Below are 137,509 nucleotides of genomic sequence, written 5' to 3'. Positions count from 1 at the left end.
TCTCTCTCTCTCTCTCCTCCCTCTCTCTCTCTCTCTCTCTCTCTCCTCTCTCTCTCTCTCTCTCTCTCTGCTGGTTTTGTCTTTTTGTTTCGGTCCATTTCAGTTCGTCCTGTTATAATCTGGACCTGAAGCTCAGTTCGGATGAAACTTTCCAGTTTGTTGTGTAGAAGCAGAACCGGAATAAAACCTGTTTTTATTTTTCTGGCTCCTCCTCCTCCTCCTCCTCCTCCTCCTCCTCCTCCTCTGTTTTCACCCCCCGTCCCTCCAGAGAATAGGGGTCATTGCACAAATGATTACTCAGACCTCGGTCTCCATGGCGATGCCGCCGAGTAACGGCGACAGGCCGCCGGCTGCGAGCAGCGAAGCGCCGATCAGCGGCTGGAGGAGAAACAGCGAGGCTTAGTGGGGCTGAGGAGGAGGAGGAGGAGGAGGAGGAGGAGGAGGAGGAGGAGGAGGAGGAGGAGGAAGAGTTTTGTCTGCGTCTCTTTCTTTGCCGTCTGTTTGTGAATGAACTGCTACAATCGGCTCCAACGGTCCAAAAGAATCAGAACCGACTTCCTGTTGTTCCCCGAAGACGTTCAGGAACGATTCAGTCAGACCGTTAGCCTCATCCTGATTACCCATAAGGCTCTGCGGCTAATCTCGATAGTCCATGTTCCTGGTTCTGGTTCTGGTTCTGAAGGGTTTTGAGTTTGATTTTAAAATGTTTACACTGACAGGATTTCTGGTTGAGACTCGGACCTGAAAATGAAAAGAGAACTTTAGTTTCATCTGGTTCTGGTTCTGGTTCTGGTTCTGATTCTAGTTCTGGTTCTGGTTCTGATTCCGGTTCTGGTTCTGGTTCTGGTTCTGGTTCTGGTTCTGATTCCGGTTCTGGTTCTGGTTCTGGTTCTGATTCCGGTTCTGGTTCTGGTTCTGGTTCTGGTTCTGATTCCGGTTCTGGTTCCGGTTCTGGTTCTGGTTCTCAGCCCAGATTCTTGTTTCATTTCTAAAACGGATGCGTTTTGGACTCAGAGAACTTCGTCTCTGCAGCGCCGCTTCAGGCCGTTGCTGTGGTTTTACTCCTGTTGGACTTTCCGGATCGGGTTTCTGCTCAGAAACATTCCCACCGAGTCGGACCGACGTGTTGTTCCCCAGCAGCTGCCGGCCCAGATGGAGCCGATGATCCAACTGTCTGAACTTTGACCTCACTGAGGAAAAACCTGGAGTCATGAGAGACGGAAACCATCCTGAGTTTGAGAGGACCCAAAGGGAAACATGGCGGTGGCAGCATCATGCTGCGGGAACATGGATGGAGATAAACCAGCCTGAACATGCAGACAGATTCACAGGCTAGAGTGGCCTAGTCAAAGTCCAGGCCTAAATCCAGCTGAGGATCTGTGGGAATCCTCAGACGTTCTGAATCCAACCGGACTGACCTGCTGAAAAAATGCACACCGCACTTTTCAGATTTGTATTCATACAGAATATTTTTCCTTCTGCTTGACTTTGTTTAAAATAAACAAAATTAATTCACAGATGTTTGGTTGGAGCGAGACAGAATGAGGAAAACTTTATTAAAAATACACATAAATAATAATAACAAAGGAAATATTTATGTTAGCTAATATGCAAACAGATTTCTCCAATAAACGGAAGTAGAATATCAAAATAAAAGCTGGATTTTACATAAAGAACAGGAGCTTCTTAAAGAGACAGAGGCCCAAAGTCCAGGCATTAAATTATGAAGTATGAATAGTTTTCAGTCATATTTGATCTGCAGCTGAAGGAAACCAGGTGAATCTGAGCAACACCTGAGCTCTCTGCTGCCCCCGCCGGCAGACCGAAGTACTGCATGAACTACACTTTAAGGTTTTAAAGCTGCTGAATGAAACCAACCAGCTCCTCTCACTGTGACCCACAACACTATCTGATTCACATCCAGAGGTCATAGGTCAGCATTACCAGGCCAGCAGCATCATGGGAAACGTAGTTCCTGTTTGTTAAATCGGTCCAGGAGGTTTTAAATGAAAGAAAAGGAGGAATAAAATCCTGAGTCTGATGAGAACCAGGGATGAAGAGAGAGCAGAAAACTGAACTAATGAGAGAGAGAGAGAGAAACCAAGAGAGAGAGAGAGCTTCAACATTTTCCATTTAGTTTTCTCTCACTGTGTTTGTCTGTGTGCGGTTCTGTCAGCTTTGTCCCTCAAAGAGCTTTATTTCTTTCTCTCCAAAGCTTTTTTCTTTTTTCTTCTCCAGGAGAGAAAGAGGAGGAGGAGGAAGAGGAGGAGGAGGAAGAGGGGAGGCGGTGGGGGGCTGGAGCCAGCAGTCTGGAACAAGCATGACAGAATCTGAATTATAGAAGCAGCACAGCAAAGGGAGGAGGAGGAGGCTGGTGTGTGTGTGTGTGTGTGTGTGTGTGTGTGTGTGTGTGTGTGTGTGTGTGTGTGTGTGTGTGTGTGTGTGTGTGTGTGTGTGTGTGTGTGTGGAGAGCAGGGAGGAAGAAAAGCCGGTTTTCAGCAGCAGAGGCTGTTATTGTTGAGAAGCAGCTAATTTCTCATTTAGATGCAGCTGCTGCTCATCCTCACATGATGAAGAACAGAATGTTGGACCTGAATGTTCTGGATGTTCATGCTGGAAAGAAAGTACACCCCTCAGCTCCACCAGGACTGGGTGCAAATAAAACCAGTGACTTAAACCTGAACTAAATATTCATTATTCATTGAACAAACATGGAGCTAAGATTTGGGGGAAACTAAGTTCACCCTCCATCAACAACGACCTTAGAGAAAACTGCAGGGGTCATAAGGTCAAGCTGCTCCATGGAGACAAATAACAGAACAGGATCAGTTAGCGCTGTTAGCTATTAATTAATTTAATACCAAATAAAGTCAAACTGTGTAATTTTTAATGTACAAAACATAAATTATATTAAATGTTAATTTTTTATATGAATTATTATCTTAAACATTAACTTAAGAAAAAGTTTAAATATAGCATGAATATGCAGAATCTGCATTTACTATTAATGTTACTGAAAACCAAATTTAAATTTTCAAATCTTGTATCTTCTGTAGAGGCTGTTCTCCTTCTGATGTTTTCTATAGCTCTAGATCTATAGCTCTAGATCTATAGCTCTAGATCTATAGCTGTAGACCTATAGCTCTAGATCTATAGCTCTAGATCTATAGCTGTAGACCTATAGCCCTAGACCTATAGCTCTAGATCATTCCTCTTTAATAACTTCAGGTTTTTCTCATCCACACACTGATCTGTTCTGCGTCACCTGGTGACATCACAATGTGGATTTGTGCATCATCTGCGTAGTCATGGTAACTAATCTAACCTGAGCAGGTCGACATCAGGAGGGTCCTGGGATTGAGCCTTGAGGTTCTCCGTAGCTGTGAAGGAGGTTCAGAGTCGGTGTGTGTGTGTGTGTGTGTGTGTGGGTGGGTGCGTGTGTGTGTGTGTGTGGCATGGTGTGTGTGTGTGTGTGTGTGTGTGTGTGTGTGTGTGTGTGTGTGTGTGTGTGTGTGTGTGTGGTGTGTGTGTGTGTGTGTGCGAGTGTGTGTGTGTGTGTGTGCGAGTGTGTGTGTGTGTGTGTGCGTGTGTGTGTGTGTGTGTGTGTGTGTGTGTGCATTCCAGAGAAAGAAGACAAAAAGAGAAGTAAGCAGGGATTCACATCATTATAATGGCTTCATGCAACCTGATCCTCTGCATACTGAATTTTCCCCCAGAGGGTTTTTTCCATTATCCTGAACGGGGGAGTCGTTTAGCTGATCCAGCCCAGCTTCGCCTTCCTTTATTCCTTCTTTTTTTTCTACTCTCTCCCTCCTCTTTGCCAGTTTCTCTTTTTCCACAGACACATTGTGCAAATGTAACCTTTTGCGAGGCCCGGCCCCCTTCCCCGCCGCTCCCCATCCCCAGGAAGTTGGCTCGCCACTTTGCTGCCAAGAAATATGAAAAACTGGCAGGCTGCCCGTTTCATCTGCAAACACACGGCGGAAAAAAGGGAAGGGTGGATGGAAGCAGCGGGAGGCGGAGGGAGGGAGGAGGGAGTGGAGGTGACACAGAGGCGAAGGAAACGCTGCTGCTGCTTCGCCACGAGGAAGAGAAAGACTCTGAAGCAGAGAGAAAGCAGGCAGCAGGGAGATAAGGAGGAATTTCACTTGCATGAAAAGAGGCCACATTACCGACTGCAGATAAATCTTCTGTGGACGTTTTCTGAGCCGCAGCCGGAGATGAGCTGGTTTTACACACACATGCAAATCAGCCGCGGCCGCCGTCCCTCATCTCAGCTGCTTCATGGACACAAGATTTATTTTACTAACAGGGAGACGGAGCCTCAGCACCGCTCTGGTCCGTTAGTCATCGACTGGATCCAGTTTACCCAACATAAACACTGGATCCAGTTTACACCAACATTAATACTGGATCCAGTTTACACCAACATAAACACTGGATCCAGTTTAAACAAACATAAACACTGGATCCAGTTTACCCAACATAAACACTGGATCCAGTTTACCCAACATGAACACTGGATCCAGTTTACACCAACATTAATACTGGATCCAGTTTACACCAACATAAACACTGGATCCAGTTTACACCAACATTAATACTGGATCCAGTTTACACCAACATAAACACTGGATCCAGTTTAAACAAACATAAACACTGGATCCAGTTTAAACAAACATAAACACTGGATCCAGTTTAAACAAACATAAACACTGGATCCAGTGGAGATCCAATATGATCAATCAACTTCTGAAAACCTTCTGGTGTCCAACCAGTGAAGAAGAGTCTGTGGTTGAAACAAATCACATAAAAATCCTTGAATGATCTCAGGACGCGACGCAGGGCATAAATCCCAGACATGGATGAAGAGGAAACTCAAACTTCACAAACAGCAGCTCATTCCAGCTGCTCCAATCAACGCAGCAGGTTCAGTTTATTATTAAAATGAGTTTTAAAAGTTTTCAGTCTAAGAAAGCGCAGCATGGAGTCGTTGCTAATGCAGCTAGGCTAGTGAGCACAAAATGGAGGAAACTAAACAGACTAAAGTCAGACGGTTTGAAGTGACATTTATCCTAAACAAGAGTAATAATTACTGAATGAAGAAACAGTCTAAAAGTTTATGTTTGTATATTTTGTAGCGTCGTCTGTTTGGGGTTTTCTATGCTCCTCCTCACTGGATAAACCAACATTTTTACTTCATGAGCTCAAACTGTTCCTACTTTTCTCTCTGCTGGACGTTTTATTTTAGGAAAATCCAGGAAACTTTTACATAATTCCAAATTTTGGAAAGAAAATGAATAAACAGTCTACAGTCTGGATCTGCACTGAGGATGAAAAGCTGCAGATATTCTGACACACATCCCTGAAATAAAGCAGGAACCTGAACCGAGGCGGTGGAGCTCTGGGATCGCTGCGCCGCCAGAACAAACACTCAGGTTGCTTCTGCAACAAGGCAACGTGGAAAACAAAGAGACCAGCTGAGGAGTCTGAGAGCCTCCTTCACCTCGCAGCTCAGAGACGCAGGAAACGGATCATTTACTGACTAACAACCAGTTCTTCAGTTCAGGAACTGTTTGGACCCGTCTGTCCCCGCTGAGGGACAGGATCGTTTCCCTCCTCATCCTGTTTGATGTTTTATTGTTTTTCAGCCATTAAAGCTCATAAAGCTCCTTCAGCGCGCACCGGGCCGACATGTTGCTTTTCCAGGTCTGTTTGTCTGCAGCCTGAAGTGTCTTTCTGGGAGCTCTTCCTGTGGTTTGGACGTCTCCGAGTGATGCTCTTCCTGTCGGTTGCCTAGCAACAGAGGAGGGAAAAAATAGATGAGGTGATGAGTGAAGGTGATCCCGAGGGAGTTTGGAGGAGGAGCGGGGAAGAGATGTTTTCTTTTCTGAAAGCTTTTCGCAGATTGTTCCGTTTCTGTTCAGAAAAATAAAAATAACCTTCAGCTCCAAACGAGCAGCAGAGGAAACCCAGAGCCAGAACCGATTCAGAACCGATTCAGAACCGATTCAGCTGCGATGCAACGCTTCACAAACAACCTGGAGAGGAAAACACCAATCACAAAACCATCTGACGTCTCAGAATAACAAAAACGTTTGATAAAGTGGAAAAAACTGCAGAAAAAAAAGATTCAATTCATTCAGATAAATTCACTCAGAGAATGATAAAAATATTCTCACCTCCATGCGACGTTGTTATAGTTTTCTTTCAATCGGCCCTTAATAAAGACATTAAACTTATATTTAGACATATTAGGTTCATAAATATTCACACCCTCTGCTCTGAAACCAGGAGGAAAAACCACAAAATATCGTCATGGCAACGTCACCGACGGTTTGGAAAATGTGCTCACAGTGTTATGAATGTTTTAATGCTAATATAATATTCAGCCAGCTGGACTAAGGTCAAAGGTCACCGGGTGACTGCAGGTTGAGAACAGCAGAGTTTCTCCTCCAGCTGATGATTTAGATCCTTTCCATGAATTTATTAAACTGGATAAATACAGAAAGTTTTTCAAAGAGAGACAGAAATATTGTTTTTATTGAAAATGTTTGGTTTTTTCAATTGAGATCCAAAACATTCAAAACCTGGACGCCTTTCATTTAATGAAATAAACCTGTAAATTATATGTAAAGTTTTGGATCTACAATAATTTACATTTCCTTTCCAACAAACAAACTATTTATTTAATAAAATTTCTGCAGTTTATTAAGAAGGAAAACTATTATTTTTACATAATCCTCTTTTCTTGACGTTTTCGTTCCATTAACAGTCTGAATCTCCTGCTGCAGATGTTAGCTTCTGTAGCGTTAGCATTGATAATACTGATGCATATTAAAGTAAATTTGGAAAAATAAAAGATGGGAAATGTCTTTCCCATTTTGAAGAGTGACTGCCCTCTCACCTTTTCCCTTAAAGCTGCAGTATGTCAGTTTTATAAAACATCTATTTTTTAATATTTTGGTTAAAGATGTCTCCATGTGACAGATAATCTGTGAACAGATTGATCGCCTCTGTTTTCCCTCAGTGCTAGCTAGAAACAACCAATCAGAACCAGGAGGCGGGTCTTAGCGCTGTCAATAATGCTCTGCAACTAGCAAAACCTGTCATGAATGCTAAGGCTAGTTAGCATAGCCAACGATGACAGCAGATAAATGATCTTCCTCTAACAGTAAGTTGTTTCTACACCATTAGCACATTTAGCAGCTGGTGTTAGCACTGTTGATGGACAGCGCTAAGACCCGCCTCCTGGTTCTGATTGGTTGCTTTTGGTCCATAATAGCAGCTCATGGAGGAGATGGAGGAGATCAGTCTGTTCACAGATTATCTGTCTCCTAATAAACTGTCATGACATGGAAACACTTTTAAAAAAAACATTTTTTAAAAGTGACAAACTGCAGCTTTAAGATAAAGGAACCATTCGGGTCAGGATCTGATCGGTTCTTGATGTTTTATCTGTGATATTGGTTATTAATAGGTGAGTAAGTTGTTAAATCTCCAGGAATGTGATAACTTCAGGATCTGGGTGTATCGGTGTGTCTGGGCTGCAGAGCGACCAGCCGCAGCTTCAGCAGCCATAAAGTCAGAGATCAGATCAATAAGTGCATCACATAAAGTGTCAGATCATTTCTGCTTTGTGTAGCATCAGCAGCGCCGCCGAACGCTGAACTCAGCAGGAATATTTCTGGCTTCCTGGCCAAATATTCCATAACAAGCTTTTAGCGTTATTGTAGCGTTATTGTAGCGTTATTGTAGCGTTATTGTAGCGTCAGAGAGGAAAGCGGCGTTCCTCCTCCTGGAGAGAACCGGGATCCAGGAGATCCAGGACAGGAGGTCAGAGGTCAGGGATTCCCCAAAGAGGTCATAATGATGTTCAGAGGTGGACACATGTCCGCTAACACGCTAAAACCAGAGCGCGTTAGCATTTTTGCTAACTTTGAAAACATTTAAAATTTCCATATAAATCCCAAAGTCCTGCTTTACTTGAATGTAAACCTTCAGCTGAATAAAGTTCGACATATTTTATGTGTTTAGTTTATTAATAGATATTGTTTTTTTTTCTGATATCTTGTTTATGTTATAAACAATTTATCCCAAAGTGGCTGGAGAACGCAAAGAGTTAAACAGGCTTCACTCACTTCAAAATAAAAGCATGAAACTACTTAAAGAATTATTAACAAAACTTCAACACTGATAAAAATTTTATTTAACTAAAGGTTAAATACTAAAAACTAGACTGGCGCTTAGGATTTATCTGGAAATTTGATTTCAAGGAAGCTAAGGCGCTACATGTTTTCAAATGAGCAAAAATGCTAAAGCGCTAACTGAAAAGTTAGCTCTTCTATTAGCATATTAGCAGATGTGTGCCACCTCTGAACATCAGCATGAACTCTTCATCTCTGATTGGCTGGAGTAAAACCTGGAGTTTTGATTCTCAGATCCTTCAAGTAGTTTGATATTTATCTTCATGCTCTTATTTTGAAGTGGGATAAGACTGTTTCATTCCTTTTCCTTTAGCCATTTTTGGATAAATTATTCATAAAACTTACACTACATATCAGTAATATGAACAATATTTATCAATGTACTCAGAGTAAACATAAAATGCCTCCGATGGTCCTAAAAATATCCACTGTCAGTAAATGTGAGGCTGCTGGTGCAGCTCCAGTTCTCCCAGTCTCACGCCTCACCTCCTGTTGGTGTGGGAGGAACCAGTGATGGAAGCCAGGACGCATAAATGAGAAGAATCCCAATTAAATGGATCCCAGGAGTGACAGAGAGAAGGAGAGCAGGTCTAAATGAAAGAGAAGGGATCACCGGCGTGGAGCGCCAGCGCCGGGCGGGGGAGGATCAATATCTAATTTCAGTGCTGAGCTCACGCTGGACGCTTTTCCAATAAGGCCGGGATAAAAACACCCAAGCCTGAATAGGTGTGTGTCTGTGCTGTCTGCAGACCACACATCCATCTGCTGCCGCTGCCGGAGAAACCGTCGGCTTCTGCAACGACCAGTGGAGCCAGGAACGGAGCTGGAGCCGATTTAAAGCTCCACAGTTTGGAGGTTTAATCCCAAAACAATCCAACAATTAAAAAGATTTAAAGTTACCAAACGCCTGCAGCAGCTCCACCTCCTGGAGACGCAGTTAGGCAGTAGCTAACAGCAGATCAGCACAACGTCTCATGCTAACTGGTAGTTAGCATGATGTTAGCATGACATGGCTGAAGGGCCCGGGAATCTTGCAGCTACTGAGTGAAACAAGAGATCATCTGTAGACCAAAGTACTCAGGAGCTCATCAATGATAACCAGTAATAACCAGTAAACAAAAATATTATGTTCTGCTAGATGTTAGCATAGCGTGTTAGCTTTAGTGTCAGCTAATTATTATGTTGATATAATGTTTATTATTAGCTTCAAATAATTATGCTATAGTGCTTTAGCATTATCTTCTGCTAAGTACTATGCTGGTGTAGCGCTTCGGCATTAGCTTACACTAATTAAATGCTTCAGTGTTAACAGAACTAATATTCATGATTAGTGCTTTAGCTAATCTTTTAGCTAGCGGTGCCCACCATTGGACAAAGCGGTTAAAGCTAACTGATCTGCGCTAACCAGGACGTTGATGGTGGAACTTCACTATGAGAAAAACAAACAGAAAATCTCCAGTCAGTGATGATGAGCAGGTAGAGCAGCAGCAGAGGCTCTGCAGGCGGCCATGTTTTCCTTCATGAGTGGAGCGTTGTGCTGATCATCAGGGATCTCAACCCTACCGAACCGAACAGTCATACAGGAAACGATGAGCAGATCCATCCTGATCACTGAAGTTTTTATCTGAGGAATCCGAACAGAAACTGGATCAGTGACCGAAGTTTCTCCAGTTTTTCTGCCTTTATAGAAGGAAAAATCTAAGGTTTATAAAATTGTTTATGTGAATCTGTTTTCCTACAAAATAAAAGCCCTGAATGACCCTCTGGAGCAGATGTACTGATGGGAACAGTCCAATCACAGACATCTGTTCATGGACTTTATCCCGTAGGAACACAGCAGATTATTTTCATCTCCATTAAGACAATAAATCTCTGACTCCAACATCTTCAGTCTGACTGAGAATCCCAGTTTTTCTGATTTTCTCTCCTCTAAGTTGAACGTTGGAATGAAAACTGAAGCTTTATTTATTATTTTAGCAGTTTCTATTTCTGCGCTGGAGCTCCCCTCAGTGGACGCTGACAGGAATGACACTCAGACAGAAGGTCTATTCAATCCGTCCGGAGGTTCAGAGGTGATAAACCTGGCAGGAAGTTCTAACCTGAGAGCTGAAACAGGAAGCAGCAGGCTGCTAGCTGCTGCTAGCTACAGCTAGCTGCTGCTAGCTCAGGTTTCTGAGTCTGGACTCAGCAGCTAACAGTTTCACTGAGAATCAAACTCAAACACTGACAGGAAATCTCCCCAAACCCGCCAGCAGATCGCTTCAGCTCGGAGCTACACTGCCATCATGTGGCCGGGTTACGGAACTGCAGCTGCAGACTGACCAGGCAGAACCAGAACTTTTAGCTTCAGTTTTCTCCGAACCTCCACTGATGGAGGTCCAGAAGTTCTGGAAAGAAAAACGACTCGGGATTACAGCTTTAGCGGTAAGTAAAATTAATATTATTTACTTTATTTTTTTTATTATTTTGCCTGATTTTGTTAATTTTTGTATTTTATGTATGAATTATTGTCATTTTAGTTCTTAAAATACCAAAATTTCCACTTAACTTTATATTCTGGTCCATCTGATGATGATAATTTGATCAGTTACTCAATATTTGGGTTGACTTTTTATAAAATACATTTTTACTCTTACTTGAATAACTTCTTGGACGGACACTTTTTACTTTTACTCGAGTAAAAATATGTTGAAGTATTGATACTCTTACAGTTTTTGGCTTCTCTGCCTCAAGCTAACTGTAGCTTCGCACAAACAGTCTCTCTCATGCAGTATCTTTCGCACCACTAGGGGGCCCCCGCGGACCACCAATGACCAGTTTGAGAAAGGTTGTGTTGGACGGATATGTTCTACTTCCGGATACGCTTTTCAAAATAAAACCTGGAACCCCAACAGAAAGAAGCAACGTTGATTTGCAGTGAAACGTTTATTATTTTAGTAGATGACTTCCGGTTTTTACTCTACGTGTTTACGGTGAACTTGACAAAGTTTTGAACCATGAGAATTTTTTTTTTATTTGTATTTTTTTACTTGGAAAGCCGTCACCAAATCCGCTCCTGCAATATGAATAAGTTCCTCTTTTTCCATGTGTCCCAGGAAATTCAGACGCTGGACTCAAATCTGAACCAAACCACATGTTAAAATACATCAATAAATCTGTAAATAAGTGGTAGATTTGCTGGGTACACAGAATATATATTTAATTTTAATATAAATGAACCTCTTGATTCTTCTAAGACAAATGATAAAATAGGTGGAAATGTGTGTCTTGGTGATATAAGTAACAAAAGTAAAACTAAAATATCTGTTGATAGTGGTGAGATTGACGTGATGATTATAAAAAACTATTGGCTGTATTATTAAACCATCACCTATATTTGTAATTTGTTGGTCCAAAGTGGTATATTTCCAGAAAAGATGAAATTAGCAAAAGTAATTTCAATATTTAAAAATGGCAACAGATAGTTTTGATAATTATAGGCCGAACTCAGCGCTCCCCCAGTTTTACAAAGAAAAATGGTTTGTTCAAAAATCTCCAACTTTAAACCGATTCAAAATACTTTATAAGAAAAAAATATTAAGTCTTATACGCTTTGGAGTTAACAATGAGGAGAATGAAATATTATGAATAAAGATATAAGAGTGAAGTAACTTCACCTTCTTCAAATCAGACAAAAATGGTGTCAAACATTTGTGCTGCTTTGGCTTTAAAGATATTAATGAAAGGTTAAAGGTCATTTTGATTTTGTACAAGTAGTTGACCTTTTGACCTTTAACCTTTCATTAATATCTTTAAAGCCAAAGCAGCACAAACGTTTGACACCATTTTTGTCTGATTTGAAGAAGGTGGAGAAACTTCATCCAGGTAGAAAACCTAAAACACAAAGAATGAAGATGAATCAAAGTAAACAAAGAAATTAGAAAATGAAAAGTGAAACTCAAACACAGGATGAGTCCAGACCCGCTGGGTTACTGACTGATTGAATTTGTTTCTTTTATTTATTAATATAAACCCCAGATGTTACAGCTGTGGTTTGGTTTTTTAGAGTTTGTTTTTCTGTTACTGAGGAACATTTAGAATATCTAATTAGATTATAAATGGTTTTTAAAAGGAAAAACCGGAGAACCCGGTGAAAACCTAAAGTACAAGAACCCAGATATAAAAGACCTGATGACCTAAACATTATAATAATAGTTTAATAATTATAATAATAATTATAATAATAAGTTAATAATAGATGTATTCCTGAATTTTGTCTGGTCTGTTATCAAATATCAAATTATTTCTCCTGTTATCTGTTTACTCTGCCAGAGCTGTGTGTGTGTGTGTGTGTGTGTGTGTGTGTGTGTGTGTGTGTGTGTGTGTGTGTGTGTGTGTGTGTGTGTGTGTGTGTGTGTGTGTGTGTGTGTGTGTAATCTACTGGCAGGTGGATTGACTCTGATTTCCGATGAGGATCCTCACAGTCTTTCTGACTTTTGAAATCGTTTTCTGAGCTGCACTTTTCTTGCATTTCTTGGGGATGTAGCTCTTTAAATGCGTCTCTAAGGCTTTCTGAAAATCTTTGCCGTTCGGTGACATCGCCGCCCTCTGCAGCTCTTCTGCAGAGCCAAACTGCTCTTTCAGATCTTCATAGAGGTTTCTAGCAAAATGTGTGTTGTTGTCATTGTCTATGCTGACAGAGAAGTCTGTGATTAGATGTATTCTCTCCCCTGACAGATAACGTAAGATTCTCCTCATCTCCTTTTGGTTGAAGCACCCTCCATTTTTCTTTGAGCAGTTTAAAACCGCCCTAAACACAAAGGATGCCGTACCTATCTCAAGGTCTCTCATCTGTTGGTCTGGGGTTTCAGCTGGCTCCTCAATTTGAATCGTAGTGATTTCTTGAACAAATGTGACAAATTTACTGTCTGGTTCCATAACCCCAGTCTGAAGGTAGGAGTCAGTGCCAGATTTGCGTGCCATGGTTGAGATGGAGTCCCTGGGGATTTGGGTCTCATATGTCTGTCCAACGAGATCACTGATCTCAGAGAGCACATTGGACACCCTGTCGCTCTCACTTATGCGATTTGTTTCCTCGTCGCTGATCCAAAGGAAGATGTTTTGGAGAAATCTCCTCACCTCGTCTTCTGTTCTGGCGTAGAAGATTTCAGGGCAAATCTCTCTCTGGCCAGAAAGGTCACTTATTTTCTCACTAGAGAGAACAGACTCTGAAAGGTTTTCAGGGGGAACAGGAAGTTTATAATGATGGCTACTGGTGATGTCAGTATATAATTTATCTGTCAGTTCCTTGGAAAACTGCTTGATCCGGTCATTCAGCTGTGGGTTTTTCATGAATTCTGCACACAGTCTGTCAAACTGAGGTTTAATGGACTGAAAGTCCAGTTTAGGGATTTTGTCTGTTTCGGTTTTGTCAGGCAGTTTTGACCTGACCTGCTCCGGTGAATCCTCAGGAACACATCCAGGAAACATGAGGCGAGCCAATCTGTTTGAAAAAGATCTGCCTCGTTTCAGTTTCACCACATTTGTGTCACTTGGATCCCGGACTGAGATCTCCAAAGTAGACGTCATGGTGGTAAACTGGTCGTTGGCAAACCTGGAAAATTGTGGTTTTTTGATAATTTCTTCTTTTGCAGGAGGAACAGTTTTGCTCTTTGACCGGAAAAGGTTTCTGATATCACCAAGAATCTTTCTCAGGTTAAAATGAGGAGCGCGTGAACAACTTGGGTCTTTCTGTCCAACCGAACCTTCAGCCTTGCAGTAATGAAGGTCGTCAATAATCGTTTTGCTAATTCCGTCTGCAACCTCGTTTACTTCGAAATGATCTAGGCCAGATTCTGCATCTTCTGCGCCTTTGGCATCATCTGAATATTTCTCTATGATTTCAGTAATGCTCTCGCTAACTGAGGCCACAGAGTAGAGAGATTTTACAATAGGAGAAACGCTTCTCTCTGTAAGGTCGAAGGCCGTCTCTGCTTCTGCTGGAGACACGCCTGAGGTTCGCTTCTTAGTGAACGCACTCCAGTATCTTTCGATGCATCTTGATCTGGGTCTGTTTATGTGTTTGCGGAGACACTGAACTGCATTGGAAACCATGTTATTGAAATTTCTCAGGTTAGAAATGCAGCCACTTGCAAACACTGCTGGTGATGAAGGAAAACTAGAGGTTCTCCTGATGCCATTTGCAATGGACGTTACCTTTTCAGAGACCTCCTGTTCCATCAGCGAGTTCAGCTCCATGCTGCTCTCACATTCCTCTTCTGGCTGTGGAACCTCCAGGACGACGGCCATTTCTGTTGAAATCATGTTGGTCAAATGCACACTGATGTTTTCATCTGGCATTTTGGTCTTCATGCTCTTCTCCATGTTTTCTTCCAATATTGGCACAAGGACGGTCAGTGAATTTCCCACACATTGTTGAAAAATGTTGGTGAGTATGTCAGCCATGACGCCTGTTATATGTGAATCCCTCAGGCCCTGTGAAAGCAAGGTCCACTGCGCTGGTGTTAAAGTGCTCAGGCGGGGCAATATGATGTCCTCCAGGTTGTCAATGGAGATGTGGATGCTTCTGTTTATTGGCTCGTTTGATTCTTCCATTTTTCAAAGTTTTTATCTTTTCTTTCCAAAGTTTTCCTTACAGAAACAACGTTCTGCTCACTACGGCTTCTCTTCTTGGAATGACTTTTACCTGAAAACAATCTAAACCGTAGCAGTAAGCTGCCTTTGATACTGGTTCACGTCATAAGCCATTATGACGCAGCCATCCCCCGCGCGAACACAGAGACACGCCCAGGAATATGCGCATGCGTATAGACATGACTTTCAGCTAACTACAAACAGCTAGCTTACGGTGGAGCTAGCCATTTCCAAATAAGGTATGGGACTGACGCAAAGGTCCGCCCCCGCCCCTTTCTGTTTGCTGCAGCGAGGTCCTTCTCTCTCAAGCTAGCTGGACTGTCACGTGGTCTCTGTAACCATGGAAACTGAATCTGAAGAAAAGTTGTAATTTAACCTTCTTTTCGATCATCTAATGCATTAGTCTACATTATTTATGTACCAAACTGTAGAATTAAACCGTCTTGCTAAAGTTAGCATAGAGCGCCAGCTACGGAAGCTCATTAGGGCTTTGTGGGAGATGGACCCTGAATTTTGGTCGTTTTTCCGGGCATGCAGCGTTTTATAGCCTCAGGTATAATAACTGCATGTTTGATTAAAGTACATCTGCTGGTAAAGTATTCATATTAAAGTCTAAAATGATTACAAACATGTTTTTATGTCAGGAGAATCTCAGTTAGCAGCTCCTGATGTGAATTTCTAAACGGTTTTACTGATCTGTATTGTGTTTACTCCAGAGATAAAACCTCAGTCACTTCCTCTGTTTATGTTCAGCATCTACTAAAGCCAGATTACTTTGCTAAAGGTTTATGATTTTTAATTTTTAATCTTGTGGCCAGTGAGGAGGAACCCAAGAGAACGATTCTTACAATGTAATGTCTATTTGTAAAAAGTTACATCAACATCTACTGAATTTATAGAAGAATTATGAGTTTGAATAAAATATTGTTTTGTTAAATATAAAATAATTGTTTCATCTCTTTTTAAAGGAACATTTTGAATAAGTAGTAAGTTTCTTTTGCCCTGAATAACACCCAGATCAAGGCGGGATTCGAACCCAGGACCTTCCTGCTGCAGGGCAAAAGGATTTTATTTCCCAAAGTTTTTATCCTCTCGCTGAATAACTGATTTTCTGTGTGAGATTATTTCACCGTGTTCGTTTCCAGGCCAATAAACCTGGATGCTGCTGATTCTGTACTTCTTCAAATCTACCAGCAGGGGGAGCTACTTGCTGGCCATTTCCCAGGAAAACCAAATAAGGAAATGACGTGCTGTCCGTGTGGCGATGTCCTCAAATAGAAAGTGAGTGAAACACGCTGAGGAGGACTGCCAGAGGTCCAGCGGACACTAAACCAGGTCAGTCCTCGAGTTTAAGCCGGACTAAAGCTGCCCGGAGCCGGACAGAGCTGCTGCTTCTCACCGATGGGAGGGAAGCTAACGGCGGCTAGCGGCTAACCGGCAGTTTGCTGTTAAATTAGCAGGAAGTAGAGAGGTTTGGGTCTTTAAAGTGACTTTTTAAAGCAGGTTTTCTGCTGCAAGGCTTTAGATCCATTATCAGTCAGTATTCCGTCTGATACTGAAGTTGAGTTTCCGTGTTTGTAGCGGTTCAGACATTTTATTAAAGCGACCAAAGCTCAGGTCACATCAGAAATATAAGCTGTAAGTCGCTGCAGCGCAGGATGACTGATGGTCACGTGGCGGCTGAGGACAGCTGAGCTGCTGCCAAATATGGTCAAGGTTACTGCCCCCACTTCCTGGAACTGACAGGTTCAGACCCACCTGTTAGAGGGCGGGACGGACAGGAAGTGGACCCGAACCGGGTCAGAACATTAACACAGCTGGATGCAGTCAGTCACCTTTCTGTTCATCCATCTTGATCTAGAAAGATGGATGACTTTGGTAAAGTTGTGTTGGAATGATTTCCGTCTGTTGGATGTCTCCTGAATTATTGATTATTGGCTCCAATCAGCTGATCAGTACTCCATCTCTCCCTGGTTGTGTCCTACCTCTCCCCTCGTCTCTGTGGACAGGATGGGGGACGTGGCGGAGGACAAGTCCAGCTTCTACTCCAATGCGGAGGACTACTGGAAGGAAGTCCCGCCCACCGTTGACGGGATGCTCGGCGGCTACGGCAGCATCTCCAGCATCGACATCAGCGGCTCCAAGGCTTTCCTCAGGAAGTTTCTCGGGGTAAGAGAAGTTAGCGTTAGCTCAGTCCGGAGCGCCGTGGCCACTTCCTGTCCAACGTGTGGCGCCCCCCGCAGGACGGCGAAGGGAAGACTGGGACGGGCCGCGCGCTGGACTGCGGCGCGGGGATCGGCCGCATCAGCAAGCGGCTGCTGCTGCCGCTGTTCCGGACCGTGGACCTGGTGGACGTGACCCAGGAGTTCCTGGACAAGGCCCGGGCGTTCCTGGGCGACGACGCCGAGCGGGTCGGGAACTACTACTGCTGCGGCCTGCAGGAGTTCATCCCAGAACCGGACCGCTACGACGTCATCTGGATCCAGTGGGTCATCGGTGAGTCAGGGCCGGATCCAGCTGAGATGTGTCCAAAATATCTAAAATATCCAAAATATTTCATATCTAAAATATCCAGACCAAGGTTATTATGGCCTCTACCAAAAAACATCGGACTTTTTTCTCCTAATTTTCACTTTGCGTAGCCGTAATAATTAAAAGGAATTATTAGTGAAGTTTTAACACCGCCAAACGTTTCTATGACAGAACTCTGGAGCTTTTTAAACTCATCTTTAAAAATGAGTTTTATTTGAAATATTTTGCTATTCTCTTATCATTTTCTTTCTCAGTTTTTGAATTGCAACTTTTATTCCTGAAATATTATAACTTTATTCTGGTATAAATTCTCGTATTATTACATATTTTCCCCATTTTATTACAAATTTCTAAATGATTTTTTCTGGTATTCTGACTTTATTTTTTTTTTAAATTAGTTTTATTATGTCTTTTTCCTAGTGATATAATATCGTTTCTTAGCCTGACTAACACTTCATAGTTTGTTTGAAACAAACTTTTATGGATTTTATGAGGATTTTTTATGACAGACGTTAAAAATATATTTTTTTCAGTGAAACATCATCTGGACTCGTCCAACCAATAAAACATAAGAACAAAAACATATTTTGGTCCAGAAATGTTTACGACCTGCTGACAGACGAGCCTCATCAGAACCAGAACTTTCTCCTCGTTCTTCTTTGGTTTTTCTGGGATTTATTTTAAGTTTAGTGGAGAACATAAATGTCTGCCACACTTTTCAGATTTTTCACCCCTCTCCTTCCTGGTTCTGGGGGTATGAATACTTTTGGTTTTTCTGCAGGTCACCTGACCGACGACCACCTGGTGGCGTTCCTGCGGCGCTGCCAGAAAGCCCTTCGTCCCGCCGGCCTCATCATCATCAAAGACAACGTGTCGTACGAAGGCGTCGTCCCCGACGACGTGGACAGCAGCGTGTGCCGGGACCTGGACATCGTGCGGCGCCTGGTGGGCCGGGCCGGCCTGCGGGTCGTCCACGAGGAGCAGCAGCTCAACTTCCCCAAGGAGATCTACCAGGTGCACACGCTGGCCCTCAGGTAGGGGGCGGAGCCTGTTGCCACGGCGTTGCCTGTTGCCACGGCGACACCCTCACCTGGACAGTTTTTAAGCTCCCCTTTTCAGGCCTGATGTGAACTTTACCACCTCTGAGGCTGACAGAACGGTTCTGGTTCTGGTTCTGAAACATGAAGCCAGATACGAGACAAACAGATTTATTGATGGTCAAACCAGAACCACAGGCTCCGGGTCAGAACCAGGGCCCGGGTCAGGACCAGGTCTCGCTCTGCAGGCGGCCCGTCTTCTCCATGGTGACCAGCATCTGCTCCGCCTCCTGGGCGGACACGCCCCCTTCCTGCTGGAAGGCGAACTGCAGCGCGTCGCGCACGGCGGCCGGCATCTGCTTGGCGTTCCTGAACAGAACCAGAAACCGGGTCAGGAACGTTTGAACCAACGGGTCGAAATAAAAACAGCAAAAACACAAAGTTCTGTTTCTGGTCTCTTCATCCGTAGAAAACTAGAGCAGAACAGGAGGTTCTGGTTCTGGACTGACCCGGCGATGTAGAAGCAGCCATGTTTGTTGCTCATCAGGTCCCAGAGCAGCGCTGCCCTCTCCCTCACACGGTGCTGAACGTACACCTTCTCCTCCTGAACACACACACACACACAGCTGAGGACCACACACCTCACCGGGTCAGAACCGGTCTGTTCGGGTCGGGTTCTGACCTGGTCCCTGGAGAAAGCGGTGAAGAGCTGCAGCTTCCCGGCCGCCGTCATGGCCGCCCACTCAGAGCGGAAGTAGAAGTCCTTGGTCTCCGAGCGACAGCCGAAGAACAGAACGCTGGCTGGAGGGAGAAGAGGGGGGCAGGATGACGAGCCGATCCGGATCAGGATGACGAGCCGATCCGGATCAGGATGACGAGCCGATCCGGAGCAGCAGCTCCGCCGCCACAACTCACCTGTTTTTCCCTCAGACAGCCTCTCCTGCAGCGCCGCTCTGAAGGGAGCCACTCCGGTTCCGGGTCCCACCAGAACCACGGGCGTGTCCCGGTCCGGAGGGAACCGCAGGGCGCCCCGCTTCACCCACAGCGGAACCAGAACCTCGCCTACAGGAACAGGAAGTACCAGGTCTCACTGTCATGGTCCAGAAACTCAACAAACAAAACCTAAAATTTCTATATGGAAGAAAAACTGGAGTCAATCCACATTTCTTCCTTCCACACAACTTTTTCTATAAAGAATCTCATTTATAAAATATTCTGCAATTTGTTTTGGATCTACAATTAAAATTTCTGCTGAGAAACTTTTTAAATTTTAACTTTAACAATAAAATCAAACTTTAAAACTACTAAACTTACTTTAAAATTAGCTAAACATTAATTTACACAATATAAAAATAAAAAATGGTTTCATTTTGTCTGCATTTAATAAGGATATTAAAATTAAAATAACATTTAAAGGTGGATGGAATATGACGACCATAATTTAAAAAAATGAAGAAATATTCAGAAAATTATGAGAATAAATTTATAACACAAAGTCAAAAGAATAAATTATATTTTAATAATAAAGTTCAAATATTTTTATTCTATAATCTTTTTTTTTCTCTGGTTAAAAATCATTTTAAGGAATAAAAATAATTTTTTTGCTCCAAATTCTGAATTATTCTAACGGGTTGAACAGAACCATGTCTGGGTCCGACCCGGTTCTGAAGCGACACGAAGCTCCTGCTGTTACCATGGCGACCGCACCACTGAGAAAAGCAGCTCCTGATAAATTTACCGTAAATTCTGCAGAAGCTGCACATCTAGAAAGTAACTGACTGAATCTGGGTCCAGATGAGACCCGGTATGGTTCTGGTTCTGACTGCACTGAACTGGACCCAAACAGCTACCAGAACCGACCTTGTTCCGGGTCCAGAGAGGCCAGCCAGTTGGAGCAGAGCCCTATTCTGGGTCGGTGTAGCTTGGTTCTGTAGCGGACCACGGCCAGCAGAACCTGTAGCCGGCCGGGCAGAACCTGCAGAGAGACAAACCGGGTCAAAGGTCACGCTGCAGCCCAGCGGCGGCGACGGCCCGGCGGTACCTTCAGGGACGAGGCGATGGAGAAGGAGCGCGGCTGGATCTCTGGGATCAGGTCCAGCAGCCGGTCCGGTTCCAGTTCTGCTGTGGTGAGAGGAAAGTCTGCCAGAACCTGGAACCACAACCAGAACCGGGTCACCGCGGGGAGCCTGGTTTGTCATGTCAGACGGCGGGCATGACCTCTGACCTCCAGCGCGGTGCGGCGCGGCCGGCCGCAGTACGCCTGCAGCTGGTCCTGACCCGCCGGCGAGCAGAACTCCAGCAGCTTGTCCCGCTCCAGGTCAGAGGTCGCCACGGCGGCCAGCAGCTCGAAGAAGGAGCGGCGCGGAACGGCCGCCACGTCCAGGTAACGCTCCACCAGGCGGCGCACCGAGCAGGGCCGAGGCAGCCGGGCCGGAACTGGGTCAGAACCGGACAGATCAGCACCAGAACCTGCAGCAGCGGATCTATGTGGAGCGGATCTACCTGGAGCGTCGCCGTTTGGCGTCAGCGTGAATCTGGAGTCCGGGTCCAACCGGAGCAGCTGGCAGAACCGCTGGACGTCGTCCTCCGAGTTCTGGGGACGGATCAGAACCACGTCTCCGGCTGAAAACCTGAACAGAACCACAGAGTTTGGGTCAGAACCGGGAATCGGTTCTCTGTCTGGGAACGTTACGGATCATTCCTGCAAAATGGATCTGCTGAAACCAGAACCGACTGAGAAACCTGGAACGGACCGGCTACCTAGAACCCTGAAATCAGGTCGGACTGGACCGGACCAGGATCAGAACCGGACCGGAGCACGTACTGGATGTTGGATCCGCTGATGTCGAAGTCGAGCAGCCGAACGTCCTGGAAGTGGGTCGGGTCGGTGACCCGGCGGTTGGACAGCATCCGGGCCGGGTACGGACTGGATTCTGAGGGGACGGGCCGGTCCGGGTCGGTCCAGTTCCGCTCCGGGACGGTCTCAGTCCGCTCCGGGTTCTGGTCCGTCTTCTCATCCAGGAAGTGGAGCGTGTACGACGGCGGCAGTCTGCGGGACAAACAACAGAACCTTCAAACCGGGCCTCAGAACCGGCTGCCCAGTCGGGTCGGGTCAGGTCACTCACGGTTCATCGTCCCTCAGTGGCTCCACTTCGGACAGAACCGGGTACAGAACCAGAACCTTCTCCCAGAACGACTGGAGCCACGGGTCGATCACGGCGTCCGGCCTGCAGCAGGAGCACAGTTAGACCCGGTCCGGTCCAGACCCGGTTGCTACGGCGACAGCAGGAACCTCTCACCCCAGGTCGTGCTGGTCGTCCGCCAGACCCACCGGAACCAACATGGCCGCCCCGAGCTGGACCAGACGCTTCTGGAGCTTCTTAGCCACGAAATTAAACCTGCAGAAGAAGAAAAAGTTCTAAACGGAGACCTGAACGGGTTCTAAGTGGGTTCTGGTTCTGAACTAACTTTGGATACGATGAGTCTCCCAATCCCAGAACCGCACAGTCCAGGCAGCTCAGCGACCCGGCCGGCAGAGACTTCCTGAACAAGAACCTCCAGAAGTTCTGGGGAGAAACGGGAAAACGACCCGGATCAGTCAGGTCGGGTCGGATCAGATCGGGTCGGATCAGACGGGTCGGACCGGATCGGATCGGACCGGATCGGATCAGACCGGACCGGACCGGACCCAGTACTCAGAGTAAACCCTGCGTTACCTTCATGTTGTCCGGAGCGTCTCCCTGACCGGTGGTGGAGCAAACGAAGACAACCAGAGACTCTGAGATCAGGTCGGCCTGGAGAGGAACCAGAACCAGAACCGTTACTGGACCCGCCCGGTCACTACAGAACCACCAGGTCCATTAAACAGGACTTTTAAATTAACGTAACTTTTTAACCCTGTAATTTTAGATGTAAGACTTTAAAGACGGTTGGATTCTGACAAAAAGCCAGAAGAAAACAAATAAACCTGCAAAAGAAACTTTCCTTCCTGTAGTTTCCCTTCCTGTAGTTTTCCTTCCCTTCCTGTAGTTTCCCTTCCCTTCCTGTAGTTTAAACTTAAGCAACAAACAAAAAAAATGTTTTATGAAACTTAAGAAATTTTACAAATTTTTTAACTAATAAAAATCTGAACATTTTTAAATAAATTTGTATTCAGCCCCTTTTACTGCAATGCCCTGAAATGAAATCTAGTGAGATCAACTGACATGGCCCTAAGCACAGAGCCTCTGGAGGAGCTGCAGGGTCGCACCGCTCAGGTGGGACAACAAGTCTGGCCCCCAGTGAAGCATGGCAGTGGCAGTGTCATGCTGTGGGAAGCTGGAATGAGCAAAAACCTGCAGCAGAACCGGACTCGACTCACCACGTTGTATCCGTCCAGAGGCAGAACTCGGACCTTCAGCCGCCTCCTCTGGGCCTGCCGGCCGACCCGCTGGGCCGTGTCCTGGGCGGTTCCGGTCTGACTCCCGAACAGAACCAGCAGAGCGGGAGCCGCCATGATGTCTGACCCAAAACCCGGTGAAAGTGAGCCGATGGGAACGATGCTCCTGATCTGCCCGGAAACAGGAACCACTAAAAGTTCATTCAGTTTCTGGACAGTTTAACAACAAAGTGCAAATATAAATGAATTAATTTTAATAAACACCGTTAAACTGGTCCAGCAGAACCAGAACCGATGCGAACTAACACATGGAGATAAAAACAAGCCTGCATGTTAACTAATGTCTGCTTTGATTTTTATATAAATATTAGACAAAAATAAATCATCTTCTGATCTGAAGCTAAACACCTAAACATCAGTATCTGTTTATTTTCACCAATAAAGTTTGTGTTTTAAACAGAGAAACATTTTTAGAGTATTTTTCCAATAAATATTGACTTTCCTTTAGTTTTATTCTTCCTTACTAGATTAAATTAATGTTTAAAAGCAGGAAATTGAGCAGGTCATCAATGCTGCTAGCTGCTGCTAACTGACCGATAACAGAGAAAATGACCAAATATTTCCACTCGGGCTAAATTTCCACTCGTGTTAAACTCACACAACGAAAGAAACTACGCAGATAAAGTATTTACCTGTGCTGTCTTTATCGGGAACAACTTTAAACGACCTTAAAGTTAGTTGAAGCTAACCAGAAAACAGAAAAAACGAAACACTTTACGGCAAGCCGGTGGCGCGCTGCATTCAAGAACCAGACAGAGAGTGGGAGATTATATTTTTATTTTTCTGTAGTAGAAAATTTGACTTAATCCAGTAACTCATCTCTGAGTGAAACACATTATATGGATTAATTCCGCCCAGAATGGTGATTTAAAGCCTTTAATGCTGTTAATTATGATGATTTTCTGCTTCCAGCTAAAGAAAATATAACATTTAAGATCCGAATATTATCAGATCAATAAAAATATTTTAATACAGAAATTTGGTCCTAATGTATTTTAGTACTTAAAGGTTATTTTCTAAAGTCACATTTAAGTTGTGGTTCATCAGAACCAAAATCTCACGTTGAATTTATCTGTATTTTTATAGTTTAGTTTTCGTGAGCCTACACAGGCTGACCAGTAGATGGCAGTATAAGCGGCGACATGCTGGAGACAAACGCAGCGGTTTATAAATACACAACAACATTACATATTAATAGGAAAGCAGGTTTTCAAAGTCTGGTCGGTGTTTGAAGACTGAGCCCAGAACTCCCAGTAACATTTCAACTGGTTCTGAATGTTGGTCCATTCTGTTCGCTCCGGTCTCTTAAACGCTGAACAATCCAGACCTAAAAACGGCTCCTGAACGCAACAGAAAGCTTCCAGCCACTGGATGATTACAGGTTTGATTTTATTGTCTTACAGCTTTAAATGTCACATTTAAATGTGGTGTAAATATCCTAAACATTCAGCCTGATATTGTCTGAAGAGATAAGAGCACTTTAGAGTAACAGCATCAGAAAATCATCTTTAAATGATGACCAATTTATTAAATGTCGGCTAATTTAAACAACTTCACCTGTTCTGAACAGAAAAGCCTGATTAAATAGTTTGTATCTTATTAACCGCATGAGAACAAAGAAAAGAAGCTAAAATAACAAACAAAAATATATATTTACTGCATGTTTTCATCGCCTTCTGAAAACTTTAAATATTTTCTAAGTCTTTTCTATTTTCTATCAGTTTAAAGTGCTTTAATATTCCGACCCAGGCTGCTGATTGGAGTTAATTAAAACTTTTTAATTGTTTTAAAACTCATAAAGTAACAATAATAATAAACATGGAGGAATTCCTCAAAGTGTAAAACTAAACCAGCCGCTGCTGCGTGGAAACATCTGCTGCTACTTTTTCTAAAACAGCAGAACGATTCACATGATGAGAGGCACCAACAGAACCGGCCCGGTTCTGACCCACAGAGAGAATCCACAGAAACTCGTCTCACGGTTCTGTTGATGGATCTTGAAAACCAGCTGAGAGTTTTTACTCGTTTCCTCAGCAGCTTGAGGATCATGCATAAATACACAGGGAGCCGTCCGGTTCTGGCCCGGTTCCGGTCCGGTTCTAGTTCTGGTAGAGCCGTATGCGCTGGGAGATGTTGCTGCGGCACAGAGGGCAGTTCTGCAGGGCGTCGCTGCAGACCTGGCAGCAGCAGACGTGACCGCAGGGCAGGAAGACGACCTGAGCCTGGAACACAGGAAAACCCGGTGAGACCCGAGGACTGGACCCGTCCAGAACCCGACCAGAACCAGCTGGTCAGGAAGAGTCAGGTTAGTAAAACATTAAAAATACAAAACTGAAGGGGACTGAGGACACAGCCAGCAGAACCCAGCAGAACCCAGCAGAACCCAGGTGGTGTCTCACCCCGGTCTCCATGCAGACCACGCACTCTGAGCTGCCCGGCCCCTCCACCGGTGTGGGGGCGGAGGGCGTGACGGGGGTCCCTGGGGTCCCTGGGGTCCGCGGCGACCGCGGCGGGCTCGGGGTCGGCGCGGTGGCGGTGCAGGGCAGCACAGGAGACGGGGGCGGGGTCAGACCTGTCGGAGTTTCTGCTTTGCTGGTTCCTGCAGAAGCAGCAGAAGGTCAGTGACCCTGAGGGTCGGGTGGGCGGGGCTTAACCCAGGTGTTTCTCAGGTACCTGCAGGCAGGCGGTCCCGGGCCCAGCTCAGCAGAGCTTTCTGGATCCCGGCTTCCTGGACGTCCAGCTGCAAAACAAGAACCAGCTGCTGATTGGACGATGCGCTTGAACCCGCTAAGCTAGCGGTGGCTCATTCTATTGCTGCTAGCTTAGCCGGCGGTAGTTAGCTAGAAACGTCATCAAAACAAAAACTAACAAAAATAATTCAAGTTTTTAGATAAAACAGGTTCATTTTCACAAACACATGATTCATTTATCAATGTTAGTTTTAAACTAAATATTAAACTTGATAAAAAATTAGCTTCCAACTTAAATTTGCTAACTAAATATTTAGTTTGCAATATAAATAATAATAAATATTTAGTTCCTATTTTTTAACTAGCAAGCTAAATATTAATTTAGCAAACTACATATTTAGCTCCAAGCTAAGTTGTTAATTTATCAAACAGTTAACTAACATGTCACTAAATATTTGGTTTGCAGCTGATCTTTATAATAATTAATTGAACCAGAACTGTTTTTTTCTTCCTACAGGCTCTTCAGTTTTTACAGTGTAACTTCAGACATGGCGCCTGTGACCTCGTGTCCAGCCTGACCTTCTTGAGGTCCGACACCGTCATGTGGCGCAGCGTTTCCATGGTGACGTGGTGGTGGGCCAGGACAGGCAGGTAGTGCTGAGCCGACAGTCTGCAGAGCAGGTTCACCAGCTCCGTCTCCAGACCGGCTTCCTGCACCCAAACCTGCGTTAGGTCATTCATTCACCCCATCAAACCTCACCGCTCAGCGGGCTTTGACTAGACCTGCATCCGGAGCGCCAGCGGCTTGGCGTCCAGCAGCCGCTGGTACTGGATCATCCAGTAGTTCTGCTGGCTGGAGTCCGACTTCTTCTCTATCTCCACCTGGAAAACACAGAATACTGTGACGGCTAAAGCTCTGACGTTAGCAGACACCGCTAGTAGCCAACGCTGCGCTAGTAGCTAATGCTGCGCTAGTAGCTAAAGCTGCGCTAGTAGCCAACGCTGCGCTAGTAGCCAACGCTGCGCTAGTAGCCAACGCTGCGCTAGTAGCTAAAGCTGCGCTAGTAGCTAAAGCTGCGCTAGTAGCTAAAGCTGCGCTAGTAGCCAACGCTGCGCTAGTAGCTAAAGCTGCGCTAGTAGCCAACGCTGCGCTAGTAGCCAACGCTGCGCTAGTAGCTAAAGCTGCGCTAGTAGCTAAAGCTGCGCTAGTAGCCAACGCTGCGCTAGTAGCCAACGCTGCGCTAGTAGCCAACGCTGCGCTAGTAGCTAACGCTGCGCCTCCTCACCAGAACCTGCCGCAGCTCCTGCTCCCGCTGGTCCCTCTGCTTCAGCAGCTGCTGCAGCAGGTCGCTGAGCGCTGTGCGCTGCTCCACCAGGACCTCCTGAAACACAGAGCATCATGGGAAATGCAGTTTAATCCTGGTCCTGCTGAACAAAGTGATTTACAGACTAAAATGTAACAAACAAAATAAAACAATAACGATGCAACAATCATATAAAAGAGAAAATAAAACTGAAAATAATCAACATTTACAACTAAACTTTTTATTTTCTTCATTGATTTATTTGGTGACGGTGAATATTAATTAACATTTTGTAATAACACCAGAATTATCCAAAAGGCTATAAGATGAACTATGTACATTTTGTTACAAACAAAACAAAGGAAATTATTCTAAGAAATAATTAAACTTTTTCCCTTTGCTGCTAAATTACTGAATAAACAAAGAATCTGAAAAATAAATGTTTATAATGTTTGTACCAGAAACACATGAAATCGAAGCTCTAAATAAAAAGCGTTGATGCCGAGTGATGATGAGGATGGACAGACAGACGGACGGACGGCATGAGGAAGTGAACCAACAGGAAGCCACACAGGAAGTGGCTCCACCCACCTGCAGGCTCTCGGCGTCCAGGCTGCGTCTCTTCACCTCCAGCTTAGTGAGCTGCATGAGTTCGGCCTCAATGAGTTTGATCTGAGGAATGAGAGCCACATGCAGCTTAAACCGGCCGGACGGGCGATGGGATGAGCAGCCGGAGGAGCTGCGGAGATGTTCGGCCGAAGGTCAAAGGTCGCCTGAGAGCGGCGGCGTCGGCGGCGGCTCACCTGGCTGCGGATGTAGACGTGGACGGCGTCCTTCTGCAGCTGCAGCGCCTGGAACGCAGCTTTCTGCATCTCCTCCTGAGGAGCACAGACACTGTGAAGCGCCCCCTTCTGGCCGGGACCGGCACCGCGGCGCGACCTCTTACCTCCTGCAGGATCTGAGCGATGGCCTTGGACTTGTCCAGAACCTGGAGCGACAACATCCTGTCGAACTTCCTGTCCAGAGACTCCAGGCTGGCAGAGGAAGAAGGGGTTAACAGAGCAGCAGGCGGTGCGTTCAGGGACAGGGCGGTGCGTTCAGGGACTCGACGGTGCATTCAACGACACGGCAGTGCGTTCAGGGACACGGCGGTGCGTTCAGGGACACGGCGGTGCGTTCAGGGACAGGGCGGTGCGTTCAAGGACACGGCGGTGCGTTCAGGGACAGGGCGGTGCGTTCAAGGACACGGCGGTGCATTCAAAGACACGGCAGTGCGTTCAGGGACACGGCGGTGCGTTCAGGGACACGGCGGTGCGTTCAGGGACAGGGCGGTGCGTTCAAAGACACGGCGGTGCGTTCAGGGACAGGGCGGTGCGTTCAAGGAAATAAAAGTGAGTTTAAGGACACGATGGTGCGTTCAGGGACACGGCGGCGCGTTAAGGGACACGGCGGCGCGTTAAGGGACACGGCGGTGCGTTCAGGGACACTGCGGTGCGTTCAGGGACACAGCGGTGCGTTCAGGGACACGGCGGTGCGTTCAGGGACTCGGTGGTGCGTTCAGGGACACGGCGGTGCGTTCAAGAGAATGAAAGTGAGTTTAAGGACACGGCGGTGCGTTCGGGGACACGGCGGTGCGTTCAGGGACAGGGCGGTGTGTTCAAAGACACGGCGGTGCGTTCAGGGACACGGCGGTGCGTTCAAGGAAATGAAAGTGAGTTTAAGGACACGGTGGTGCGTTCAGGGACTCGGTGGTGCGTTCAGGGACACGGCGGTGCTTTCAAGAGAATGAAAGTGAGTTTAAGGACACGGTGGTGCGTTCAGGGACACGGCGGTGCGTTAAGGGACACGGCGGTGCGTTCAGGGACACGGCGGTGCGTTAAGGGACACGGCGGTGCGTTAAGGGACACTGCGGACGTGTGTGTTGGTAGCGGGGTCAAACCTGCGGTGCGCCTCAGACACCAGGCTCTGCCTGCGGCTGTCGCTGGCCGACTGCAGGAGACTCATGGTGTAGCCGTCTGACAGCATCTTCTGCATGGCAGCTGCAAACACAACCGGACTCAGAGGAAACCAGAACCAGAACCAGAACCAGGTGATGTAAACATCACAAGACGATGCAGAGAAGCTTTAGCTGTCAGGACTAACACCGCTAACTGGAACGCTGGCTGAGCTAACCCTGAACCACTGATCATAGACATTAGCTCCGCTAATGCTAAAGCGATATGCTAACACCGCTAACTGCAACGCTGGCTGAGCTAACCCTGAACCACTGATCATAGACATTAGCTCGGCTAATGCTAAAGCTAACCCTGAACCACTGATCATAGACATTAGCTCAGCTAATGCTAAAGCTAACCCAGTTTAAAGGAGCAGCCAGTGCAGCTCGGTACCTGCCACCTCCCTCCTCCTCAGGGAACCGGCCTCCTCCTGGGTGACGGCCGTCAGCTGCTCCATGCGGATCCTGATCAGACAAACATCCAGACGGTTTATAGATTTCAGTTTTTCAGAAGTTCAGTGAGCAGAGACAGTAAACTGAGTTTATCCTCCATGTTTTCTTTGGTTTTTCAGCTAAGTGGAAATAATGGGATCGGTTTCACCAGCAGAACCGTAACGGATCAGAACTCACCGGTCCTCCTCCATGGCCTGGAGGAACTCCGCGCTCTTCTTCTGCCTGGAGAAACATCCACATCATCATCATCGTATAGCGGTTAGCTGCTAGTGTTAGCGTTAGCTGCTAGCGCCTCCTACCTGCTGTTGTCCATCAGCAGGCTGCTGATGCGGCCGCTGATGTTGTCCTCGGCCTGCCGGACCCGCTCCAGAACCTGCTGCCTCTCGGCCTCCTGAGCTCTCTGCTGCTGGCTGAACCCGAGCTCCACGCGCTGCTGGTCCTGATCGGGATCAGGAACCGGATCAGGAATTGGATCGGGATCGATGGAAGGACAGTAATTCAGAACCAAGCCTGTCAGTGTTTGGGTTTCTGGTTCTGGTTCAGACCAGTTAATCCAAACGATTCAAACTTTATGAATATGATCTGTTGATCTGCTTCTTCCATTTTCCTACAAGAAACATTTTCCTTCCACAAAACTTTCTGCTAATCTGACCTTTTGCTGTTTTTATCTCTGTAGATAAACATAAAATCTCTTATTAATATAATGATAATATTATTATTTTTCTGTAGTTAAAAAATCTTTTTGATAGATTTTGTGATATTGAACTTTCTGAGAAACGTTTTGTTTTCTTTCTGTGATGAAATACTGAAATAATGTTTTTTAATTATATTGTAATCAATGAATTTTCATATTGAAGCCGAATCCGTTTGGACTCTGAAGAACTTTAAACATTTTTCCACAAACCATCTTAAATAAACGAAGAAGTTTATGGTTAACAGATTTCTAATTAATTAACTTAAAAGAGTCTGGATTTCTCTCCAACTGGTTTCTCAGACCATCTGAACCAGAACCAGAACCAGAACCAGAACCAGTGGTTCTCTCCTACCTGTCGGACCGAGTTCAGGATGTTCTCCTTGTGGGAATTGTTCATGAGGAGAAGCTGGGTGTGCTCCCTGTGTTTCTCCTCCAGGTGGCGCTCAAACGCCAGCTTCTCCTGCAGCTTTAGCTCCTGAAGGAAACAGAACTCAGAGACGTTAGCCTGAAGCCGCCGGCCGGCGCCGCGCTGAGGGTGATGACATCACCAACCTTCCTCCTCTCATAGTCGCTGAATTTGCTCTGCAACAGAAACAGACGGCGGTTAGCGGCGCAGAGGAACCTGAGCCGGGGTCAGGCTGTGACACCGACCTGCCAGGCCTCCTCCAGCCCGTCCAGACAGTCAGAACCGGGTTTACTGCATTCGCTCTCCAGAACCGGCAGCAGGTACTGAGACGGAGCGCAGTACTCCTCACCCAGCTCTGAGAAAAACAACAAAACATTCATGTTCAGCTTCACAGCAGTAGGGTGACGTCTGCATTTGAGTTTCTAGGTCTCCATTTAGCATGCAGCATTAGCATGTAGCTTTTAACATGTAGCATTAGCCGTTAGCATCCCGTTAGCCACTCTGAGTCTGGTCCTACCGTCACAGAGGAAGCGCTGGATGCTCTCCGTTCCCTCTGAGCAGATGGAGGCAGGAGGGTAGGTCATGCTAGCAGCATCCAGAGTGAAGCTCTGCACGCGCGCACACACACACACACACACACACACACACACACACACACACACACACACACACACATATTTAATTAGAGCTGCCTCGGCGCGCTGCAGTGCTGCAGCAGCTGCTGCCTCACCTCTAAGGTGCGGATGTGGGCCAGATGTTTGGGCAGCTGCAGGACGTTGTTGTCGCTGATGTCCAGGGTTCGCAGGCTGCTCAGGGAGCCGATGGCCGCTGGCAGCTCCATCAGGCAGTTTCCTGTCAGACATGGCGATGCGTTCAATGACCGTCAGGGTGTCTGAGTCTCTGAGATAAATGCCTCACCCTTCAAGTTGAGCGTCTGCAGCAGCTGCAGCCTACAGACGGACTCTGGCAGAACCTTCAGACGGTTCTTCTCCACATTCAGGATCTACAGGGACGAAGAAGGAGACATGAGGAAGAGGAGGAGGAAGAAAAGGACCAAGAGGAGGATGAAGGTACCTGCAGTTTGGTCAGGGTCCCGATCTCCTCTGGCAGAACACTCAGCTTGTTCTCATGCAGATCCAAAACCTGCAGAGCCGAAAACTGATCAATAATCAATAATCAGAGCAGCAGCAGGTCAAATACGAGCCGATACCTTTAAGGTTGCTAAGCAACAGATGTCACATCCTTTAGGCAGCAGAAACTTCAGCTCATTGGTGTGGAGGATCAGCACCTGAGGAAGGAAAACGACCAGAACCTCAGAACCAGAGCCGGAACCAGAACCAGAACCTCTGTTTATCTTACCTTCTTCTGCTGGACCTTGCAGATGGAGAAGACTTTGGTCGGCAGCTGCAGAAAGAAAAACAGAAACATTGAAGAGACGAAGGTGGAGCACATTCTGCTGATTCGGACCAACAGAACCTAACAGAACCAAACAGAACCCGTCTGGCAGTATGAAGCAGGAAAAACAAAATGTCTGACCTCCATCAGAACCATCTCTGAGGTTCTGGACCGGCAGGCAGGACCGGTTTAAGGAACACTACTGCTAATCCGCTAACAGCAGAGCTAATGTTTCAGTTAGCGCTCTAGCATTTTTGCTAACTATGAAAACATTTACTTAGCTTAACTTAGCTTCCCCTAAATGAAGGTTGTTTTGTAAACTGTCAGTGGAATAAAGTTCAACGTTTCCACGTCGTTTTCTCTCCTCATGATCTCCAGCTGTCATGAGTTGCAGAAAATAATGCTTATTAGCGTTAGCTTCTGCTAAATACCATGTTGGTGTAGCGTTTAGCTTTAGCGGTGCTAATCTTTATGATCAGTGCTTTACGGTTAGCTGAGCTAAGCTAGCGGTGTTTCTGCAGCATCTTTATTAATTTTCTATTTGTTTTTTCTCTTGAATTATGTTTCTAATATTCTAAATTTCATCAAACTTCCCATCAGAGCCGTGTGGTTCTGGACCGCAGCGATCCGTTGGATCGGTCCGTGAGGAGAAACAGAACCAAACTGGTTTGTTGGGTTGATTTACCAGCAGCTAACTGGGATTTCGGTTTCACTTCCCAGTTTCTGGGCTCATCCTCAGCCACAGGGTCAGCTGACTGGCTGGACCAACTGTCAGGGTCAAAGGTCACCCAGAACTGAACCAAGAGCTTCAGAGACCAGCAGAACTACAGAGAGGAGGAAGCTGGAATCAAAACCACAACTTCCAGTTTGTAGCAGTAGATGTGACGAGCTGTTAGCTCATCAAGCTAACAGCTCCTCAACTCTGCTAACTTATCAAGCTCACAGCTATCGGCTCCTCACTTCTGCTAGCTCATCAAGCTAGTAGCTAGCGACTGCTCACCTTCGCTAGCTCATAAAGCTAACAGCTATCGGCTAGTAGCTAGCGGCTCCTCACTTCTGCTAGCTCATCAAGCTAGCAGCTAGTAGCTAGCAGTTCCTCACCTCTGTTAGCTCATCAAGCTAGCAGCTAGTAGCTAGCAGTTCCTCACCTCTGTTAGCTCGCAGGCTGAGACATCCAGGATGTCGTCGGCTCCTTCCTGGTTGGACTGCAGGTCAGGTGAGAAACCGTAAGATTTAATCCATCATGAAACCAGCAGGTTCTGCTCTGTTCTGGTCCAAACGGACCCGGACCGGCCCGGTTCTCACCCAGTACAGCTGATGCTCCAGCCTCTTCTTGGAATCCTCGCTGGGCTTCCTCCTCCTGGAGAACAGAGGCATCCTGACGCCCGTCCCGTCCAGAACCGCCGCAGTGCAACTGCTGGTCCCACTGGACCGACGGACAGCTGGAACCCGACCAAACAGGAACCAGTTTAACCAGGACTTCCCTCACTGGAAGCCCGTATGAATATTTTTGACTCTGTGGGTTAGAAATGCACCAATCAAGTCAGAACCGGTTTCTGGGTTTCTTCGAGGTCCGATCTGCCGATTCAGATTAAGAACCAGAGGAAGTTTAGACGCACCGATATCCGATATTTATCAATACCATCCCATAATCCTTTGCGGCCTCACTGTCACATGACCAACACGCTCCTGAAATACTAACAAGATGGAAATAAACATTGTTTTACTTATTAAAACAATATGATATATTAAAAAATGACTAATATTAGACCAATACCGATATTGACGTCGTACTCTGGGATTTGATGTTTGGAAAATAACCAAATATTTCTGATTCAGAGTTGAAATTAGCAGATTAACCTGAACTGACTTTATTTATTAACCGTATATGAATGTAATCTGATCGATCTGGGATTGATTTCAGCCCAGAATGAAGAGAAGCTCCTGGAGGAAGTCGGCTCGTAAACAGGATGGATGTAATGGATCAGGTAATCTGATTACATGTTGGTGCTGAGTGGTGGGACGGACTCATCATTTCCCATCAACAAAAATCCCACAAATCAATTCAGGTTGGAACTATGAATACTGAGAATAGATGCTTAAAAAACTGTTATTTTATTTTAAGCTAATATTACAGCTGTTGCTAAGATACTATATTATGTTTTTGTCAATAATCGCATTTTTAAATAAAATATTGGTTTAACATCATATTAACTGACTCCTTAAGTTAGCTGTGGTTCTCTACTGGTTCTGGTTCTCCATAAAGACCCAGTAACGGATAAACGTCCCATCAGAACCTGACAGTAACAAACAGGAGGAGGAGGAGGAGGATGCTAACCTTCATCATTACGGTAAACACCCGATGCTAGCAGAGCTAGCATGTCAGAAATCCCCGAAAACATCACAAACACGACATGTAGCTAATATTTAGAGATATAATAAATATATTTTACACTCACAGGCTCAGCCTCGGCGTTGACTTGTTTCCGGTTTCACTTATTTAAAGGTTGAAGTCCTTAAATTTAAAAGAGCTTCCGATATTTGCTAACTACTAACTGGTTAATGCCGCTGTCAGAAAGGACATACATCTCTCTAAAGTTATATCTCAGTTATATCTCGGTTAATTATTAAAGCAACTTTTCTACTCTAAGCCCCGACAGGCTGAGTCTCCGTCACCCTGTGAAACCAGATGAATTCACTACAGCAACACTGACAAACTGTCTGCGTCTCTACGCTGGTTATTACGGCCACGTAAACGCCCTGTTCGCTAACAGAAACGATTCTTCCGCCATGTTCCGAGTGGCAACCGTGTCAAATAAATCTGAAGGGAAGAAAAACATTCACTGAAGTTTATTTTAGCTCATTTTACTTAATCTTTTGTAGTAAATCTCTAAAACGCACCTCTACACACTTACCGTAATTCACCCCAAAACACTCTTTTATCACGACTGATGTATTTAACAGCAAAAGCAAATCTTATGTTTGTGGTTATGCTCCTGTTGATGTTTAGTAATTAAAATGATTCATTACTTAGACTTAGACTGACTTTATTGTCATTTTGCATGCACAGGGTGTATACATACGGCTCAGAACAATGTTTTGAGGTTCCAATGTTATGAGGTTACTCCAGAATAAAATAAAATACAGTATAAAATATGAAGTGCAGGAATGACAGTAAAATAGAAGTTATTTAGCTCTGTACATGTGCAAGGTATGAAGTGGAGACTAAGTTCTATGTTAGTTACACTATTATTACTGTTTATTAAATCGGATCTTAGCATAAACACCAATACGGGTAATTGTTCAACATGAAATTAATTCTTATTTTATTGAGTTAGACATTTTGTGTGTATTTGACATATCATTGACACATCTATGTAAATGATAAACTTTTTTATTAATAGTAGAACACTTATTACGGTTTTAATTAAACTATTACTAATCTAAATATCTGTCCTTCAATGTAAAACAATAGTATGAAATATTTAAGAGAATACTTAAATATTAATATCAGATTGAACTGGCAGCTTCCTGGTTTGATCAATTAGCAGCTAATTCAGGGTAGCTTTTTAATTTACGGGGTGTTGTTGAATGCAACATGATCGGAAACGGCGACCGTAACATGGAGTATAGAAGCGCAGCCAGTTCATATTTATTTATTTATGGTTTGACTGCAGGTTTAATCAATCATAACTGATGCTGCTTTCAAGTTAGCTCATCAATAAACTTCAGAAGGCGGAATCTCCGCCCGATATCGGTTTAAAATAAAAACAGTGAGAAACACGTTTTATTAAAAATGCTTCATAATGTTCTGAGACGGAAGTTTCAATAGAATCGATTGAAAGGATTTTATAAATGTGGCAAATTATCAATTAACAACAAACAAACAAACAAACAAATCTTTTTGTTTTTCTGCTAGTAGAAAACTGGAGCTAAAAACTCTGGATGGATGTGAAGAAAAGCTGCTTTTGATTTCAAGGTGTAAGTTTGACTTTATGGATCATTAAAACCAAGATATTCAACAAGAAAATCAAAACTCCTACTTGGAATTGAACGCACCACCTTGGACACATAATTAGGATGATATGATGAACAGCGCCATCTACAGCCCGGAGTTCAGATCCGATATTTCTTTAAAACATCTGTAAACATTTTAATGTAAAGTTAAATTCAGGTCAAAATCACAAAACATGTTTAAAACGAATGTAGAGAAATAATTCTGTTTAAGAGACAAAAAACAAAAACAAATCAACAGATATTATAAATGAAATAAAGTAAAAAATATTCATGTTTTTACTTGAAAGTATTTGGGTAATGTTAGTAATTAAAAAGATAGAAACATAAATAAATAGAAAATAAATTACAGTAGAATAAAACAATGCACAAAGATAAGAAGTTAAAGATATAAAATACAATAAACAATGAAAATAAAACATTATTTGAATTAAATTAAACAAAAATAGTAATAAATGGAAACATAGAATTAAGGAACATGAGCAGCCTAAAAATAATTTAATATTTATAAATAAAGCAAGATATATTATGATCATTTGTGTATATATTTTATTTTTTTCGCATTTATCCGACTTTTTACAAACTGGAAGAATTGTCCAGTTTGTCCAGCAGAGGGCGCTCTCTGCTCAGCGGGCGGCAGAGAAAATTCAAAATGCTGTAAAATAAATAACATGTTTGTTTTATTTTTAATAAAAACTGGAAACCAGAAAAATAAGAACTAATATTTATTGAATTATGTGTTATATATGGTTTTAAAAATTAGTGTTAGTTTAAATAAAATAAAGTAAAAAGCATGAAGTAAATTACATTGCATTTGAATAATTATGAAAAACATAAAAATTATGACATCCATCTAATACAATTTTAAATTTGATTAAACTTTTTGTTATTTGTTTTTTTTTTTATTTATCTAAAAGAATTATAAAGCATATTTTTATTTATAGTTGTTTAATATCAAATAATTATTTAGTCAAAATTAATTATAAACTTGGTTCCAGTTCGGTGTTATTCTGACTGAGATTATTTATTGTTTTACCTTCTAACAGATCAGTTTGTTTTCCACAAACATTCAGGATAAAAATCACTAAAAGTTAAACAAGTTTAGCAATAATCGATCATGATTTTATTTGTTATATGGCAGAAACCGGAGGAAACCCAGCGGCTTCGTTTTACTGCATCATGATTTCAAACCTCTGCTCTGGTTAAATTAATGTTTTTAATTTTGACTTTAATGTTCCATAAATGTCAAAATTCAACTGATCTTCTCTCTTCTTCTTGATTTCATAGTTAAATAAATGATGCAGATTATTTCTCAGGACAGTTTTTCTGCGATACAAAGGGAGTTTGGAAGTTTTTTAACTTCATGTTAAAAATATTTTATAGGTTAATATTTGACATTAACATAAAATTTCTGCTCCGTATTTTGGATTTAAAACATCTCTATCGTCGTGTTTTCACGGTAATAAAGGATTTAAATGTCGCCCTCTGGCGGCCGGGAAGGAAACCGCAGCTGGGGCGGAAGCCACACCTCCACGTGACGTCAGAGGGGCGTGGCTTCAGCCGGTTTTAAACCTCAGGCAGAAAAGCAGCGCTGAACAGGAGCGATCCGCTGCCGGACTTCCAGGGTCTGGTTCCGATCCAGAAGGATTTATATGGAGGAGGTTCGGCTCCGCTTCCCGCCCTCCACAGGACAAAACAGCCGCTGAGCAATTCCTCCGGCTGCCGGTTCGGATCCCTGAGGACCAAACGGAACCAGCAGCAGCTTTTCCAGCAGGAGGTGAGTCGGAACCGATCCGGACCAGAACTTCTGCTTTCTGTCTGCTGGGCCAGGAACAGGAAGCAGAAATGTTTCATAGTTTAAATTAATTCTAGTTTATTTGTTTTATTTATTTACTTTTCTTAAATTAAAAACAGAAACAGAAACTATCTGTAATAGTATTTAAAGATACATTTACTATAAAAATATTGTCACCTTTTCTTCTGAAGTATTTATTTTCTTTTATTTTTTTTTTTGCCAAAATCACTTTTGGAAAAATGACTTTGTCCATAATTTTAGGAAGGTGATGATGCAAATAAATACATTTAATTTTCATAAATGCCAGAAAGACAAAATAAATGTTTGTTCAGATTTATTTTGGTTTTCAAACTGAATTTAATAAATATTCTCAGTGAACAAAATGCATCAAAGCACAATTTTTAAAATCTTTTTCTAGTTTTTTCTTTTATTATTTTAAGCAGCTAAAAGTGTTTGAGCATCCTGGAGGTCCGGTCCAGTTCGGATCGGTTCTGGTCCTTCATTCGGGTCACAGGGGAGTGGTTGTTTCTATACAGGCCACCAGGGGGCATCATTCGCGAGATGGCGCTACCGGCGCTAACAGGACCGTCTGACGGTCACTGGGCTCAGCAAGGAGCAGCTGGTTCTGACCCGGTAACCCAGAGTGCTGGTTCCGCTGGACGGGCCGACCCAGACGTGGTTTCTGCTAAATCAGCCGCTGGAAAGCAGAATGAAGGCTCGGTCTGAGTTAGAGCGTTGCCATGGCGATTCCCGCCTTTTTCCAGGTGCCGTTTTCTGGAGGGCGGGTCCAAACCTCTGGCCAACATCACAAAGGTCAAAGTTCGACTCAAAAATGTAATAAAAGGAAAAAACTAATTAAAACTATTTTCGAAATCAACATTTACATCAACATCAACATTTTAATGAATGACTAAAGTAGTTTCACTAGTTTAGGGTTTTTAGCTAATCCTGACAATAAAGTAGAGAAAGTTATAAACTTATAAATTCTACTTCCGGTCTCTCCGCCAGTAGCAACATCCGGCTGTTGATCACATGACATGATGGGAAAAATGTTTCCATAAAATTCATCATCCTAAAACTTTCTGTTTAACCAGGAAAGTTCGGGTTCGTTCAGGAAATTGTCCACCGGAACCGGACCGAATCTTTATTCACTGATTTAAACCTTCAGATCTTGAACCGGATTTCTGTCTCACCTCGGTGTAAATGTTGGAGCCATTTTACTGAAAACTTCCAGGTTCTGCCGAACTAAACGGCCCGTTCCGGTGATTCTGGCCCGGTTCTGGTGGATGAACCGGTCCGGGACCAGGCGGTCCGGTCCGCGGCTCTAGCCCGGCCTCGGGCTTCCTAACTCGGTGTTCCGCCCTCCGGCTGATTGGACCCAGGTGTCTGCTCCAGAAGAACCGGGCCAGCTGCTGCAGCTGTTTGATGTTGCTGCTAATTATAACCCTGGACCCGGTTCTGGTTCTGCAGAGGGTCTGACTCACTGTTGGGCCGGCCAGAGGCTGGATTACTCCCAGCTGTGCCTGGAAACGAGCGGAACCGCGTTCCTGCAGGACCGGGAAGAACCGAAGAACCCGGCTGGTTTCAGGCGTGAAACTGGTCAATTATCCGGAGAAAAGCTCCGAGTTCTGGACGGGTTCGGGTCTAAACTGGACCTGGAGGTGTTGGGCTGAACGTTGTCACATTCCGGACCCACCGGCAGGAAACGACTGGACCCGGAGCCAGCGCTACGGAGCGACAACAGTGGCAATAATTGAAAGTATCCAGCCTGTCATATTTTCACGATCCGCCTCAGTTTGTAACAGAAGAGCTAAATGTTTAATTAGCAAGCTAAGCACTTAGCTTCAGAGTTAACAGTTAGCTCCAGTCTAAATGTTTAGTTTGCTAAGTAAATGTTAGCAAACAGTTTAATTCTGAATATTTGCTTAGTGGAGCTAAATATTTAGCTAATATGTAAAATGACTTGCAGATACTAAATATTTAGTTTCCTGTTACCTGCAACCGAGTTTAGATATTAGTTAAATAATTAGTTTGAAGCTGTGACATTTATTAGTTCATTTAATTATTTTGTTTTATTAAAAACTGGTCTCTTGTATCTCAATGAAAAACCTTTCAAATTAAAGGTAAAAAATAAAACATAAATGAACATCATAGTGAAAATCGGACTGAACTTATCAAAATAAAATAAAATCTTCCTGTTTTATTCTGAAATGATTTTATTGTCCTCCATGTTGATGCAGATTCAGAGCCGTGCTCTCCTCCTCCAGGTTGCCATGGTGAACAGCAGGGTGGAGGCGGTGCTGGGCGGCGGCGGGGCGGCGGCCGCCCGGGCGTGCGCGGGCTGCGGCGGGCGCATCGCCGACCGCTTCCTGCTCTTCTCCATGGAGCGCTACTGGCACACCCGCTGCCTGAAATGCTCCTGCTGCCACGCCCAGCTGGGCGAGTTCAGCAGCATCTGCTACAGCAAGGGGGGCATGATCCTCTGCAAGAACGACTACATCAGGTAGGCAGACCCGACCGGACCGGGTCCAAACCACAGACTCTCTGACCTCCGGTTGGTTTGACCCTCAATTCAGTTGAATGAAACTTTATTAGTTTATTTGTAGCATCAGTGTTGTTGTAGCATTTACTTTTAGTGCTAATGTTTTTAGCCTTTAGCCTGGATGCTAGCAGGTATTATAAACTAGCTTCAGTGCTAATATTTGTAGCATTTGATTTTTAATTGAATAAAACTTGATTTGATCTTGAGGATCTCCTGTAGCAGTCAGATTTCCAACCAATCTGAAGACGCCTCTGACTGAAGACCGTGCTAACAGGACATGCTAACATGCTACTAACATCTGGTTGGGTTTAGTTTAGCTGGTAGCTGCTGTGAGGCTCGGTGGTGGCAGCATGGTGATGTGGGACTCTGTGTTTCAGGCTCTTCGGCCACAGCGGCGCCTGCAGCGCCTGCGGACAGTCCATCCCGGCCAGTGAGCTGGTGATGCGGGCTCAGAGCAGCGTCTACCACCTGAAGGTTGGTGATGCGCAGCAGAAGCTGTGTAGCGCCCCCTGCTGTCTGACAGGTTACTGACCGGTTACCGTCTGTCCCCCAGTGTTTCAGCTGCGCCACCTGCAGGAACCGGCTGGTGCCCGGCGACCGCTTCCACTACGTCAACGGGACGATCTTCTGCGAACAGGACCGGCCCGGCGCCGCCCTGGTGGCGTTGCAGGGCGGCAGCATCATGGCCGATCAGAAGGTCAGTCAGCTGATGTTTTTCTCTTACTGATAAAAACCTTCAGTCAAAAACTGAGTTTTGTGTTTGATCTTAAACATTGAACATGAAAAAACAAAAGGAAATCAGAAGGTGTGAATAGTTTTGTATCCATAAAACAGCTGCAGCTTCACAACATGGCAACCAGGAGAAACACAGCATCCTGTTATTTACAGTTCATGTTTTACCATACATTCTCAACTCTTAATGTGTATTATGTTTGACACTAATGGCTTTCCATACATTCTCAACTCTTAATGTGTATTATGTTTGACACTAATGGCTTTCCATACATTCTCAACTCTTAATGTGTATTATGTTTGACACTAATGGCTTTCCGTACATTCTCAACTCTTTGTATTATTTTTGACACATTTTTATCTGTTCTTTGATTTGGGGTCAAAGTTCAGGTATTAGCCGCTTTTATGATGATCGACCCCAGCTGTAAAAACAATTCCTTGTTGCCATGGTTACGCAGCGTAACTGCTGTATGGAAGTAAATAAGAGCAGAAATCCTTCCAACATGTCAGTGTTTCTGGTTCCAGGTTTGCTGAGGAAGACGATGGAGCCAGACGTGCCTTCTTCTTCTTCTTCTTTTTCTTCTTCTTCTTCTTCCCCGTCTGCTGCTGTCCTTCATCATCATGTTCCTCCACCTGAACGCGCCCAGTGAACCCGACAGCCGGTCCGGTCCGGTCAGCAGTGGACGCTCTTCTTCTTGTAAATAAAGTTTGTTTGGGACACAACAGGAAGTCCTCCGAGGTTTACCAGGAAATGATGAAAACTTGAGGTTTGAACTTTGACTAGACCGCTGCAGCTCCAAATGATGGTCTCTGATTGGACACATCCTGGACCAGTCAGAGGCTGGAAGACTGAAAGTCAAGCCCGCATCATGATACTTCCTCCGCCGCCTGTGTGAGCGCCTGGCCGACGTCTCGCCGCCGCAGGACCAACTTCCTGTTTCTCTGGTTTCAGTTTTTATGCAAATTTGTCAAAAATCTCCATTAAAAACAAAAAATCCTGAAAATAAAACGATTTTTACTAAATTATCTGACATGAATCTTCTGTTATGTAAGCAGAATTATTCATATCTGCTGCTCAGAAACAGCGGTGCCCAAAATGTGGCTCGGGGGCCGTTTGCGGCCCATGGACTGATTTTGCGCGGCCCCTGACTGTAGCTGGTTTTAGCACAGATTTGGCCCCAGCAGAAGAAGCTGATGCAGATGGAAACTTTTTATTTTACCTGGGGCAAAAAGATTAAAAACAAACTGAAATCTTATTAAAATAGTAAATATTCATCTTTAAATATTTATCACTGTTTTTGTTCTTTTGTAAGAAAACAGTTTTCATTATTAACACCTGATAAGTTTTTCTTTTTAAAGAGAAAACTCAAAGTTTTGTCTCTACAAACGTTTCCATAAAAATACTTTGTTTGTTTTATTAAACTACGACATCATCAGAACGAGACAGAAGAAGTTAAAGCTGCAATGTGAGTTTTCCTGTTGAATTTACTGCAATAAAACGTCTGAATAAATAAATAATAAATCACCAAACTCTGAAATTCATGGGTCAGATTTTAGATTCTACATGATTCAAAACTAACAGAAAGCAGAAAAATATTTCAGAAATGAATAAAAACTGGAGAAATGAACATAAATATTCCTGTCATGGCTGAAAACTGACATCTACAGATATTATAAATATATTTCACTGCTGTTTGACGTAAACTTCCCACAATCCTTGCTGCATCACTGGATCCAGTTTTATTTATCGGACTGATTCCGATATTTGTGCCGATTTATAGTGAATCCATAATAAAAACTTCAGATCAGGCTTTATATGATCTTATAGAATTTTTGTTTTCAGTTTTTATCGACTTTGTGACGAAGAGTTTAGATATTCATCGTATTTATTTCCAGATTTTTCTTTTCTTGACGTTGCTGTTTGCTCCATTTCTCCAGCAGCTTCAGGAAGAAAAAAATAAACATGTTTATAGAAAGAAAAACAAATCCTCTCTGTCTCTGTGGGTCTGGATTTTAACCTTTGACCTTTTCCTCTGTGGCTTCGCTTTGCTGCTAATTATTTCTGAGCTGCAGGAGGCGAGGCGGTTCATTAGGCGGCAGACCCCCGCCGTCAAAACCAACACATGAAGATCGCTGCGGCTAAACTGATTAGCATGCTGCGGCTAAACTGATTAGCATGCTGCGGCTAAACTGATTAGCATGCTGCGGCTAAACTGATTAGCATGCTGTAATGAATTTGTCTTCTGCTCCTCCTGAGCAGACATGCGCTGCCTTCAGGTCACCAGGCGGCGCGTGGAGAGCAGAGCGCTCAGAGCGGTTCTGAACTACCAAACACATCCGACCCGGTTTCGACCCGGTTTCTGGATGATTCATCGTCTCTCTGCTGCCTGAACAAGAAATGATTTAAACTTTTGACTCAACAAACATCTGTAGAAATTAGTTTCACTGCATGGATAAAGAGCCGAGGGGTTTTAAAAGAACTGAAGGAAAGATTCAGCTAGCATGCTAGCTTAATGTTTAACAATTAGTTAGCATAGTTAGCATGCTATTTGAAGCTAAATATTTAGCATGCTAACTAAATATTTAGCTTCAAACTAAGTGCTTAGAAAATATTTAATTTACAGCTAATTAGTTAGCATGCTAACTTCATATTAGCTACCTAAATATTTAGTCTGAAGCTAACATCAGTGTGTAATAAATCCTAAATAAATAATAAATTCTTATTAATTGTGTCGGTGTGAAGCGGTTCTGGATTTAAAGGATCCATGTTTCCGAACAGAACCGTCTGGTTCTGGTTCTGGTTCTGGTTCTGTCGGGTTGAATGGATCCACTGGGAATCATAAAGAGTCTGAATCAGTAACTCCTCCATCCAATCAGAACACTTTGAATAATTAAACTGATCAACTTAATTAGCTCAATTAAGCTGATCTGACTGGAGAGAACTGCCATATGGAGAGAGGAAACAAAGGAGGGGAACTAATTAAAAGTAAAATAATGAGGATTTTAATTAAGCGGTTCCCCAGACGTCAGCAGGCCGGGATGTGGAGTTGTAATTAAAAAGTCCTGTAGCGCTGGCAGCATCTCCACACACACACACACACACACACACCCACACACACACACACACACACACACACGGCTCCATTCGTCTCATTAAACCTGAAAATGAATCTGAAACATCAAGAATCGCTGCTGGAGTTTATTCTGCTGCTCCCAGAGCCAACAGGCCGACCCGAACCGACCCGAACCGACCAGCAGAACCTCTCTGCTCCTCTGGTTCTGGAGGAACCGGTTCCTGTCTGAAGTTGGATCTGGATCAGAGGACATGAACAGTTTCCTGGAGTCGTCTCTGTTTAGAGTACGGTGGCCTGCGGGGGCTAAAACCTGAATGATGCTAACTCCAAAACACACAAAATAATTCAAACTTAAACAAAATAAAACTGCAGGAAATAAAACCAAAACTTAAACACGTTAGCCTCCAGGCCACCAGGGGGAGACGATCACCACATCATCTGTCTGCAGACTGTCTGGAAGGACGTCCATAAAAAAGTTAGAGGAAAAACTGTGAACTGTGAAACTTAATGTTTTTAGGAAGCAGCAGCAGATTTATGTATTTAAGTTTTAATTTAAATACGGAATTTAAGTTTAATTTTTATGTTTGTACATTTGAACAATTCTTAAATATTGTACTTATTAGAGTCATTATGGACAGAAAATTTCCCCCCAAATCCTGGAGGTTTTGTAAAACATGTCAGAACTTCAAAAGTCAAAAACTTTCCACTTTTCAGACCCAGAAATCACCAAGTTTTTATAGAAAAGTTGTTTTTTTCTCTTTTTAGTCTTTTGGCAGAAACTTCGTTTTTTTTAAATGTTGCGGTTGCTGCAGGTTGCTGGAACCGGAGCAACGTGCGGACCGACCAGCCGACCTTCAGCCGCTGAGCCGGACCGGCTCCTCTTCCTCCTCCTCCTCTTCCTCCTCCAGAGCGTCGCGGCGACCCGCAGGGCCGGGCGGCACCGGGCCCACCGGGCCCGCCAGGAGAACGGGCTTTCATTAGCACTCTTTAATTAGGAACAGATGCAATTTGCAGCTCTCAACTCTCACAGTGAGTCACAGAAAAACGTGCAGATCAACGCGCAGCGAGTCCAACAGAACCATCAGAACCACAGAGGCGGTTCAGAACCAAACATCAGAATTTACACAACAATATGGAAAATAATAAGATATTTTCACCATGTTCATTTATCTATTAAAATCAGTTTAAAGTTTGATATTTTATTAGCAAGATAAATATTTAGTGGTCAAGCTAACTGCTTAGCTCTTAACTAATATTTAGTTCTGACATTTTGTTTTTCTCTAAGCTTGTTAAATATTAATTGAATAAATATGTAATTTCCAAATTAAAGATTTAGCTAGCTCAGTGCTAAATATTAAGCTAGCTCAGAGTTAGCTTAACATTGGCTCAGAGCTAAATATTTCAAGCTATCAAAATGCGTTAGCTCTGAGTTAGTTAAACGTTTAGATATGGATTTCTGTTTTCTCTGCAGCCTCCAGCTTCAGTCCTGGATAATCAGCAACATTCAGCCAACAGTGAAAACTGTTTAAACGTTTAGGCTTCAATAAACAACTTTTCATTTCTCCTGTTCGACAGGTTATTGATCAGAGCAACAGAGTTTCTTTTAAATGAAAGTTTGCTGGAAGGAGGACGAAGTTCTACTGGATTTAATGGTCTAACCAGCAGTTAGCACTGCTAATTAGCTAGCTGAGCTAAAGCACTAATCAGAAACAATAGCTGAACTACTGCTAATAGCTAAAATAACATGGTGTTTAGCCAATGCTAATACTAGGGAGCTAAATTCATAGCATGTTGAACTTTATTCAACTGACAGTTTAAATCCAAACCAAATAAATTAGCAGTTTAGATTTTATAAGGAAAAATGTTTTAAAGTTAGCAAAAGCTCTAAAGCTGCTAGGCTAGGAATTAGCTCAGCTGTTAGCGCATTAACATGAAAATACACAAAGTTTTCCCAGCTTTTGTGAGTCTTTTCGAAAGACAAGAAGTTGCTTCTTGACTTTTCATTGGAGGCTAAGCTAAGTTAGGCTAAGCTAAGTTTCTCTGTCCTTTCTCAGCTCAGCCGGACCGACAACCTGCAACCCAACACCTCTGTCCTTTCTCTGCCCTCCCTGAAAACCTCCCGATAGTCCAGATACAATATCCCTAATATCTCTAATTGCCTCATTAAAGTGACACACCAGCCAGGGCCGGGCTGCGGCGCGCCGCCTAATTAGACATCCAAACACGCAGCCCGGGGCGATTTACGGCGGCGCTTTGGGGAATGTTTTAATGAGGACACGGAGCTGAGAATAACACGCAGCCATTTGTTGACGCAGATGCTGCACCTGGCGGCCAGCGGAGAGCTGCAGAGTCCAGGCCGCTTCAGAAACCAGCTTCAGACGGATCTCTGGAATAATCTGCTGAATGAGTCTGAGGGATCAAATCTGCAGCGGATTAAAGATCCAGAAACTCCTGAGGAGGAAGAGACGTTTTATGAACTGAAAGCAGATATTTCTCTATGAAATCTGATATTAAATCAGTCAAACTGGATTATTTCTGTCAGAATAACGAAACTTTAACAATCTTTTCATTTTTATTAACTATTCAGTAATTATTACATGCAGTTAGCATAAATGCTAACTCATCCCACGACTTCTGTGGTGGTAAATGTTATTATCATATTTAATATTTCATATGAATCAAATCAGATTTTTTTGCATTTTTTTCTCATTCTAACTCTCTTGAGGCCCCACAGCGCCCCCTGGTGGCCCCCAAACCTCTGACCCTGGAGGGCCATTAGTGCCCAAACTTTAACTTCCTGCTGATTTCTCCAGATGTTGCTTCAACGTTTCCTTCATTATTCATTCACACGTTTCCAACCTCCTCTCTGTCTGAGGCTTCTGGTCGCTCTGTGATGTCACAAAGAAGCAGGAAGTGTGAAGTTTTCTTACAGCAGATCCTCACAATTCGGTTTGTCGTGTTGGAAACGTTTAACGTTAAAAATATTATTTATGAAAGTAATTCTCAAAGCGTTTCCTGGAGAATCTATGTGATCGAGGTTCCTTTAAACGGAAGCCCCTCCTTCTGCCGTCGTCTGACCAATCAGGATGCAGGAAACGATCTGAACCGTTTCTGCAGCAGGAAGTAACTAGTTACTTTTACTTGAGTAAAAAAAATACTTTTAGGAGTATTTTAACTGTACTTTTTATGTTGACTTGAGTAAAATCTCTGGATTTGTTTGTCTGACAGATACGTTTCATAAGTTTTACACTAAAATAATTCATTTGGAAAAATTTTATAATGTTACTTTTATGAATCGTTTTTATTTTGGTCTTCAGAACATCAGATCATTTTGTATTTTGGTCCACCTGATGATGTCATTTTTATATTAAATGATGTTTTGATCATTTTGTTCTCCAGTCGCCTTTTTACCAAATCATTTTTGGTTCTCTGTCCTCCTCTGCATGTAAACTAAACTTGTTCAAATCAGCAAGAAGATTTATTTCATTTTATAGTTTATGGTTCCGCCCCCTCTCTAATGCCGCCCTGGGTAAAACACATACTAAAGAAGTGAAGTTTAGCCGCACGCGACCAGAACCGGGCCCCCAGGGGCCCCGGCGGTCCAGACAGGCTGGGTGTTTATGATCCAGGAGACGAGAGGAGAGAAGAGGAGGGGAGAGGAGAGGAGAGGAGAGGAGAGGAGAGGAGAGGAGAGGAGAGGAGAGGAGAGGAGAGGAGAGGAGAGGAGAGGAGAGGAGAGGAGAGGAGAGGAGGAGAGAGTTGAGTTTCTGGGCCGTCCGTCCAGAACCATCGTCTGATTGGACCCAACCCGCCCAACCGAACAGGAGATAATCAGGCAGCTCTCACTATTTCCACTCCTCGGTCTTTATCTCAGCTGACACACACACACACACACACGCACACACACACACACACACACACACACACACACACACACACAGGTCAGGAGGCGTTCGGCCACAAAGAGTTCATTCACTGGAGGAAAAACAGGAAGCAGCCGAGCATCGCGCTTCCTGCAGCTTTTCATCCCGCAGCGTGAAAATATTCCCTCCAGATTCACTAAACCCCGATTCTCTGACTCTGGGCCCTGAGGGCCGCCGGGGTACGGACAGGACGGACAGGACGGACGGAGGGACAGAGGAGGAAACTCTGCCAAGAAAACTGGCATCTGATGGTTCATCTCAGAAAGGTTCAGGAAAAAACTAAAAATTTCTGAGCTTAAAAAATAAAACATTTGAAAAAAAAAGAAAAAACTTCACAAATGTTAAATTAATCTCAAGAAACTTGGAACTTGCTGAGTTTTGGACTTTTTAAAGTTTACATTAAAAGTTTTATTCAGGAAAAATTCTGAATTTACAACTTAAAAACATCTGAGGATAATCTCAGATTTACTGTTTTTTTCTCAAATTTTTACATTTTTATATTTTTAATAAGTTTCAGTTTGTTTTTGCCTCTTTTTTTTCAAACTCAGAAATTATTTCTGAAAATGTTTAAAATTAATCTCAAAATCTTTGAGGCTTTTTGTGCCAAATTTCCACTTTTCAAGCTCAGAAATTTCTACATTTTTAAAGAACTTTTCTGAAATGAATCTCAGCATTTCTGATTGTTCTGGTCTGGGTTGGAGGCGGATCCTGCAGGTAAACCCGGTTCTGTCTCCGCTGTGACCTTGAGCGTCCGTCGTTAAGCGGAACCTGCGGAGCCGCGTTTCGTGTTGCGGCGGGATAAAGCCGCCATCTGTTGGGTAAATAAGGCTCCGCTGGCTGTGAGGTAATGCACTTTCATTGATGTAATGTGAGGAAACTGCTTGTGAGCGTCAAACGGCAGCGACGCGTTATGAGGAAGCAGCTGGCCGAGCAGATGAGGTTCTGCTGAGCTGCAGCGGTTCGGAAACGTCCCGGGTCGTTTTCAGGTTCGGAGTGATTACAGCTGGAAACTCTGAGCTCCTCCGCCTCAGCAGCGCCTCCTGCAGGCGGAAATAACGTCATTACGGCCCCGACATGCTGACATCATCACAGGGTTACAGAAACCCAGTCAGACGATTTTTAGGAAAGTTTCTGTTTGGTTCCTGAGTTAAAGACTGAAAGAACCGGAACTCTGCAGAAAGAACCGAACAGAACCGAGTCTGTTATGAGTGATCAAAATATGATGAGTCATTCTGCGGACTTTTATTTTTATTTCAGTTTATGAATCCTGACAAAATGAATCAGGAGAGAAGAACGGGATATGGCAAGACATTTAGAGCAATAATGCACACCTAGAAATTAACTGTATATGGAAAGACATTTGTAACTATAATCATGTACAATAAAGCAAAACATTTCTAACAAAAAACTGAAAACATGAACTGAGTATGGCAAGACCTTTCTAACAATAATTAGGAACTCAGAAGTTCATGTGTCCCATGTTGACCTTTGGTCCAAACTGGATCTTCATCAGAACCATGATCCTGAACACAGCAGCAGAGCTAAGACACAATGACTGAAAAAGAAAAGAATCAAAGTGCTGCATTGGCCTAGTCAAAGTCCAGATCTCATCCTGAATATAATCAACAGCATTTTCACTAAAGTATTTTAAATGAAAATGATTTTTGACTCTTCCTGGTTGGAAACGATTGTTTAAATGATCAAAGTTTGGATCTAAATGTTTCCATGACGTCACAGAAGAAGTTTTTCCTCCCAGACCGGCCAATCAGGACGGAGATCGTTAAATCACCTGATGATGTCATCAGGATCGTTCCTAATCGCTCCTTCTGTCCTCTGACTGCCGTCAGAAACACAAACTTCTCTCATGTTTCCTGTGAAAGCAGGAAAATGTCAGAGCAGATGTTTATCAGAGTGGAGCCGGGCCGCAGCAGAACCGGATCAGAACCGACCCGGAGGAGCCGCTCAGCGTTCAGCATTCAGCTGTTTCCCCACCAGGGAGCAAACCAGAGGTCAGCAAAACAAACGCTCCTCTCTGCCTGTAAAGGTCAACGTCTTATCTTCACCTTTACGTCCATCATCTCCGTCCCTGGGGTCAAAGTTCATCAGACAAGGAGGAGAAAATGTGAACAACATGTGAATATGGTGACAGGATGAAATCATGTCTGAATGTGGCTGTTAGCTTAGCATGGAGCTAGGCTAACGGATCAGACCAGCTTCAACCTGTTTGGATCAATAAAGACAAAAACTAAAACCAGCGGGCGGCCATCTTGGATTTTATCAGCAGTTCAGACAGTTGGATAAATTAAATCAGTTATTTATAGAGGCAGTGAATGGAAGTGGCTAAAAGTCTTAATATGGAAATATTATTTCATTAAATTTAGGTAGTAAAATAACATTTTATTCTCTTTTTTATGTAATTCAACTTTAAGCAAAACTCCATTTATTTAGGTAAATATTGAATAATAATTTAACTGGAGAACGTTTGGAAACACTGAAAGAATAAAATGAAATAATAGTTATAAAGGGAAGTAATTTTAACATTTTGTTCCAGTTGCCACTAATGTTTAGCTTAGCGCTTTGATAACTTTAAAAACATGTTTCACACGTAGCTCACCCTAAATCAATTTTACTGGATAAATTCTAAAACCAGGGTGTTCATTTAAAAATACATGAAAAATTCAGGTATATGAATCATTTCAAAACCTCATGGTGGGCAACATGGCGTAACGTAGCCCTTTAGCATTAGCTTTATCTAAATACTATGTGGGTATAATGTTTTAATGTTAGCTTCCTTTATATTATGCCCTAGCGTAGCGTTTTAGCATTAGCTTCATCTAAATACTACACTGATGCAACACTTTAGCATTAGCTTTTGCTAATTACTATGTAAGTATAGTGCTTTAATGTTAGCTTTCTTTAAATTCTGTTACTATAGCACTTTAGCATTAGCGTCCCCTAAATACCGTGTTGGTATAGCGCTTGGAACTAATTAGCATGGTTGGTGCTTTATGGTAAGCAGTGCTAACTATTCATTTAGCAGTGCTAACCTTTTGGTTAGCGGTGCTAATCACAGCCCAACGACATTATTCTTGTGATCTTATTCAATGTCTTTGAGCTGAAATGTAAATGTAAATATAATATAAATATAAATATAAAGTCTAATAATTACTAAAGTCTCGTCTGTAGATCAGATCCATGATGCGTCGTCATAGAAACGCAGTTATCAGTTAAAAAGTGACTGATAACTGATGGATCAATATTTTACTGCTTCCTCAGACTTTAACAGACTCCATTGATGCTCCTGTGTTTGTGTTGAGCAGAGTGTGTCGGGTCACGCCGGGCTCTCCGTGAGCCCCCGGTCCTCCTCCAGCCTGCGGCAGGAAACGGGTCATTAAGCTGCGCAGGAAGTCGCCTCTCCGCGCTAAACCGGATTCCTGGGAGCGATCCGACACGCGGCGCCATGACGGCTCCGCAGTGATGGATGCGTCTCCTCTAAACGTTTCATCAGAGCAGCGGGAGGCTGAGCGCCGCCGCATGCTAACACCAGCCATCATCATCATCATCATCATCATCATCATCATCATCATCATCATCATCATCATCATCATCATCTCTGGGTTTACGTTCAACTCGCCTCATATTCTGACATGAGTTCATCCTCAGAGTCTGGAGCCGATAATCTGCTCAGATTATTGAGTTTATCGGTAAATTACAGGAGAAGATGTGAAAAATGAATCGTGATGATGGATGGATGGATGGATGGATGGATGGATGGATGGATGGATGGATGGATGCAGCGCTAATATGAGAACAACAGAGATAATTATGGGATGTTGTGGCTCATTACAGCTGGTCCAGTTCAAACAGGAAGCAGCACCAACATTGATGTTATCACATCAGAAATAATCTAATTGATCAGAAATAATCTAATTGATCAGAAATAATCTAATTGATCAGAAATAATCGGTTTCTGTTGTCATTGCTGTGAGTTTTTAAGAAAATTGATCGTTTTATGAAAATAATTTTCCTCTAACTGAAACGATCCAATCAGTTGATCTCCTGGAACCACAAAGCTGCTGTAAAAACAGGAGGTCTCACTTTGACTTGAATTGTGTTTGTGATCCATTTATAGTTAAAACATGTTTATTCTTCATTCAGTGGAGCAACTAGAGGTGGGAAGTACGGTGGCTCAGAGGGCCAAATGTTCAGCAAACTCATGAATAATGCAAACTTCAAGACAAACTAACACAAACACCAAAAACCTCAGAACTCGCTCCACCGAACAGCCGTCCTCCAGACCACTAGGGGGAGCTTGTGTGAGTTTTGCCGTTTGCATCCTTCATGTTTTTGCAGCGTTTTTATCCGTTTCCTGCATGTTAGCATCGTTAGCCACCATAAGGCAGAGCAGCCACAACCTTCAGTCCTCAGAAGAGCAGAAATGATTCATCCTGAGTTTCCTGCAGTAGACGGTAATGTAGCCGGAACCGAAGGGAAGCGAACCTTCAGTTTGGACCTTCAGTCTGTTTCGATCTTCATGAATAAAGTTTACTGTCTCTTCAGAGTCTGGTTTTCTGGATGTTCTGGTGAAACTGGTCCTGTGGTTCTGTTGGAGCGGTTGGGCCGAGCCGCCGGCTGCTGCTGCGCTCCTAATGTCCTAATGGACCCTGACTGCGCTGGTTCATCCTGCTCCTACTGGGCGGCTAATGCAGTTACACTGTCAGATCAGCAGGGGGCTCCCTCCCCCTCTCTCTGAGTGTGTGTGTGTGTGTGTGTGTGTGTGTGTGTGTGTGTGTGTGTGTGTGTGTGTGTGTGTGTGTGTGTGTGTGTGTGTGTGTGTGTGTGTGGCGGGACTCTCCTGCTGCAGGTTTACGGTTAATCAATCATGGAGGCGCCTTAATGACACCCTGCTGCTTCCCTAATGTCTGCTGGCAGCGGCCGCCTGCAGCTGGCTCCCGCCTCACGCAGGCACGCAGATGGCCGCCTCGCTGACTGACGGGACCCGCTCTCTCTCTCTCTCTCTCTCTCTCTCTCTCTCACTCACACACACACACACACACACACAGCGCCGCTGGCTGGAGGTGACGAGGAAGAGGAGGAGGACTCTTCGGCCTCGCCTGGCTGCCTCTGCCCCGCAGCTTTCCAAATGCAGAAGAAGAAAATCCAGAAAGTTTGTCTGCAAACACCTGGAGAAGCAGCAGAAACACAACAAGCTGCAGAGCAACACGACGTCCAGCTCAGCTCACGCTAATGTCTCCATCCACAGAAATCTGAAAAGTGTGGCATGCATTTGTATTCTACGGTGGCTGACAGACGCAAACAGAAAATATCCAAATGAATGATGCAAACTCCAGAACAGAAACAATGCAGCAGAAAAGATGCTGCAAAAATAAAACCTTCAATTAACAAACTAATGGGAATAAAATGTTTTCCAGTTGGATCCAGATTGCAGAAGTTTTACTTTGTTTACCTGAAACCACAGAAGAAGAGTTTCCTTCTCTGGGTTTGAATTAGAGCCTTAATTCAGATTCTTCCTTGAAATGAAACGTCTGTTCAGATCTGCTTTGAGTCATAATTCTGGTCTGGATTCAAACTTCTCTGTGTTTCTCCTCCAGGTCTGTGTGATGTCACACTGACCTGCTTTTAATCACCTCCAACTCTGAACTGCAGTGAGTTCAGTCCGTTTGGTTCTACATTCCTCCTGTTTGGACCGCCAACCCGTCCCGGTGGCGGCGTCATCAGCCGCAGGTCCATTAGCATGCAGGTGGCTGCGGCTCACAGGCCCATCTGTCCGTTGGATTGCTTTCTAATTTCTGCTGCTTGTTGTTGTCATCCTGTCGCCGCACGCTGCCTCCTCTTCAGCCGGACTGACAGCCGAGCCGTTCTGGAACTAAAACAGCAATCCATCATCCAGGGACGCCGCGGCGCGGGGAGGGAGGAGAGCCTGAGGTGTTACCACGACTACCAGCTCAGGTAGGAGACATCCATCTGAGGCCGGAGGGCAGGAATCCTGCTGTCAGGAAAAAGTTCCCAGAAGGAAAACTTCCTCTGAGACGTCCAGCTGTTGGGCTGAGGTTCAGATCAAAGTGGTGGTCAGCGGTTGTCATAGCGATTATTTTTATTAAACAACAAAGACTTTCAGCAGGAATTAAAATATTTAGACAAACATGTTTCTATTCAGCTGAACTCTTCTACTGGTACAGCAGGCTAACAGTTAGCTCAGTAAACAGCTAACTGCTGTTAGCCGCCACTGCTGGTCTTCATGGTGAACAGCGACAGCATATGGAGAGTTGGGCCACAAACCAATAATAATATTGGTATTAGAGCAGCTAATCGATATTAATATTGGTATAATGCCGCTAATTATTTACCGACATATTTCCCTTCCCACATGGTGAAGTACATTTTCCTAATGGATAATAATTTGGTTGCATCTCACTAGTTTTACTCACCAGTGAGGTTTATGACCGTTAATCTTCTTACCTTGTAAACAATGTTGGCTGTGAATCTGTGAACAGAGCAGCCGCCGGTCCCTGTGCTTCTTATCGTCTCCATCTTCTTTCCTCAGCGAAATGTTTCCACTGACCCACAGCACTGCGAGCATTTTCACACCGGAATCACTGAATTAAAGCCACATTGGACGAAAGCTGTTTCTTGATAAGCTGTGCAGGAGTTCACAGGTTGCTTTGACTTCCGGTGTGGTGACGGACTGGGCCGCTGAGCATCGGGACGTCAAGAACTAAAATGATTAAATGATGCTGCCATTGAACTGGTGGATAGTTGAACTGGTTTATAGTTTGCAGTATTTGGGAGTTCTTCTTCATATTCCAACATTTGAGTCACATTTTACCATTTCAATAACAAAATAAAAACAATTGTAAAGTTGTGAGGAGGCAGCATTATTAAAGTTTATTTAATCTGTGTACCTGCCTACAAACTGTATTTTAATATTAAACCACTGAAATAAATGAACGTTCAGTTCTGCTGGTTTCCTAAAGTTATCTGCTGCCATCTAGAGGCCAGGCGGCGCCACTGCAGCATCATAGACCCGGTTTCAGGTCCAGAATATTCCTCCTTGGTTCCTCTTTGGTTCCTCCTGACCCTCAAACAAAATGACAAACGAGTTCATGAAAAAAACACATTTTATTAGTGTGTGGTTCCGGCCCAGTGGACCGCTCAGAACTCGTTTGACTCGTTCTTATAAATAACCTGAGGCAGGCCCAGCTGGAACCGATCAGAACCAAGAGCGGTTTCCCTTCTGGACCGAACAGGATCGTTAAACTAAACGACGGACCGGTCCAGAACCGGGTCAACCCAAACGTCAGCAGAACTCCGGGTCAACCCAAACGTCCTGAAAGTAAACGTAAACGATCCTGCAGGAAATGTCAGTAAGAGTGTCTGTGTGGTTCCGGATCTGGCTAGAAGACCCGGTCAAACTCGGTCTGGCTGGTGGTGGCCGGGTTCCGGTTCTGGTTGGGCTGCTGCTGCGGCATGTGGCCCCTGCGCCGGGGCGGGGCCAGGTACTCGAACATGGACGTGTTGTGCGTGGACAGCATGTTCTTGAGGTCGGACGGCATTGGGTCGGACCAGAAGAAGTCGTGGTTGAGGGCGTCGTCGCTGTCGACCCGCTGAGCCGGGTCCAGAACCAGCAGCTTGTCGATCAGGTCCAGAGCGTACGCGTCCTTGACGTAGGCCTTTAGCCGGTCCTTCACCTTCCTCTTCTGGCCCTTGGGCAGCTCCATCTTCTGGTACAACTCGTACTTCTTGTCCACGGCGGGCCAGGCCTCGGCCGTGATGGAGCCGCACAGCTGGCTGATCAGGGTCAGCTGGTGCTGCTCCGTGTTGCCCTGCATGATGGGGCTGCGGGTCCACATCTCCGCCATGATGCAGCCCGCCCCCCACAGGTCGATGGGCGGCCCGTAGTCCCGCTCGCCTGGAGGGGAAACAGCCAGAGAGTCAGCAAACACAGCTCCCCCTGCTGGACAAACACTAAATACAGAAACAGCTCCCCCTGCTGGACAAACACTAAATACAGAAACAGCTCCCCCTGCTGGACAAACACTAAATACAGAAACAGCTCCCCCTGCTGGACAAACACTAAATACAGAAACAGCTCCCCCTGCTGGACAAACACTAAATACAGAAACAGCTCCCCCTGCTGGACTAACACTAAATACAGAAACAGCTCCCCCTGCTGTTTCTATACACTCAATACATCAAAACCTGGCATTTAATCCAGTTTTTCACCACAACAATAAATATTTCTGTATGGAGGACAGATGCTGAAATTATTAGGAACCAGAACCAGCATGTAGTTTCTCACCCAGCAGCAGCTCCGGCGGCCGGTACCACAGCGTGACGACCCGGTTGGTGTAGCGGTTCCCCTGGCTGTTCTTGGCCAGGCTGAAGGCCCGGGCCAGGCCGAAGTCGGCCAGCTTCAGGACTCCGTCTCTGGTGATCAGGACGTTGGCCGCCTTCATGTCTCTGTGCAGAATCTGAGGCAGAACCAGAACGTTAGCAGACGTCAGCTCCAGAACCAGAAGCAGAACCGGGCCGGACCGGGCTCACCTTGTTCCGGTGGATGTAGTAGAGGCCGTTGAGCAGCATCTGCATCACCTTCTTGATCTCGGCCAGAGTGAACTTGACGTTGGCGTTGCTCAGCAGGCCGGCCAGGTCGTGTTCGCAGAAGTCAAACACCAGGTAGATGGAGCCCTTGTAGCGGTTGAACTGGGTCGCTGGGTCAAACACACGGAACCGTGAGAGCTCTGAAAGCGGGTCGGGCCGGTACCAGACCTGGAGGACCAACCTTTGGTTCTGCAGATCTCGATCAGGTTCACCACGTTCTCGTGCTTCAGCAGCTGCAGGATCTTGATCTCCCTCAGAGCCGTGATGGGGAACTGGAGGAACCGGGTTAAAACGGGTCAGAACTCATTTCAGGTCAGTAGAACCCAGTAGAACCCGGGTCAGAATCCGGTTTCTCACCCCTTCCTTCTCGTTCTCCATCAGAACCTTCTTCAGAGCGACCTTCTTCCCGGTCTGCCGGTGCTTGGCCTTGAACACTTCCCTGTCAGACAGAAGCAAACAATCACAGATGATCCTGAGTCCAGACGGGAAGGTTCTACAGAACCTCCAGGAAAATATGAACACAGCTCACCTGATGTGGGGTATGAGTTTTATATGAACTCTGTTAAAAATTAAATCTGTGGCCTGGACTACCGCCCCTTTAAGACCATTATAAAGTCCAGCCAAGCCTGAGACAAATACAGATTTATTAAAAATCTATTTATCATCACTGGAACTTTTAATAGAGCTTTTATTCCTGACATGTAGCAAATATGATCAGAAAAATCACTAAAGTCTGTTAAATACTCCACCGTGGCATTTAACAGACTTATTCAGTGTAGAATAATAATAATAATAATGACAATAACAATAATAAAGCAGCAGCTCAGGTCAGATATAAAACACCTTCAGGTTGGTATTTTTATGCTTCCAGACCTGATTCCAGGTTTTTAAAGAACCCAGGCTGAAGGCAGAACCACCCAGTCCAGGTCCGACTGGACTGATTAACAGAAAGCTGATTAACATCAACTGACTGTTACTTTCACCACATCAGACTTTTTACGTTAGTAAAATGTCTGGATCCTCTACGCACTGCGAGTATCAGACAGTTAATGCGGAGTGAGACCTCTTGTTTCTACAGCAGCTTTGTTGATATTTTCCTGTTTGTCTTTTTGGAGACCAAGAAGAAACAGCAACAACCCCGCTGGAACTGGGCCTTTGGGTTCTGGTTCGGAAGCTGATTCCAATCATTTTCTGAAGCCAACAATTAAAAGCTGATCATGTTCCTCACCCAAAGGTTCCCTGTCCGATCTTGGCCATCTTCTCATACTTGGAGAACTCGTCGCAAAACGGGAACTCCACTCCGTCGTAGTATTTGGACATGATGGCGGCCTCCCGGTCGGGCCTGCGGAGGGAAATAAAAGCCGTTTTTCACCTCAATCTGGAGCCTTTTTGGCTGAACAGAGAGCTGGGCGCGACACAAACAGCTCCATTAACGAGCCAGAACAAGAACTGAAGAACATTATAGAGAGAAAATGAGAGAAATTCTCACTTTTCAGCCGCGGTGGCGTTGCTTGTTTTCTCTCGCTGCATTTTGGCACCGGAAGTGGCTCTTCTTCGGTTTGATCTAGCGGATGATCAAATAAAAACCCGGAGCCCTACCGCCACCAGCTGGAGACAGGCTGCAACTACAACCTGTGTTACTGTCTATTTTTCTTGAGCGACCCGTTACTGTTTTGAATTCAGTTTTTTCATAGTAAGAAGTTAGTCCTTTAAATTGTTATAATTAATAAAGCTTCTTAAAGTATTCTACATATTGTTTCAGAAAAATGTTTACATTAATTAAAAAAAAATCTAATTATCTATTTATTTGGTGAATTTATCCATTAATCATTTAACCTATTAATTAACATTTTTTGCCTTCCTTACTGATAATTCTGTTGTTTAATTAAATAATTTTAGGAATTGCATCCATTACTTTATGCATATTTTTATTCTTTTGATTTATTTAACAGATCTGATTAGCAATTTTTAATTTATTTTAATCAATTTTTCTCATTTACTCTATCACTGTTATTTAAAATGTACATTTTAAATGATTATATATATTATTTTTGTATTATTTATTCATCATATTTTTGTGAAGTTATTTATTTACTAAACTGTCAACCTTTTATTTTACATTTTTAAATCAATATTTTGTAAATCTGTTCAGTTTGAACACACACACACACACACATATATATATATATATATATATATATATATATATATATATATATATATATATATATATATATATATATATATATATATATATATATATATATATATATATATATATATATATATATATATATATATAAAAAATTTCCCTTCTCACCCACCGCGGGTGGTTCTTATCCTCTGAGCTCGGGTCCTCTACCAGAGGCCTGGGAGCTTGAGGGTTCTGCGCAGTATCTTGGCTGTGCCAAGGACTGCACATTTCTGGACTGAGATGTCTGATGTTGTTCCTGGGATCTGTTGTAGCCATTGGTCCAGTTTGGGGGTGACTGCCCCGAGGGCCCCGATGACCACAGGCACCACTGTGGTCTTCACCTTCCAGGCCCTCTCCAGTTCCTCCCTGAGGCCCTGGTATTTCTCTAGTTTCTCGTGCTCCTTTTTCCTGATGTTGCAGTCGCTTGGTATTGCTACATCTATCACAACGGCTTTCCTCTGTTGTTTATCCACTACGACAATGTCTGGTTGGTTCGCCATTACCATTTTGTCTGTCTGGATCTGGAAGTCCCACAGGATCTTAGCTCTGGCGTTCTCCGCCACCTTTGGGGGTGTTTCCCACTTTGATCTCGGGGTTTCCAGTCCATATTCTGCACACTATGCCTGCAACTTGGTTATGTCGTTCCATGTACGCTTTCCCTGCCAGTATCTTGCACCCTGCTGTTATGTGCTGGACTGTCTCAGGGGCCTCCTTGCACAACCTGCACCTTGGGTCTTGTCTGGTGTGGTATATCTGGGCCTCTATTGCTCTGGTGTTTAGGGCCTGTTCCTGTTCCTATATATATATATATATATATATATATATATATATATATATATATATATATATATATATATATATATATATATATATATATATATATAATGTTTATTAGGTATTTTTGAACATTTATACAAAAAGAGAAAAGGAAAACCATAATATATTTTATATTTTATGGTTCATATTTTGGCTGTAACGCGCTTACATCCAGAAAATAAACTTTTTTTTTTTTTTCTTTATTCCAGAAAATAAATTAAAACAGTAGAAGGGCGTCTCTGGACGTCATCACGCATCTGAAAGGGCCCTCCCATATTTGGTCGTGGCTTCCTGTGACTCCCTCCGCCTCATGATGGCGTGTCTGCTGCGCGTGCTGCAGCGGCACTCGGCGTTTGGCGCCTCGTGCAGTGAGCGGGACTCGGTGTTCAGGTTGGCGAGCTGGGCCGTCCGGAACCACAGCACCCAGGCGGCTCCTCACTTCCCCGGCATGGAGTACCAGGTAGGGAGGCGGCGCTGCGCGGCGCGGCGCCTCCAGGCGCTGCTAGCCCGTTAGCTCGGCCAGCGGCAGTTTGATAAGTTTGAACCGAACCGTAACTTCGCACCGGGTTGAAGAGAAAACATGGGCCCAGTTAGAGATACTGGGAGAACAGCGGAGAGCTAATGGAGGCCGACTGGTGCCGCGGTCCACTGGGTCAAAGTACAGCTGGACATGTGGACTCCCGGTCCTGAGCAGTAGAAGGAGGTGCTACTGCAGAACCGGTTCTGATTGGACCTCTCGGTCCAGTTTTCAGACTAAAGCATCTGCAGCGCAGTCAGACTGGATGTAGCTGCAACACTCACAGATTCTGAGCTGGAGTCAGGTATGCACTTTGACTAGGCCACTTTAACGCATGAATCGGCCTTGAACTGAGCCAGGAGGGCGAACCAGTTCAGCACTAAGAGCCGGTTCAGAACTGTGATGAACTGAGCCAAATTAATGCTGAACCGTTTCAGCACATCACCTGCTGAAACGTTGGTTTTAGTGGGACACCTGGCTGTTCATTCTGCTCAGGTGTGTTTACATTTGGTTTGGATCCGTTAGATTCTGGAAGCAACTTAACGTGTGTCAGTGAAAACAGGACGATGATTCGATTTAAGTTTAGTAAAACCCTGAGCTCCGTCTGCCAAACGTGGAAACGTGGGATAATTTCCTGGCTTGGCTCACATGTATGTCAGAGTACTGAGGTGACCTCTACCATTTGCATATTTAACATTTTAAACGTTATTTAAAATCTAAAACGGGTCACTGGTTCCCTTCCTGGACTCAGCAGTGTTAGTTATTTAGTGTAACTGAATATAAATGTATATAAGCAGCACTACAGTCACTACACACACAATACTGCTGGTTCTTAAAGTAACACAATATTTTAACAAACCTTTTACTTCAACTGTTTATTTTCTCTTTAATGAACAATTTCCTGCCCAAAGACCTGGAAATTATTATAAACAGTTTCAAGGTCTTAAGTTTCATACATTAAGTTTATTTTTCAGTAACGTATCTATTCCTGGGAACCCAGATGGTTACAGAAACATTAATATTCAAGCATTAATGTGTTTAAATACTTTGAATATGACGACTAAATTAAAACTCACTCATAGTTAAACACAGCAGGTCTGGCGCACATTAATAAGTGTAGATATTAATTTGAACTCAGAGTTTCTGTTTTTTCTGCCAAATCCTTGAACCTGCCGCTCTGAGCGTCACGGCGACGCGCAGCATCGATTGTGTTCATATGATCAGAACCGGTTTGGGTTTCGGTCAGCGGCACCAGAACCTGCTGGTGACAAAATGTTCCCTCCTGTGTTGTTGGCAGCAGCAGCTGGTTGTGCTTCATTCCCTCCTCTGGACTTTGATGCGGCACAAAGTTCACCAACATGAATTAACCAGCCGACAGAAACACACCTGTTGAGGAATGCTGTTACCATGGAAACAGATTTTAGTCCTAAACGATTCGGGTCCATCTAACGTCTCTCCTCCCAGACAGACAACCAGACCAGTTAGCTTTAGCTTAGCAGAACTTCACAGCCTGCGCTGCTTTTGCCAGTGCTGCCTTCAATGAGCGTGGGAAATTTCGGTAAGAGTCGCACAGGATCTCAGACGAACTAAACCGTCTCTGCTGCTAACCGGGTTCAGCTCCAGCCCTGCTCCCCAGCATGATGCTGCCACCACCAGTGGCTGAGCCAGTGGGTTAGTTCAGGTTCAGCTCTGCTGCATGTTGGGTTCGGGTCGTTGGTTCTGCCTGTGTTCCGGGTCAGGACGTCATCAGACCTACTTCCTGTTGCAGGACGCCATCTGGACCCTGAACACGCTGCAGAGCAACGCCAGCGTCCTGCAGCAGGCCCGCAGCGGGCAGAGAGACCCCCGGCAGCAGCTGCTGTCCATGCCGGGCTTCCTGGAGCGGGCCGGGCTCACGGTGGGTCCGCCAGAACCAGAACCAGAACCTGAACCTGCTCTGCTGCTTCAGGCTGACCCTCTGTGTGCTTTTCAGGTGGAGCAGCTGGATCACCTCAACATCATCCACATCACGGGGACCAAGGGCAAGGTGAGGCTCTTAAAGGGCCGGTACGCCGACCTGATGCAAGCACCTGGAACACGAGTTAGACCTCTGACCCCAGCCGCTCTGACCTCTGACCCCAGCCGCTCTGACCTCTGACCCCAGCTGCTCTGTCTTCCAGGGATCCACCTGCGCGTTCACGGAGCGGATCCTCAGAACCTACGGCTTCCGGACCGGGTTCTACAGGTGAGTCCGGTCCGGTGAGTCCGGTCCTGGTTCAGAACGAATCGACTTTAACAGCATAAAAATATTTTATTGTTTTCAAATAATTGTCAAATATAAAGAAACATTTAACGTTTTTTACATTTTAAATTTTTATTAATTTGATCAATAATTTTATTGAAGTTTATCAGGTTTTTACTTTTCAATTTTATTTATACATTTATGTACTTATTTATTTATATTTTTTATTTTTTGACTTAGTTTAGCAATTTTTGTCAATATATTTACTTAATTTATCATTTAGTTCATCATTCTATTTATTTTATTTAACAGGTTGTTTATAAATGTATTTTTCTTTCTTCATAGATTAATTTAACAATTTATCAGTTTATTTGCTTTATATTATTTATTTATTAGTTTATTCAGGTTTTACTGCAAATGAACCAGATTTAGAGTAACGCTGCCCACAGCATGATGCTGCCACCGCCGGGCTTCACACTGACTCCAGAGGTTCTTCGGAACCGTTTGGGTTCACAGCTGTGGCAGAACCAGTTTAAACCGGTAAACCAGTTTAAACTGGTTTCCAGTCCAGGTTTCGGTGAAGCAGGTTAACGTTTTGGTTGAGAGAAGGCGTCTGATTGGACGACGTTCTGCTCTGACTTCCTGTTTCCTGCAGCTCGCCCCACCTGGTCCAGGTGAGGGAGAGGATCCGCATCGACGGCCGGCCAATCAGCAACGAGCTTTTCACCAAATACTTCTGGCAGGTTTACGGACGGCTGGATGAGACCAAGGTGAGGCCGACCAGAACCAGAACTAGAACCCGGCCAATAAACTCACAATCAGAGCTGTTGGATGATGCGTTTACAGACCAGAGAAAAAGTCAGAGTTTTTAGTGTTTGACCAGCAGATCAGAATCAAACGGTCCGATTGGTCCGGTCTGCTCTGCACTGGGCCCAGTTCCAGGAGGAGGAACCAGTTAATGAGTGTGCTGGTGTGGGGCAGAGCGTGACCTCCATGTGACCTCCATGTGACTCCACAGGCTGGCTTATTGGAGACGTTCAGGCCTCACTTTGAGTTTTGATGGTGACTGTGTGTCATGTATGGCAAACCCAAAGGGCCAAAAATCACCATTTTGCCATACATCTGGTTAAAGGTGACCTCTTACGATTCCTTTAATCCAGGTTAGGATTGGTCTCTATGGTTACTGAACATGTTCATTTCATTGTTTTTAACAAACTCAGATCATCAGGTTTCACCTCCTCTGTTCTGCATTTTTTCAGTTATTTTCAGCTCTTTTTATGCAAATGAGCTGTTGCTGGCCACGCCCCCAAACTCAATGTTTACACTTCCTCCAGGTGAAAATGGCTACAGCTCAGTAAGACTGAAGAAACAGTCAAAGATGCTGTGAAATACGGCCAAAATCCCATCAAAACAGTTTGTTATGCCAGAGGCACGGTGGTGGAGGGTTGATGGTGCGGGCTTGAAGTCCTGCTTGTCATTTCCTTAGTAAGTTGATTCTGACCTCTGACCTCAGGAGGCTCATGGAGGGACGATGCCAGCGTACTTCCGGTTCCTCACCATCTTGGCGTTCCACATCTTCCTCCAGGAGAAGGTGAGCTCCCGCCACGCAGCGTGTGATTGGCTGTTTCCCATCGCTGCATCTAATTGGCTGCTTCCCAACGCTGCACCTGATTGGCTGCTTTCTGCTTTCGTTCAGGTGGACTTGGCCATCATCGAAGTCGGGATCGGAGGAGCGTATGACTGTACCAACGTTGTCAGGTGGGACTCTGTTTAAAGGTGGACGCCGTCACTTTAAGGCTGGAAGCCATCCGTCCCAAGCAGAGGGAAATATTAGCTTAGTTTCATTTAGCTTTGTGTAGCGTAGCTTAGCGCCTGTTAGTATCAGGACAGGCTAGATGTTTGATTCTGTTGTTGAGTTCTAGAGTTTGATGCATAGGTTAGCTTAGTGTAGTTTAGCGTAGCTTAGCCTCGTATAGCTTAGCTTGGTGTTACTTGGCATAGTTTAGCTTAGCATAGCTTAGCGTAGCTCTGTCCAGCTTCTTGGGTAGAAAGTATTGGGACAGTGAAGATGTTGGGTTCTGGTTCTGGTTTAGTTCCTGGTTCTGTCGGGTTCTGGTGTTGGGTTCTTGTTTTGTTTTGGGTTCTGGTTCTGGTGTCGTGCTCCAGCCGCTCACTGACCCGTGCGTTCCCAGGAGGCCGTGGGTCTGTGGCATCGCCTCTCTGGGAATCGACCACACCCAGATTTTGGGCGACACCATCGAGAAGATCGCCTGGCAGAAAGCGGGAATCTTCAAGGTGCGTCTGGTTCTGGTCGGGTCCAGGTAGGTCCAGACTCCAGGTCCGGTTCTTCACTCAGGGGCTGATCTTTGTCCCGTTTGTGTAGCCGGGCGTTCCCGCCTTCACGGTCCGGCAACCGCAGGAAGCCATGGCGGTTCTGAGGGACCGGGCCAGAGAGATCCAGGTGAGTGTCCGAGTCCGGCGGGTCGGCGCCGCCGCCGGCCACCAACCTCATGTCTTCCCGTCTGCCGTCGCAGTGTCGGCTGCGGGTCTGTCCGGACCTGGACCGGTACCAGACGGAGTCCGGAGCGCTGCAGCTGGGCCTGGCGGGTCAGCACCAGCGCTCCAACGCGTCGCTGGCCCTGCAGCTCTGCCACACCTGGCTGCAGAGGAGGTGTGGCCCAGGTGAGGAAATACTGTTAACATCAGGATCGAATTTTTATCAACTTTGATGACATCACAGTTTTTTCTCATTAAAATTAGTTTTCTCATAAAATTATGAAATTATTTCCGCAATTAAATTTTTTTTATTTTTTTGCTTTACTTGCTCTGAAAACATTCTCTGGTTAGTTTGAGCTCTGCTGCCACCTGGTGACCGGAGGCTAATTTATCGAGCATAAAGACCCCGCACCCAAACTATATGAGAAGTTCTGGTCTAGAGGTTCTGTGAAGAGGTTCTGGTTTAGAGGTTCTGTGTGGAAAAGCCCGTTTGGACTTCCTGTTTCTGCAGATTCAAGCCCCGCCCTCCCTGATCCGAACAGCAGCTCCGTATTGCAGGCGGACTCCTTCCGGCCCGGGGCCGCCATGGTGAAAGGTGAGTCCCGGAACCGTTCGGTCGGACTCGTAGAACTGGCACCGGCTCACGGTTCCTATGTTTGGTTCCAGGCCTGGCGGACACGCATTGGGCCGGCCGGAACCAAACGCTGCGACGCGGCGCCATGACCTACTTCCTGGATGGAGCCCACACCCACCGCAGCATGCAGGCCTGCGTCCAGTGGTTCCAGGAGGCCGCCCAGTCCCAGAGCGGCGCCAGGTGAGCCAGACTGGACCGGTACCGACCTACGGTCTGTGTGAAGCTGTTCCCGTTGACCTGCTGCTGTGTTTCAGTGGAGCCGTGGTCCGGGTTCTGCTGTTCAACTCCACCGGCCAGAGGGACGGTGCCGCCATGCTGAAGCTGCTGCTGGTGAGTCAGAACCGGGTCGGACAGAACCGGACCGGGTCCAGGTGGACTAATGGCAGCCCCTCTGCTCTCTCCTCCAGCCGTGTCACTTCGACTTGGTCGTGTTCTGCCCCAACATCGCCGAAACCGTCGCCACCGGCAACGCAGGTCAGAGCCACTGAACGAACAGTTCAATTCTTTAAGGAACTGTTCAGTTCTGCAGGGAACTGTTCAGTTCTGTCTTCTCGTATTGTTCCTCGTCTATCTGCTGATATTCAGTTCTTCTCTGGTACTGGTTCTGGACCGGCTGGTCCAGCAGAACTTTAGTGTTTATATCTGAACATGGACCCGTCTCCTCTCAGACCAGCAGAACTTCAATGTCACAGTGGAGGCCATGCTGACCTGTTGCCTAGACAACGAGCGGAGCTGGCGTCTCCTTAGCGACGGCGGAGACGAGTACGCGGCGCCGCTGCTGATCCGGGACGGCCCGGCGCCGCTCGCCGAGAGGAAGGCAGACTCGCTGGTGTTCCCCTGCATCCTCAGCGCCCTCCGCTGGATCGCCCAGGGAAGAGACCCGGTTCTGACCGAGCCGGCCCAGACGGCGCCGCCCGTCACACCCAGCATGGCCGCCAAGGCCGCGCTGCTTCAGGACGCAGCTCACATCCACATCCTGGTGACCGGCAGCCTGCACCTGGTGGGCGGCGTCCTCAAACACCTGGACCCAGAGGACGGGTAGACTGGGAACACTGGGAACACTGGGTGATCTGGGAACGCTGGATAATCTGGGTAATCTGGGAGGATTACCCAGATTACCAAGTTCTTCCAGACTTGGTGAAACTGGACCTTCCAGGTGGATTACTGGGTTCTGTCCCGGTTCTGAAGCTCCTCTCTCACCAGTCGGGTCGTCTTGTTGTTTTGGACTTTCTTTACTTTCCAGGTGGTTCTGATCAGTGATTGGCTGCTGGGTACCATTGGGTCACAACGGTCCAATCACAGCCCGGTCTGCGTCTTAAACTTAACAGAACCGAACCAACCGTGACCCAGCTGACCTTCAGAACCAGAACCCGTTGAGGAGCCCCAGCAGGGGTCCGTTCAGTGTGAGGGCCCGGTTCTGATCGGACCGGGCCTCGGGTTTCTGAGTCTCACTTGAAGCTGAACTTGTTTACATGAACTGCTGGTCTCTGCTGGACGGGCCGGCGCTGCAGAACCGGACCCAGCAGAACCAGAACCTCTGCCTTCATGATGTCAGTCTCTCTGTGTTTCTGTCTCTTTTACTTTGTTTCGGTTCTGTGGGAAAGATTTCAACACTACTGAGGATGGTTGCGGTTCTGATCCGGTTCAGATCAGATTTAAATTAGCCTTAATTTAAATGGTTACACTGACACCTGCAGGCGGTGAGGGGTACTGCAGGCATCAGGATTAATGAATATTCATTCAGTCTGAATCGGATCCAATCAGGACGTTGGTATCGATATATTAATTCCATGAATTTCTCTCTAGACGTTTGGGAGTCGGACTGCAATGAAGATGTCAGAAAATGTTTAAATTATGGATTTATTTGGTGATGATGGTGCCAATAAAAAAAATAAAAATAAAAATGGTTTCCTGCTTCCTGTTTGGGTTTCTGCAGCTGGAAAATGATAAAAACGAGTTTAAAACCGTGAAGCCAGTTAGAGAAACTAAACCCAAACTCTAGATCTTTTTATTAATCAATAAATGGATCATAAACAGTTTGATGCTGAAATGTATGTTCAGTAATTAAGTCTAAAATAAATGTTTAATTTGCATAATACAGGTTTTGGAGGATTAATTTTACTGTGAAAGTGATGTGAAGTAATGCATTTTAATATATTTATTAAAATATATTTTATTTAAAATATGGAATTTGATCATTTCCACTTGGTGGTAGTTTTCACAATAAAAGTCGATTTGATCACAGTAACTGATATTTTATGACCTTTAAAGTCGAACTCATAAAAAAACAAGCTACAGTTATAATAATGGGACTTTATTCTAGCTTTATTGTGACTCTGTTGTATTATTTTCTGATGGAACCAGATAAGCTTTTAATTGAATGATTATTATACAGGAATAAGATTTTCTTTTAATCGTGTTATCAATGCTAATATGAATTTAAATCTTTTCATTTTCTACTGAATTTTTAAATTAATTTTAAGTTTTTACCGTGTTTGTTGTGCAGATCATGTTTAAATGCTGCTGAAGCTCCTGCTTTGTTGTTCTCCAGCCCAACTGTTGAAAACTTACTGGCGTCTTCCTTAGCCAATAGGAACACAGCACTATGAGCCCTCACATGTCACCCAGCCAATAGGCGCGCAGTGGGCGGGGCTTCGTTCCCGGCTAACGTAAGCGTTGTTTGTAGGAAGAAGAAGCCGATTCTGGAAGCCATTACGCTGCGCTCATAAAGTGAGCAAATCGTACTATTTTTGCGTACATTACGCACGTTTACCTCCGTCAGGAGCGTCTCCCGCAGGTATGGCTTCGGCCGCCAAGAAGAGGAAGATGAATTTCTCGGAGCGGGAGGTGGAAATCATCGTGGAGGAAATAGAGAAGCAGAAGCAGACTCTGGTGAGCCACTTCAACGCGGGAGTCACGCACATGGCCAAGAACAACGCCTGGATGGACATCCTGAAGAAGGTGAACGCCGTCACCACCTGCCCGCGCGAGCTGCCCGAGGTCAAGAAGAAGTGGTCCGACATGAAGACCGAGGTCCGCCGGAAGGTGGCCCAGGCCCGGGCCGCCATCGAGGGCACGGCCGCGGACTGCGCTCCGGTCCCGGTCATCCTCACCGCCATGCAGCAGCGGATCTGCAACCTGCTGGGAGAGGCCACCATCATCAGCTTACCGGCCGGGGACCCGGAGGCGGAGATCAGCCTGCCGGTGGCGGTGAGCGCCGCGACCACCGTCACCCTGACGGAAGGTAAACACGACGGGGTCAGAGGTCAACTACTCCTCATAATTTAGACATTATATTTAAAAATAACACAAGCGACTGGAAATCATGAATACATTGAAAAACTTTACAAATTTAATTTAAATAATTGGAAAATACATAAAAAAAAATAATTTAAAAGTTTTTTAAATGGATACACTGATGGTAAAAAATCTAAAACTTATCACAATTAATTAAAATAACTAGTAAAACTATTACAACAAATAACACTCAGTACATTGTATTTAAAAGTAAAATGTTTGAAAAACATTGGAGAAATTGTTGAAAATGAATTTTAAAAAATTGGTAAATGCAATTTAAAAAGAAAAATAATTTTAAATGAATTATGAAAAAAGACTTAGAAATAAAAAGATGATCAGACGATGTTTTAAAAATAAAATTAGACTTGTTAAGTTAACAGGCTATCACAAATTTATAAACAGGTAAAAATACAAATATATAGAGGAATAAATTCAAGTAAACATATGTTAACAAAGCAATAAATGACAACTTACATGAACAAAGATTGTTAAAATAATTTAAGGATAGATTAAACAAAAAAATCATTACTGTTAAAAAAATATCTAAAAACTTCTCTACTGAAATTTGATTCTGAATTACTGAAAAAAATGCAATAATAATAATTACTATTATTATTATATTGTTATATATGTATTATATATCTTTGACAGTTTTTCCCCAAATTCGGCAACAGATTTTTATTTTCATTCTGAAGTTAAAATGCTTTAAAATCCTATTATAAATATTGAGCCAAAACCAAAATGTCAGCTCTGAGCTCTGGTGTTGATCTGAATGAGACGCTCTGATTGGTGGATCTGTGATGATGTCAGAACCCGGCTGACCGCTTTAACCTGATGTCCTCCATGTTGTTCAGCTCTTCCAGGACCAGCAGGGGGCGTCTGTGAGGAACCCAAACCGCTGACCGGTAAGTTTCCCGTCCCTGACCTGCTGAGGTTCTGGTCCAGATCTGAGCTCAACCTCTCCGTCTCGTCCGCCTCCAGCTGAAACCACGTACCACGCCCTGGAGGACGGCGGCGTGGTGGAGTACTGCACCGCCGCCGCCGTGGGAGACTCCGCCCCCGCCGTGATGGCCGCCGTGGAGACGCCGGTGGAGATGCTAGCGCCGTCACTAGCCTCGCCGGCGCCGCCGCAGGCCAAGCCGCAGGAGCTGAAGAGCCGCATCGCCCTGAACTCGGCGCGCCTGCTGCAGGAGCAGCGCGTCACCAACGTCCACATCCGCCAGATCGCGCAGCACCTGGAGGGGCAGAACGAGCTGCTGCAGGTGATGCGGCGCTGCCAGGAGGCGCAGGCGCTGGCGCAGGAGCGGCAGGCGCAGGCGCTGGAGGGGACGCAGGCCGCGCTGCTGGCGCTGGTCCAGATGCTGCGGCCCGCGCTCAAAGACCTCAGGAAGTTCCTGCAGAGCGGGGCGGAGCCGGCGCCCGCGTCAACGGCGGCGCCCACAGCAACGACAGCGCCCGCGGCAACGGCAGCGCCGCCTGTCGGCACTGCAGAGGAAGAACAGAGCAGGTGTAAAAGTCCTGCTGCAGCACCGCAGCAACCCGATCCGCTGGAGGAGACACACTGACCCAAAACCGGTTCTGACCCAGTTCTGACCCGCTGGAGGAGACTCACTGACCCAAAACTGGTTCTGACCCAGTTCAGACCCAGTTCTGACCTGCTGGAGGAGACATACTTGCCCAAAACTGGTTCTGACCCGGTTCAGACCCGGTTCTGAGCCGCTGGAGGAGACACACTGAGCCAGATCCGATTCTGACCCGGTTCAGACACAATTCTGTCCTGGTTCTGAGCTTTTTCTTATCTGCTCTGACCCGGTTCTGACTCGCTGGAAGAGACTCACTGAGCCAGATCCAGTTCTCAATCGGTTCTGACCCGGTTCTGATGCTCAGCCTGGTTTTACAGGCTACAGACAGGAAGCTGCAGTGCTGCAGTTGCTCCACTGGGGGGCGCTGTGTCCCTACAAACTGTGTTTTTTAATTCATGCAGTTCTGTTTGGGTCTGAAGACATTAAATCATTTTTAATAAATAAAATCTGAATTCTGGTTTTTAAAGCTAAAAACTGAACAAAATGTCTGTGTGGAGGAAGTGACATCATCAGCGTGAGCGTTGCTATGGAAACAGGTTTGTCAGTTTGCTGCTCTGGAGCGTCCAGCTGGTTGTTAGTTATTCACATTTTTGCTTCATTCCAGTTTAATTAAAAAATCTCCTTCAAATTTCTGCACATTAACTCCAAAGTTTGTTTGGAGGAAACCAGGCCGTCCCTACACTGAGACATGGTGGTGGCAGCATCATGCTGTGGGGACGCAGGAGCTGACAGTCGTCAACATCTGGAGGGAAAATGGCCGCCAGACGTCTCCATCCAGCCTGATGCAGAAGAAGAAGAAACCTGAAGATCAGAGTAACTGGAGCAACAATTTCTGTAAACATCCTGAAATGAATTTATTTATAGAAATCTTATTATTTAAAGTACATATTACTGGATATTTAGGCATTTAATGTGACCTTTATTTAATTATTTAAAATTTTGTCCATTTGGGCCTCCATACCTCAGGGGTCACATAAATATTCTGAAAATCCTTTCATGACCCCCAGCCAGTGTCTCATGACCCTCTGGGGGCCCGACCCCCAGTTTGGGAACCCCGGGTCTACAGCAGGCGTTCAGAAACTTTCCGGCCTCTGACCCCAAAATAACATCAAACGATGAAAATACATATAATAATTTTAAAATAGTCGAATAATTACACGTATTTGTAAATGAATTCTTCTATAAAAATGATCAACATGTATTAACATAATTTACTGATAAATTTAATGATACATTAATTCTGGCACAAACATATTTTTGTTTTCTTCCATTTATTTATTTATTTATTGAGTTTTATATTTGTATCTGTGTTAGTTGGTCAGTATTTTCCAGGAGGGCCCCGGGCCCCTGGGCTCCCTCTTTGGGGTCGCCGCTGGTTTCCAGATCAATAAGCATTTCTTTCCTAAAAATTAATTTTAAACTGGTTTTAATTTAATCTTTACATTTTCTAAACATGAACATGAACATTTGCTAAAATGTTCAGAATGAGAGAAATAAAAAATAAAGTTCCAGGTTTTGACTTGGCGGCAGCAGCGGGAGGGGGGGGGGGGGGTACTTAGTTTAGTTTAATTTAGTTTAGTTTAATTTAGTTTAGTTTAGTTTAGTAGCTAGTTTTGGTTTGTTGACTGCGCGCTCCCGCGGCGGTGCGCGGGCACGGCGGGCCGCCCCTCAGCTTCTTTAAACCGCTCGGCTCGGTTCGGTTCGGCGCGCCTCTGACTGCGGGGCTCCGCTGCGGGGACGAACCCGCACATGTCCTGAAGAGCAGAACCAGGAAGTTCAGAGTTCGGATCCGGTTCTGACCCGGAATGACGCGCTGCGGGCGGACTGTGCGGTGAGTTTAGCGGTGTTTGCGTGGCAGAGCGGTTCTGGAGCTGCTGCGGTTCTGAGTTGGTCCGGACCGGGATAACGTCCTGTTTCTGGTCCCGGTCAGCAGGAACCACCAGGAATGATTCACCTGGAACACCGCCGGGAATTCTGCCTCCTCTAGAACCGGACCCAGTCTGTCCCTGCGGGGTTCGGCTGGTTCTCTGGGGATCATGGCTTTTCTGATCAAGAAGAAAAAGTTCAAGTTCCAGGTCCACTTCGTCCTGGAGGAGCTGGCCGCGGTTCCGTTCGTCAACGGGGTTCTGTTCTGCAAGGTTCGGCTGGTGGACGGGGGAGACTTCAGCATCTCCTCCTCCAGGTGAGTCCGGCCGCTTCCTGACTGGTTCCTGACTGGTTCCCAGTCAAACCGCTCACTGGACCCAGTTCCTGCTGACTGTTTGTTGTCGGTTCGGTTCGGTTCCGGACGGCTTGGCGGCCATAGAACCTGCGACCTTTAGTTGTCATGTTGACCCGCCTCACACACTCTGCGGGGGCCGGTTGCTGCGGGAACTCAAGTTTCAGACATGAAGAACGTTCTCTTAAAGGAACGAGTTGAACTGTTTTCAAACAGTTTTCTGTTCATTTTCTGACCTTCAGTTCTTCTCATGATTGATTAATTATTCCAACAATTAATCAGATAAATTCTCACATTCTGAACATTTTTTATTTAACCGTTTAATCCTCTTTTATATAATATCAGAAACACATTAAAAGATGCAAATAAACAATTCAAATCATTTTTAAATAAGAAAATCAACATTTCATTTTCTTTAGTGAAGGTTTGATCACGACAGCTAAACGTTCTGACATCATGAGAGAAGCTGAGACTGACTGGCCAGTTAGCGATTAATCGATTCGACAATTACTTCATAAATCGATTAATCACGATTAAACCGATTAATTGTTTCAGCGCAATCTTCTTCGTTTTGACCTCTGGGAAAGGTCAAACTTTAAATATCCTGCCGGTTTCCAGGCTGTTGGAGGAAACAGGAAGTTTATCAAAAGCATCAGAACCAGAAATAAAAGCCGATTCATCCAGTCACATGATCAGAAACAACCGGCTGAGGTTCTGGTTTGTTGATTTGGTGGAAATGCACCGATCAGGCCGATACCAGCCGATACCGATTTCTGGTTTCCTTTGAGCTCCGACCAACCGAGTCCAGTTTTAACCAGTTCAGCTATTATTTTAATTTAAATTAAAAGATGGATAAAGTTCTGCAGCTTCTTTCCTCTGGATCTCAAAATCAATGTGAAAGGAGACGTTGACTCAACAGAACCCGGTTCTGTTCCAGCCTGACTCAACAGAACCCGGTTCTGTTCCAGCCTGACTCAACAGAACCCAGTTCTGTTCCAGCCTGACTCATTCCTCCCAGCAGCACCAGTCTGGACTCATGACTTCATCTGCTCTGTTTGTTTCCTGATCTTTGAATCTCCAGGAAAACCTGCTGAATCGTTCTGTTAGCAGTTAGCTGTTAGCAGTTAGCTGTTAGCTTTGCCCCAGCCTGATCAGTTCCTGCTAAGCTCCACACCTGGAGTCACCTGTCAACGTGGAACATGAAGAGGAACCGCCACACAGTCAGACTGAATATAGAGAAGTGCAGGAAGATGCTAACCTGCAGACTTTAACTCCTCTTCTGATTTATTTGTTGTTTCTTAAGGTCACAGATCAATCAGTAATCACGTTTTTAAAGGTTTGGTTATTGATCTGTGATTATATTTAAAAACAACAACAGAAATATTCTAGCAGATGGGTTTTATTCACATCAGGTTGTTTTGCTTTGGAAATGAGTTTCCAGCTCCACTCCACCATCTAGTCACGGGTTCGTCTTGTTTTTACACGTTCAATTCTGTGTTCCACCTTAAATATTCTCCTTTGCTCTGCAGCCAATAAACTTTTATTAGCTCAGATCAAAACAACGCAGCACTGAGACACATGGTTCTCAATATAAATGCTAAAACGCTGATGTTCATCTTTCTAAACCCTCATAAAAATCAAAGACGTGTTTGGGTTCATGTTCTGCTGACAGTTTTTCCAACAGAAAACAGCAAAAAAAAAAAATCAAAACAGTTTTATGTGGATAAGCAGCTAGCATAGGCTACATGCTACTTAACACATTATAAAGCTGTTTTCATTTTAAATGAAAGTTAAAGGCTGATTAGTTTCTCTGTTATGAAATCAAAGGTTTCATGTTGAGAGTTTATTACACTAGCTAACTAGCTTAATAGCTTTGCTGCTATGCTACCTAGCTGTGGGCAGCTGTATACAACTGTATAGCCACTTGATAACAAGCTGTTAGCGACTTGCTTGTCGTGAATGATTCACACAAAAATAATAAAATTTCAGTAAAAAATCAAAGTCATGTTTCCAGACTTGCTGTGTGCACGTAGCCTCTGCCTTGTTAGCTGCTAGCATGCTACTCCTTAAAATGTTTAAACTGATATTTGATACTTCTTAGCTCCAGCTAGCTTTAGTTAGTTGTTTATCCATTTGTTAGTGATTTATTAACTATTTACTAGCTAGTTGTGAAGTTATTACCTTGCTAGCTGTTCAGCTAACTGCTGTTACATTTTGTTCTGCATTATTTTCAGAAACAATAAAAGTAAAACTGCTGGGCTTTTTGCTACTTTATTATCTTAAACCTTTCATTTAGATTGGAGCTATAAACAGTCAGAACACTGAGAGTGAAATATTTATAACAGTTCCATCAGAAAACATTTTCAGAACTTGCTGCGATTTCCCAGCCGGGTTGAAACCGTGTTGGAGCAGAAACACGAGTTGCTTTCAGGGACAGAGTATCTGCTCTGCAGCGGCTCGGCCTCATTGTGAGGAAAGGCTCTGCCTCACAAAGGTGTGCTGTGTGTCCAGGTGGGCCGGGTTGAAAGCAGAGAACCTGCAGAACCAGTCGCTCCGTCTCTGCCTGACTGCAGTCGATGGGGGTTTAACACGTCAAAACCGTCTGAAGGAAGGAAGGAAGTTCCCAAAGCATGACTGGAATTACAGGATGAAAAATGATTACTGACATCCAGAGTCAGAAATGTTTTAAAAACTCAGATAAACATTAAATCTCAGGGATGAAGCGTCACGCAACCGCCGCCATGAAATACAAAATATGAGCAGAGATGGATAATCGGGTCAGGCTCAGGCAGGTTCTGAGAGGAGAACCGGGTCGGGTCCAACAGCTGCCGGTTCCAGGATCTGGTCCTGCTGGTACCGGGTCCAAAACGTAGACCTAATGGCCGGGGAACATGGAGTTTAGTGTAATTACTCAAATCTGCTTTATTTTTGCAGATAATCTGTTTAAATTTATGTTTCTTTGCAATTTGTGACATTTTCATGTAAATTTGTTTAACTCCGTAATATTTGGTCTAAAAAAAAATAGTTGACAGTTTTGTTGCTTATTTTGAGGAAAGGTTGCTGGTTTTGACACTAGTGGTTTTGTTTTTTAAGTGCTTTGATTTGTCTCTAGTCGCTGACTGGAGCGACGAATCGCTAAGCTGTCGCCGTTCGTCTTGACCACTCCCAGTTTAACCCCCTCCACTCATCCCAGCACCTGGCCACGCCCCCAAGACTCTTGGCTCCGCCCACTTTGGGGGCGGGGCTAAGCTTTCGGGTCACTCCGGTCTGTAACAACAGAACCAAACAATCATACACAAAGTAACGATCAGGACTCCTGACTCTCTGAAAGCTGAACCTTGACTCAATCTGACGGTTGAAGAATCTGAAGAACAAATTAAAAACGTTAAATATTTTTGCTGTTCAGCTCAAATGTCTATTTATTCAATAATTTAGCAGCAAAAATGGGTTTTGAACGGAAAAAACCCTTTCAGTATGGAGCCTTTGTGACATCTCCATCCTGTTTTCTATTTCAATTTATTTATTTTTATCATCTGACAGAAGAAAAGTTTCTGGTTGGTTTGATGGGAAAGTGAAACTGGACTCCATGGATCCAACTGTTGCATCAGACTGAAAACTGTGACTTTATCTCAGTTTAATAACAACTTCGTGTTCCTGCATGTTTCCATCTATCAGAGATACATCTGGGTCTCACCGCAGATTTATCAGAAGGTCCTATTGCAAGTCTCATTTAAACGAGTCTCATAGTTTCCAACAGAGGCAAGAAGATCATTTATCACCTGCTGTCGCACAAAACTACCGAGACTGTAGATCAGCAAAACGTTTCAGATTTAAAACCCAGATACTTTAACTTACTCTGATCTATAATCTGATCTATGATCTAATCTATAATCTGTTCTATGATGCTGATCTATAATCTGATCTGTAATCTGATCTGTAATCTGATCTATGATCTGATCTATGATCTGTTCTATGATGCTGATCTATAATCTGATCTATGATCTAATCTATAATCTGTTCTATGATGCTGATCTATAATCTGATCTGTAATCTGATCTGTAATCTGATCTATGATCTGTTCTATGATGCTGATCTATAATCTGATCTATAATCTAATCTATAATCTGTTCTATGATCTGATCGTTGATCCTCCTTACCTGGAAACTGAAACCTGTATCATCATTAAAAGCCTGAAAGTCGTCCTGCTGCTGCGAGTCGAGGTGAAACTGAACCAGTTCCTGCAGGAGTTGCTGATTCAGTCACAGCTGATTGTGATGTTTGTTGTGTTTGATCTGATCGTAGAAATGTGATCAACATCCATCTGTTTGCCGTTAGCAGAGGAGGAAAACCCCGCCGTAAAGTCGGATCATCTTGGCTCTCAGCTGCAAACCTTTTCTCTGGAGAACTGGATTGTTTTCTTCTCCTTTAGCTCCAACATGCTAACTGTTGAGTCTACGGGTTTGTAGACCTTTACGCGACGCTGTGATGACATCATGACCGGATTTATTTCACATTCAGAGCTGGTGTCTCATGTACTCATGTTTACTAAATAAAAAAGTTTTGCTTCAGAAAAAAATTTATTTAGAAACTGGAACGATGAACGGCTACGATGCTAAACTAGTTAGGTTGTAGCCACTTGCTAACAAGTTGTTGTGCTGAGCTTTTATAGCCACCTGTTAGCTGTTTGACCTCTGACCTGTTTGGTTGTTTGTAAGCTGCTAAGCCTCGTCCAAATAAACTATTTAAGCCACCCGCTAATGAGATGCACACCTTTCATCTAGCTATGTAGAGCTACATTTACACAAAGGCTATTAGCCTAACAAGCTACTTGGCTAACCTGATACTCTCTGGAGAGTTTCTAGACAAGCAGGCAATCTTTTAGCTACTTGCTAACATACTATTAATGTAGCTTTAACCAAACTGATTGGCATTTGTGCTAGCACGTTATTTAGCCTCTTGGCAGCAAGCAGCTTAGATTATTTCATTACTTGTAAATTAGCTGTTAGCCACTTACCAATGAGAATTAGCTTTTTCTTAGCAAGATAGTTTGGTACTTACCACCAAACTATTTAGTTCCATTACTTGCTAACTAGCTGTTAGCTTTAGCCACATGTTGCCAAGATTTTAGCTATCTGCTATCAAACCTTTAGCAGTTTAGGATCTTTACGTCTGATATTGTAGAAACAGGAATAAAATGGTTATTCTAATGTTAAATTTACAAAAGGAGGCTAATTCTGAGGTTTTAGAGGATGTAAAATAATTACACACTGTACAACTTTTACAGAAAGTCAATATACTTGAGATTATAAGTAAAACAAAAAAACATAATTTAAACGATTTTCACAGATTCTTGGAGTATCTTGCAACAAGCTGCTTTCTGGGCTCAGAGGTTTACGGCTTCAGTTTCAGCTCTAAATGAAGTGTGTGTGTGTGTGTGTGCGTGTGTGTGTGTGTGTGTGTGTGTGTGTGTGTGTGTGTGTGTGTGTGTGTGTTTTGCAGGGAGGAGGTGCAGCAGAACTGTGTTCGATGGGGGAAGAAGTTCTCCTTTGTGTGTAAAATGAGCGCCAGCCCCGTCACTGGAGTGTTGGATCCCTGCATCTGCAGAGTTTCTGTTCGGAAGGTAAAACATGGAATCACATCCAAACTGCAGTAAAAACTGTAAATCTAGAATTAGTTTAAATATTCTGCAGAAATAAAACCAGGAAACAGACCTGATGGTTACTATGGAGGTTAAATAAAACTACAGAAGATCTCTGTGCTGATTGGTCAGAGATGCTGGAACTGGTGAAGGTCATTACTGGTGAAGGTCATTGCTTCTGCAGGAAACCACAGAGTGGACATTTCCCACTAGGATCAGGGAAAGGATGCTGGTCATCAGGACCAGAATGCATCTGTCCACAGAGCGTCCAAGGTTTTCATCAGTGGTGGACAATGCTAACTAAAAAGCTAGCTGTGCTAAAACACATCATAAAACACTATACCAACATGCTACTTAGCAGAAGCTAATGCTAAACTAATCCGTTGGAGGAGTTTTTTAACTCATGGTTTCAGTTTTACAGTTAATAAAATTTGCTAGCGCTGTTTTTGACCACAGTTGGACTTTAGACAGAAAATAAACGTTGAACTCTATAATGTAGAACAACAGCAATGCATTCTGGGTAAATGGCAATCTAACTATTTGAATGATTCTTAACAGTCGATAACCAAAATGTCAACACAGATGCAAGTTTAAAAAACAGCCAAATAAATTAGATGTTCAGAAGCTAAAAATGCTAAATGTTTTCTAAGCTAGCAGAAGCACCAAATGAACAATTAGCTTTGCTGTTAGCAGGTTAGCGGGTGTTTGCTCAGGACCGGTTTTCATTAATGAAGTCAAAGTGTCAGTGCCAGAGAAAAGGTTTTGATCCACAGAGGAAAAGCTCCGCCTGGTTTGTTTTCATCAGGAAAGTCATAAAATCATAACTGGGACCAGTGGGGACATGTTGGACGTCTCATCCTGCCAACAGAAAACCTCTGGCTGGTTTCCAGGAAACGGGAACTTTTAGTTTGTTCCTGATTGTTTTGTTCTGTCTCTGCAGGAGCAGAAGGGAGGGAAGGCCTACTCCAAGGTGAGTTTATGAAGCTTTTCTGTGTCACAGATAATAAATGTAATGATTAACCGAGCCTCACCCACTGGGCCGATGAACCGGGCACTTCCTGGCCTTACCAAGTTATTTTAAAGTGTTTCTAGTTTCTTAAATGGGTTTTGAGATCATATCAGCCTCTTTCTGCTCATTATTTATTCCTAAGATAAATAAACTATCAGCTGAGGTCAGAGGTCAGAGAGAATCGGGCTGATAAAGGTGAATGTGGGGTTAAAACAGGCTGTTGATTTCATGAAGTCTCTGATCACTTCCTCTGACGAAGGCAGAGATGGAAAGTATGAGGAACAATGGATCCATCTGCCTGAGCCGACTTTCACTTTCTGTTGATTCATCCATCCGTCTGTCTCTCCATCCGTCTGCCTGTCTCTCCATCCGTCTGTCTGTCTCTCCATCCGTCTGTCTGTCTCTCCATCCGTCTGCCCGTCTGTCCGTCTTCCTCCAGCTGGGATTTGCTGACCTCAACATTTCTGAGTTTGCTGGTTCAGGCTCGACGGTCCGCTGCTGCATCCTGGAGGGTTATGACACCAAAAACACCCGGCAGGACAACTCCATCCTGAAGGCATCACACACACACACACACTGCCCCCCCCCCCACACACACACAGTTTTTTCTCATTTTCTGCTCATCAGATTTTCAGATGTTTGTTAGAGTCGAATTCGATCCTTAAAGTGACTTTGGTCTCTTTGTGTCTCCATGAAGTTTCATTAAACAGTTTTTCTCCTCCAGGTCACCATCGGGATGACGCTGCTGTCTGGAGATCCCTGCTTCAAAACGTGAGTTCAGGAATCTGAGCTCAACCTGAGAGGAGATCCACCAACTCACCAAACACTGGATGGATGGATGGATGGATGGATGGATGGATGGATGGATGGATGATGATGGATGGATGGATGGATGGATGGATGGATGGATGGATGGATGGATGGACAAACAGACTGATGGACATGTTGTTGGATGGATGAGCAGAGGGTTGAATGAACAGACGGATGACTGCAGGTAATGCTAATGCTAATGCTAGCTGCTGCCTGCAGGCCTCCCAGCACTGCTAAGTCCGTCCTGATTGGAGTGGAGGATCCCAACCTGCAGCTGGCCTGTAAGGGGGACAGCACCGCCTCTCTGCAGCCACCAGGGGGCATGGTGGAGGGACCTGGTGCCGTTAAACCCAGACAGTCTTCAGTTCGCGGTTTAGGTGGGAACTGCTGAGCCGGTTGGTTGTCAGGGAATCGTAATGAAAGCTTTTAAACCCGTCTTGTGTTTTTCCGCTTCAGGGCTGCCGGAGCACGCTGACGGCCTCCACAGTCCGGATGACGTCTTCCTCACTCGGCACGTCCGCAGCGCCAGTCAGCACAGCAAAATATCAGGTCAGCTTCAGTTTCCATCAGCGTCACTCTGATCAATGAGGCTCTGATGGTGTTTGAAAAAAACCTCCACCGCTGGAAACAAACAGCACATCTAAGAAGCCAGAGTCACATTTAAATATCTGGGAGGAAAATTAGTGACATTTCTAACATTAATGCTGATTTAATGTGGATATCAGTTTTGTTATAAAACATTTTCTATCTTAAAAACAGAAATGGAGCTGCAGATAAAGGAAGACTTCACATCGAGCCGAACAGAGAAAGATGAAACATTTAGCAGAAACAGAATAATCACAGTTTAATTTTGTTCCCCATGCTTGTTTATACACAGCGCTAACCATGCTAACTAGCATGCTAACCAAAGATACAGATCAATACTAACATTTTAAGAAGCTATATCTAAATTATTCACATTTAAATTTAACCAAGTACTTATTTGCATGCTAACAAATGTGGATATTTTCTAGCTAATTGGCATGTTAGCTAGCTCATTAGCAAAGTAACATGGACCTTCATGTTAACGGGTTAACATGGACAACAAACTGGTTAACAACCATATTAACCAGTTAATCTAGATATTTAACTGGTTTTCATTGGTATTACAGCAACAAATTAGCATGTTGGTTAGCTACTATAGAGAGCTTTCTAAATATCTAGCATGTTATCAAGTTAACATGGATGTTTACCCGGTTAGCTTCTTTATTAGCAAGTTAATGTTGATGTTTGACCATCTAAAAGTAGATGTGGACATAAAGGCTGGTTTAGCTTGGATATATAATTGGCTACATTAGTTAATATGGTTGTCTAGTTAGCGTTAACATTGCGTTTTGTGGTTTTTTATATTATACATATTAGAAAGCTACGACTCTTGAGATTCCAATAATGTTTGTCAATCAAATACTTAATCATAACTGTAGGCCCTGTAAGCACTTTAGTGAAACTACAGAGAAATGCAAAATTAATGTCCAGCTAACTGCTGGAGCCTCACATCATTGACAGAACAGACATTTCAACAAAACGCTTCACTCTTTTTCCATGATTATTGTAAGTCTACGTGAATACAACAGTTAATCCATAACAAGTCCCCACAATAAACTGAAAACCTTTAGATTCATCTATTTCTCACAAGGTTTTCATCAAACCTTCCTTTCAGGGTTTAAATCCAAACTAGCATGAGTTTACATTTAGCGAGCTAACATACTAGTAGCATAAATATTATGCATATCAAAGTGTCCCAGTAGCATCAAGTGTAAAAGGAATTCTGTTTTTGTGAAAAGTTAGATTTGTAACAGAATCATCTTCAGTCGCTGTAGCATTTTGAGCGTGGGATTAAAGAACAACCTGATCTGAACGCAGGAGAGGAGTTCAGCTAAAACGATTCAAAATGCACAAAATAATCAAGATGAATAAAACCAACATGTTCAAGACCGACTGGAAAACAGAAAGAGACGACTCAGGAGCTTTTCAACATTTTGAACGTCTTCTTCTCTGGTTTCCTTTATCCTCCAGGCTACAGCACCGGTCACTCCCGCTGCTCCAGCCTGACGGACCTCAGCCACCACCGGAACGCCTCGTCCAGCAGCGGCGCGTCCTGCGGCGCCGCTCAGCCCCCCGCCGCCCCCAGCAAGCCGGAGCGGCCGCCCCCGCCCTCGGCTGCCGCCCTGCTGTCCCACCGCTCCTCCAGGTGGGTTCTCACCTGTCCCGGCACGCTGGCCGAACCCAGACATGTCGGCTCACATTCCTGGGATTATTTCACTGCTCAGCAGGAGAAACGGGGAGCAGATCGGATCAGGATGAGATTCCCATCGGCATTCTGGGTATTTTTAAAGCTGCAGTTTGTAACTTTGATAAAAATATGATTTTATATGTTTATTAAAACTCTCTCCATGTTGTGACAGTTTGATCGGTCTCCTACTACTGCTGTGTGAAGAAATCAAACCAAACACAACCAATCAGAGCCAGGGGGCGGGGCTTAGAGATGACAAACCCCCTCATGTACTCACTGCTAAATGTGCTAACGGCTAAGAAAAACTGTTTGTACACCGTCATTAGTGGATATGCTAACAAGCGTCAGCATTCATGACAGGCTATGCTAGCAGCAGCGTATCAAAGCAAGGGATTAGGTTGATTGACAGCGCTAAGACCCGCCTCCCTGCTCTGATTGGTTGTTTCTAATTAGCAGGTGCTAATTCTTACAAGTGACAAGCTGCAGCTTCAGGGTCATGGCAGGCAGCATTCAATGACTGATGATGATGATGATGATGATGATGATGATGATGATGATGATGAACAGGAGGAAGAAGGACACCGTGGAGCGCCAGCGGAGCTGCGTGGACGACACTCGCATCGACGCCGACGACATCGTGGAGAAAATCGTTCAGAGTCAGAACTTCTCAGCCGGCAGCAGCGACGAAGGTTCAGATCTCACTATGAACCAATCAGCTCTCAGCTCAGATTGATTGAACCAATCAGAATCCAGAGTTAAACAGGAAACATTGATCAGCCATGTAGACGAGACATGTTGAATCAAAATGATGTATTTGGTCATTTATTGGTTATTTCTGGTGTTTGTTGTTTCCAGCTGTTGGATGTAGAAATTCAGATCAAAGGTTGTTTTTGTTAATTAAGGGTCAAAGTTCAAACCCTAATTTAAATGTTTTAATTGAATTAACTGAAAAGTTATAGTTAAAGTTTTCTCCGTTAATTACTGTTTGTATTTATTCCAGTTGATGAACATGTTAACTACGGTAACCATGGTAACCAGATGGACGTTGTCGTGTAACTCTGGGCTCTGTTTGTCCTCAGACAGCCACCTGAGACTGTTTGTCAGTAAAGACGGGACCACGGCCCTGAGCGGGACACAAATCGCCACCAGGTAGGACTCCAGAACCCGGCAGTACCAACCAGAACCCAGCAGAACCCAGCAGATCCTGACCCGATCTCTGCTTCCTGTCTGTCTTCCAGAGGAACGCCGGGCGTCTTTGAGCCGGTGGTGATCGAGACTCACTGAGGCCCCATGATGGAGGTTCTTCTGCTGACCCGGTTTACTCAGAACCAGCGGTTCCCGTCCGCTCCGGGTCGCTCCACTCACCTCCATTATCAGCTGCTTTTAAATCTGAATAATCTGGATTATTCCAGCAGAGCCTGGCAGGAACCAGGCCTCCAGATGATTAATCCTGAATGTTGAGAGTAATCCAGAATAATCCAGAATAATCCAGAATAATCCAGAATAATCCAGAATAATCTGACGGGTAAAAACGTTTCCTTATTTTTATGCACAGAAACATATTGAAACCCATAAAGTTATGAATTTATCTCAGAGTCAGATGTGAAGCTGCAGGAAGTTTTAATGTTTTTATTCTGAAACATTTCAGCTTCAGAGCCGGTTCTGACCCGATTCAACAGAACCGCTCCACTTTAAGACAACAAAGTTCTGCAACATTCATGATGAGATCACAAAAAGTTTGGTTTTATAACTCAGAGGATCATTTAACACTGAGGATTATTATTATTATTATTATTATTATTATTATTATAGTCTACTGGTTATCAGTGTGTTGTTTGTATTTCACAGTTTTGCACGTCTAACCTCTGAGGTTTATTATTAATAACCATGAATTATTAATAACCATGAATTATTAATAACCACTATAACAGGTTTTGAATGACTGTCCTTTAATCTCTGCCGTGTTTCTAATGGAGAGAAAAATGATGAATATTTTCTCTGATCTAATCGCAGCTTCGTTTCTCCAACCTGGATTTTATTCACTTTATTACTTCAAATCCATTAAATCACATTAAATGCCTTTAATCAGCTGTTCTTTTGATTAATGCAGGAAAATTAAACATTGATTCTTCCTTTGCTTCTCAGGATCTGTAGCTACTGAATGATTAGCCGCTAATGGGCGTGCTAAAGGCTAATTGCTAGTTTTTGTTACTGTTCTCTAAATTTTAGTCACAATTTTAACAAAGTTATGTTGAAAATGTTTCTTTTCCCTTATTTTGGTCTTTCAGAGGCCCTGTGAGAAAAGTCCAGACCTGCAACGCTTTTATCTGTAGCATTTAGCAGCTAATGCGGTCGATGCTAACGTTTATTATCCAACCTGGACGTCACCATGCGCTGCTTGGACTCATATTATTTTATTTGACTTTTATTTGCTTAATTTTAGCCTCAGCTTTAAAAATCTGTTTACTGCTGAGCCGCATCATGTAGCTAAAAGGCTAACTGTCTTTAGCTGTTTGTTTGTATGGAATCACAGAAGTGCCACAACAAAGAAGAACTTATATATTTTAAAAAGAAACATTTGTATTTTTGTGTCTTTCATTTGTTTATATAAATTATTTAATAATTCCTTTGGTGAAATATTTTAGCCAGTAACTTGGTGCTAAAATATGTCAGGCAAATTGGAACTATCTAGGGATTAGCAACACATTAATATTATTATTATTATAATAAAAATAACTATAATGAAGTGTGGCTGCTCCAGAGGAAAGTATTATTTTTGGTATTGGACTGAATTTTTACATTAATATTTCTGTTCTTTATTGTTATCCTCACCTTTAGTCAAATACTAATTGGTTTTTGTAATATTTCACACATTTATTATTTTTGTGGCACTCTTAGGATTCCATACATAGAGTAGATTAAAGTTTTCTGAAGCTAGACTGACGTCTTTAGAGATAAATTATTGTTCTGGTTCCCACAGTGATTAATTATTAGTGCCGTTAAACTGAGGAGGAAAAGTTTTTCTGCTGGATCAGAAACGTTTGTTAGTTTTTGCTGCTCAGTTTCACCCAAAGGGACAAACTCCAGTCAGAATCAGCTCTGTTTTTATGCATCCAGATGTTTCTGTGGTTCTGTGGGGCTCAGACCCACAGCTGCTCCAGGACAAAGCCCGGCCTGTTCCAGAACCAACAATAGACAGAGAAACGGACCTGAACGGGTTGATTTGTGGTTCTGGATGTGTGGACGGATGCGTACAGGTCACGCGTTCGCTCCTTCCGCCATGTTTCACATCGCTTTAATGAAGGCAGTAAAAACTGAATATGTAATATTTATCTGATAGACACTCAGATTTAGAATCAGAAACATCTGAAGCCAGCAGGCTGGTTCTGGTTCTGGTTCTGGTTCTGGTTCTCACCGGATCTTAAAGCTTTATAAACACTGAATTAATTACAGTTCAACCACTTAACTCTAATTTTAGACGACCGTCCATCAGACATGTTTTACCTGTTGTTTTTACACATAAAGTGTTTTATTTTGTATTTTGGTGAAAAGGGTTTTAATATTTCATAATGATTCAAATGGAACTGATGAATGAGATTAGGATTTATATTTTAAGTGTTGTGATGAATTAAAGTGTTTGTTAAAGGGAATGTACTGAATGATTTATTTCACATCATATTTTTATTATGCTGATCTAAATGTAAACATTATTTTGGGTAAATTTATGGTTGTTTTTGTTATTAATGTTCAAACAGATTTTAACTATTTACATTCCTTGTTTTGAAACAATTCTTATTGTAAGAGTTTATCTGTTAATTTTGTACATCAAATAAAATGGAAAAGTTGTGATTCATTTCCTTTTTGTGCTTCATATTTTCATCTACATTGAAATTAAAAAATTATTTTCCTTTTATTTATGTTCAGAGCTTTACACACCCCTTGAACTTTTCCACATTTTGTACCATTACGAACAAACTTAAAGTGACAGACCAACACAAAGCTCTGCATGATTGTGAAGTGGGATGAGAGTGATGCATCGTTTTCAATATTTTTACGAATTGTTTTTTGTTTTTTTTTACAAAGGTTTTAGTGTGAATATATTAAAAATAAAATTATTTCTTATTTTTATTATGGTTGAAGTTTCACCTTTTTTTGTAACTAAAACTGAAGGTCAGATTTGGGTCTCAAGCTCCAGGCCTCCAGTCGCTGTCCTGCAGTTTTTAGATGTGCCTCAGGTACAAAACGCTGGAATGAAACGGCTTAATTTCCTCCTTGTCTAGATCGGTTCTCCAGAGCCTTAATGACCTAATTATTCTATCCAGGTGGTGCAGCAGAGGCTCATCTAAACGTTGCAGGACAGCGGCCCTCCAGGACTGGAGTTTGAGACCCCTGAAACGAATCTAAACGTATGGCGGTGAAATTGCACCATACCACCGTTAGGGGGCGACGGAGACCTGAGCATTTTCGGTAGGTTTAGGAGAAGAAGTAAGAAGCCGGAAGCATTGACAAATAATCCCTTACTACGTGTCTGTAAACATGGTAAGAAATATAAATGAAGTAATAATCAAACATTAATGCTGAAAGGCAGATTTAAAATGAAATTTTAGCGTTTAATGTCTGACCGGAGGTGAAGCATGAAGATAAAGTTGTTTATAAGATGTTAGCCAGTTAGCTTGTCGCCTCGCATTAAGTGTAAATCTGATTTAGTATAATACAGACTTATTTTATAGTTTTAATAATTGTGTTGGTTTCAGTCTTTGAAGCTCAGTTCAAGCTAATTATCTGCGAACCGTTTCTAAAAGATTTGTTCGTGTAACTTCTGTCTCTGTTCAGACAATTTTTATTTATTTGTTGAAAATAACTCCAGATTTATAAAACTGTTCAACGCCGAATTTAAGAGGAAACGTTGTTTGCTCTGAAGATACGTTTTATCATCACCTTCTTTACACAGAAATCTAGTTTTTGCCTAAGTTTTCAATTATTTATAGGGAGTTCCGGACTGGACGGAACCAATGTGAGACAGAAAATAAAGGAGGAAAAACGGAACATTTAGCACAGTGGAGCCCAAAGTGGGTCCTGGAGGTCCGGCATGTTTTATTGTGTCCCTGGTTTTAGTAACAACCTTCTCAACATGTCAGCGTCCTAAGGCCTCTAATGATCCTTCATTTGGTCCAGGTGCGTTAAACCAGGGAGACTAAAACATGCAGGGTGCCGGACCTCCAGGTCCCACTTTGGACTGATTTAGCAGCTGCACCTGTTCATCTTTATGATTCTGTTCAGACTCCAAGAAAATAATGAAATCTAAATCTAATTTCATACAACTTGAATGTTTCTGTTAGATTTTCCCATCAAAAGGTTAAAAATGAAATAAAAGGAAAATGAAATAATTTCCCATATTTCCAGGTCCAAAAATTTGTATCCATCTATCCATCCCAGGTTTTTCCAGGTTTTCTCCTTGTGTCCCAGGTTTTTCCAGGCTCAGAGCCAGAGCAGAAACCTGTCTGGTGCGCTCCCAGTGAAGGGAATGTTTTTTCTGTATTTCCAGGCTACAGGAGCGGATCAGGCGGTCGGGATGAGTCTGGTTCTGTTCAGCCTGCTGCTCTTCACGTATTACACCGTCTGGGTCATCGTTCTGGTACTGGACCCGATCCTGGGAGCGAAATCAACCCATTATTATCAATCTGAACATCTAATTACTGGATGTTATTATAAATCCAGTCATGATGTTTCTGTCTAAATGAGTTTTCTTCGTGTTTCTCTGCAGCCGTTCGTCGACGCCCGCCACGTCCTTCACAGATATTTCCTTCCTCGGGAATATTCGGTCATCCTGCCTGGAGTCGCTGCAGTGCTGCTGTTGCTCTGCATAGGTCAGAGGTCATGTTTCCTCTACCTTTCAGTTCCTAACAGACTGAAGCTGACCTGGTTCTGGTTCTGGTTCTGCCCCATCAGCTTTAATTCAGCTCTTCGTATTAATTCATTCAGTTTGTTTATGTAGCAGCAGCTAACAGGTGTTCAAACTGTCTCATGTTGAGATAATCAGTCAATAAAATGTCACATTTTTTTTTAATAAGCTGAACTGCATGTTTCAATTTCATGATAAAAGCCCAAACTGATGCAGGAATCAGATTTTTAGTTGAATCCCAGATTTTTTCCCGGTTCTGAAGGTTTTTGGGTCTCATGTTCTGTTCGGTCCGACAGGAACCTTCACTGCCGTCATCCTGTGGAAAAACCGCAAACCGAAGAAAACCGACTGAGTTCAGGAAGTTCTGCGTTTTGTTTCGCTCTGGAATCTTTCTGAGGAACTCTGGCTCCCCCTAGCGGCCGTTCTGTCCCGATGACGTCAGAGGCTGTGCCGCAGGAATGACGTCACAGTTCAGGAATGCAAAACTGATTATTGAATAATGAGGAAATCTGTAAATATTCAGAGTTTGTTGCCGTGGAAACAGTTTTCTATAAATAAATGTAGGAGTGAATTTGTGTACAGATGGTTTCACTTTTGTTTACATTGAAATAAAATAAAATTTTTGCTCCTTAAAATTATTTGTGTCTAAATTCTTCAGATCAAACAAATAACTGAAACAGAATCGAATTTTATTTATTTAGGACATAAATCTGTTTCTGTGATAAAAGTATTAAAAATATGTCTTATTTCTGCTTAAAGCTTATTTTCAAAAGATTCTATTAATCTGACAGATGAGTCTCATTAAGGTGTATTTATGCATTTATTGAATTATTAAATTTGTTCCTTAATAAATGCAGATCTGTTTACTGCAGGTTATTTTTCTGAACTGGATCCTCAGATTTTCTATTATTCCAACAAACATAAAATACTAGTTTGTCTTAATGGCTGAAAAATCAGAAATAAACAGATTTTATTAGTTTTTAATATTCACCTGCGCTGCATTAATGCTTCCGTCCAGCAGGGGGCAGCAGATCCAAACGTTAAATCTGTAGAAAACCGAAACCACCGATTAAAAACGATGTTTCCAGGTGAAAATGATGTAGTTTTATGTTTCTGAAATGTATTAATTAGGGCTTAAACGATTAATTGGATTAATTGATTATCGGAATAATCGTTAACTAATTTATGATCTGATAAAACTAAACATTTTTGCATAAATAAATAAATAAAATATTATTTATTTTATTGCATAAATAAAATCACGAAGGAAACTAAAAGAGAAAATAAAGAACATAAAGACACACAAAAAATATTATGAAAGTAAAGTTTAAAAAACTATAAAAAATCTTAATGAATAAAAAAATAATCAGCACTAATATTTCATAAAATTGTTAATAAATCAGAATAATTATTTACTTCCTGAATATTTCATGTAAAGTTGCAAAAAGTAAAGAGAAGTTCAGCAGAACTTTGATTTCATTAAATTATTCCATAACATATTCATAAACCTGAACGTTTTCAGTCCAGTTTAAAGTTCGGAACCGATGGAAAGTCCTGCAGAAAGACCAGCTGCTGGTTCTGGACCGGTCCGCCCAGCTGGACCGGGCTGGGCCGGGCTTTTAATTTGAAGGGACGCTGCTGGTGTGGAGCCGGAGCCCATCAGCCCACAGAACCAGTCGGTGTCAGGATCTGGGTGTGACCGGATCCAGGATCAGTCCCGGCCGGTCCGGCTGCGGCACACGAGTCAGAGACACCGGACCGAACCGGCACCAGAACCAGCAGAACTCACTCTGAGGTGAGCAAAATAACTAATTCTGCTCTGACAGACAGACAGACAGACAGACAGACAGACAGACAGACACATAGATAGATAGATAGATAGATAGATAGATAGATAGATAGATAGATAGATAGATAGATAGATAGATAGATAGATAGATAGATAGATAGATAGATAGATAGATAGATAGATAGATAGATAGATAGATAGATAGATAGATAGATAGATTTTTTAGTTGAATAATTTGATCATTTAATAAATGCTGATGTTAACATGCAGATCATTTGAATGTTTCTGATTGGCTGATGATGAGAAGCAGGAAGTGATGCTCCCAGCTAAACAAACTCTGAGGTGAGCTGACCTGCTGACTCCAGGTCCGAACCGGTCCGGACCGAGCCGAACCAAGCTGAACCGGCCCGCCGGAGCTTTGTTAGTCAAATGAAGGCCTGAGGCCGAAGGTCATGTAAATCCTGATGAGAGGAAAATCTCTGCAGAGCAAAGAGACAGAAAAGTTACACTGTAAAACAGCATTGATCTGTTATTGAAGGAAAAAATATACTTTCATATTTTTACTGTTATTTAATTATTTAAATATCCCAGCTTTAAGTTAAATACCTGAATAGCAAGCTAATTGTTTAGCTTAGCTTAATTAGCGTAAATTTATGTTATTATTTATTTTTATTTATATTATTAAAGCTTTTATTGTTGCAGTTTAATTTTTCTTTCAGTGTTTACACAAAAAGACAAAAATATAAACAAAACATGAAGAAAATATTCATCCTTTCATCATGAAGCTGTTCAGCTCCACAGCTACGCTAACGTTAGCTAAATATTTAGTTAGCTAAATTTAGAAAGTAAAGCAGAAATAAAAGCCTGTCTGCCATGTTGCTGTTTAGCTCTCCACATCTGGACGTCTGCTTCCTGTTTAGGCTAGCATGTAGCTGTTAGCGCAGATGACCTTTGACCCTTCTGGTTTGTGTTCCTCCAGGTAGCTCTAATGTTGGGGATGAACCAATCAGACTCAGAGAAAGCAGTGACATCATCAGCGGTTATTTAAAGGGCCAGTCGTCTTATTAGCTGTAGATGTTTGATCTGGCGCCGCGGCTGCTCTGCTGAAACGTGATAATGAGCCGCTCGGCTCATCAGGCGCGGCGCGCTGCGCCGCACCGCACCGCAGAGCTTTCATCCCATTGTGCTGGTCGCCATGGCAACCCAGTTACAGACTGCTGTGTTTGGTTTTCCTGCTGGCCTCCTCTCACTCTTTGATTTCTGCAGAAAGCGTTCAGCACCTCAAGCTGCCGCTCTGCTCTCTGCCCAGATGGAGACGCCCGGGCGCCTGCAGCCGCCGCCGCCGCCGCAGCGATCCGGCACGGCGAAGCGGCGGCGCTGGGGCGGACTGAGGCAGCAGTGGAAACTTCTGGGTCTGTTTGAAATCGACCAGCAGCACGACTTCTACGGCCTGACCTGCAGGATGAAGGAGGGCCTGGCTGCAGCCATACACACCTCCACACACACACCGCCAGCGGTGAGTAGCAGCGGCAGCATCATGCCTGCTAAAAACCACAGAGGAACGCCTGCTGGCCCAGAGGTCAGAGGTCAGCAGCCTTCATGTTTTGGTCTCAAACCCGTTCAGTTCAGTTCAGTTCAGTTCAGTTCAGTTCGGTTCGGTTCAGTTCGGTTCAGTTCAGTTCAGTTCAGTTCGGTTCAGTTCGGTTCAGTTCAGTTCGGTTCAGTTCAGTTCAGGTCCTCATATCTGACTCTGGATCAGTCGAGTCAAACTGAATCAGTTGAAGGTGAAAACTTCATCGTTTCCTGAACATTCATCTCTAAAATTGATTCTTGCTTCGTCTGCCGATTGTTTGTAATCGATGAGGTGATTTGACCTCTGACCTCTGGTTTCATTCTAACGCTGCTCCTCTCTCTGTCCAGTCAGTAAATTGATCTGAAGCTTTTAAATCTGTACAAAACGTCTCTGATGTTCATTCAGACCTGAACCTTTTTGTTTTTATGTCACTGATAATAAAACGCTGAAGGTCGCTGCGCCGCGCTGAAGGTCGCTGCGCCGCGCTGAAGGTCGCTGCGCCGCGGCGCTAACAGCTTTCCAGGGATTGATTATTGGATTTCAGAACGTGTCAGCAGTAAATTCATCTGTGTGTTCAGATCAGAGGAAAACCAGCAGCAGAAAAGTCCACAGTTTAAAACTGACCCCTTCCTGCTGCCGTAGTGGAAGCAGGTCAGAGCGCAGCGCCGCGCCTGCAGTAAACAAACCGCTTCAGCAACCAGGGATTCAGCAACAAACAGCCTCAACATCCACTTAAAGTTGCTTAATGTGTCAACGCTGCCGTCTCCTGGTTTTAGGCATCTAAACAAACAAGCAATGATTCCTGAAACTGAAACTGAGATTATCAGGAAACTCCTGATGCTAATTTAGAGCAACAGCTACAAAAACATTTATTTAAAATATTATTAAAACCAGAATCCAGACGGTGAATAATTATATTCAGTTTTCAAACGTTGCTGCTGCTGCTTGTTGCTAAGACTTCGTGTTGGTTCAGTGAACAGCGTAGACGTCTGCTAATCCGCTAATAGCAGAGCTAGTTTTTACCTTAGCGCTTTAGCATTTTAGCTCATGTTGAAAACATTTATTGCTTTAACTTCCCCTGAACACTGACATACATGAATTATTTTGAGAACTTCTCCATGTTCTCCTTATGACACCTTGTGGGAATCAACATGGCTAAATTTAGCGCTTTAGCAATAGCATGTGTTCAAAACCATTTTGGTATAGGCCTTTAGCGTTAGCAGAACTAGTGTTTATTAGGATGATTCAGGGTTAGCATAAAGGTTAAAATATTTAAACTTCAATGAATAATAACTAACAGTTTGGCATCAAGTCAATATTTATGTTAGCTTTGTGAATTAGCCACAGGTTGATTGATTAGCAGGCTAACGATCTGCTGAATGATGAGTCCCTCTGAGCTCCATCTGTTATTTTAGAGGAACGCTTCATTCTGGAAGTAGAAGAATAAATAAAATCTGATCCAGGTTCAGCCGTGAGCTTGGAGCTGACTGAGTTTCTGTTGCTACAGAACAAGCAGAATTCCCGACCCGGTTCTGCTAGGGCCTAATCCCTCTGACGCCCAGAGCGCTGACTCAGCAGGGAGCATTACGGCTCGGTCAGCGGCGCCGCCTCTGACATCACAGATTGCCGCGGCGACCTCAGCGCACTGAGCGCCAGCAGTCACTGACAAATACACAAATATCCACAGAAATCTCATATTTAAACCAGATAAACCAAATTAAACGAGTCGCTGCAGAGATGGATGGAGTTTGAAGGATCTCCTGTAGAGGTCTGTGTTACAACACTTCTGGAAATCCCTCTGACTGAAGACATTCTGTTGTTTTATGGCTCATGAATTCCTGAATTTCCTCTTTCCTGTAAAAACAGGAACATAAACTGAAATATGAAGCAGATTGTGAATCTTTCTGTCTTACTGTGTTTCTGTTTCCAGAACGACCTTTCAGACGACGACTTCAGATCCAAGGTCACGCAGGTGCACAAGGTGAGGTCGGGCCGGCAGGCGGTGATTGTGGCTCTCAGGCGTCCCAGACAGTTTGCTGTGTTTGTCCAGGACTTCTCCCTGGAGACGTTCGGCGGCCCGGTGTTCGCCGCTCTGCGCGCGTCGCTAGGAATCACAGAGGACGAGTATCTGCAGTCTCTGTGCTCAGAAAGCTGCTACCTGCAGTTCATCAGCAACTCCAAGAGCAAAGCTGACTTCTTCCTGACGTGAGTCTGCTCCTCACTCAGCAGAAAAACAAACGGGAATCAATCAATCAATCACATTTTATTTGTATAGCACATTTCAGCAGCAAGGCATTTCAAAGAGCTTTACATCATTACAAACACAGAAACACAAAACAACAAAGAATCAATAATCAAAACACAGCATTAAGTCAAGTTCCATCAATAAGTTTGTAATTGATTACATTTCAAATACAATCCTAAACAGGTGGGTTTTTAGTTGAGATTTAAAAGAAGTCAGTGTTTCAGCTGTTTTACAGTTTTCTGGAAGTTTGTTCCAAATTTGTGGTGCATAGATGCTGAAAGCTGCTTCTCCTCGTTTGGTTCTGGTTCTGGGGATGCAGAGCAGAACCAGAACCAGAACCTGAGAGGTCTGGAAGGTTGATACAACAACAGCAGATCTTTAATGTATTGTGGTGCTAAGCCGTTCAGTGATTTATAAACTAACAACAGGATTTTAAAGTCTATTCTTTGAGCTACAGGGAGCCAGTGGAGGGACTTTAAAACTGGTGTTATGTGCTCTACCTTCCTGGTTTTAGTCAGAACGCCAGCAGCAGCATCTGGATCAGCTGCAGCTGTTTGATTGATTTGTTGGACAGACCTGTGAAGACCTGGGAAGCAAAAACTGACCTGGTTACAAGGCATAGACAGAAATACATAAATCAGAATATTAGAGAGAAGCTGCATGTTAGCAAGGATTTCAACCACTATAACATTATTAGCTAATGCTAACAAAATAATGTTAGTAGCATAGCTGCTAATATTAGTTATTCTTAGGTATTGGACTTTTTTTCAAATGTTTGTTGCTATAAGCTTATGAGCTAATGCCAACAAAATAGCTTTTTTAGGACAGTTGCTAACATTAGCACATGGTAGCTGTGGTTAGTTGGCATGCTGACTGTGGGTGTGACCGGCTTAAGTTTATTAGCAAATGGTAGCAACATAGCTTTCTTTAGAATAGCTACTAACATTAGTTAGCTGACATGCTAACTGTAGGATGTTTAACAACACGTGTTCATTGATGCGTTTTGTGTTTTTGAACCTTCAGAAATGATAAACGTTTTTTCCTGAAGACTCAAAACAAACGGGAGATTAAATTCCTTCTGTCCAACCTGAAGATCTACGTGGAGCATCTGAGGAAGTTCCCACATTCACTGCTGGTCAAGTTCTTAGGTACAACCCACGACCTGACCTTTAGCCCGACCTTTAACCCGACCAGCTGACGATGGAGGACTCGTCGTCCTGATGATTCTTGTTTTCCTTTCAGGAGTTCACCGGATCCGGATCCCGCCCAGTCGGAAGGTAAAGATCCGCTTTGACCCGGTTCTCTGGTTCTGAATGTCTGGATCAGGATCTGAGGAATCTTTAAACAAAGTGATTTTTTTTCATTCCAAAATGTAGCATTATCAAAACAAATTAAAAATTCAGAAAACAAATGTGATTTTTGTGTTACAAGTGAAAAAATCTGCTAATGCTAACTGTGTTTTAATATTTAGTTGATCTTCTGTATCTGGGTGAAAAATTACCTGCAAATTAATTTTCTGAGATTTTAGAAACTAAACTAAATAAATTACTTGTTGAGATTTTGTGTTTTTGAGTTACTTCCTGTAGAAACCGCCTAATAACAGGAAGTAGGCGCTGCTCTGATAGCTAAATGTTTCTTCTTCTGCTGTTTTGTGGATCTGAACGTTTGGCGCCTCCTGCTGGATCATCTCATCTTTTCTTCTTGGCAGAAATATTTCATCGTAATGCAGAGCGTCTTTTACCCGGACGAACGCATCAACGCCCGGTGAGTCTGGACCGCTGAGGTCCGGGTCGGTCCTGGTTCTGATTGGTCCTGGTTCCAGGTCGGTCCTGGTAATGGTCAGTTCTGGTACCAGGTCCGGGTTGGTCCTGGTTCCAGATTGGTTCTGGTTCTGGTCAGTTCTGGTTCCAGGTCCGGGTCGGTCCTGGTTCCGGTCGGGTCCAGTGACGCTGCCTGTGTTCTGCAGGTACGACATCAAAGGCTGCCAGGTGAGCCGGTGGACGGACCCGGCGCCGGAGGGCAGCCAGATCATCGTGGTTCTGAAGGACCTGAACTTTGAAGGCCAGTTCATCACACTGGGTGAGGAAGAGGAGGAGGAAGGTGCAGCGCGCCCTCTGCTGGTCACACAGAGAACTACTTCTGTCCTCCAGAACCGAACCAGTTCAGTCTGAAAACATCTGAAAAACCTGCTGGATTCAGGTCTGGACTTTGACTAGGCCATTCTAACCAACGAGTCAGCGTTGATCTAATCCATCCCATAATATCTCTGGATTGTGTCAGAAACCAAAGCTCAGATTTTTAATGGTAAAAATGTAGGAAGTTCTGCTTCACTGTAAAACATTAAAGTTTGTTTTTGTTAAACCATGAAAACGAAACTCAAAGTTTCCAAACCGCCTGGTTCCGTTCTGACACCCGACCCGGGTCTCTGTGTGAGTTTGTTGTGTTTTTGTTGTGTTTTTTGGTATTTGTTCTATTTGTTGACTTTGGTTGTGTTGTGTGCAGAGCGGCAGCGCTCCTGGCTCGTCCAGCAGGTGGAGATCGACACCAGCTTCCTGGAGCGGCTCAACGTTCTGGACTACAGCCTCCTGCTGGCCCACCAGCCGCTGCACCACGACGAGCGGAACCAGAACCTGTCTTTCGCCTCGCTCATCGTCAGAACCAAGAAGTCCGTCAGCTCCACTGGCTCCACTCACAGAGAGCTAAATAATTACCTAAACATTTATCTGGCTAACATGCTAGGTAGTTAGCCAGATAAATATGGCGTTTACAAACTAGCTAAATAGTAAGATAAATATTTAGCTGGCTGAATAATAAGGGAGCAAAGTATTGAGACTGCTAAGCTAAATACTTAGCTAGCTAAAATTTTTGCTTGCTAAGTATTTAGCTTAGCTAGCTATTACAAACTCTGCAAAGTTTATAGTAGTTAGCTAAGTATTAGTTAGTAGCATAAATTTAGCTAATACTTAGCTTTGTTTACCAAAACATTTGTATTGATAAATATCAATACAGATGTTCCTACCAATGGATCTATTGAAACAGCTTTTATTTTGATAGTCCACTTCCGCTTATCAGCAAGTGAATTTGCATGTGGCTAAGTATTTAGCTTGCTAGCCTGAGGGTTGTGTTTGTCAGATTACAGTTATTGTTCTCGCCTCTCGCTGCTCTGTGGGAAGAATGTGAATCACCATGGCAACCAGTCGGTTCATCAATCAGCTTCATTCGTCGCCTCCGTAATTTCTATAAATGTGATTATCTGATCAGAACAGATTAGATTAGGGAGCAGAGCAGATGCCGCATCTCAATTAGCCTCTGTCTCCATGGTAACGGCTAATGGGTTGGGTTCCAGCCCAGTTCGGTGATCCTGACCCTGTGGGAGTGAAACGGACGCTGGACTTTTTCTGGTCCGTCTCCTCAGAACTTTAAATGGAATAATTATCGACCCGGTTCTAATCTCAGGCCCGGTTCTGTCCAGAATCCCGTAAGTCTGCCTCACTTCCTGTCTGGTACCGTTCCAGGTCCGTGAACCCCGGGTCCAGCCCGATACACGCCGAAGTCCCAGGAGCGGTTCTGAACGAAGACGCCGGACCTTCACCGGAACCGGACTCGGGCTTAACGTCGTCCCAGGACCGAGATGACTCGTCCCGGACGAGTCCGCGACCCGCCGGATCCGGCGCCGACTCGCCCGACGACTTTAGGGCCCAGAACCGGCGGCTGCTGCCGAACCTGAAGAACCCGCTGCACGTCATCGACGGACCCGAGCAGCGCTACTTCATCGGCATCATCGACGTCTTCACCGTCTACGGCCTGAAGAAGCGGCTGGAGCATCTGTGGAAGAGCCTGAGGCATCATGGCCGCTCCTTCTCCACCGTCAGCCCGCAGGAGTACAGCGGCCGCCTGCGGCGCTGGGTCCAGAACCACACCGACTAGACCCGCTGGGTCCAGAACCACACCGACTAGACCCGGTGGGTCCAGAACCACACCGACTAGACCCGCTGGGTCCAGAACCACACCGACTAGACCCGCTGGGTCCAGAACCACACCGACTAGACCAGAACCACACTAACTAGACGACCCGCCTCCTTCAACTCACAGAACCAGAACCGCCGAGTTTCTGGTTTCTAAATGAAAAGAAAACAAACTTGTTAAAGAACAAACTAAACCATTGTTCTGCATCAGGTCAAAGGTTAAAGGTCAGGGCTGCCTGCCAAGGTTGAAGGAGAAAGTCTCTTCTCTCTAGAAACAAGATGGCTGCCGGACTGAGGTCATCAAAGCCGAGATGTCATGACGACGCCCTCTGGACCGGTGGTGGAGGCATCAGGATGTGGGCTTTCTCTGTCTCTCAGTCAATGATTGGACTAGACCAGGGGCGTCCAAAGTTGCGGCCTGGGCTCCATTTCTGGCTCTTGGACTGATTTTTGCGGCCGCCAGCTGCAGCTCAGGAAAGAAGCAAACTTCTGATCTAGATTAGATTAGGGAGATTAAACCTTCCTAATCTAATCTGATGCAAATAAATTCAAATTCAAAAATGCTTTATTGATCCCAGTCCTTAAAGTCTTAAAACGTCTTAAAGTCATTTTTAAAAAATGTGCATTGGTCTTAAATACACCAATCACAGGCCTTAAATTTGGTCTGTAGCTAGCTGCTAATATCCCCATGCTAACTAGTTAGCTAGCTTGTTTTGGACGTTGGTTTTGGTTCGGTTCTGTTATGCTGGATCCTCCAAACATCACCTGGATTTAGACGTTTCTGTCTGAAGTTTCATTTCAGCTGGAATTAAAAACGTCTTAAATTTGATTTTCTGAAACCTGCAGATGTTAAAAAGTATTTAACCGACAAACCAACGTTGCTTCTTAGCTAAATACGAGCAGAAAACAAAACAAAAATGGCCGACTGGTTTTATTGACTTTATTTATTTATTGGAAGTGATTTTACAAACTTCTGAATCTTCAAACTGCAGCAGAATTCATGACCGATGTGAGATCCTGATGAAGATCCAGGAAGTAAGTGCACCCTGCTGGATCACAGGGTGCACTTACTTACTTCCTTACTTTCCAGATGATGGTTTAGTCTCTGATCTGCTGCGTCTCAATATGCATCATTGTTATTTATTGGACGTCTTTCTGCCTTACAGGATCATCCATGATGATGTTTTGTTTGAACTGTGTGACCTTTAAATTAATAGTTTGGATTTTATTTAATGTTTTTTGTTATAAATCTGTATTTTTATGCAAACCGGCCTGAAAGGCCTGCGGTCTAGTCCAAGAAACAAACATTACAAATCCTTCATTCGGAGGATTTCTGCCTTCGATTAGCTTCACCAAAGGCCCACAGCATGATGCTGCCTCTGCCAGCCACAGAACCCGGCTGCTCCCTTTCCCGTTGCTCTGTTTGTTCCTCAGGAGTTCTGATCCGACCGGATCCTCGGACGGTTTCATGATTTCCTCTACAGGAAGTAATTCGTCTGTCTTTGAGGAACTTTGACCCGTTTGTTTCTGTCCAGAACTGAATCCAATAAAACCTGGTTTGGATCCAGATCAGAACCTCCAGCAGCTAGCTCCTTCGGGTCAGAACCTCCATCTGCTAGCTCCTTCGGGTCAGAACCTCCAGCTGCTAGCTCCTTTGGGTCAGAACCTCCAGCAGCTAGCTCCTTCAGGTCAGAACCTCCAGCTGCTAGCTCCTTCGGGTCAGAACCTCCAGCAGCTAGCTCCTTCGGGTCAGAACCTCCAGCAGCTAGCTCCTTCGGGTCAGAACCTCCAGCAGCTAGCTCCACCTTCACCATCAAAAGCCTCTCAGTCCTGAACCTTCAGAACCCGACACAAATCTGATCTGATGCCTGGAAGCAGAGCTGGACACGCTAATGCTAATGCGCTAATAGCAGAGCTAATTTTTTGTTTAGCGCTTTAGCTAAGTTTCCTAACAATTAGAGCACTTAGCTACCTTAGCTTCATCTAAATAGCATGTCAGTGTAGCACTTTAACTTTAGCTTCTCCTAAATAGCATGTTGGTGTAGCGCGTTAGCATTAGCTTTTGTAAAATACCGTGTAGGTCTAGCACTGTAGTGTTAGTGTAACTAATGGCTATGATGAGCTATTTAGATTTAGCGCAGTTAGCTTTTTAAGTAGCAGTGCCCACCACCGACTTGTTGAGTTCAGGCTACTTTAGGTCAAAGGTCAGTGAGGATTAGCAGGTTTTTCCGTAGTGACGGCAGGAAGCAGCAGGAAGCGGATCGATCGGTGGATCATCTGATCAGAATCTCCAGTGATCCAATCTTTTGTTTTGGTTCTAGAACTGAGAAACTAAATGTTTAGTTCTGGTCCAGAAACATCTGATGAACCGGAACCAGAAACTTTCAGGTCCAAACAGGATGGCTCCCAGTGAGGGGAACTGGAACCAGACCCGGGTCGGATCCAGAACTCCTGTTGGATCCGGTGAACTCCTCAGGGACCGAACCCTTAGGCCCAAAGCGGGTTCAGCTCCTGCAGACGTCCGTCATGATAAAACTGTTTCTGTTGCCTGAGAGGCAGGAATGATGTGAACGGATGAAACATCTTTGCTTTTTACCGCCTGAAATAAAGAGCTAAAGAAAGAAACTGTTTTATTTCACTTTTCTCGCCTGTCGGCTGCTAACTGCTAACTGCTAACAGTTTTTCTCTAGTGAAGTTTCACAAAAGAGCAAAAACCAGTTGGTAAAAGTCTCATGTCAGACACAGCTAACAGCTAGCTGTGCTAATGTAATGCTAAATGTTTTCAACGTTAGCGAAAGTGCTAAATGAAAAATTAGCTCCACTATTAGCGGTACAGACATTTATGCCAATAGAAACTCAAACTAATTGTGTTTTGTTCCCAGTTGGTCATAAATCTCATAAATGTTCCTGCTCATTCTGATTTGCAGAGAATATTTGAAATATTCAACAGGAAATACCTGGAGGCGGCGCTACGTGACATGCTAACGGCTGGCGTTCGCTAAGCAGCCACCATTGTTTTTGCTCGAGGCTGATTGGCTGAAATCTGAAGAGCAGAGATGTTAGCTTTACAGTGGAGCCATTTTGTTTCCACTGTTTATTAATGAATATTAAAATATCTCTGTTGTTTGAACCAGTTATAAATATTTAGTTGGGATTTTTCTTTCCTCTCAGTTTGTTAACTTTGTTTTGTCTTTAGGACCAATGATTTTTATTTTTATTATCAGACTTTAAATACATCCAGTTATTTATTTTATTTGTTTATTTGAGTTTATTTGGTAGGAACAGACAAACTAGCAGTGATAGTGCAACCCTAACCCTTGTCCCTAGATGGGCTTTTAAAAAATACCTCTAAAAGTTAAAATGATAATCATTTAAAATAGCACAGCATAATGTTGACGACATTTACAAACAGTGAAACATTAAACATCAAAAATGGCTACAGTTCTGTTTTTGACATAACCAGAGTTTTGTTATCTGAAGCTCATTTCAGTTATTTTAACTCGTTTTAGTTTTTCCAACTTTCCTACAATTACTTAAATTTTTTAATAAATAGAGAGTTAAAAATAGAGTTGAATCTGGTTTGTGTTTTTCTACATGTGAGGTGAAAGCAGATAAAACTGAAATGAAATAAGATGATAATAACTGGCTGGTTGTTTCTGTGGAGTCAAAAGGACGTTACCGTTTTGGACGTGCTGTTCCGTCCATGTCCACCAGAGGGAGCCAGAGAGCTAAATATGAACTACCAGAGACAGAGTAAGAATAAACTCCAGATCTGCTGATGGCTCATTCTGACTCTCAGTTCAGGTTTTATGTTAAACCTTCCAGGTTTGGAGCTTCGTTTCTGTTTCATTATTATTTTTATTTTATTTCAGTGATTCCACTTTATTACTTTTACTTTTGTGTCGTTTTTCTTTGTTTTTGTAGTTTAGTTTCTGAGGTCTAGTTATTCTTTTAGATTCCTGTTGTGTGTTCTCGCTCACCCCCTGTGCCATTTACTCTCTCTCTCTCTCTCACACACACACACACACACACACACACACACACACACACACACACACACCTGTGAGGGAGAGAGAGAGGTTAATGTTACTTTCTCACATGGAACCAGTTTGGGTGAATTTTTACTTTGTGAATAAAACAAAAAGTAAAATATTTTAATCTGTCTCTGATGAAGGCTCCTCCTCATCCTCCTTTTCTTTCTTCCTGAGTCTAAAAATAAACGGTGAGGTAAGAAACTCAGTGGGTGTTCGCCAATAAAAGGCCACGGGATGCGGAAAGGAGCAGATCGAGAGATGGAGGCTCTCAGCGGCAGCGGACCGGTGGAGGTCAGGGGGCACCGAGAGGAAGAGTCCCTCCTCATCCTCATCAACCACTGCCGGGAGATGAAGCAGCAGGAGGCCCGGCTGAGGCTCATCACGCTGCTGCTGCTGCTGGGCTGCGCCGCCGCCTTCATCTTCATCAGCTGCGCGGATCTCAGTCAGCGGAGAGCCGCGGTAAGAGCCGCCGGCAGGGGGCGCCCTGCGGCGGCGGAAACATCCAGGCTGGTTCTCCTGACTCTGCTGAAGGTTCTGACAGGTTCAGGTTCGGTTCGGCTTCTAAAACCACCAGAACCTGCTCAGTTCATCCGAACCGCCTCCGGTGTTCCGGGAGAGTTCGGATTGTTACGAACCGGACTGGACCGGATCGAACCGAACTTCCTGCAGAGTCAGACTGATAATGGAAATGACAATAAATAAATCCTGGAGGTCTGAGGAGATCCATGAGTCAGGCAAAAGGAGCCCGGACCCAGAATCCACTGCAGAACCGAACCGAACCTGGACCTGCTGTCCATATTTATGGATAAAATTCTTTTGAATTTTTCTGATTCTAATTTTTTGCTGCGACTCGAAATCATCATAATTGAAAAGTATATTAAAATATGTATTATTTGCTTCATATTTAAAGTAAAACCAGCAGCTGGTTTCAGGACCTTCCTGAGTTCAGCCTGGTTCGGATTAAAGATACGGTCCAAAACAAAAACAGCAAAGATTTGAGCTAGCCTAAAAATGGCGGTTCATTTCTCAACCTCATATTTTTATTTTTTTATTCATTTATCATAAATAAATGTCACAGTTTAAACTAATCATTTAGATAAATATTTCTGAAGCAAATGCAAATTATTTAACTCAAAGCTAAACATTCAGCCACTTAGCTAAATAATTAGCCTCAAACTATATTTAGCTTGCTAAGTAAATATTGAGTTTGAAGCTAAATATTTAGCTTCTAACAAAATATTTAGGTCCATATTAGTGAAGTAGCTTGTTAGCTAAACATTTAGCTTCAAACTAGTTAGCAAGCTAAATATTTCCCCCAGGCGGAGTGATGATAATGGTATTTGTTTGAAGCTAAATATTAATGTGTAGCTTGCTAGCAAAATACTTCATTTGATTGAATAACTTGGTTAAAATAACTTTTTAAAATGAAAGACCCTTTTTCTCTGACAGGCTAAATAACCCGAATCATTGCTGGTCATTTTTCACTGTAACTTTAAAAATGGCGCCCCCTGTGGTTTAGATTTATTAGATCCTGCTAGTTTCCTGACCTGATCAGACCCAGATGTGCTGAACGGTTCTGAAGAATTTCCTCTGTTATCCACAGAAATCGTCTGATTCTGATCCGTCCTTCTCGGCCCAGAGGAGAATCTGTCCTGCAGGTACGTTAACCTTCATTTCCTGTCCATCCAGCTGCTGATCAGAACCAGAACCAGAACCTAACCGCTCACCTTCCTCTGTCTGCAGACGACCCGTCCACAGCCAGTACCAGCAGTTCTCCCACCGCCGGCCCGCTGCACATCGACCTCGGTGAGTTTTTGTCTTTAGATATTAAAATAAGCAACAGAAACGTTTTAATCTAAACCGAAATGTTTCATCACCTTTAAACTGAGAAAACAGATCAGAACAAAAAGTAAATCAGGAAAAGTTCATCTCTCTGTGTTCAAACTTTGGATGATGATTCTGATGGAAGTAAAAAATGTCAAGAATCTCGTGGAAACTGAAACATTTGATCTTTCCACTTGTTTTTATAAAAGTACCTCAGGGCTGAATCTCTGGACATCAGGATATTCATCTAATTCATTTCATTATTCAAACAAACTGACAGTGAAACTGACAGGAAAGCAGGGAGATGATCTGTTTCCATGAAGCATTTAGATTTACACAGAAATGAAACAATCAGAACTAATAATCACATTTACAGCATAAAAACATAAAAAACTCAACATATCAAACTGATCCCAATATGCACATAAAATAACAGAATAAATAAGAAATGATTTATGTAAACACTGGGAGGAAGGATCTGTGGTGACGCTGCTTTTTGCTCCCAGGATGCAGCAGCAGAAAATCTGCAGTTTGTTTATAGTTATGATCAGATATGAGACATTATTTAATAAAACTGTTTGCAGGGGAAACTCGATTATTGTGATAAAAATCAGATTTTAGGCGTGCCATGGTGGCGTAGCGGTTGGCGCGACCCGTATTTGGAGGCCTTCAGTCCTCAACGCGGCCGTCGCGGGTTCGACTCCCGGACCCAACGACATTTGCCACATGTCTTCCCCGTTTCCTGTCAGCCTGCTGTCATATAAGGGGCACTAGAGCCACAAAATACCCTGGAGGGGCAAAAAAAAAATAATCAGATTTTAATCCCAGTTATTCAGTTATTGTTCAATCTGAACAGGAAGTGTGTCATTCTGGTTTAGATGCTAAGCTAACGGATGCTAACGGTCCTTCTGCAGATTCCATTAACGTAGCGAACCTGCTGTCTGGGTCTCAGCTGGAATGGAGAGCCAGGTTCGGCGGCGGCGCCTACAGCCGCGGCCTGCGGGCCATTGTGGTGCCGGAGACCGGACTCTACTTCGTCTACATGAAGTTCGTTCTGAAGGGCCCGGCGCGGGACTTCCGCGTGACGCTGCAGCGGCGGAGCGAAGGCTACGACCGAGACATGGACCTGATGGGGGCCCAGGACGGCGGCCCGTACCCGACGGGGCCCCCGGACGGCGGCGGAGGCCATCACCGGGTCCGGACGGTGTACGTGGGCCAACTGTTCGACCTGTGGAGAGGAGACCAGCTGAAGGTTCTGATCAGTGAAGGCCAGGAGCTGATCGATCGGGCCTCGTTTGGAGCGTTCAGGACGTAGGAACTGTTACGGCCCGGTTCTGACCCGGTTCCGGTTCTGTTCAGGATGTGATGACTGGAGGAAAATATTCCACTGGACCTGCTTTATATCTAATGTTTGTGACTTTTGCTGTGCAACTTGGAACAATACTCTACTTTTTTAGAGGTTAAAGGTCGTTTTATTTATTTTGACCTCTTAGTTTTTTCATTTGACCCCTGAACTCTGACCCCAGAATGCCGGCGCTCGCTGCAGGTAGAGATGATTGAACTTTGTTTTATTTGAGTTTAATCCAGGTTAATTAGCGCCGTTAGCTCAACAAGCTAACGGCGCTAAAATATCTGATTTATTAACTTTCATTTGATTACAGTTTATTTTAATTTAGCAGATATTTATTTATAACTGGAAAAAAGTTCTACAAAATGAGACAAGATAAAAACAACATGAATGAGAATAATTTTAGTCTTTTATGTTTTGATCTGATCAGGTTTAAGATGTTTGACCTCTGACCCTGGAGGCCAAACCTTTTGCTACTTGGAGCAAAATGTGAAGTTGAATGTTTTCTCTGTGATAAAATATTTTTCATCTTTTTTTAATCAAATGCAATAAACAGATTTATTACTATAATAAAAACAGTATTACTGTATTGAATCAAACAGTCTGAAAGTTTCCTTCCAGGGCCACAAGAACTCATCCTGAGGGCAGGAAACGGCCCACGCGCCGCAGTCTGGGCCCCCTGGATAAGTAGATTCTGGGTTTGTGGCTCGGTTTTTTGACGTGTTTGTCCTGAGACTCATGAACTGGGTGTTGTTGAATTTCACAGATTTTTGTGGTTTGAGTTCCTCAAAGTGAAACAGAAAACATGAGAGAATAAATCTTAGAATAATAAATGTTAGATTAAACTTGCGGCCTTCAGAAAACCTCCTGAATCTTCCTGAAACCTCTCTGTGTTCGGACATGATCCGACACGCCGCGTGTTTCTGCTCCTTCCTCCGGTGGCGAAACGCAGCCAGAAACTGGAGTGGGTGGAAGAAAAGCTCTTTAGTGCTGCGTGGGACGATCAGAACAGAGAAAGTTTAACCCTCACAGTTTCACTGTAACCTGAAAAGTTGCATCAGTTCAAAGTGAAACATCAGCAGAAACAGAAACAGAACCTGACAGACGAGTGAAAGGAAAACCTCAGGATTTATTTTCCTTCAGAGGGAAGAACCAGAGAAACAAACAGAAAGTCAGAATTCATCCATATTTACTTTCCAACTGATCCTGGTTATTATGAATTTAATTCATTATTAAAATTATTTGAAAGATTTTATCTCAGGATGCTGATAACCTGCTGGTTGCTCACGTTGAGTCGCTGATTTTACAGGAACTGAACATGCATGTGGCGACAGTGGAGAGAAAAAACATTATTATAAAAACTCAGACCAAAGAGGAGGTTTTAGAAAACTCTGGATTTGTGTTTCAGGATCTGATACTTTGTTTTATTAAGTTTATATTTTAATTCTCTGTTCAACCTGTCAGTCTGTCCACACAGAGGCCGCCATGTTTAACTCCTAACAGGAAGTCATTGTTTTGAAGCAATCTGATTGGCTGGCAGGCTTTAGCTTAGCGCTGCACCGCCCCCTGCAGGTTTGGCATGTTTAAATCGACGCTCAGTGACGGATCGATGTGGATAAAAACGTTTCTGAAAACAATCCTGTGTTTGACATTATTTTTAAAACGACGTTTGGACAAAATCTGATCAGATCCGACTGGAGGAAATGAAATATTAGAGGAGAAGATAAATAAAAAGTGACACAAAATAAAATAGAACCAAATAAAAAAGGAAACTAATTAATATAATTGGGAAAAATAACAAATAAAATAAAAGTGACAACATTAAATTAATAACGGTAGAAATGATAAACAAATAGTATCTGATGACAGACTGTATGATCATGTATGTTGTGAAATTTCTTTATTTTTTTATTCTTACATTTTTGGTTGCAATATTTGGCATAATAATTACTTTATAAAGTCATTTATTTTTTATATTACTGCTGTACTTTAACAGGTTCATTTTTATTAATTTAATTTAAAATTTTAACACAATTTTTTTTGTTCCTCCTGGAACCTTTGTATTTGTGTGTTTCTGGTACGCCTGTAAACCTGATGCACCGCTATGTCCGCTAACAGCAGCAACGATGCGTCTTTTTCTGCTTCTAATCGATCTGATTGGATGATGGAAAAGACTATCGCTCTGTTCGAGTTATGCTAAAAGGAGTTAGCCTAGCAGCGAACCTATGCTAAGCTGAAGTAGCACCTCATTGCTAAACATGTAGCAGCTAATGCTAATGTCCAGATTAGAAATTTAATGAATGACCAGAGAAACTTGGTTTCAATCTGATGATGAAGAACAATTAAAAACTACAATAACAATATTTTAGCAGCAAAAAGATTTTTAAATTGAAATGTTTCTAATTATTCTAAAATAAATACAGATCCTGCATCCAGCAGGTTCAAATCGAGTCCCACCGCTAGTCTATGTTCATTACCAGCTTTGGCAGGGTGAGTCCTCCGTAGATGGAGTCTAACTAAATGAACTGAGTTTGTTTTTCATTCCAGTTGTCAGGAAGTGGCAGAGAGCAGATCCTTCATGTCCTAGTCAAACCCTGACAGCGCAGGCAGCCTGTTGTCTCTTTGTCCAGATTGACACATCTACAGATTAATAACAGACATTCTGACCAGAGAAACGTCTTTTACGACTCCGCAGCCTCCAGGGAATCCCAGATTGACGCAACGTTGACTGACTCAGAGTTGCTGCAACAATCATTGATGATTTGCTGAATCAGGTTGTTGATGACTCGGCAGAAACCCGATCAGCTGATCGAGGAAAACAGGAGGAATTGATTCACTGCAACTTATTTTAACTTTATATTGTTAGAGTTCAGCAGTAACTAGTTACATTTACTTCATCTTTACTACGCTGTACTTTTACTTTTATAGAGTAATTTTATTATAAAGTCGTTTCTCTTACTTTGAGTAAAATTTGTGGATTTTCTTCCCACTGAATGAAATCAAACATGTTTTAACCAAACCAGAAAAAACCTGCAGCTTCTGTTAAAGTTTCTGAAGTTTTGGACTTTTTTATCAGCTGCTTTTTTTATGACTTTAAGGTCAGACGATCCAGAAGCAGCAGGATGAGACCTGACCTCCGGGTCACCTGACCTCCTGTCCTCCTGGTCACCTGACCTCCGGGTCACCTGACCTCCGGGTCACCTGACCTCCGGGTCACCTGACCTCCTGTCCTCCGGGTCACCTGTCCTCCGGGTCACCTGACCTCCGGGTCACCTGACCTCCGGGTCACCTGACCTCCGGGTCACCTGGCCTCCGGGTCACCTGGGCTCCGGGTCACCTGGGCTCCGGGTCACCTGGGCTCCGGGTCACCTGGGCTCCGGGTCACCTGGGCTCCGGGTCACCTGGCCTCCAGTTAACTCCCAACAGGTGTGGGGTATTAGAGGCTCTTTCTCCTGGTTTTGCCCAGACATGCGTGTTGTCTGGTCGGGTTGCAGGGCTCATAACTAACTTCAGTAAATATTGTTTCTCTTGTAAATCTGAATTATCTGTTTGTTTAACTCAAATTGTTTGTGGATTCAGAAACTTCCTGCTGGTTCTGGGGTTTGGTTGTGATTTGCTTATAGCAACATAAACAGTTCAGTACCGTTAGTTCAATAGTACAAACCCGTATATAGAAAAGCCTGAGCTGAGCTGAGCTGATCCTCCTGTCGGCCCGAAGGATCTCTGGTTCCCTCGTCCAGCTCTGCTCGGTGAAAACGGTTCTTCCTCTGTCATTTTCCTGAATCACAGATTAAAATGTCGTTTCTTTTCAGACAGAAAGCTGCTGCAGCTTGGAAACCCGGCTGCTTTGTTTCAGTTTTATGCTTTTGTTTTGCTTTGGGTCATTTTCTGTTTGGATTGTTCTGTGACCTCTGACCTGGCTGCTGTAGTGGCTTTGGGTTTAGATCATTTAATTAAGGCCTTGGTTTTTAACTGGTGTTTATGTCTGAGGCTGTGATGACCTCATGTTGGTTTTTATGTCTAAATTATATGTATTTTGTGTAACTCCTGCTCATCTGTGTCCAGGCTGAGAGCTGAAGGTGGTGCAGGGCCTCCAGGCCTCCAGGGGGCGCTGCTCCTTTCTGCTGGTGTTGGTTTCTTTATTATTGAGAGCTTGGAGTGATTGATTTGGCTTTATTTGATGTTTATTAACACTCCCCCTGCTGGCAGGCCTCAGTGCTGCTCATTTCCATTCCCACTGTAATTTATTTAAATTTTAAATGTTTAACAAACATGGAACCATAAACTGTAGGTTTTTGTGGAATCACGTCTCGTTCTCATTGGTTTTAAACCTAAGCGCCTTACTGGTGCTGTACCTGTTTTCTTGGGTGTGATCCCAAGGTGGCGCTGTTGCCATCGTTTGCTCTGAGAGGAGCGTTTAAGGACCAGAGGATCAAACTTGACTTTGTGTTGATACACAAAGTCAAACCATAATATATTAATTTTTCTTTGCCCTAAAACTGACACAATTTCATATCTTTATATTCAATTTGGTTCTTTTCTGAATTATTACAGATTTTGCTGCAGAACAGCTAAAGGAGGTCATGGACTTCCAGCCGCCATTTTTATTTCTCCCGGTGATTCTGTAATCGGCTGAATCTGAACCGGTTCAGTCAAAATGTTCGGTTCTTGGCTGAATTAGTTCCTCATGTTTTCCTCCAGTCAGAACTTTTTCAAAGTGCCTGGTTACTTTAAATTTTTAATGTTCCCAGATCTGAGAAACGTCCTCAGATGATGCAGAAAAAAACTCTGGTATAAAAGCGAATTTACCAAACATTTATAATCTGAGGATCAGTTCGAAACATTAAGCTGCAAATGTTAAAATGATAAACTTTACTCCAGACAGGATTCACTGACATTCTGGCTGTTTTGCTAGCAGTAGCATCCTGCCCGATGTTAGCGCTAGCTGCTAGCTCCTTCAGGACAGAGCTGCACTATGTTTTTTTGGCAGCTACATTCTTCACGTTAGCATTAGCTAACTCTGATGCCTTGTTAACAAGATTCATGTTGTGGTTTCATTTTCTGGCTTCAATAAAACGCTGCTGTTCATGATGTTTAAACAAAGTTTCTGCGACACTAGCTGTAAATATCCGCTCCATGTTTTTATATGCTGATTGTAGGTGGTTACCCATAGTGGCCACTAGGGGGCGCTGTAGTTTAGTTCATAATGAGATGTGCCTTCATTTAAACCGAAAAATAAGAGCAAGTGTTGCTAGTCTCCTGTCAGTCAGCACTTTGGGCTGAAATACCCCACGGACAAGAGGAAGAGGAGGATATTCTTCATCTTTGACTCTGAACTGCAGCCATATTCGTCAGAACAAGCTAACGGCTAACGGCTAACGGCAGCGCAACACGCCAGGAAGTTCGCAGCCCTCGGACAGCGGAGCGAGGTACATGTTTAGAGCTGCATTAGCTCATGGAGTTAGCATTTCTATGTATTCATGTTTTGTGTCAAACAGAATCACTTAAGCAGATGTATTTTATTTTTCACGGTGTCTAAGATGCACATCAGCGAACTTGGTTTCAAACGAAGTAAATGTGAATCTACTGTTTTATCAGTTTTAGCTCCGTGTTTTATTGGTCCTGAGGGTTTTTATACCAGCTAATCTCTGCTAGCATAGACGGCCGAACGCGGTTTGTTACGGCTTCCTGTCCACATGAATGAAAGCGGGTGAAAGTGTTAAAATTAAACTATTTATTTCCCTTTATGAGACTTTAGAGGGAGCGTCTGATGAAGGGACTTTCCCTTTAAAGGGAACGTGAAGAATCTTTTCTGAACCGGCATGTCTTCAGGTTCATACTACAATTATCTGAGTCATCACATTCTTCGCATTCTTCCATCGCACTCCCTTGTTTAAAGTAATCTACAATTAACTCCAAATTACACCTCGGTCACTTTAACCAACAAACGCGTCAAAGAACGCCCTCCTTCCAGTCACATGCGCCACTGAGCCTCCCGGTGCCGCGACTAAAACAATCAATCAGAACTTTAAAACAATTTTAAGGCCCGAAGTGGGACAGTCTGCTGGTTAATCTAAAAACAACAGCGAGGATTCCTCAGGGAGAAACACTTCCTGTTTTCTTAAAGGAGACACGCAGCTTTTCTCCTGCTGCGGCTCCGATGATGAACTAAACTTCCTGTTTGAGTCACCATGGAAACAGAAAGCAGCTGATGACACGTTCACACACCGGCAGGAAAATGTTCCTCACCTTTGAAACTATTCACTCCTTCTGCTGTTTTACCTTTTATTGCTTTTACTGTTCGGTCAGGATTTACATAACTTGGCTTTGTTGACATAAAAACATTTAATATGAAGAGAAAACTGATTCCTACTAAATGTCAATTAAATCCAAATATTTACGTCACAAACTAATCATAATAAACAAAGTTTTACCTAAAATAACTCACTACTATCACCAATCAATCAGTCAGGTTAGTTAAGGTTAATATTTATATAATCACTTATTTTGGGTTACGTATTTTTGTCATTATTTTGTAAAAACCAGTTTTCATTTTGACACTAAATGTTTTTCTGTCAACAAGCCAAACTTCATTGATCCTGATTAATTTGTAAAAGTGATAATAAACTTAAATAAATTTAAATCAACATTGAAAGAAATAACCAAGGTCAAGATTTATTGTAATTTATTGAAAATAATTTCCCTTTGTGATACATTATGTTATTCCTAATTCTGTTTTTTAAAATAAATCTGATCTTTGTCACTTTTATTGCCTGATATTTTTGCTGCTGTTACTCTGAAGGACAATAAAATATGTTTTTATATTTTTTCACCTTCTAATCATTTCTGCAGCAACCTCAGTTTTTTGTGAGCAGCCATGTTTGATTCAGAGGAAGGGTCTAGTCAAATCCCTGAAGAGACTTTGGCCTCAGGAAACAAACCTTTTGCCATCAGGGTCAAAACTGTTTCTAATTAAAGTTGTTGGACAAACAAGAACAATTATAAATATAAAGTTGCTGAATATTTTTATTTGTTCAATATTGAACTAGAAATGCTAATTCTCTTTTAAAAACAAAAAATAAGTCATTGGTTGGAGACAAAGCTATTAAAAATCTATTAAAATAAGACAGGTTCACAGTTTTCTGGGTTTTTTCGGGTTTATTTTTGTTGCAGCTACAATACATTGGGGGTAAAAGTTGATTTTTGTGCTTTTATTTACAATAAAATTAAGATAAATTTAGGAGAAAAGATTTAATTCATCTGTTAAAATGTGAATTCAATCTGGAGAGACTCAGACGGAGATGAGAAGACAATTAGAAGAGTTTATTGACAAACAGAATTTAAAGTCTTTGGCGCTCGGCCCCGGCTGGGGATAACGGTTATCGCAGCGTTAGCGACAGGCTTCAGATGAGCATCCTGATGCTGTTAGGAACGTCATCCCCCAGGGCCCGGCACTGGTGGTGGAGGATGGGTTAGGGTGCGGGCCTCAGGACCGGGCGAATGGAGGAGAAGGGGTGGTGGTGGGTGGAGCTCGGCTGGAGAGCGAAGGACACCATGAATGAAGGTCCTTATCAGCTGGGACTTGGTCAATGATTGGACGTGACGTGGCTTGGTCCGGCGTTGATAGGTCGGTGATTGTGGGCAGGTCGCTTCAATTAACGGGTCCCGGTGGGGATAAAAGAGTCTTCCAGTTTGAATTTGCGCCTAGGCTTCATGATTAAAGAAGCTTCAGAACTAGTTTAAGATTTAATTTATTCTGTTATGATAAACATAAAAATCACTGTGCAGGCCACAAATGGCCCCCAGACCGCAGCTTGGACATCCTGCTGCGATGCGTTCAATGACCACTCCAACACCGCAGCGTCTGTGACACACATGCTGTTTATTGAACATCAATCCAGGAGAAATGAGACGCCAAAAAAATCACATTTAACCAAAGAGTTAAAACACTGAAGCAACAAAACGACACTTTATTTACACACACACTCACACACACACTGCGCATGGTCCAGTCAAAGCCCGCGCTCTAATCATGCTGAAAACACGTCAACAGTTCCCCTCAGAGTTCAGTTTCTTAAATCAGAGAATCTCAAAGATTAAATCAGAAACTGTTAGATCGTGCGACGCCCCGCCCCCACCGTTGTCATGGCAACAGTCACCGCCACAAAGCGACAGAAACCGTGGCTGTTTCTGTGGATCTGCTGTCAGTTGCTGTGATTTCTGGGTTTGGTTCAGTTTCTCTTTCTGCAGGTTTATTTCACGTCTCGTTTGTTTCTCCTATAAAACTTAAAAACTTTAAATCTGAAATAAACACAAAGACATTTCTAAGCTTTAAAACCGTAACCATCCACTTTCTAAACTAGTGATCAGTTCTGATGGTTCTGGTCGGATCCATCTGGGTCCGGTTCAGTTATCTTTCTGCATGTTACTCTACCAAAGCTTTTCCTTCCACTAAATTTTCCACTAATATGCTGGAATGTGGCGTCGGCTTCTTTCATTTTGATGTTTCGTGTTTTAAAGAGCAGAGTGAGATTGGACGATAAATTATTGCGATAAACGAGGATATTGTCATTTTGAGATTATTTAATAATTATAATTTGATAATAATTAATAATTATGCAATTTCATAAATAAACTTTAATTTTATAAAGAAAACTTCCACCTGAAGATATTTGAAATATTCAAAATAAATAAAACTGTAAATAAAATGAATTATTATGTTTCTGTAAACAGAATTTTCCTTAAAGTTTAATAATCAGAATGGAAATTATTGAGCTCATTTTCATTTATTCACTGGTTTATTAATTTTCATTTATCTGGTCAGACGCTTTTTCACCTGAGATAAAATACAGTTTATATTACAATAAAAACATTTTAATGTCTGATATTAGACTCTTATTTCATAAACATCCAAACTATCAGAATGAACATCTGAATCTGTTCTGGTGTCGTTTAATCCAGTAAAACCAGTAAAACCAGTTTAGTCTGAACTTTTCCTCAGGATGTCTGTCGGTTTGATTTAAACCAGACTTCTGGTTTCTCTCTGCCCGGTTCTGTTCGGATCCGGTTGGGTCACGTCTGGAGTTCTCTCAGGATTTCACTTTCCGGCCGTTCAGGAGGACGCAGCGCTCAACACAAGTCAGCCATGTGACCTTTGACCTGCTTTATTGATGACTCAACGCGGTGAGGACTCACGATGACAGGATTTCATCACCGCACCGATTTCTGTGAAACAATAAACTGAAGAGGTGTTGATGAATGACTCGGACTTTGTTTATGTGACATCACTGTCTGGACGCTGAGCCGGGAACATTTAAAGGGCCGGTGTCGCGTCAAATCCACTGTTTTATTTTTATATCATGTTATAATGTTGTAACCTGCAGCGTCGCTTTGATTCGTTTATGTTTCAGAAATCCTTTCATCTCCATGGCAACCATTCAGCTGTTTAAAACACCTGGATGGGCCTAGCCCCGCCTCCGAGGCGCAGCTCCTCCCCCTTCAGACTTGCCAGAAGCTGGAGCTGCATCAGGTTCTCAGAGCAGCACTGGTATAAACATTAAAGGGTTAATAGAGCAGCCATGTTGGGATGACTTCCTGGAGGCGGAGCTTCAGAAAGAGCAGGAGCTTCTTAAAGACACAGACCCAGTTTCAAGATGCTGAATTATAAAGTTGAATGTTTTCAGTCATATTTGACATGCAGCATGTTTATAACAACTGAGTCATGTAAAGTAGTTTGAACTTCATGACCCAACGGTTTACCATCAACCTCTAACGTTTATTTTCTCTCATTAATTAGTCGGCTGGATTTTATTAAACCTGCAGAAGGATCAGGATCGGGGTGAGCCTGGGCTGGTCACCTGACCGCTGGTCACCTGACCGCTGGTCACTGACCGCTGGTCACCTGACCATTCATCTCTAAGACGCCCGTTTAGCTTCTCGCCACTTTCCCATCCCAAACGTGACGTATTCTCCCAGCTCTGGTTTGTGAAAGGACTAAAGTGATCTGGGGGGTTGGGGTTGGGGTTAGGGTTAGGGTTGGGGGGTTAGGGTTGGGGTTGAGGTTGAGGTTGGGGTTAGGGTTGGGGTTAGGGTTGGGGTTGACCCACCCAACAGAGACCTAGTGATTCTGCTCACTGCTAAAGGAGACGTTCAGGGAATCAGACGACCTACATTTACCTGTGGAGTTGAAGGCGTCTGACTGAAGCAGATCTGGATCTCAGAAAACAGGATTAAAGTCAACCAACTATTCATTACCAGAAGGAGGTGATGACCCACCGATGGTGTTTCTAGTGTGGATAACGGAGACCTGTAGGAAAATCACTGGGTGGCCAAAGTTTCTCTCTCACATCAATGGAGTTTGGGGCCAATGAGGCAACTGGTAGAAACATGTTGGTCCCCATCGAACAGGAGAGATCTGGATGTTAGCGTGTTAACCAGGAGGAAACTGAACTCAAGCCGTGTTTCCATGGAGACGCAGCAACAGCTGGAAGGTTGCTATGTTTAGCGTGAAGCTAACGCGTCCAGACGACGGCTGAAGGACGACCTCTGCTGACCCCTGCTGGCCAGTCGCTGCATCATCCTGATGCTCCACAGACAGAACTTTAGTCTGTCCAGACAAAGCCGGTGTTTCTTGACAGCGACTCCGTCCCAGAGCTTTGGGACCAACGTGAGCGAACAGACAGTCATGTTGGGGAGCGAGTCTGACCAAAGTGACGCTGAGTCTGCATTCACAGCCGAAACTAAATCACCATCTACTTCCTGCTTATGGTTCTGTTTTCTAGGTTTTAGGCCGAAACTGCTTGTTTTCCCTGAACAAAAGTCTCAAGTTTCTTCATCTGCAGAATATTTCCACTGACCACAAAATCACTTCAGTTTAACATCCCAGCACTGAACCCGACTGGCCATCTCCACCATGAAAACATGGAATCTGTGATTCACCGTATCATAAAATGTACATCTGTCATTTTGGTGCAACATTTGTACAAAATGCTAAATAATTTTAGATTAAGCTTACAGAGAAAAGCTGAATGTTTGTGAATCTTTGGGTGTTAAAGGGTTAAACTGAACGGACCCCAGAAACCGCAACAACTAATAAAAATGTTCCACCGACGAAAATAAAACGTGTTTATGGTAAAACGAGATCGGAGCCGATTCCTGGCTCTCATGTTTCAGCTGCTCTGCCTCGTATTTCAGATTCAAATAAAAAACTGCTGAACATTTGAGTTTTTTACAGTTGTTGCATTTTGTTATTACTATGAATACAGCTGCGTTATATTTCTGATATGTTGTTCTAAACCTTAGCATCACACCAACGATCAAACAATCTAAATCATAACGATAATAAATGCATCCTGCTGCAGTTTCCACATAAACAGTAAAACTGCAGCGTCATGAATCGTAGGAAAACAAATCTGACGACGCCGCTCTAAATAAATCTGATCCTGAGTCAGATCCATGACATCACTTCCTGCCAGTTCACAGCAAACAGCTGCTGAGGGACAGAAATCTACTAAATAGATCTTTATTCATTTTAAAAGTGTTTAATTTCCCAGATTCTGTGTTTTGTACTTGTGTTTAAATCATTTACTGGGAGGATTTTCATGAATTATAAAAATAAAATGTGAATAAATGTTCAAATCAGAAATAAACTTTCATTAAACTGCATATTAAATTCACTAGTATGAGTGAAATCGTATTAAATATTAAATTTAGTTCTGAACTCTGAACCAGCAACTAATAAAATCCGACAGATAACAGGTCCTAGTCAAATCACAGCGTTTCCTCTGACGTCTTTTTTTTTAAGCTCTGATTTGTGACTAAACAGCCATGATTTTGATTTCCTTTTTTAAAATAACATTTTCCTGATAAATGAACTGATTCTAAATACATAAGAATAATTTAATGTTCTTAAAGAAATTAAATCAGTGGAGAGATTTTCATTAGTTTTGTTAAAGTGTAATAATGTCTTTTCATCACAAAATCTGAATAATGAATGAAGAAGAGCATAAAGTAATCTGGCTTTAAATAAGACTAATTATTAATTAATTCTTAAGGATCAAAACTGAAGTTTTATGACTGTAGAAACTGGTAGAAAATATTTGAGTTTGAAAATAATAAAAGCTGAAAAGGAAAGTATAAATATTTTTATCCTGATTAGTTTTGTTTGGAGAGAAGCAGCTGCGGCGCCGTTAGCCTCCTAGCTAAGCGGCTAACCAGATCGTTCCTCTGAGCTGCCATGATGAAAATAATTCATCACCAATTCAATGAACGGCAACAGTTTGTTACCAACAAGCCACTAAGTTTATTTATGTAAAGTATGTTTTTTATGTTTGTTTTTTAATTGAAACAGAAGAAAACACTCTTTAACCCGCAAGCTAAGCTAGCTTCTACTGCTAAAGCTGCTAGCAACTAGCTTGGTCTCTGTTGACATGTTGTGCAAACAAACACCAACACAAATATGCTACAATAATGAAATAATTCAGTAAAAAAAAATGGTACAAAACAGAACTATAAATAAGTGCAATGCTAGCGTCTTTAGCATTAGCTCCCTGACTTAGCTTGTGATTCTTCATGTTTCTGTCTTCTGAACCAATCAGCAGCTGCTAAGTAGCTCAAACCTTCACCAAATTAGACTCGATCAACTACAATCCAGAAAACCATTAAGTCTTGCTAATTTTGTGTTACGATGCTAACTGCTAATAGAAGCTAATAGCGATTAATTTCTCAGCAGGTGATCATCCAGACACTGATGAAGCGCGTAAACAAGATGATTTTGAGTGTATCAGGTGAGATATTGACCCAATGAGCTTCAGCTAATCAGAAAGTTAAATAAATGTTTTCCAACTTGCAGACTGTCTAGACTCAAGGCAGCCATTTTGAATTTTGAGGCTACAACTGGTAAAAAAAAAAAAACTTTCCAAACTTCTTGGTATTTTTCAGGTGATTTTTTTAAAACTCGGGTGTCAGAAATGTTTACTGAAACTTTACAGTATGAAGGAAATGAAGCTTCTTATGGAGGAAAAACCCAAAGTTGGAATTAAAACTGGGAAATTTAAAGTTCCTTAAACAGCCGTATGTTCAGAATCCAAGATGGCTGCTGCACATCAATGTAGCTGAAATCCAGTTTGCAAGCAGCTCTGATGGTTTTAGCTAAACATTCAGTGTCAGAATGAATAAAATGGAGGGAAATGTTTTCATCCTGCTTTGCTAGTAGCCGTTAGCGCCAAAACAATTAGCTTACTGGTTGTAACTGGTGAGTTTTCCCACATAGGAGCTCAAACTTCAGAGATCAAACCAAAACGCATCATAATGCCACGAGCGTTTACATAGAAAATGACTGAGAAATGGGCCCCATACGGTACTGACCACTGGTTGCATAACGGGTTGGTTTTAATGGCCTCTGTGGGTCTGATGCAGGAGACCGATGGGTAAACTGGGACCCATAATGGCTCTTTAAAAAATGTTAATGACCCAACTGGGTCCCAAACAGGAAGCCATTTTGAGCCCAGATCCACTTCGAACCCATCGGACCTGAGAAGAAACCATATGGGGCCCAAATACACGTTGGTGTGATTTAATGAACCAGATCAGATTCCAGGAAACTTTCCTGGTTTCATCTGAGAGCATCGCTAAAACGTTCCTGGTTTTTCTCCAAGGAAAGGTGTCGGATAAAAATCCCTGAACTGAATCTGAACTGAATCTGAACTAAGTCTGAACTGAATCTGAACTAAATCTGAACTGAATCTGAACTGAATCTGAACTAAATCTGAACTGAATCTGAACCGAATCTGAACTAAGTCTGAACTAAATCTGAACTGAATCTGAACTGAATCTGAACTAAGTCTGAACTGAATCTGAACTAAATCTGAACTGAATCTGAACTAAGTCTGAACTGAATCTGAACTAAATCTGAACTGAATCTGAACTAAGTCTGAACTGAATCTGAACTAAATCTGAACTGAATCTGAACTAAGTCTGAACTGAATCTGAACTGAATCTGAACTAAATCTGAACTGAATCTGAACCGAATCTGAACTAAGTCTGAACTAAATCTGAACTGAATCTGAACTGAATCTGAACTAAATCTGAACTAAATCTGAACTGAACTGAATCTGAACTAAATCTGAACTGAATCTGAACTGAATCTGAACTGAATCTGAACTAAATCTGAACTAAGTCTGAACTGAATCTGAACTAAATCTGAACTGAATCTGAACTAAGTCTGAACTGAATCTGAACTGAATCTGAACTAAATCTGAACTGAATCTGAACCGAATCTGAACTAAGTCTGAACTGAATCTGAACTGAATCTGAACTAAATCTGAACTAAATCTGAACTGAACTGAATCTGAACTAAATCTGAACTGAATCTGAACTGAATCTGAACTGAATCTGAACTAAATCTGAACTAAGTCTGAACTGAATCTGAACTAAATCTGAACTAAGTCTGAACTGAATCTGAACTGAATCTGAACTAAATCTGAACTGAATCTGAACCGAATCTGAACTAAGTCTGAACTAAATCTGAACTGAATCTGAACTGAATCTGAACTAAATCTGAACTAAGTCTGAACTGAATCTGAACTAAATCTGAACTAAATCTGAACTAAGTCTGAACTGAATCTGAACTGAATCTGAACTAAATCTGAACTGAATCTGAACCGAATCTGAACTGAATCTGAACTGAATCTGAACTAAATCTGAACTGAATCTGAACTGAATCTGAACTGAACTGAATCTGAACTAAATCTGAACTGAATCTGAACTGAATCTGAACTGAACTGAATCTGAACTAAATCTGAACTGAAACTGAATCTGAACTGAATCTGAACTGAATCTGAACTGAACTGAAACTGAATCTGAACTGAATCTGAACTAAATCTGAACTAAATCTGAACTGAATCTGAACTGAATCTGAACTGAACTGAATCTGAACTGAAACTGAATCTGAACTGAATCTGAACTAAATCTGAACTGAATCTGAACTGAATCTGAAACTGAACTGAGTCTACCAGAGGGTTCACATGTTTCATCAGACAGAATGCTAACGGTCCATTAGCTTAGCAGCTCCAGGTAGGTCACAGGTACTTTGCCTTTCTCGTTGCCCCGCTCTCCAACCAGCCAATCAGGATCCATTCCTGGTACCGTGTAGACAGTGATGACCTGGACAGAAACACAGGAAAACGGGTCAAAATAAATAATAATTAAAAAAAAAAACATCTAAAACTGAAGCAAAGTTTCCAGAAGGAGCTAACTGACAGAATGACCAGGCAGAAATCAAACACCGGCCCTTTAAATGTATCAAGCACAGCGTCAAAGAAATCTGAACTTGAAATTGGGCCTCTGTCTCTTTAAGAAGCTTCTGCTCTTTCTGAAACTTCAGCATCACAACACAAGCTTAGAGAAAACGATAAAAATCTGTTAAATATTTAACTAATTTAAAACACTGACCAGGAAATGGTTAATGATGTCATTATAATCTAGATTCTGTTGGGATTAATCCAGATTAAAGTTATTGATCCAACTCACTGTTATTATTTGTATCAATTTACTTAAACAGAAATAAAACAGCAGCAGCGAAACAGAGAGAGAGAGCTGAGCGTTTTCTATGAAAACTCCCCCTAGTGGCGGGGGGAGGCATTACCAATCGATCCCAGAACAGGAATAAAACGACTAAAAATAAGAACTTAATCTTCTCACTGTATTTACATAGGGGGATTTTTTTGCGTATATCAAATAGTGTGAATTAATTAAATTACATTATTTAATATTTAAATAATTTTTTACAGTCAACAGCTGAATATAATGTTTTCGTTCCCAGACTACGTTTCCCATCAGTCAACATGTTCGAGAACCACAGAATAACCTGATCAGTTTGTGGATATCTAGTTATTCTGCGGTTCTGGTCGGTGGTCAGGGTCGGGTCGGGTCGGGTCAGACTGACCTCGTCGGCCAGCAGGGACAGTTCTCTGGCGTCGTGAGCGTCGTAGTCGTACAGAACCTTGGCCTTCCTGGAGCCCGAGGCGCCGGGAGACAGGCGGCCGGACGGGAAGGCGGTCGGAACCGGGTCGGGGCCGGAGGGCGGCGGGGGGCCGACGGCTGAGTTCGCACATCTGCAGCAAAACAAGCAAATAATCCCAGAAGGTTCAACCGACCCGACCCGATAATCTGAACCAAAGAACCGGCAGATTCAGAACCATGGAGCCAACAGAGAAACCGTCTGATCTGGTTCTGATGGATCAGCTCCCCGACCCAGAAGAACTGATTGGACCCAGAGGAACTGACTGGACCCAGATGAACTGACTGGACCCAGATGAACTGACTGAACTCAGGTATCTGGAGCTGTTTGCTGATTTTTCAGTCATATTTTCATCTCATTACTCATTAATTTATCAATTTGAAACTAATATTTTGTTTCAAACTAAATAATGATTTGAACTAAATAATAATTCTGGCCAATAAAAAGATTTAAAAAAACAACTAAATGTCATTAATATTTGATATGAATGTTTCCTGCCAAACTAGTTTTAAACTGATGATATTTTAAGTATTAAACTTCAGTAAAGATGTTTTATTGATGACTTTTCTACTCGGAAGTGTCTGAATGTTAGAAATTATCATTAAATTAATTTAAATATGTTATAAATTACCATTAAATTAATTTAAATATGTTAGATATTATTATTAAATTAATTTAAATATGTTATAAATTATCATTGAATTAATTTAAATATGTTATAAATTATCATTGAATTAATTTAAATATGTTATAAATTATCATTGAATTAATTTAAATATGTCAGATGTTCTGAGGTAAGGTCTGACAGAAGGTGGCGCTGCAGCGCCTCACCTGTTCAGCTCCCTCTGCAGGTCCTGCATGTAGTGATGACACTGAGCGAAGTACGTGGCCTGAGCCTCCGCAAAGTCCTGCAGACACCTGAGGTGGTTCAGCTGGAGGAAGAGGAGGAGGAGGAAGAGTTAGGATCACACAGAGGAAACAAAAGCTCTGGAGTGGCCTAGTCAAAGTCCAGACTTTAATCTGAATCAGGTCATTCTTGTTGGAAAACTGTCCAATATGAATTAAACCAATTCATCAAAGCAGAGCAGGTCAAAGGTCATCCAGAGTGTGGTTAGCGACTCAGCAGCAGGTTGAGGGTGTGAATACTTTTTCACTCAGGTTGGGTCGGAGACATTCGGTTCTTAAATCAGGAGAATCCAACTGATTTTCATTCAGGTCACATCCAGACCCTGAATGACCTCAAAGGTCAAAAACGGTCAGAAAGTTTCAGATTTATCAGATTAAAACGTTTTAAACTTTCACAGTTTTTACATCTGATCAGATTCAGACATAAAGAAATGAAAACCGATAAATAATATCTAAGCATCTGTTAAATTAAAGTTGGATCCATGTGGCTCACTAAGGCGGACCAGATTTGGCCCACGGGCCTCGAGTTTGACACCCGTACCTTTAAAATGTTACAAAATATGAAAAGAACCTGATCCACAGTCACACACTGTGACTCATCAGGTTCACCTCCGGACCGGACCCGACCGGCGCCTCTGACTCACATGTGTGCTGCTGATTCCCTCCAGCAGCAGCCGGGTCACCTCCGCCTGCCGGTCGAACTCCGTCTGGGCCACACGCAGCTCCAGCTCCGCCTGGGGGGGAGACGCACATCACATCTGACCCAAAACCAACGTAGCATGTGTCGGGAAACTGGTGGTGTTACACACACACACACACACACACACACACACACACACACACACACACACACACACACACACAGACACACAGAGACACACACACACAAACACACACAGAGACACACACAGACAGAGACACACACACACACACACACACACACACACACACACACACACACACAGAGACACACACACACAAACACACAGAGACACACACACACACACACACACACAGAGACACACACACACAAACACACAGAGACACACACACACACACACACACACAGACACACAGAGACACACACACACACACACACAGAGACACACACACACACACACACACACACACACACACACACACACACAGAGACACACACACACAAACACACACAGAGACACACACAGACAGAGACACACACACACACAGACACACACACAGACACACACAGACACACACACACACACACACACACACACACACACACACACACACACACACACACACACACACACACACAGAGACACACACACACAAACACACACAGAGACACACACAGACAGAGACACACACACACACAGACACACACACACACCCTCCCCGTTATCTGCGGCGGCCTCACCTTGTCCACTTCCTCGCTCAGCAGCTGAGACAAACAGAACCAGAGAAACGTTTCAGATTAAATCCGCAGCTCGACTTTCCACCATGAACCACCCGAACTGGCCCGTTGCCATGCCGACACAGGGAACCAGGTCAACTGGTTCAGATGTGGTGGGTTTCCACACAGGCTCACATATTTACATACACCCCAAAGAAGACGGAGTCCTCCATCTTTGATGATCCATCCACTTTGTGGCAGTAGAGCTAGCAAGACATCCCTCAGCATGATGCTGCCACCACTGTGCTTGATGAATGGTACAGTGTTACTGTGGTGGGCAGCGCTAACCAAGAATCACAAACATTAGCTATACTAATGCTAAAACACCAATATAATCATAAACTGTGAAACTGCTAATGCTAAAGAGCTAATCATGAAACTAGCTCAGCTAACGGTAAAGCTCTGTATCACCATGGTGACCATCGAGTCCCTCCGGGATTTCTGGCTGTTTTATTGATTTTTTAAGATCAGAATCTGATTTTCTGATGCTACTTGGAAATAATTTTGCATGTTTATATTTCGACATTTTTCCTCATTAAACTTCTTCCAGATTCTAGAGGAGAAAAAACAGATCAACTTTTTAAAGAACTTAAAAAGCTCGGTTTGTTTCGCGCTGATCACAGACGATGACCTGACTTCAAATAATGCTGAGGTAGGAAATACCGCCACCTGCAGGTGGGAGTTAGAACTGTTTACTGTAGAACTACAGCAATGCATTCTGGGTAAACAGAAGGCTAACTACCTGTTGATTATCATACCATCACAACAAAACAACCAAATTAACACTGGATACTGGAAAAGTTATTTAGGAGAAGCTAAGCTAAATGTTTTCAGAATGCTAAAGTGCTAAGCTAAAAATTAGCTCTGTTAGCGGATTAGCATAAGTTATTAGTTAACTTCAGTTCTGTGTGTCAGAAAAACATTTTAGTAAAAGACGCTGAAGGTTTTTGTGAGGTAAGATGTTTTCATCTCCGTTCGCTGGGGAAATTTACACGTCTGAGGCACCAAGTCAGTATTTTTCCTCTGAATCACTGAGGTTTCTGTTTCTCCTCTGGGTAAAGGATGAATCACAAGGATCCAGAAAGTGAGGATGAATCCATAATGAATGGATGAATGGAGACGTCTGATCAGCTTCAGGATAATATCTTCAGTCAGATGAACAACATGGCGGCGTCTCGACTGGACGCTTCAATGGCTGATCGTTTTCCAGGAGCATGGCCGACCTGGGAGGGCAGATCCAGATGTTCAGCTGATCCAGATGTTCAGCTGATCCAGATGTTCAGCTGATCCAGATGTTCAGCTGATCCAGATGTTCAGAAACTGCTGCAGCTGAACTTTCAACTACATTCTGAACAAACTGCTGCAGCTGCTGGAGGTTTACAGCGCCCCCCTGTGTTAAACACATGCAATTACACTGCAGCATGAAACTAAAAATAATCAAGATAAATCTATGAGCCTCTTATTAATGCTCTTCAATTCAATTTAAAAATACTTTATAAATCCCAAAATTAAATGTCATTCAAATATATTTAAGACTCCTTGTGGATGATGATGCTGTAGCAGTCAGTCTCACACCGTATATGAAGAGGCCTCTGACTGAAGACTGACTGTTCTGTCATGCTAACAGCTAACATGTCCTGGATCCACTGAAGGAAACGAGACAAAAACCTCTGAGAGGAACTTCCTGCTTCACCAAAGGAAACTAAACGTCAGATTTCAGTGTTGGAGGATTTCTCTTTAGTCTTTGGCTAAAGAACAGGAGCCATTTCTGCTGCTAGCGCGAGGCTAACACATTAGCTTTGGCTGTATTTACCCAGAATGCTGTGCGCTGTAGTCCACTTCCTGCTGTTGAAGCGGTCTCCGGTCCACTTGGCGTTCACATTCAAACTGAACCCAGACCGAGGTTTGGAGGACCAGAGGTCAGAGGTCGATTAGCGTTCACACCTCACCAACTGAACCGGACTTTGACTAGGCAGATGGACTGGAGTCCTGTTAGAACCGACTGGACTCTGTCTGGTTTTTAAGCTTCACTGAACGGTTCTGATCTTCAGTGTTTCTCAGAACTTTTCTGTAGATTTAAAAGTTTCTCTGACTCTAAAACCAACAAACTGGACCTGCTGTTCTACCACCACCGGTTCTACGGGACACAGATCTACTCCGTTTATCGGGCCAACCTTCCTCTGCGCCGCCGCCGCCGGGTCGGCCGCCGGGTCGGCCTCCAGGCTCCAGCTTTCCCAGTCGCTCTGAAGCCGCATCACAGAAACAAACTGGAAATCAGAACAACTGCTGGGAGATTTACACCAGATTAACTCCACAAATTAAAACTAGTCCTGGAATAATCCCACATCTGATCCTAATCATCACTTATTCATCAGATAATCCAGATTATTCTAAAAAATGAATCAATATGCTCTGTTGCTAATGTTAGATCATTTAACCACTTGGTAGATTAAAACAGAAATCGGTACCGGCCGAGATCGGATTCAGCAGGTCGGGTTTGTAAATATCTCTGATCGGCCCGAAACCCGGAATCAGTGCAGCACAATCAACCAAACAACCAACAAAATCATCTAGAACCTTCAGCTCCAACCAGAACCAGGTTGGTGCCGACCCGGAACGGCAGTAAAACCAACCAGAACCCTGAGAGATTCTGAACCAGGACTCCTGCAAAGCTGGAAACGACGCATCAGAACCACCCTGAGCATTCCTCAGGATGGTTCAGAACCAGAACCATCCTGAGGAATGCTGGGTTGCTAAACGATGACATCATCGACAGCACTGGGACTCGCCCAGTGAAACCAGTAAAGCTTCTCACTGGTGAGCAGAAACTTCCTGCAGGCCGATCCGACCCGTTTCATGATCAAACTGTAAATAATAAAACGTGAAACTGGATTTATTTTCTGATCCTGGAGGATCTGCAGCAGGTGGAACACTGTAAAAACTAAAAACCCAACAATAATTAAGATTTTCACTTCTAACCTGGAAAAATGTTTTTAAGTGAAATCATCTGCCAGTGAAAGTATTGCTTTTTAAAACTCAGTATGGAGAAATTATTGATTTAAAAGCAGCTCCTATATGTTGCTGAAAAGTTTGATCTTATTTGACATTTATTCAGATATTTAGAAACTAGACTGAAATACTTATTAACATCTTGTGTTTTTGCATATAGATTTGACAGATTATTAAAATCTCTGCAGAAACTCCTGTTTATATTTCGCATTCCAGAGGTGTCTGGAATGTGACGGACTTCCTGTTTGTGAGCCAATCAGATAGCGGCTCTGAGCCGCCCTCTCACCGCCGACGCGCTGGCCGACAGGACGTAGTTCCTCGGCCGCGTCTCCTGGAAGTCTGGAGTCGCCTGGAGACAAAAGGAGAAACTTTGTTTCATTTCACGTTTCAGTTGAATTAAATGAAAAAGAATCAGAAAGAAGCGGAAGGCAGGAGGGGTAAATCTGGAGGGTAATGTCGCCATCTAGTGGACAGCGACGGTACAACATGAAAATTAATACAAATATTTGCAAAATACAGAATAAAAAAGTGTAAAAATCCTATAAATTCTTAAATATTTGTAATATTAAAATTAAACAGTAAGAAATTTATTTATAAAATACAAATATAAAATAAAGACATTTCTGTCAATAATGTATAAAATACACAATAGCACAAAAAAAATTGTTAAATTAAGTTTTTAAAATAGCTTAATTACAAGTTAGAATTGTTTAATGTTATAAAATATCTCATATTTCCTGCGCTACAGCCCATCATAAATAATTGATCTGCTGCTGTGACTCAGCAAACAGACTCTAACATCTGATTGGTTGATCAGCACAACAATAAAATAATAATTAATTTAAAGTCAGTGACAATCAGAAGAGGTTTGTCTGGTTTGAACTGGTGTCAGAACTTCAAATGAATCAAATTATAAAAAGATTTTAAATAAAAGAATAAAGATGAACAGAATAAAAGAGAAAAGCAACAAAAGAGGCCAAATCTAAACCATAAAGTTGATTTTTTTACAGTGTTGTTTTGTTGCCACCAGGTTCTGATCAAACCTGGAGCTCCAGCAGCAGCACAGCGCCACCATGTGGGGGAGCAGAATAACTGATGTTTCTATTATTATTTTATTTGAGGTTCTGGCCCGGTAAGGCGGCTCGGTTCTGGTCTCACCGCTGCCTTGGCTTCGGCCTGCTTGGCTTTCTTCAGACGGGCTTTGCAGATGTCCAGGTCCAAACGCCGGTTCTCCAGGAGCCGCCGCTCCTTCTGCAAGCACAGACAGAACTGGTTCTGACCCGGTTCCCTGGTTCTGATCCGGTTCCCTGGTTCTGATCTGATCCGGTTCTCTGGTTCTGATACTAAAGGTATCGGAAGTGAAGAAGTGCATCAGGGCTTTTTCAGTTTTTGGGTCGTTTCTGTCTTTGGGTTTAGGAACCGGATCAGAACCCAGAGAAATTCTGATCCAAACGGGTTTAAAGCTGCACTAACTTTTATTAAAAATATCTTGTATTATTTATCATTATTATTATTTTATTATTGATTATTATTTAATATTCTATATTATTTTTAAACATATTGTAGCATATTCATAAGAATAACAATATTCCATATTGTTTTTCAATATAATTGGATTTTGACCAATCAGGTAAAGGCTCATTTTTCCTCAGAAGATAATTAAGTACGACTCAAAAAGAGCAGGTAGGCTGGAAATTGTAGTTGTAAGTTGTTTATATTTGCAATGTGAATAATATATATACATATTTACAATATTATTGGGAACATCCAAATGGCCATTAGCAACATAAAGGAAAAAAATAATTAAAAAAAACACAACAACAAAGGAAACTAAATCAATCAATCAGTTGTTCCCAAAGTTCCACACCTGTTAGTCCATTCATCCCAAATTGGGATCAATTAGGGCTGAACAAGATAATTATACTGTGTTTGGTTCAAATCCTGGTAGGAAACTGAAGTCTTCCATCACAATAAAAGAGTGAATTCTTTCTCTGGCTCTATGTTCGGTCTTCTAACTCGCCACCAACCTGGTCCTCTAACTCGCCACCAACCTGGTCCTCTAACTCGCCACCAACCTGGTCTTCTAACTCGCCACCAACCTGGCCAGTTCCACCATTTTATCTCCCTTCTGGTTCACACCAGGTGGCTCCTGCAGCTCCACTCCAGCTAATATACCTAGCAGGTAGCGCTGCAGCGGTACATGTGACCCCAGTACTCAACCGCAGTTGTCTAATTAATAGTCTCGTGAGAATCGCCAATCATTCTATTAAAAGCATCGCGAGGTTTGAGATATAAAAAGGTTAAAAGACTGGAAAATCGGAGGAGGAGGAAATAAAGGTTAAAATTTACAGCCAGGTTACAAAATGTTTCCCGTATTTATTGAAAGTGTCTTCATGTTGTGACAAATCATCTGAAATAAATAAAAAATATAAACTAATCTCCTCTGCCTCCTCCCAGTGCTAGAAACAACCAATCAGATCCAGGAGGCGGGTCTTAGTGCCGTCAATCAACCCACCTCCTCCCTGGCTCTCTGCTGTTAGCATAGCCTGTCATGCATGCTAAAGCTAGTTAGCTTAGCAACCCATGATGACAGATAAATGGTTTTCCTGTAAAAATTAGTTGTTTCTCTGCCATTAGTACATTTAGCAGAGAGTACATGAGGATGATTGACAGCACTAAGCCCCGCCTCCCAGCTCTGATTGGTTGTTTTCTTCAGACTAGCAGCTCATGGTCCAGATGATCTGTTTTAACAAATATGTAAAAAGAATATATTTTAAAAGTCACTGCAGCTTTAAAGGAGGACAGAGGACAGGAACCGGACCGGATCAGAACCGCAGGCGGTCCAACTCACAGAGATGGTCCTCCAGTCTCCCTCCAGGAAGTTGCGCAGCGGCGACAGGAAGGTGACGGCGGCCGTGTGGAGGAACTCCCGCTCGGCTCCGCCCAGCTTCCTCTGGTACTCTCCCACCGTGATGAGGGTGGTACCTGCAGCGGGTCAACAGAACCGGGTCACACAGAACCAGGTCCGGTTCTGATGCATCGGGACCGTTCCTCACCATACGGGGTGTCGGCTCCGAACTCCTTGGCGGCGTCCAGCATGAACTGGCCCAGCAGTTCGGAGTTGGTGGTTCTGGACGGAAGCTTCCGGTCCAGCTTGTCGTAGATGTACTCCTCGATCCGAGCGCCTGGTTCCGGACAGGAACGGAAGACAAGTCAGAATCAAACACTAGAAATATTTATAGAAACCAATTAAAATCTCCAGGACAGTCAGAGCCCAGGTGCATGCTGGGAAATGGAGGAAACTCCTACCTGTGTGATCGACTGAGGCATGAAGGAAAACAGAAGTTAGATGTTAGAACAGAACCGGTCCAGTTCACCAACAACCTGGAACCCTTTAAAAGGTTCATTTCCACCAAAAGTCACCAGGAACTTCAAAACGTTTCCTCCAGGAAGTGAGGTTTTCAAAATAAAACTGATCAAGCTGAATTTTTAAATGATTTCTACCAAAATTTCAACATTATGGATAAATGACATGCAGGAGTTCTGAATCTGGATCCCAGCGAGGATTAGCAGCAACACAACAACTGGAGCTCTTCTTCTTCTTCTTCTTCTTCTTCTTCTTCTTCTGGTTTCCAGCAGGAACTGCAGCTAATGTGGTTCCTGGATCTGCTGTTAGAAGTTCTGTTACCTCCTGATTTACATGTAAATTATAACGTCAACATTAAATTGGGTCAATGGTTGTAATTTTTCAAGGCAGATATTCAAACTAATGGTGGGAATTTAGCATTAGCAAAACTAATGTTTTGATTAGCGCTTCAGCATTAGCTTCCATTAATTACCATGTTAGCGTGGCGCTTTAGCATTAGCTTCAGCTAAATACCATGATGGAGAAACTGGGCCACTTACTCGGGTTGGGCTGCAGCAGAACCTCCGTCTGTCTCAGGATCTTCTCGGTCCAGTTCTTGGTGGAGTCGGCTTTGGCCAGCAGGTTCTCCAGGTGAGGGTCCAGTTCGGTCTTCTCAGCCTGGCCCAGTTTCTCCTCTGTGAACTGAAACACATCATGGAGGTCAACCGGCAACATGATGGAGGTCAACCAGCAACTTCCTGGAGGTCAACCAGCAACATGATGGAGGTCAACCAGCAACATGATGGAGGTCAACCGGTAACTTCCTGGTGGTCAACCAGCAACTTCCTGGTGGTCAACCAGCAACTTCCTGGTGGTCAACCAGCAACATGATGGAGGTCAACCGGCAACATGATGGAGGTCAACCAGCAACATGATGCAGGTCAACTGGCAACATGATGGAGGTCAACCAGCAACTTCCTGGAGGTCAACCAGCAACATGATGGAGGTCAACCGGTAACTTCCTGGTGGTCAACCAGCAACTTCCTGGTGGTCAACCAGCAACTTCCTGGTGGTCAACCAGCAACTTCCTGGTGGTCAACCAGCAACTTCCTGGAGGTCAACCGGCAACATGATGGAGGTCAACCGGCAACATGATGGAGGTCAACCAGCAACATGATGCAGGTCAACTGGCAACATGATGGAGGTCAACCAGCAACTTCCTGGAGGTCAACCAGCAACATGATGGAGGTCAACCGGTAACTTCCTGGTGGTCAACCGGCAACATGATGGAGGTCAACCAGCAACATGATGGAGGTCAACCAACAACATGATGGAGGTCAACCAACAACATCATGGAGGTCAACCGGCAACATGATGGAGGTCAACCGGCAACATGATGGAGGTCAACCAGCAACTTCCTGGAGGTCAACCAGCAACATGATGGAGGTCAACCGGTAACTTCCTGGTGGTCAACCAGCAACTTCCTGGAGGTCAACCGGTAACATGATGGAGGTCAACCAGCAACTTCACAGAACAAACCAGCGTCTGAACATGTGGGTTTAATTTCCTGTAATCTTCTGAAGTTCTCCAGCGATTCTCTTCAGAGCTTCATGTGCAGAAAACTAAAAACATTTAGTTTTTGTAAATTAAAGGAATATAATCTGGAGAGATTCTGGTGAGTCTGTGTGGATTACAGCCTCACTTCCTGTCTGACAGCAGAGACCTGGTCAGGTTTCCTGCTGCTGTAGCTCATCTACTTCAGAGTTTCTCTTTTATTCAGAAATGTTCTGCATACATTGATAATAATGAGCTTCTGTAATAATATTTGAGCTTCTGTACATCTATTCTTCTATTTTATCTCCACAGTTCCTGCTTACTGGATATTTTCTCTTTTTTTGGACTGATTCTGTTAAAATCCCAGTAGAAAAGCAGTTTCTGCGTCTCTTTCAGTTTGACACCATCATTACATGTCAACAGCCAACAGTCTTCACCTTGTTTAGATAGCTAAAGGCACAGAGCTGGGGGAAAAATCCTGTTTCCTCCCCCTAACCCAATGATGCCCTGGGCAAAGAGCCGTTTTCTCCACATTTTAAAAACCTCCTCCTCCTTCTAATTGCATCAAAATGTTACCGAATTTTAGAATAAATCTTCCAGATTATAAGATATAAAATTCATAACACCAGATTACAGCCAGCCTGAGAATCGGAGCCGTTGGTTAAATCAGCTGTTTTGTGAACGGAGTCTGGCTGCGGGCAGCAGCAGGATTCTGCTGGTGTCACATGAGTGATGGAGCTGATCACAGCCATCAATAATGGATCGAGGCAGGACGGACCTTTATCGGCTTACAGCTGCTGCTCCTCTGAGCAACAACAACCAGGAAGAACCGCAGAAACCAGTAGAACCGGGACCAGCCGGTACCAACCGGGTCCACACAGCCAGCCTCCCTCACAGCGGGACCTGGAGCTCCAATGACCGGCGACGGAGCCCCATCACCCCGCAGCCCGCCGCTGCTGTACCTGCACGGCCCGGGTGAAGAACACCCCCGCATCGGAGGCCAGCTTCTTCACGTTGAAGTCCATGGCGCTGCGCGGTTCTGGCTGCCTTTGTTCCCCCGGATCAGCTGCTGATGGAGCGGAGGAGACGCAGAGCTGCGGCCGTAATCCGCTCCGAGGAGGAGGATCGGAGATCAGCTGGCCGCCCTGCGCTTAAAGGGACAGGAGGGCGGGACGGGGGGGCCGGGGGGGGGGGGGGCTGCTGCCCTGCAGCCGGACTGGCTCTGCACGGACCATGATACAACAAATACATAGAAAACATCTATAATACATTTATAAACTATAAAACACCAAACATCTATAATACATTTATAAACTATAAAACACCAAACATCTATAAAACATTTATAAAGTATAAAACACCAAACATCTATAAAACATTTATAAACTATAAAACACCAAACATCTATAAAACATTTATAAACTATAAAACACCAAACATCTATAAAACATTTATAAACTATAAAACACCAAATATCTATAATACATTTATAAAGTATAAAACACCAAACATCTATAAAACATTTATAAAGTATAAAACACCAAACATCTATAAAACATTTATAAACTATAAAACACCAAACATCTATAAAACATTTATAAAGTATAAAACACCAAACATCTATAAAACATTTATAAACTATAAAACACCAAACATCTATAAAACATTTATAAACTATAAAACACCAAATATATATTATCTTATTTTATAAATGCCACATTTAACTGCAGCTCTCTGACATTTTCCTAATAAAACTTTATGATCTGTTATAAACTGTCGTTGACTGAAGCAACCTGTAGCTTTATGTTTTATTTTATTATTGTACTGCAGATGCTACAGCTAATGCTATCAAAAGTGATATTAATGAATCAGCTGTCCATTTTTAAATAAAGTTTATAATTATGTTAAGTGTTTAGCTGCTTCTTGAAACCTAGATCATTGATTCTAGAGCAGCGTCGTGCTGCAGACCTGCTGTCTGGATGATCATTCTCTCTGGTTCTGGATCCAAACAGCTGGAAGAATTTTTACTTTTATACTTTCAGGCGGTTTCTATGATGATGTGTAACCATGGCAACAAGATTTCTCTTTTGGTTTTACAAGTGGCATCTTATTGGATGCAGAGCAAAGGGAGAAGGAGGAAGTCTAAACCATCGCCTTCGTATCTCTACTCTAACATCAGAGATTTAAAGAGGAGCAAAAGCAAAGGAGGAGGATTAGCAGAGCTAGCTAAAAACTGATCTCTGCTGCTGGATGTTGAGCTCTTAGCATGTTAGCATGAGACTGCTATACACCAACAGTCTTCAGTCAGAGGCCTCCTCAGATTCGTTGTAGAATTGACTGCTACTGGAGATCCACAGCAGGAGGAACGATCAGCTTCATTGTAGGCTCTGTGTACTTTATTCTGAAAGGACTAAACGTGTCGTTTCCTGATGGAAAGTAAAGCTTAAAACATTCTTAGGAAGAGAAACTGAACTTTGTCTAGTTTTTGGTCGCCATGTTTAATCCTGACCTTTCCGACTGTCTGGGATGTTTAACGTTTTGAAGAGGCCAAAATCCGCCTGCTGAAATCACTGAGGGGTTTCTAATAAATAAAGATGCTAAATAATTTTATTCTAAATCTTTCATTATTGTCGTTACACTGTAGGTTGGTGTAGCTGACATGTTGGAATGGGGCGCCCCCAAATGAAAATCTGCTCGGGGCCCCAGAGAGCCTCGGACCGGCCCTGGAGCGGCTCTGCTCCAGGTTTTAACTCCTAAATCTCCAACATGGCCGCCTTGCTGCCGGCGTGCTGTTAGCAGCGCAGCTAGCTGCTCCGTGATGACAGCTACCGGAAGTGGGAGCGGAGGAAGAGGAGGAGGAAGAGGAGGGGGTGGAGTCTGTTTGTTGACATCGGGACGAAAGCGAAAATCAGATGATTGAGGACTGAAAACAGCTTCACTGAGCCCGTCACCAGGACACGAAGCCCAGGTAGGCTCCGGCACACCTGCCAGAACCCGGACCGGGCCCGAGCCGCGGTTCTGCCCCGCTGACCCGGTCCGCCAGCCGGTCTGATCCAGCTCAGCTGTCCGGTTCTGTTAGCTCCCTGCTAAGTTTGGCTTGGAAAGTCAGCGCTAGCAGCGAGCTAATGGTACCGTGAACCCGAACCGAGGGCAGAATGAGGCGGACAGCCCGAACCGGTCCGAACACCAGCTACTGCTCTTGACCCGGTTCGGTTCTGCTGGGTCACAGGTTCCGTTTCAGTTTGCCAGCAGCTAGCGGCAGCGGCTAGCCTGCTAACCTGCTGCTAACTGTTTCTCCTTCAGTTCATCTCAGTGTTCAGAACCGAACAAACCGGGTCACCGAACTCCTCGGCTGGTTCGGACCGACCCGGAGGCTCCGGATCAGATTTATTCATTATTAAAAATAATCTTAGATGATTCCTGAACATGGAAGCAGCAGAAAGGTTTCATTAAGGTTAATGATTAGTAATCTGATTAAGATTGAAATAATCTTTAGATTTGACTTTCAGCTCATGTTGTGTTTTAACAGCTGAGTGACTGTATTTATATTATAAATGTCACGTTAATGTTTAATGTGACCTTCGCAGGAGAGATGATTGAACTTTTCCTCTTTCTGTGACTCAGACAGAAACTTCAGTTTGTTTAGAAAGTTAAGTGGAAGGAAAAATGAAACATTCGCCACTCTTCTACCATCTACAGAGTGAACGCTCTTCTTTAGAAAACATCTCAGCTCAGGTTGGATGGAGAACATCTGAAGACAGTTTCCATGTCCTGGACTCAGGGCTGGACTTTGACTAGGCCATGCTAACCCATGGATCTGCTCTGATCTAATCCATCCCATAATATTCACCCCAGTCTCAGGTTTTCCTCCAGGACCCATCCATGACCTCTGACCTCTGAGTCAGACTCAGTTGTTTCAGAATCCTGATGATGATGATGATGATGATTTGATGTGTTAAAATTAAAAAGTATTTTATTTTTTGGTAAAAAGTAAAAACACAATAATTACAACTTTAATCCTAATATTTTAATTTTATTCTGTTAATAATTTAACTTTATTAACAGAATAAAGTTAAATTATAACTTTATTCTGTTATCATTACAACATAATTCTCATGTTATTCTGACTTTATTCTTTTAATATTGCATTTTTATTTTCATATTATTATGACTATTCTTTATGTGATCATCTATTCTTGTTATATTATAACTTTATTCTTAAATTATTACAAAATTATTCTGTTATTATTAGGATTTTATTCCCATATTATGATTTTATCCTGAGTTTGTTCAGATTTTCTTCTGTTTTTATGAGATTTTAAACTTTTTCTTCCGCTGGTTTTTAAACAACCTTAGAGAAACGACTTCCTGTTAATCTGGGATTAGCTGCAGATCATTTCTTCCCTCTTTAGAGTCCGAGGTTCTGCTGAAATCGTTTTGATCCCGGATCAGAGCCGCTGCTGCTCTGATGTTTAGTCAGTTTAATCGTTTGAAGCGTTTCAGAACATTTGGTTTCTCTTCCGGACCCTGACGTTCTGCCCGTCCTCCTTCAGGTCCTCTGTTCTGCCCGTCTCCGACCTGAGCCAGCAGCGCGGGGCGAACATGGCAGCCAAAGCGGGCGACGACCCGGACAGCCTGATGACGCTGGCCACCGTGTTCTGCCTGAGGAACCTGAGGAAGACCATGTGCTACCAGGGCTTCAGGAACAAGCTCTGCATGCGCGCCGACATCTTCCTGCCCAGCGAAATCTGCGACAAACTCGTCAACACGTACGCAGACCGCCGCTCGCCGCCTGGACGCTGTCTGTCGCCGCCGCCGCTCTGACTTCCTGTCCCCCGCAGGTACATGGAGCTGGTCCACACCGACAGCAACTTTGAGCCGGAGGAGAGTTTCTTCCAGCTGTTCTCGGACCCGCGCAGCACCAGGCTGACCCGGGTCCAGCTGAGGGAGGACTTTGTCCGGGACCGGGACCTGGAGGCCATCAGGAAGCAGGTGGAGCCTCGACTCGTCCTTCACACTCTGACCGTCACACAGGCTGCAGATTCCAACATGCAAATAAACTAATCTTAATTAGAAAATAACATTTTATTACAGAAAATGCAATAAACTAGCAGTCTGTTAATGCAAAATGTTTATTTTTTTATAGTTTTGGCTTAATCATTGTTCACTCAGCAAATTACCTTTTTTAGTAAACTCCAGTTAGCAATTAACAAATTAATAAATTAGTTGAGCATTATTTCTGTTATCAATTAATCAGATTAGTCGTTGTAATCCAGACTTTCTGAAGGTTTTCACTCTGGTTCTTCTGCAGAGAAATTAGTTTTAGTTTGTTTACAGTGGAGCTAAGCTCCGCCCCCTGACCAATTTAGACAGATTCCAAAGTGGGCGGGGCCTAAACACACTGAGGGGGCGTGGCCAGGACAAGAAAACTAAAAGAGTTTCTCTTTATATTTACTGACTTTTTTCAACATAAAGCGACTAGAGACAAATTTAGTGACTTTTTTCAGTTACTGGAGACTTTTTATGGCGACATGTGAAACTTGTGACTCGCCACCAGGGGGCGTGTCTGAAGGTGAGGCTGTTTCAACCAATAGAGAAATTCACCTGCAGTACCACCATTCAGACCATAGAGGGCAGTTTGAGACTGAAATGTTGCAGAATGAAACAAACTTACAGAAAAATGTCACATTTTGCTCAGTAACGTAGAGAAATAACCTCTAATGACAGATTGAGTCAGTTTATCTGGTTCACTGGCTCTAAATCTGATCTAGATTCAAGTTTCTAGTTTAAGAATCAATCAGGGAATTTTTCCCAGTGAATAATTGTTTTCATCAGAGATGCACAGATTCAAAGCTTCAGATTTTACTTTCATTAAAATCTGAAGCTGATTTTTTATTTTGAATTAAATATGAACATTTAAAATGTTTTTATTAACATTAAAAACAGCTAAAAGAGGGTTTATAGATTATTGATCTGACCAACAACTGGCGCTTTTCTGCCAGTTTAATGTTTTACAGAACCAGTATAATGTCTCAGTATAAACCAGTATAATGTCTCTAAAACCAGTATAATGCCTCTAACACCAATCTAAACCAGTCTAAGCCAGTATGAATCAGTTCAAACCACTATAAACCACTATAAACCAGTCTAAACCAGTCTAAGCCAGTATGAACCAGTCTAAACCAGTCTAAACCAGTATAACACTCTGCCGTCTCTCCCTCCAGGACCTGATCGAACTCCACCTCACCTACTGCAACAGCCTGTCGTCCCGCAGCCTGAAGACTCTGTCCAGCTTCAGAGAGACTCTGGTGTCTCTCTGCCTGTTCGGCTGCAGTAACATCTTCTACAGGAAGGGCGGCGCCCCGCTGG

The 137,509-nt window shown here is 43.4% G+C and overlaps 13 protein-coding genes across 26 annotated transcripts in view; 9 read left to right on the top strand and 4 right to left on the bottom strand.

Moving 5' to 3' along the window:
* The first annotated feature begins 16,061 nt into the window (after positions 1 to 16,061).
* On the top strand, positions 16,062 to 18,625 carry ntmt1 (N-terminal Xaa-Pro-Lys N-methyltransferase 1). Its single transcript, XM_005809756.2, has 4 exons — positions 16,062 to 16,175; positions 16,850 to 17,009; positions 17,084 to 17,336; positions 18,154 to 18,625. The coding sequence occupies exons 2-4, from the start codon at positions 16,851 to 16,853 to the stop codon at positions 18,408 to 18,410; spliced, it is 669 nt and encodes a 222-aa protein (XP_005809813.1). The 5' UTR covers positions 16,062 to 16,175; position 16,850; the 3' UTR covers positions 18,411 to 18,625.
* Positions 18,565 to 23,576, bottom strand: ndor1 (NADPH dependent diflavin oxidoreductase 1). Of its 2 annotated transcripts, none has more exons than XM_023338288.1 (15): positions 23,480 to 23,576; positions 22,770 to 22,978; positions 22,126 to 22,203; positions 21,878 to 21,975; positions 21,709 to 21,807; positions 21,535 to 21,636; positions 21,234 to 21,458; positions 20,912 to 21,039; positions 20,634 to 20,845; positions 20,451 to 20,558; positions 20,270 to 20,384; positions 19,325 to 19,471; positions 19,092 to 19,210; positions 18,919 to 19,013; positions 18,565 to 18,778 (listed from the first exon to the last, which is right to left on the bottom strand). In XM_023338288.1, exons 2-15 carry the CDS (start codon positions 22,902 to 22,904, stop codon positions 18,634 to 18,636), a joined length of 1,806 nt encoding a protein of 601 aa, XP_023194056.1. In that variant the 5' UTR covers positions 22,905 to 22,978; positions 23,480 to 23,576; the 3' UTR covers positions 18,565 to 18,633. The 2 variants fall into 2 exon arrangements, with proteins under 2 accessions (XP_023194056.1, XP_005809812.1); XM_005809755.2 differs by having other exon boundaries at positions 22,770 to 22,958.
* Positions 23,577 to 23,839: 263 nt separating this feature from the next.
* Positions 23,840 to 34,516, bottom strand: lrsam1 (leucine rich repeat and sterile alpha motif containing 1). Of its 3 annotated transcripts, XM_023338286.1 has the most exons (26): positions 34,242 to 34,516; positions 33,402 to 33,479; positions 33,088 to 33,298; positions 32,931 to 32,987; positions 31,747 to 31,791; positions 31,598 to 31,675; positions 31,462 to 31,530; positions 31,306 to 31,390; positions 31,118 to 31,239; positions 30,905 to 30,995; positions 30,633 to 30,742; positions 30,534 to 30,563; positions 30,334 to 30,456; positions 29,587 to 29,726; positions 29,465 to 29,509; positions 29,229 to 29,299; positions 28,781 to 28,880; positions 27,788 to 27,875; positions 27,645 to 27,719; positions 27,433 to 27,513; positions 26,824 to 26,919; positions 26,321 to 26,419; positions 26,117 to 26,248; positions 25,521 to 25,587; positions 25,247 to 25,446; positions 23,840 to 25,069 (listed from the first exon to the last, which is right to left on the bottom strand). In XM_023338286.1, the coding sequence occupies exons 3-26, from the start codon at positions 33,157 to 33,159 to the stop codon at positions 24,947 to 24,949; spliced, it is 2,199 nt and encodes a 732-aa protein (XP_023194054.1). In that variant the 5' UTR covers positions 33,160 to 33,298; positions 33,402 to 33,479; positions 34,242 to 34,516; the 3' UTR covers positions 23,840 to 24,946. The 3 variants fall into 3 exon arrangements, with proteins under 3 accessions (XP_023194054.1, XP_023194053.1, XP_023194055.1); XM_023338285.1 differs by lacking the exon at positions 33,402 to 33,479; XM_023338287.1 differs by lacking the exon at positions 33,402 to 33,479 and having other exon boundaries at positions 33,088 to 33,224.
* A 2,840-nt stretch (positions 34,517 to 37,356) lies between these two features.
* On the top strand, positions 37,357 to 42,115 carry LOC102234588 (LIM domain transcription factor LMO4-B-like). Of its 6 annotated transcripts, none has more exons than XM_023337766.1 (5): positions 37,357 to 37,573; positions 39,859 to 40,094; positions 40,511 to 40,607; positions 40,687 to 40,830; positions 41,391 to 42,115. In XM_023337766.1, the coding sequence occupies exons 2-5, from the start codon at positions 39,865 to 39,867 to the stop codon at positions 41,397 to 41,399; spliced, it is 480 nt and encodes a 159-aa protein (XP_023193534.1). In that variant the 5' UTR covers positions 37,357 to 37,573; positions 39,859 to 39,864; the 3' UTR covers positions 41,400 to 42,115. The 6 variants fall into 6 exon arrangements, with proteins under 6 accessions (XP_023193534.1, XP_023193538.1, XP_023193533.1 ...); XM_023337770.1 differs by having other exon boundaries at positions 39,832 to 40,094; XM_023337765.1 differs by having other exon boundaries at positions 39,062 to 40,094.
* A 12,868-nt stretch (positions 42,116 to 54,983) lies between these two features.
* Positions 54,984 to 58,053, bottom strand: cdk9 (cyclin dependent kinase 9). Its single transcript, XM_005809754.3, has 7 exons — positions 57,974 to 58,053; positions 57,713 to 57,826; positions 56,842 to 56,923; positions 56,666 to 56,756; positions 56,428 to 56,594; positions 56,183 to 56,354; positions 54,984 to 55,792 (listed from the first exon to the last, which is right to left on the bottom strand). Exons 1-7 carry the CDS (start codon positions 58,012 to 58,014, stop codon positions 55,278 to 55,280), a joined length of 1,182 nt encoding a protein of 393 aa, XP_005809811.1. The 5' UTR covers positions 58,015 to 58,053; the 3' UTR covers positions 54,984 to 55,277.
* A 1,722-nt stretch (positions 58,054 to 59,775) lies between these two features.
* fpgs (folylpolyglutamate synthase) lies at positions 59,776 to 67,270 on the top strand. 2 transcript variants are annotated; one of them, XM_023338749.1, is made up of 15 exons: positions 59,776 to 59,954; positions 61,780 to 61,908; positions 61,984 to 62,037; positions 62,171 to 62,235; positions 62,888 to 63,002; positions 63,746 to 63,823; positions 63,929 to 63,990; positions 64,425 to 64,527; positions 64,616 to 64,693; positions 64,767 to 64,914; positions 65,240 to 65,323; positions 65,395 to 65,542; positions 65,617 to 65,692; positions 65,770 to 65,836; positions 66,031 to 67,270. In XM_023338749.1, exons 1-15 carry the CDS (start codon positions 59,805 to 59,807, stop codon positions 66,402 to 66,404), a joined length of 1,731 nt encoding a protein of 576 aa, XP_023194517.1. In that variant the 5' UTR covers positions 59,776 to 59,804; the 3' UTR covers positions 66,405 to 67,270. The 2 variants fall into 2 exon arrangements, with proteins under 2 accessions (XP_023194517.1, XP_023194518.1); XM_023338750.1 differs by lacking the exon at positions 59,776 to 59,954 and adding an exon at positions 59,961 to 60,315.
* A 512-nt stretch (positions 67,271 to 67,782) lies between these two features.
* On the top strand, positions 67,783 to 71,709 carry naif1 (nuclear apoptosis inducing factor 1). The gene is made up of 3 exons (XM_023337992.1): positions 67,783 to 68,606; positions 69,514 to 69,564; positions 69,641 to 71,709. The coding sequence occupies exons 1-3, from the start codon at positions 68,162 to 68,164 to the stop codon at positions 70,222 to 70,224; spliced, it is 1,080 nt and encodes a 359-aa protein (XP_023193760.1). The 5' UTR covers positions 67,783 to 68,161; the 3' UTR covers positions 70,225 to 71,709.
* Positions 71,710 to 71,847: 138 nt separating this feature from the next.
* On the top strand, positions 71,848 to 86,059 carry LOC102225224 (protein FAM102A-like). 3 transcript variants are annotated; one of them, XM_023338561.1, is made up of 12 exons: positions 71,848 to 72,073; positions 72,176 to 72,424; positions 77,960 to 78,080; positions 79,039 to 79,068; positions 79,547 to 79,663; positions 79,832 to 79,878; positions 80,137 to 80,294; positions 80,374 to 80,466; positions 81,973 to 82,147; positions 82,757 to 82,878; positions 83,269 to 83,338; positions 83,428 to 86,059. In XM_023338561.1, exons 2-12 carry the CDS (start codon positions 72,279 to 72,281, stop codon positions 83,471 to 83,473), a joined length of 1,125 nt encoding a protein of 374 aa, XP_023194329.1. In that variant the 5' UTR covers positions 71,848 to 72,073; positions 72,176 to 72,278; the 3' UTR covers positions 83,474 to 86,059. The 3 variants fall into 3 exon arrangements, with proteins under 3 accessions (XP_023194329.1, XP_023194331.1, XP_023194330.1); XM_023338563.1 differs by having other exon boundaries at positions 72,173 to 72,424; XM_023338562.1 differs by lacking the exon at positions 71,848 to 72,073 and having other exon boundaries at positions 72,080 to 72,424.
* Positions 86,060 to 86,640: 581 nt separating this feature from the next.
* Positions 86,641 to 88,726, top strand: dpm2 (dolichyl-phosphate mannosyltransferase subunit 2, regulatory). The gene is made up of 4 exons (XM_005809753.3): positions 86,641 to 86,728; positions 87,735 to 87,824; positions 87,954 to 88,056; positions 88,388 to 88,726. The coding sequence occupies exons 1-4, from the start codon at positions 86,726 to 86,728 to the stop codon at positions 88,441 to 88,443; spliced, it is 252 nt and encodes an 83-aa protein (XP_005809810.1). The 5' UTR covers positions 86,641 to 86,725; the 3' UTR covers positions 88,444 to 88,726.
* A 1,047-nt stretch (positions 88,727 to 89,773) lies between these two features.
* On the top strand, positions 89,774 to 98,826 carry pip5kl1 (phosphatidylinositol-4-phosphate 5-kinase like 1). Of its 2 annotated transcripts, XM_023337821.1 has the most exons (10): positions 89,774 to 89,886; positions 91,190 to 91,396; positions 93,384 to 93,434; positions 93,504 to 93,658; positions 94,722 to 94,846; positions 94,941 to 94,975; positions 95,407 to 95,462; positions 95,665 to 95,777; positions 96,201 to 96,363; positions 97,214 to 98,826. In XM_023337821.1, exons 2-10 carry the CDS (start codon positions 91,190 to 91,192, stop codon positions 97,623 to 97,625), a joined length of 1,317 nt encoding a protein of 438 aa, XP_023193589.1. In that variant the 5' UTR covers positions 89,774 to 89,886; the 3' UTR covers positions 97,626 to 98,826. The 2 variants fall into 2 exon arrangements, with proteins under 2 accessions (XP_023193589.1, XP_023193588.1); XM_023337820.1 differs by lacking the exon at positions 89,774 to 89,886 and having other exon boundaries at positions 91,006 to 91,396.
* Positions 98,827 to 101,764: 2,938 nt separating this feature from the next.
* On the top strand, positions 101,765 to 105,438 carry LOC111609466 (tumor necrosis factor-like). Its single transcript, XM_023338002.1, has 4 exons — positions 101,765 to 102,156; positions 103,301 to 103,355; positions 103,441 to 103,503; positions 104,436 to 105,438. Exons 1-4 carry the CDS (start codon positions 101,932 to 101,934, stop codon positions 104,834 to 104,836), a joined length of 744 nt encoding a protein of 247 aa, XP_023193770.1. The 5' UTR covers positions 101,765 to 101,931; the 3' UTR covers positions 104,837 to 105,438.
* Positions 105,439 to 119,797: 14,359 nt separating this feature from the next.
* Positions 119,798 to 132,275, bottom strand: sh3glb2 (SH3 domain containing GRB2 like, endophilin B2). 2 transcript variants are annotated; one of them, XM_014472792.2, is made up of 12 exons: positions 132,103 to 132,275; positions 130,147 to 130,288; positions 129,550 to 129,561; positions 129,297 to 129,425; positions 129,092 to 129,225; positions 127,399 to 127,491; positions 126,527 to 126,589; positions 123,196 to 123,219; positions 122,438 to 122,527; positions 121,719 to 121,819; positions 120,813 to 120,981; positions 119,798 to 120,031 (listed from the first exon to the last, which is right to left on the bottom strand). In XM_014472792.2, exons 1-12 carry the CDS (start codon positions 132,163 to 132,165, stop codon positions 119,924 to 119,926), a joined length of 1,128 nt encoding a protein of 375 aa, XP_014328278.1. In that variant the 5' UTR covers positions 132,166 to 132,275; the 3' UTR covers positions 119,798 to 119,923. The 2 variants fall into 2 exon arrangements, with proteins under 2 accessions (XP_014328278.1, XP_023193591.1); XM_023337823.1 differs by lacking the exon at positions 129,550 to 129,561.
* A 1,663-nt stretch (positions 132,276 to 133,938) lies between these two features.
* Positions 133,939 to 137,509, top strand: part of zer1 (zyg-11 related cell cycle regulator) — an 11,017-nt gene continuing 7,446 nt past the window's right edge. Inside the window, exons 1-4 of the mRNA XM_005809751.2 lie at positions 133,939 to 134,108; positions 135,694 to 135,909; positions 135,982 to 136,132; positions 137,365 to 137,509. The exon at positions 137,365 to 137,509 is cut by the window's right edge and continues 310 nt beyond it. Of these exons, the coding sequence (XP_005809808.1) occupies positions 135,743 to 135,909; positions 135,982 to 136,132; positions 137,365 to 137,509 (463 nt within the window). The 5' untranslated portion in view covers positions 133,939 to 134,108; positions 135,694 to 135,742. The remainder of the gene's footprint in view (positions 134,109 to 135,693; positions 135,910 to 135,981; positions 136,133 to 137,364) is intronic.

The sequence above is a fragment of the Xiphophorus maculatus genome, chromosome 8, assembly GCF_002775205.1.
Source record: "Xiphophorus maculatus strain JP 163 A chromosome 8, X_maculatus-5.0-male, whole genome shotgun sequence".
Classification (NCBI taxonomy): domain Eukaryota; kingdom Metazoa; phylum Chordata; class Actinopteri; order Cyprinodontiformes; family Poeciliidae; genus Xiphophorus; species Xiphophorus maculatus.
The sequence above is the reverse complement of the archived record's forward strand: the minus strand, read 5'-3'. Positions and strand labels throughout refer to the sequence as shown.

Bases quoted from the DNA above. Each gene is read 5' to 3' on its own strand.
- ntmt1 (XM_005809756.2), top strand. From the start codon at position 16,851: ATGGGGGACGTGGCGGAGGACAAGTCCAGCTTCTACTCCAATGCGGAG. The intron at 17,010-17,083 runs GTAAGAGAAGTT...CGCCCCCCGCAG, and splicing joins TCCTCAGGAAGTTTCTCGGG to GACGGCGAAGGGAAGACTGG. The intron at 17,337-18,153 runs GTGAGTCAGGGC...GTTTTTCTGCAG, and splicing joins CTGGATCCAGTGGGTCATCG to GTCACCTGACCGACGACCAC.
- ndor1 (XM_023338288.1), bottom strand. From the start codon at position 22,904: ATGGCGGCTCCCGCTCTGCTGGTTCTGTTCGGGAGTCAGACCGGAACC. The intron at 21,459-21,534 runs GTGAGTGACCTG...TTTGTCCCGCAG, and splicing joins CCACTGAGGGACGATGAACC to ACTGCCGCCGTCGTACACGC. The intron at 18,779-18,918 runs GTCAGTCCAGAA...GGTTCTGTTCAG, and splicing joins GGCTGCTTCTACATCGCCGG to GAACGCCAAGCAGATGCCGG.
- lrsam1 (XM_023338286.1), bottom strand. From the start codon at position 33,159: ATGCCTCTGTTCTCCAGGAGGAGGAAGCCCAGCGAGGATTCCAAGAAG. The intron at 30,457-30,533 runs GTTGGTGATGTC...TGTTTCCTTCAG, and splicing joins GCGACTATGAGAGGAGGAAG to GAGCTAAAGCTGCAGGAGAA. The intron at 26,420-26,823 runs GTGAGGAGGCGC...TGTGTTTTCCAG, and splicing joins AGGAGCTGCGGCAGGTTCTG to GTGGAGATAGAGAAGAAGTC.
- LOC102234588 (XM_023337765.1), top strand. From the start codon at position 39,802: ATGATTTTATTGTCCTCCATGTTGATGCAGATTCAGAGCCGTGCTCTC. The intron at 40,095-40,510 runs GTAGGCAGACCC...TCTGTGTTTCAG, and splicing joins TGCAAGAACGACTACATCAG to GCTCTTCGGCCACAGCGGCG. The intron at 40,608-40,686 runs GTTGGTGATGCG...TCTGTCCCCCAG, and splicing joins GCAGCGTCTACCACCTGAAG to TGTTTCAGCTGCGCCACCTG.
- cdk9 (XM_005809754.3), bottom strand. From the start codon at position 58,014: ATGCAGCGAGAGAAAACAAGCAACGCCACCGCGGCTGAAAA. The intron at 57,827-57,973 runs GTGAGAATTTCT...TTCCCTCCGCAG, and splicing joins AACGCCACCGCGGCTGAAAA to GCCCGACCGGGAGGCCGCCA. The intron at 56,924-57,712 runs GTGAGGAACATG...TCTGTCTGACAG, and splicing joins ATCGGACAGGGAACCTTTGG to GGAAGTGTTCAAGGCCAAGC.
- fpgs (XM_023338749.1), top strand. From the start codon at position 59,805: ATGATGGCGTGTCTGCTGCGCGTGCTGCAGCGGCACTCGGCGTTTGGC. The intron at 64,528-64,615 runs GTGCGTCTGGTT...CCGTTTGTGTAG, and splicing joins AGAAAGCGGGAATCTTCAAG to CCGGGCGTTCCCGCCTTCAC. The intron at 65,543-65,616 runs GTGAGCCAGACT...GCTGTGTTTCAG, and splicing joins CAGTCCCAGAGCGGCGCCAG to TGGAGCCGTGGTCCGGGTTC.
- naif1 (XM_023337992.1), top strand. From the start codon at position 68,162: ATGGCTTCGGCCGCCAAGAAGAGGAAGATGAATTTCTCGGAGCGGGAG. The intron at 68,607-69,513 runs GTAAACACGACG...CATGTTGTTCAG, and splicing joins CACCGTCACCCTGACGGAAG to CTCTTCCAGGACCAGCAGGG. The intron at 69,565-69,640 runs GTAAGTTTCCCG...GTCCGCCTCCAG, and splicing joins GGAACCCAAACCGCTGACCG to CTGAAACCACGTACCACGCC.
- LOC102225224 (XM_023338561.1), top strand. From the start codon at position 72,279: ATGGCTTTTCTGATCAAGAAGAAAAAGTTCAAGTTCCAGGTCCACTTC. The intron at 79,069-79,546 runs GTGAGTTTATGA...GTCTTCCTCCAG, and splicing joins GAGGGAAGGCCTACTCCAAG to CTGGGATTTGCTGACCTCAA. The intron at 79,879-80,136 runs GTGAGTTCAGGA...TGCTGCCTGCAG, and splicing joins GGAGATCCCTGCTTCAAAAC to GCCTCCCAGCACTGCTAAGT.
- dpm2 (XM_005809753.3), top strand. The intron at 87,825-87,953 runs GTACTGGACCCG...GTTTCTCTGCAG, and splicing joins CCGTCTGGGTCATCGTTCTG to CCGTTCGTCGACGCCCGCCA. The intron at 88,057-88,387 runs GTCAGAGGTCAT...TCGGTCCGACAG, and splicing joins GCTGCTGTTGCTCTGCATAG to GAACCTTCACTGCCGTCATC.
- pip5kl1 (XM_023337820.1), top strand. From the start codon at position 91,076: ATGGCAACCCAGTTACAGACTGCTGTGTTTGGTTTTCCTGCTGGCCTC. The intron at 95,778-96,200 runs GTGAGGAAGAGG...TGTTGTGTGCAG, and splicing joins AGGCCAGTTCATCACACTGG to AGCGGCAGCGCTCCTGGCTC. The intron at 96,364-97,213 runs GTCCGTCAGCTC...GTACCGTTCCAG, and splicing joins CTCATCGTCAGAACCAAGAA to GTCCGTGAACCCCGGGTCCA.
- LOC111609466 (XM_023338002.1), top strand. From the start codon at position 101,932: ATGCGGAAAGGAGCAGATCGAGAGATGGAGGCTCTCAGCGGCAGCGGA. The intron at 103,356-103,440 runs GTACGTTAACCT...CTCTGTCTGCAG, and splicing joins GAGGAGAATCTGTCCTGCAG to ACGACCCGTCCACAGCCAGT. The intron at 103,504-104,435 runs GTGAGTTTTTGT...GTCCTTCTGCAG, and splicing joins CCCGCTGCACATCGACCTCG to ATTCCATTAACGTAGCGAAC.
- sh3glb2 (XM_014472792.2), bottom strand. From the start codon at position 132,165: ATGGACTTCAACGTGAAGAAGCTGGCCTCCGATGCGGGGGTGTTCTTC. The intron at 123,220-126,526 runs GTGAGAGGGCGG...TGTTTGTCTCAG, and splicing joins TGTCGGCCAGCGCGTCGGCG to CTGCTGAGCGAGGAAGTGGA. The intron at 122,528-123,195 runs GTGAGGCCGCCG...TCTCCCCCCCAG, and splicing joins TGAGCGAGGAAGTGGACAAG to GCGGAGCTGGAGCTGCGTGT.